Here is a 126,751-nt window from a genome sequence, read left to right as displayed (position 1 = left end):
TTTAATAAATAAATTCATCTGTTTTGGTTAAAGTCTTTCTTCTAAAAGTGAAAGCTAATTCTACCAAAAACCACCACAGTTTCCCTCAAAGACGGGGAATAAACGCGATTCCCGCCACAATGGGACTCAAAGTGAATGTAGTTTGGCGAAATCGCTTTGCGTAGATAAGGAAAAGTCAGCAGATGGTTGGCTTTTGAAGCTGAAACCGCGCATGTTTAACTGTCGAAAGGAGGTTGCGACAATGGCAGATGCCCCAATTGCACTCGTCATTTGTCGGCCCTTTTTTGTCGTCCTTGCTGGAAAAGGAAGGGCAGAAAAAAAAATCAAAAACCTTGACCAGACTCCTGTGTGTCATATTATACCCTTTAATTTTTAATACAAAAGTATAAAGATTAAAAATTGATCTAATAAAAAATGTAACGAAATTAGATAACTTCAATTGATCGCATTTTTTATGACATACCTACTTTCATTTATATGACAAATTTACTTTTGATTACAGCTCAGTAGAAATATTAGAACCTGAGAAAAATTGGAAGGAGGGTAAGGGTTCTTCGACCTTTTTTAAAATCAATTTTCTTTCCTTTAAAAACTAGATATTTATTTTAAAAAAATTTAATTAAATTACTTAAACTTATCGTATTTTATATGACAAACTTACTTTTGTATGACAAACTTGCTTGCGATTAAAGTTCAGTAAAAATATGTGGACTTGAGGAAAATTGTAAGGAGGAGGGTAAGGGATCTTCGACCTTTTTGAAATCAATTTCCTTTCCAGGACTTTTTGTCGCTCTCTTCACCTGCCACTCACTTTGCGACTCGCGACTTTTGAACGCATGTCGCCATGTTTTTTCGAGCGTTTTCTTCTGACTTTGTCGTCCCGTCGTCCTGTTGCCAAATTGAATTTGCATGGCTGAAGGCTAAGGCCAGCGTTAAGCGGCAGGAAGCGGCCAAAAGGACCCCCCGAACTGGAAACGGAGATGGGCGATGGCAATTGTCGCTCATTGGCCGAAATGGCATTGCATTTTCCGTGTGCTTTCGCCGTTAACGTAATGAAAATGCATGACGCTTTTCTGGCCGGGCAACGGGAATCACTTGAATGGCTGCTCTTTGTGCAGCTGTAGTCGCTTTCGGCCCTTTTGGTGAACTGGCTCGAATGCATTCGGTGCAATTATTTTCGCATTTTTAAGCAATTAAGTGGCCCCGGTCCCGGGCACCTTGGCCACAGGTGTGTGGCCCATCAGCCATTCGATGTGGAGATAAACCAGAAGAACAGAGTGCAGAACAGAGCCGAAGCGAAGCAGCTGCCACTTGCATTGTTAACCTCTTGTCCTCCGCAACCTAAGTGCAAATAAATTGAGGCTGTTCCGCTTACTTGTTCGCTCTACACCCATCTTGTCCTCCTTTCGATTAGCCCCACAGTATCCTTGGAGCCCCCATCCCCCCTCTCGGCAAATGACATGCAACCAAAGCTGTTCTGGTAGAAAAAAATAACGGCGGGGAATCGGGAAAAACGGGGGCGGAAAAGCTGTGCTGACAAGCGGCGCGATAAACCGACAGCCATGTCAAAGACAACATTTCAGTTGGTTAGTTCTGCACTGGTCTGCGACTAGTGATGGTCGAGTTAACCCAGGTTGGGGTTACAGAAAATGTCAGAAAGCTACTGAGTCCACTCTTTACTTATTTCTCCACTAATACTAGTTGGCTTTTAATTTATACAAAAATGGATACAAGCTGCCATATAAAGTTCTTTCGACTTGAATAGCTATATTCTTTTTACGGCTCTGAAAAAAAACTTCTGGAGTATTTAATTATTTTTTTTAGTGTCATTCCTCTAAAATGCAATTTCAAAAAAGTTTAAAAGGTGCCAATTTTTTAATTTAATTAAATTTTTTTGTAATAATTTTTAAATTGTGTTTAAATAAATTTAAGAAGGTACTTATAAAAATATTAAAATAAATACAAATTAACTTAAATTAATTAATTCAAAAACAAAAACTAAATTGCCTATTAGACTACTTAAATGTTGTCACTGGATTAAACAACAATAACGTAACTTTAAAGCAAATCCTATGATTTATTATTTTCTTTACTAGTTATTTTTTGGTTCGTTTCTTTAAAAAATAATACAAATACGATTTTATTGTTCCTGAATCGATTGAATTCAGGAACACAAATGTTAGAAAAACTTAGCGAATTACTTTTGTTTTACTTTTCTATTGGAAGGGATGTCCGAAACCCATAAGAATATAATGCTAAGTGTCAGTTTGAATCATTTTTTGCTGTTTACAATGTTGAAAAAAAATAAACTTTTGCATTTCGTATGCCCCCGTGACACCAGCTGGGTAAAATCTGCAAAAAGTGCTGCCAACAAAGTTTCAAGCCCAGCGGGAGTCCTGCTGCACATCTCTAGACCGGCTTTGCGGGGGAACCACTCGAGTGTTGGCTGGCTAACTGGCCAAATCCTTTGTGGTGGACACAGACGGGCAAACGACTTGACGCTTCGCTTAACTTAAGCGATTTTTTATGCGGAGCTGGAAAAATATGCCATTCATGTTCTAGCTTGGCTCAGATGTTGCCGAGTGGCTTCTTTTGGTCGGTCTCCTGTTCTTCTGGCTGCAAATCTGCCGGCAGCTAATTAGCAAGACTCCGGAGTGGCAAATGTCGACATCGAGTATACGCCCTGTAACAAGTGCCGAACAAATTGCATTTTCTCCCTCTTTCTACGGCTTTTATTTTTATCCTTCAATATTTTCTTTTCTTTTTTTACCTTTTAACTTGCTTTCCTTCTACTTTGACTGACCAAAGGTTCCCCCAGCTCAAAGTAAAAATATGTTTGCTGTGAGAAATCATGTTGGCGTTTGCTACCTACCTTATCGAGGGTAGGGTGCTCGGAAATTGCATTAAGCTCCATTACAGGCCAACTGCGTTGCCGTTGCCCAGGAAACATCTTTTGGACCTGGGGCTCCCAGTCTGCCGACATTTTGCCCAATATGCCAGTGCATTTACTTTTGCCAAATTTATGTGCGCACTTCGACGCACTCAAAGGGAACTTGGGAGGGAAAAGCGTGCTGAGGGGGGCATAATGAAATATTATCGATATATATTATGGGGCTTACACACATGGCACATTGTGTGCCCCATTTGGAGGAGGGCCACTGGAGGTCTTCTCTGGTGCAGAAACTGCTCCGAAGCCAAAGGAAAACACTTTCATAAAGCTTACACAGATTTTCGAGATTATCAACTGTTTACTATTAGTTTTACCCAACTGATTAAGTTTGGTAAAAGCAGCTTTGGGCTTCACCAAAACTTGTTCTTCGCTGTAGATTTTGATGAACATTAAGAATTCCTGTAATTGAATAAATTTAAACCTCTCTCATTTGTAAAAGAATATTTTCCAAAAATTATCAATCGAAGAAAAAAGTAAAGTTAAACCCGTGTCAAATGAATATATGTATTTATGGGCAGCTCTTAAAAATAACGTAGGCTTAAATAAAGTTTACGTTTTTTCCCCACTTTGATTTTGTTTATAGACACTGTGTATTGATTAACAATTTTGATTTATGCAACTTGCTGCAAAGTAAAAACGGGAAATGCACAATTCGTATGCACACGAAAGAAGTGTGTGAGCAAAAAATAGATGAAATATAATAAATATGGTTGGATTTCGGCCTGTTCGTGATGGTAAGTGCTTCTGTGGGTGGGCATGTGCAGAGCAGAACAGTGGCTGGCCACCGTATAAAATAAATAAATAAAAATTGATTTTTATTTTTCATAAATTTAATGAACGGCTGACTGGTTGGCTGACTGGTTGAGCCAGAACGGCGCCCTATTTGCCAGGACTCGTTGCACAATGAATGAATAATTGACAAAGAAATGATTTTTAATTGAATACAAATTCACAGCTGAACGATTGTCTGTCCGAAGTGAAATCAACTAAAGGTCGGCATTTCTGCGAATGCAATCATTACGGAGCAACAATGTATACAAGGAATTCAAGTTTTTAAGCGTCAATTGTGGCACCGCTTTATTTAATTGATATTAAACTGAGGGCGGATCAAGGTAAATGGCTACGTTTTTCACACTTTTGCAGAAAATTCTATTGTATTTATTTTGCCAATATTTTATACTTAAAGGTCGTTGCCCTTACAATTTGGTTGGAGTGGCTATTAAAATTGTCACTAACTTGTTTTAGAATTAAAAACCTAAATGTTAAAAAAATATAAAATAATTATTCCTTGGTTTATAATAAAAATGTTAAATAGCTTATTCGTGTTAATATAACATGTAGGGTTAGTAACTAAATTAAAATATTTTATTTGTTTTTCTCTTTTTTTTAAAAGAAAAATAATCAAATACTTCATCATAATCTTCATAACTTCATCATTTTAATTGATATAACGCAATATTTAATTTTATGTTTTGTCAGCATTTAAGAAACCCATAAACAATGAGTTAAGTGTTTCTAAATTATTATATTCCACAGATAGCAACGTAATCAAAGTCAGTGCCAGCTAACAATTTGCAAATTTATTGCTTGGCCGGAATGGTCGTCCTTCACGGGCTTACATTCAACACAATTTGAATTTGAATTTGCCGACTTAGAGTCGAGCCAGGGACAAACAACAAACAGCACAAAAGCCAAGTGCAGCTGCTCCTGGCTAAGCCAAAACAGGAACAGAAATGCGAGTTTCGAGCCAGGAGGATGGGTTGAATCCGGAGTTACCATTACCATTGCTGGCGGAGCAATAAATGCCAAATGCAAACCGCTTGCATAGACCAAAAACATCTGCCCGTCTGCGTTGCGTCCAAGCAATTGGAAAATCCTGCACCCATTACCCCCATTCCCCACCAAGCTCTCCGCCAATACCAATCCTCTGACGCTCGGTTGCAGGACCAAGCTGTAAATCTTTGATGCAGTCGAGTGAATTTACAGTTGAGCGGCCAATTAAATGTTTTGTGGGGCACTAAAGTGCGTTGTTGTGTTTTTAGCAGTCGGTACACACCAGGTATCCATAAAAAGGGAAAGCAATCGAGGGCCATAGAAGGCCAATAGAATGTGGGTTACTTTAATTACCAGATCCAACTGAGTCAAACTGGACTAAAAAGGGGCAAGGGCACGACAAAGACTGCTGAATCGGTTTAAGTAGACCTTGATATCCTGTTCATGGTTCTGAATTGGAAATATGTCGAGTGAATGTGTTAAGTATGTTGTATGTTGTTTTAGTCGGAAAATAACTATAAAGTATGTATATTCTTAAGCGGGATAATCTGTCCTCCGTGTTTCCGTCCGTCCGACTGTCCGTTGTCCGTCTGTTCGTCTGTTCGTCTGTTCGTCTGTCCGTCTGTTTGTGCGTCTGTCTGTCCGTCTGTCTGTCCGTCTGTCTGTCCGTCTGTCTGTCCGTCTGTCTGTCCGTCTGTCTGTCCGTCTCTCCGTATGAACGCTGAGATCTCGGAAACTAAAAACTATTTTCAAAAACTTAAGTTTTCTAAAAAAATTAAACTTTTTTTAATGAAACTGCAGGAGCCTCTTAATTTGATTTAAAGCAATACACTAAGTACTCAATTAATAATAAACACACCCAAACACACGACAGCAGCGACTGCGGTCCGCGTGGAGCGTTAATTGATGAACTCATTTGTAGAACACTTATCCGGCAGCCCCAGTGCAGTAAATATTCCCGGGCAGCCATTGAAGAAGAGGTCACCAGCCAAAGAGGAATCCAAATCCAAACAACTTTAGCTATTTATTCCGGGCAGCTTAGGATTGGCTTCGCTTTGGCCAGCAGAAAATCAAGAGCGGGAGCTGAATAAAATTGTAAAGAAAAACTGAAGCGACTTCAATAAATAATTGATTAAGCGTAGTTAAAGAAATTGTGCGGCCAGGATCGGGCGAATGCAGCTGCACTGCGAGGGAAAAGGGAGATGGTATAAGGGATAAGGTCTGGCAACCACAATGTTGGCTAATTACTCAACGATGCTCATTAAGAGCGCTGAATTTTCACTTTTCAACGCTTTCCACCTCGCCGCCATCGCCATCGCAGTAGTAGCAGTAGTAGTACTAATGAAGATTTATGAAGGCCAAGCGACGCCTGCGCTGGGAATTTGTATTCTTTAAACTTTAACTGCCCCAGACATTGTGCGCTGTATTGTTGATGAAAGTTTAATGCATTTTTTAGGTTGTGCGCTAATTGTATGGCAAACTGCAATGAATTATGCATTTGCCGGCAGTGTGTATTCCCCATTGTCTTTATGGCAAACTTTAATCAAGTTCTGCATATCGAAACGAAACGAAGATGGAGTCCAAAAAGGGAAATAAATACAAAAATAGAAGCACAGAGAAAAACAGTTTCCTAGTTTGAAATAATGAAATTTGAAAATATTTACATAAGTACATAAACATAAAACAGCTGAAGGAGCTAAGGTTTATAATATTATATCTTAATCCAATTTTTAAGATTTCTAAAGCTAAAATATTACGAAAATAAACACAACTTAAAATAAAAAAAATTAATTAAAATAATTTAAGGCATATAGAACATATCTAATTGAGATGCCGCATATCAAGCTAAAATTGATATCAGATAATATCAAATTGATCATCGTTTCATATTACTTTTTTTTTTGGGTGCACACAAATTCAGAAATAAACGGAGGGACAAAACAAACAAACACTCTTAATTCAGCATAATTCAAATTTAAATAAGCCAAGAACAAGAAACCCCAGCGTGGCAAACTTTGTGTTACATTTTTATTTAATTTCACTATCTGGTAGCTGGCGGCCAAGTGGAACTTGCAGCTCGGAGCCTGGCTTTGTGTGCTGCGCGTGCTACTAAAAAATGCGCCGGCAAAAGCAATTTGATAGCTGCGCGGAATACGTAAAAAACAATACACCCAAGCGAAACAAACCAGCCCTCCAGTCAAGAAAAAAAATTTCTGAAATTACAAAATAAAAAAAAACTGGAAAATGAAAAAGGGAAAATGAAAACCCACTGCTAACCGTTCGCAGTCTCTCCTGTTTGTGTATGTGTGTGTATTGTACTTGTGGCAGCTAATTTTCATTATTCTTTCAAAATGCAATCAAGAAATGTTGCTCTAGCCAGGCTGCAACATCTCGGGGAGGAGCGAAGAGGAGGTGGGGAGTATGTGCTGCCCCTGGCAGACAGAAAGCGGAATCAGGAGCGCGGAGGGAGTCCTCAAGGAGGGCTGTTACGGCCAAAGGCCCTCTGGAGGGATAGGGATTCCGGGCTGTTTCTGATGCGTTGGTTTAGTGAATTGGACAACACGCTCTCAGCTAAATGACTAGTGTCTTAAATAACCGGTTGTGCAGGTGGAAAGATTAAAATAGGATAGAATCAAGTGGAGAATTTAAGTGGGCGTTTACATTTGCACCCAAAAAAAAACTTGATATAAAACGATGATCGATTTGATGTTTTGTGGTATCAATTTTGACTTGATATGCTCGTTTGCAATACGATGCGCATATCGATTTGAACGATTTAAGTTAGCAAAAATCAGCCGCATTCAACAGCCTAGAAATTTAATTTATTTAGAGAAATGTGTATTAAAAGAAGATTGCAATTAAGATAAAATCAACTAAAAATGTAAGGCTTTTTTTTTTATAAATTTTTAAAAGTAAACAAATATACGCATAAATCTTGAGTAATTAAAATATACTTCTTGCTCGCTTACGAATATCTAGATTAAATTTTTAAATTCTTTACCCAAAAACTCTATCCTCTATTTGCTTTGCTCCATTCACAACTAAACTTGGTTGTTAAGCTGATTATATTTTATTATCCCGCATCCTAATAAATCTATTTCTCTTGCTGAATAAAAACCAATCCAATTAGAGTTTTTGTGGCTTCCATATCGTTTCCCTTTATCCTCGGTTTGCTTAAGGGGCTTTCAAGCCAGCTTGATAACACAATTTGACAATCAATCAATATGCAAGCGCCACATGCATATTCTTTGTTCGGTACTTTTTCAACAAACTGCAGTATAAGTCAAAGGCTAACAATGCGGTAAATGCAACAATGGATCCACTTCATTTATATTTATAAGAAAAATGTAGATGCAGGCTGCCACGCCCACTACTCCGTACGCCCACTCTAGCCAAACACAATGGGAAACCGCTGAGGTAGCCAAACATTAAATGTTATTAAATGCAGAGCATGCGGTGAGCGAAGCTAAACACAATGGCCAAAAACTTTCGATGGTTTCAAACTTGTACCACAACATATTACTAATACATGGCTAAGTTACGGGATAAGATTGCCGGGACGAATTGAAACAGGCAGTCGACTTGGGTAATGATCTCAATTAAAATGAATATAATGATAAACATCTTGTCATTAGAAAATTTGTAAAGCATTGATAATAAATTTAATTAATAAAAATTATCGAACGTAAATAAATATGACTTATGTGTGATGTGTGTATGTACATTTTACACCCAAAAAAAAAAACTTGATATTAAACAATGATCAATTAGGTGTTCATTTTATCATGCTATGCGGCATATCAATTCGATATGCTCGATATGTAAGCAACATGTTTTAAAGAGACCAGTTCGAATTTTGTATGTGACTTTCTCATTGCCACTCTATTATATTATTTAAAATCAATTTTACCAGTATTGCATGGTAAAAGCGCCTAACGTTTTTATATAAATACCAGAAATGTACCATGTGCATATCGATTTGTTATTTTAAAAATAATAAGACTTTTTTAGATAAGTTAAGATTATGTATGTGGTATGTGGAAAACATAAGTGTATACCCATCACTACACTGTCCTTGCAACTCAAATTTTGGTACTTGTTCCCTGGGAAAATCCACTTCAACCGAGAATAGCAACCACAACAATCACGACGACTTGTAACTTCACGCTGCTAAGGGAACCGGGAATGGGCTGTCGGTTGCGGGTTTCGGGTTGGGATAAGGCATAGTAACGAGGCCCATTCAATGGGAAGCGACCGGCGGCGGCGGGAATTGTGTCAGCCACATGCAACTACACACACACAGAGTCAGCCGAACATGGCCCGAAAAGCTAACTAATTTAAACGGCACCATTGTGCACCATAACCCAAAAACAATGGTGGCTAAAACGGAAGCGCCGCCCAGCAATGTCGGCGATAAATGGCCGCCACCCTATCCTTCGTCCTCGAAAAGTGAGCCTGAGTGTGTGTCTGCATTCGGCGTATTAATGCCACTTCAAAGTTTTTCCCTTCCCCAAAAACTCCGTTCCCCGCTGAATTATCAAAATTTACAACAATGCGAAGCGGCTGTGGCAGCAGCAGCCGTTTGCTATCAGCAGTGTGGGCCCCATTGAAATATGGCCAAAACAGTGGAAAAGTACCTGCGGGCATTTTATAGATAATACCCATTTGGCCACATATGCAACGGTGCAGGCGGGAATGGAGGTGGGCGGGATTCGGTGGATACGAGGGCCAAGACAAGGCGAACATTCTCCAAGAAAATGCAATGCAAACGCTGCTGAAAAGCAGCCAATTTTATACCATGTGCATATTGTAAAACTTCTTGCACTTGGGAAAATATCCCTAAATATTTTAATCAGTTATAAAAAATTAGTTGTCTGATTAGAATAATATAAACGTAACATAGAACGGTTTTACTACACACAAGTTGGTTATTAAAATTATATTTATTTATTTATTTAATATATCTACAGGATACATCAGAAGAAGTATCAGAAGCAAACGGATTCATGGTTTGTTTTAATGTTAAAGTTTTTTAAAAGTGACACTCTTTATCTTTCGAACCCTATACTCAGAATAAATTTAAGATTTTTTTAAAGGGAGCAAAAAGTTAATTACGACATATCCATAAACAAAGGAAAATTACTCCTTAAAATTCTGTTTATTTATTATCCATTTATCTTAATATTCAGTACTGGGACGGAGCACTCAGAATTGAGTTTTTCCTAAAATTGTTTTCCATAGTGCATGACTTACCCTACTTGTGGCCAAAAGCAGACAAGGTGTGGGTGACTTTAGGGAAGGAAGCCGAGACAAGAAAAGGAACATGCAGAGGGACTAGAAGAGGCCAAAAGTGGGTTCGAGCGATGCATTTGTCTGATTTGCATAGTTGGCGGCTGCCGTTGCTGTTGCTCTTGCATTTATAATGTTGCCAATGTGGCAAACATGCAGCGAAAACAAAAAAGGCACCACGCATGCAACTTTTGTGGGCTGCAACGGGGAACAAACATCGCCGAACATGACCGACCTCGCTTTACCACCTCCTGCTATACTGATTTTTTCCCGCTGTTGCATTTTAAACAGAATCCGCTTGGCTTTTTCGCGTTGACAGCAGTTACATACATTCATATTATGCACACGCATTCGGTGCTTTTCCCCACCAAATATGAATGAAACTGCCGCGAATCTGCGAGACAAGTTATGGATACATATATTATTACTAACAAGGATTGAGAATATTTCGTGTTATTCGGTATTTGATAGAGAGCTCGCTTGACTCTCTTTTAAATAAATATCGAAAATGTTTCTATAACGTGAGTATCGTTTTACACGTCCTTAATTTTTGTATATCAATTATTTTTATTTTATAAACTTTGTGTATCACTTGCCACTTGCGGTTTTTTTTTGTAGCCAATACTTAATATAATATTTGTGGATTTTTAATAACTGATAAACCAAACATAACACGGTTTTATTTATAACATTTAGATATATACAAGCTAAAAAGTTTATTATTCTAAATAAAAGTGTAAAATAATAAAAATATTTAATTTTACATTTTGCAAAATATTTCATTTTAATTATGATATACATAAACGTATATCAGATCATATACATATCAAATAAAGAAAAGAGATGTAATTTGAAAGTATGAAATACATACATTTAAAATTATTAAAATTTATTGAAAAGTCTACACATAAATGGAATACCTTTCACTGGCTAGGCCAAGATGAGGCAAAATGATTCAGCACCGCAAACTCATTTCCTTCTCAAAATATTTTCCCAGTACTATGAGTTCAGCTGGGACCAAGTCGCTGCCCACAGGAGCTGTCGCCTGCTTTTGATGAGTTTGGCTTGCAGCCACGCCCCCCCCATGCAGTTTCTCCCAGTGTATGTGTGTGTGTGGGGGGCGGTGCAGCGTGTTTGCTTGGCATGCAAAGCCCGAGAAAAGTGCCAAAACTAACGAAGATTAAGCGTGGCCAAGTGGCACGTGCTGACCTCAAGGAGAGTTGTGAAATATTTTACGTGCTCGCCATTGGCTGGCCATTGATTTATGCCACTCGAATGGAGCTTCAAAGTGTCAATAGCTGACCCACGACCCCACGACCCCAGGATCCCTAGAACCTTAGGCCCTTGGCTCGGTTGCATTTTAGCCAAATTGCTTGAGGAGCTGAAAACGAAGATGAAGCTGAAGGAGCCAAAGAAACGGTTGAAGCAGCGCTTTGGCAGTTGCTTCCGGTGTTGTTAAGTGCGCACATGGCTGGCACTTAAAAATAATATAATAGCCCCAGCTCGAGTAAACTTTGTAACTAAATACGAGCGCCCTTTTTTCGTGCTTATGCCATGCACAAGCGTCTATATGCCATATAGAAGTGTAAGCGGGTACAAAGGTCTACAGAAGTGTATATAAAACTGTAATTCCATTAAAGTCCATTACATGAAATGCCCTTCACGAAAACTTACACACAGACACGGACCAAGTTTTGTAATGCTTCTATCGACTCAAGCATTTCCTTCACTTTAAAGATTTTTTATAAACTAAATTAATTAAAAATATGTAGGTACTTAGAAAAAAATATATAATATATATATATATTTAATATTGATATAATATATTTAATATTAAGAACAAAAAAAATGTTTTAAAATATAAAAACAGTTAAAATAGTTTATCAATTATGCAGACTTATTATTTTACAAAATAATAATAATATCTATAAATCCCTTCAGTAGCATTGTTTAAATTTCCTCTTTAAACTCATTTTCGGTAACAGCCAATATACCTATTAAAATGGAAAAATCCAGGGTACCAAAAGGAACTCAAGCAACTGCTAAATCGAGCCAACTGCAACTGTAAGTTGAAAGAAAATTCGCTCTTTCAGTCGATTTTGTTGCTGCCGAAGCATTTGTAGCGGCTGCTGCTGCTGCTGCCAGTTGTCCTTGGGCAGGAGCATAACATTTCAGCATGGAAAATAATAACTTAAGTAATGTCATTAGCCGGCCAAAATGGATTAGTTGATGCAGCTACCGGATTGCTGTAGAGCTCTATTCCGAGCACTTTTTTCATTGCGATTCTGTCGACATCGCTTAATGTGAATTTAGTTTGAGGCCCTGCGGTGTGGGAAATCAAAAATAGATTGTGCAGTTTAACGTATTTGACTTGCAGTGGCATTTCGGTTTAAGCCGGCCATAAATTTGGGAATTTCCAATGCCAAATCTATGGCATACATATGCGTGCGTGATTACAAATTCCTATTGGGAAAAGGAAAATTGCCAGCGAATCAAATCGAGAATGCATTGGATGCGAAAAACCGCATTGATGAAGTTCTCGTTGGGTTTTGCGGTTTTCCCCCAATGTTTCACCCATAATGAATAGCTGCTGGTGTTCTTGTTTTTGTTTTTGTTTGTGTTGTTCCTGTTTTGCTGCCTTGGCAGCATTGGAAAACAAGAAGCCTGTTGCTGACATCGACTGCAGACGAACACACACAAGAGACATGTGTGTAAGTCCCAAACAGGTACACCGAAAAATTAAATGAAATATACCCACTGACATTTTGGCTTTGGAAATGACGCCAAATATTAAACCACTTTTGTATTGTAATTTATAGGTATAATCAAAAAATCACTTAAATCTTCGATTTGATCCTAACACCTTTTAGCAGAAGCTAGGTTTTCACAGACATTTGAAGACTATGAGAAATAGGCTCGAATAATATTGTCTTTAATTATCTCAAAAAACGTATGGTTTTAATGTAAGCCATAAATATAATGCAAAATTTCAATTTCACATCCTTTCTTTCCCCTGATCTAATAAAATGTATAATTGTCAATAAAAAAATATAAACTCACCATTTATGCCTGCAAAAGTAAATATATTTTTTTTCTGTGCATTCATTTACTACCCTGCTGTGGCGCCCATTCTTTTAGCATACTTTTCCGGGCCCTCAGGCAATAAGCATGACGATTATATGATGAATGGCGATAAGACCTACCTCGTTCCCTTAAATTGCGAGTTCACCCCTTCCGATTTCTCCATCCCCACCTTTGTCGTTTTGCATCACAGCGGGTGTGTGCCAATCAATTGTCTGTGCGCTATTTTCGATTATCCAGTTCAGACTGATTGTCTTTCTGATGGGAGAATGCAGATCGTTGGAGAACCCAATAATTAACTTGTAGGAGGGCAAGCTGCCAGGCTACCCAATAAACAACTGCGGGCTCGTATCACGTGTTTACAATCCGCACAGCTGGCATTTCTCCTCATCTCATCACATCACATCACATCATACAGGGCATGTAAAAAATTCAAGCACGAGCTTATGAAATATTTGACGCCATGTGCTCGGTGTCGTCACTCGCTTTTTACGACATGCCAATGATGGCAGCCATAAAAAGCCATAAGAGGTACAAAGAAGTCCTGTAAAATGGAAAAAAAACCTGAAAATCCCGTTGCATATCCAGATTTATATAATTCTTCATTCAGATTTTTTTTCTTAAAAATTAACAAAATAAATAAATATTGTGGAATATTACAAGTTTCTTAAAAAGTCTCTGTCACTTAACAAAAAATTATTGATTTAAGACAAAATTATGATTTAATATTTTTCAAAATTTTTAGCGGAACTGTAGTCTTTTTGCTTACCTTTTGTCTGTTGTATATAGTAATTTATTAATTTTTATTAATTTAAAGTGGTAGGTAATCAGTTGTCCAATTACTCTTATAAAGAGCTTTTAAAATTAGGCATTTATTTTCCTAATTATGTAAATATAAATCTTGTTTTTAAAAACTGAAAAAAAAAGTAAAATGTTTTAGATGTTATAAAAAGATTTACTCTTTAACAAGCAGACTTTTGTTGGAATCTGAAAAAATTTAAGATTGTTATGACCTTTTCATTTTTTTCTGGTTAATTGCCTTCCTCGGTAAATCTTTCCGAGCACTTCAAAGGAATAGGCAAAATATGTCTGGTCGAATGGTTATGGCTGAGACTTCATGCCGGAAACCGTCACGCAGCGCAAAATGGCGCAACTTCCGCCAGAGACTTGTCAACTAAAAAGTGGCAGACGACCAGACTTCGGTCCCCTTACGTTTATGTCTCCTATGGCCGCCTGATTTATTGCACTTTAAATTTGGCGACATTTTTTTTCGTTGCATGTCGTTTATCTTCATTGCGAATGCCAAAAACTAAAGCTTAAATTTTCTGCCCACGGCCCATAAATATAAAGCAAGAAAATATGCATATTATAGAGTGGTTTGTATGTGCGCAGACAAATCCTTATCAAGCTCTGTACTTGTAATTTTCTAAAAGCTTACTTCAGAGTTTTGCATATTTTGCATGAGAAATGCATCAACAAAAGCACGGAGTGGGAGAGAGATTCAGGACCAGACACTGGGCTGTCGTTGCCTTTGTTTTCTGTCACTCCTTGTCCGGTTTTTCCTTTTGAAGCACCAACTGAGTATGATCTACCATGATGAGATACTTTGCCGTGCTTATTTTGGTTAGATTGTATTTGAAACAGGTCTCTTAAACCCCAAGAAATTGTTTACGCATTTAAAAAGCTTTTTCTAAAAGATATTCTATTTCAATTTAAAGTTCTTATTCCTACATATAAAGGATTAAAATACTAATATTTTTATAGAAATTTCTTAGGAAACTAAAAGTATTTAACTTTTATTCACAGGTAAGCTTTACTTAAGAAACAAATTTTTGCAAAGCGAAATAAACAAATTCATTTGAGTATTGAGTCATTGCTTTTCACAGATTGGCCGTGCCCTGTATATTTAACTAAATTTGAGTGATTTAAATTTAATCTCCTTTGGACATGCTATTTTTGGGGTTGCCCAAAAGCTAAGACATCGTAAAGAAAATATCAGCAATTTGCTAAATGCATTCAATGGAATGGGCGAACTTTCTGGCACATCACATGCAGAACAGATTACTCATCCGCCCCGTAAACGGAAACACAAAATTTGCTCGGTGTTGGGGAGTTCTGTTTTGTTATTATTTTTTTCGAAGTCGACCACACCTTGTTTGGGGCTTAAACGAAGCGCGAAAAACGCCACTAAATCTTGAGCGCCAATAATTCAATAATTTTACGCTTAAATCATAGCAAATTAACCCATTTCCGGCGTAGACAGCGCCACATAAATTATGCCGCGCGACGTGCGACTTGAGACAGCTAAAAAGGTTGTGATGGTGATGGTGACGGTAGTTCTCAGTCTCCTGCTTGGACGTTGTAAGAGCTCAAAAAGTTATTTCTGGGTGGCCCTTGATTGGAACTTGGGGTATGATAGAACTTAAGAACTGCTTATATGAATTTAAATTTTTAGAATATGTTTAAAACTTTTGTTATTTATATTAAAATGTTATATTACTTTAAATTTAAATATATATTTTTGGGAAGCCTGTTTATGGAATAAATACAGAGATTTTTTAACAAAACAATATTACACACCAACAACAATTTAATTTCCCAAAAAGATAACAAGTTCAAAGACAATAATAAGGTCATAGTTTTTTATGGGCCTTTCCCATTTCAAATATTCACAAAATTCTAAACTTATTTCGATCGAAAACAGTAATATTTTCATGATAATTTTTTAGTGGGTATTAATTTCTCAGAGGTATTCAGTTGTCTGCTCCCTAATTTGGCTTCTTATGAAAAAATGGAAAACCGTCTTCAGAAGGGTTGGGCTGACGCTTATCTCTTGGGCCAAGAAAGTGGCCAGTCGCTTCGAGTCAAGCGCCTTGGTGGATTGCCAGGTGTGAGTCAGTTGATAGTTGTGGCAGTGGTTGTAAAAAAAAGCAAAGCGGAAAGAACGAAAACTTGCTACAAGCATTCGCGTGAGCGTGAAAATGGTTTTTCGTTTCGCTGTCGCCCACGCCCCTAGCCGACGTGAACCACCCACAACCCCACCGCCCAGCGTGCCTTTTCCTTGCCGGAATTTTCAGGGCAATGGGCGATGGGCGTTGGCTTTGTGTTGCGCTTCGCCGAAGACAAGCTGACAAATGCTGAAACGTATCGTATGCCATCTATCATCGTGCATTAGAGCAACGTCCGTCTGGCTGTCCTTCTGTCCGGCTGTCCGTTTGCCTGTCCGCTTGTCCGTCCGCTCGGCTTTTTCTTTCTCGGTTAGTTGGCAGCAAGTTAAGTGCCCGTTCAATGGCCAGTTTGGGCCACGTTTTATGTTACAATGTTAATTTCCTCCTTGGGCTTTGGTCTAGACTCTGCTGAAAACTGATTGCTGCCTCCACTTAGTCGTGGGGTTAGCTTAGGGCTTATTTGAGTGGGAAGCAGCGGTGAGTGGTGGCAAGGAGGGGTGGCCTGTATGAGTGCTAGAGATTTATGCGCCAGCGGGGCAATCATGTGGAATGCATGTTAATTATAGTACATCGAACGAACCGAACCGAAATGAAACGAAATGAAGCGAGGCAACACGGCAAAAAATATGTGTCACACGGATGACAACTTACCGATATCTGTTGTCATATTCCAAAAATCGTTATGGTTATTTTTATAAAAATAATTTCTCAAATGGAGGCGATACAAAAAAATTAACTGAATCACAATTGAAAGAGGCATGAAAAAGCTGTAAAACTTCAATAATGAAAAACAGATAGCAAAAGCGTGTATACTATCCAGAATAATTATAATAATATTTTTTGTTTGATAGCTTTGGGTTATCTAAGTGATTTTTTGTCAAACAAAAAATGTATTTTAGTTTTGCTAAAGCTGCATTTAGAATGGCATCCATTTTAATTTATTGGTTAAGACTAAACGACAATTTTTGGTTGCAGGTTCCATAATTTAACACGCTTTAAAATAATACATAAAAACAAGTTCACACCATTAAAAAGAAAACAAAATTTAAGATAAAATTAAGAAAGGTGTAATAATCCAAATTATAAAATAAATAAATTTGTAAGGTGTTATGACATATGGTGAATTGTTGGCTAATTTAGTGGATTTATTTAAATACCTTTGATTTTATACCTTTAAACTGTTTTTTTCAAGATTACCATGACTTGTCAAATGTCTAGCCAGCTGGCCTTGTTTTTTCCTGTGTAAGGCAACTGAACCGAGTGAGTCATGTGGGCCTCGATCTGGATGTTGTTGCAAATCAATTTGATGTTATTAGTTAATAATTAGAAGCCGAGGCGAGGCAGCAGCAGTCGCATCAACGGCGTCGCGCACTTAACCAGGCAGCCTGGGGTTAATGCATGCGACGTGTTTGAACTGTAAATGAGCTGGAAATGTCAGATGGAGGGCGTTGTGCTCCTCACCTGTGAACCTACTAGAGAACTGTCCCCTTTCCGGTCCCTCCCATCCATCGAGTTTAAATCGCTGGCAGTTTGTGGTTCTTATTTATGAGTGGAAAATGTCTGCGAATAATGCCACTTAATGAATAACTCAGCAACAGACGAGGCAATTTACAGGACCAACAACTACGTCCGTATTGGCAATAATTTGACAATATTTCCGCACGTGCCCAACATCCGAGTCAACCACCTCCCGAAAATCCCCAACCCACCCATCGATCTGGGCTCTCACGCAGCCAATTGGCCGGAAATGTTGCTGCGGCATAATTTGTCAATTGTGCGTGTTGATTTCTGAATTAGCTAATTTGGATTTTAGTTATTAGATGCTGATTACGTGTGTTTCTCCCCAGTCAGTGAGTGCGCACGATTCTCTATTTATTTTCCCCCGGTGTGTGCTGCCTCCTCTTTGCCAAATGAGCTTTATAATTATTTTTTAACTATCACAGTTTGTCGATAGTTTGCAACCGATGAGCTGCTTATTTTTGCGGCTGCGGTTTGTACTGTTTTAGAACTCCAAACGCATTTACTATTTATTGTTTTTTCCTGGCATTTTAAACTCGCCTAAGCGTTGGCAGACATATTAGTTTTGTAATATATATTTATACATTTACTGAATACTTTTAGCTTTAGCCTTCAAAACGTTTAATTGGAAATGTTTAGGATTTTGGCATTAGTAAATTGCATTTATTGCATTTATGGTAATTCGTGCGCTGTCGTCCCAGCTCTAATTAATGACAAATTATTCTCTGATGTGCACATTTAGAGGGGCTTAAATATTATTCAGTTTGTTAACACATTTCTTTTTGCCTGGTGTAAAATTATTATCACCGAAATTGGTACTTCCCCTCTTGAATAATTATCATTTTTTGGGTTTATAATTTATTTTACAAATATTACAATTACAATTACGGAAATAAATGTTTAATAAACGCTTAATTGGGGTACATACGCTTTATTATATATAAATCATAAATGTAATTTTAGGGAATGTTTATAAAATTCTTAGGGCCGTTTTCTCGTTCCTTTGTTAAATTTGGTAGGGTTAAAACATTAAATTCGTATATGATATTAGGGGTTAAAGCTTTCTTTAAACTAAACAGGCGGATGAGAAAACGGCCCTTAATTGGTTACTTTCGAAGCAACCAATTTTTATTTATTTATTTTTTTTAAACATCATATGAGTCAAAATCTGCCAAGTGGGCCACCCCTGTTCCGAAGGTCCGATTTTCATCGAACTTTTTTACTTTTCCGGTTCACAACGAAAATATAAGAACTTCATTTGAACGGTTTTGCGAAATTTTGAGTTTTACCGGAGTTATAGGGGTCAAAACATGGCATTTTTGTCACTTTTTCGAAAAAGTTGCACTCAGTCATTAATTCATAACTTCGGAACGGTTAGAGATATCTTTATGATGTTTTCACTAATCGCTCAAGAATTATTATGGCTTTCCATAAAAAAATGTAAAAAAAAATTAAAAATTTTTGTTCTTAAAAATAAATCAAAATTTTTGTTTATTTTTTATTTTTTTCAGTGTTCTTCACCAGCTATAGAGTTTAAAACCATTTGAAAATAAAGTTTGATTCATTACGAAAAAGATCCAAAAAAAAAAAAGAGTGGCCCGGCCAAAGGTTTTTCGCAATATCGATTTGAGGAAGGGCTCACAGCGGTTTCCCATACAAAAACGGCTTGCTCGTGAAAACTGGCTGGTCAACACATGCCGTAGCGAGCGTAGCGTCAGCTGTCAATGGGGGACTTTTTGCCGTTTTGTATGGGAAACCGCTGTGCGCCCTTCTTCAAATCGATATTGCGAAAAACCTTTGGCCGGGCCACTCTTTTTTTTTTTTGGATCTTTTTCGAAATGAATCAAACTTTATTTTCAAATGGTTTTAAACTCTATAGCTGGTGAAGAACACTGAAAAAAATAAAAACTAAAAAAAAATGTTGATTTATTTTTAAGAACAAAAATTTTTAATTTTTTTTTACATTTTTTTATGGAAAGCCATAATAATTCTTGAGCGATTAGTGAAAACATCATAAAGATATCTCTAACCTTTCCAAAGTTATGAATTAATGACTGAGTGCAACTTTTTCGAAAAAGTGACAAAAATGCCATGTTTTGACCCCTATAACTCCGGTAAAACTCAAAATTTCGCAAAACCGTTCAAATGAAGTTCTTATATTTTCGTTGTGAACCGGAAAAGTAAAAAAGTTCGATGAAAATCGGACCTTCGGAACAGGGGTGGCCCACTTGGCAGATTTTGACTCATATTTATTTGTGCTTATAAATTAGATAAATATTAATTAGGTGTTTGATTATATCAGTTATTTCAAAAAAATTATAAATAGACAATTTGGAAATACAATTAGTTAATAGCCATTAATCTTTGTTCATGATATACATAAGTTGATCTTGGAAAAATAATAAATTGACCTGATCTTATGTCAAGATTTTATTTTGTGTACTTACAAGATCTGTAAAGCGAACATCAAGTATATCAAATAGTAAAATATTTTGTAATAACCAAAAAACTAAATCCTTTAATTTTTGAATTCAACATGTTTCACATTTGCCAATCCGGTAAATACTTAGTATAATCGTAAAACTAAGCTGTTCCCACTATAAAAAATCCCTATGCTGGTACAAAATCTCTTACTTATGAACTCTTATACTCACGAGGCTTAGCGTTTAAAAGCTCTCGCTCTATTAAGCCAAATACTCTCATCATTATTATACAATATTATGTGGGAGTAAAAGCTCCTTGAGCAAAGCTGCAAGAATAAAGGTCTGCATTGGTGTGGGAATTTGCCTTACCAGAAACAGCTGATGATTGACCAAACCCATAAATGAAATCGAGTGCTTAAGCTATCTAACCTTTCAAAAGTAACAAATTTCCTTCACCATACTTATGTTTAAAGTTCTTTAAAATAAATATTTGACTAGCTATAAAAATTGGATTATTTCCAGGAATTTTCTGACTTCCGTTTAAAACAGGTAAGCGGATGCGTTGGATCTTTTGCCTGAGGCAGTGGACTTTTATTTTCGTTTGACACACCAACGCCATACACTTATACAAATAAAAGTAAGGTATTTATCTTTATTCTTACCTTTAATTTTGCTTGTTTATACATACATACTAATGTATCACGTGGATAATGTGTTCGTGGATTGTTACTTATGGATAAACTCTATAATATTTGTACTAAAATTATTTATACTTATTTTGTTGCAAACAATTTCTCATTATTATTTAACAAAAATTCCATTCTACAAGCTAAGGCTTAGTATTCAACCCAACAAAAAGTCGTCCAAAACAAAAAAAAACTTCATATGAAAAACAACGTCAAAATATTTTGTTTCATATGAAGTTTTTGTTTTGGACGAGTTTTTGTTGGGTTGAGTACTAGCCCTTACACTTCAAAAATAGATTGAATCAGTTGAATAGGAAAAAATTATAGCTTCGTTCGTCTTCGTTCGTGTTTTCTTCAACTTTGGAATACACTTTAGTTTTAAAATATTCCAACTTTTAATTAAATTTAAAATTAACAATTAAATACTGCTGCCATAGGAAGTATCGAAAAATCGATGTCTTAATAATATATTTTTCTAATTTGTACTTTAAAAGGAATGATCTGCAGTGGTATATAAAATTCGGCTGGCCGAAGCTAGCTTCTTATCTTGTTTTTCATAATATTACGTAATTATCCTGAGTATATAAAAAAAGTACTTGAGTAGCTTACATTACAGTGTTAATTATTTAAACATTACACCCAAAAAAGTAAAGGACCAAAACCTTATAAATGGCTAAAGCTAAAGCGTGCCTGAGTTTTATTTCGGTTGATAGGCCAACAAAGAGCTATAACCGAATTTTATCAACCTTATGTTTTCAAATTCAATTTGTTGTGAAATTTAATAGTGGCACATACATAGGTGCCCTCAGTGACAAGGATGAAAATAATAGCGTGGCAGCGCATTTAAGTGGGCTTGTGAGCGTATTATTGGCTTTAAGAGATAAGATGAAAATAAACTACTTTTAGCGGGTGGTATATGTATGTGTGCGGCACTCTTGCACAGGCACACATGCAAATGAAAAACACATTGCACCGCCACCAACCGCAAATTGACTAAAACCATGCCCAAAGGGGGCGGATGGAAGAGTGGCGATGGTGGCGGGTTTGCCAAAGAGGCATCCGCCACATCCTCGACGCCGCTTCTGTAGTTTTCACTGTCTGTCACAAGACAATTTGTGCGCGCAAATCACAAAATAATACACATTTATATACTTTTACAGAGAAAGAAAAAGTCGATAAGGTTTTATAGGGTTTAAAAATTATTAAATACTATAAATAAATGTTTCTTATAAGTTTTAAAAATGTTTGCGTGGTGTAACTACATTTTTTTTTTGAGAACATTTGTTGTTTTGTAATTTTTTTTAGTTTTCAATAATTTTTTCTCAGTGTTAAAATGCATATACATATTTATAGGGACACTCGCACAAATAAGCATATGCATGGCACAGTTGTTCAGCTGCTGCCTGGCATCAGACTCGAGGGACGTTGTTCCTCCGCCTTTGGCTTGGCACACATCGCGTATACGTAACGCAGCCAACTACAATACGTCTAGGATCTGCGATACATACACCGATATACGGCTACAAGGATGCCCAACACATACACACACACACATACATTGCTGCACTGTAGAGATTTCAAGTGAATAACTTGTGCGGGTAAACATTTTAGATTTTGATAAATTGCAACTTATACGTTCTCTGTATAAATAAAAGATTTACGTAAATCGCCTGGTAAATGGCTGTAAAGAAAATGTGCGCGGTGTCTTCGCTTCCCTCATCGCCTCTCCTTTTCCACATCTCCTGGTGTTGCCTGGTATTGGGCTTGTGAGTGAGCTCGTGTATGTGCGCATAACAAATGCTTACCAACTTAGCCACTGACTCATCTGGCAACTGAGCCTGGACAGCTTATATCATGGCCAAAAGACGGTGAGGTGGTGGGAAGGTAAACCATATCATGAATTTGGCTATAACATTTTTCGAAACCATTTTCATTGTAATTTCAAGCTGAGAAAGAGACTAAGAATGGTGTAACTGGTTGGGTGGAGGAAATGTGGCGAGCACAATAAGAATTTAATAAAGCAAACACTTTCGGCCCTGTTCTGGTTTTCACTTCCGAAAGATTCACACGGAATCGAATTTTTTAGACCTATTACAGGACTCACTTCCGAACGAATTGCAAGGCTTTAAATATCCCTCGTTGTTACTCTGTTCACTTCCGAAAAATTCACATAGAAACTTTCCGCCAAGCATTTGACAGGAGGACTTAAATCCGCTAGCATGAAATCAAATTCACTTCCGAGTGAAAACTGGAACAGGCCGGATTGATCTATTTTTGGCTTTCACAGAAAGAATTTGACCAAAGAATATGTACAAGAAAATACAAATTTTTGAATAATTGCAGAAAAGAGTTCAGTCAGTAATAAAATATTTAAAGATCTGAGCATAGGTATTCTGAATAAAATATCCCGGACAAGCTAAATACTTGTTGGGTAGTCAATAAAGTGCGAAATATTAATAATAAAAAATTTAAATTGAATTCGTTTTAAATAAATAAATTTAAATTTAATTGAAATTTTTAAAATAGATTAAACTAAGTAAGTTTTTGAATAAGGGCTAGTACTCAACCCAACAAAAAGTCGTCCAAAACAAAAACTTCATATGAAACAAAATTTTTTGACCTTGTTTTTCATATGAAGTTTTTTGTTTTGGACGACTTTTTGTTGGGTTGACTACCAAGCCTGAAAAAAAAAATTAAAAAAAGTATTTCGGAAAATATATATTACAATTTTGTAAACTAAGTTTATTTTCCTTTCTTTAAAAATCCTACTAATATATGAATTTCATTAGATCAGATTTCCATAGTTAAGCTTTAAGTTTTTACATCTTCTAACCCATTTCATCATCGCTTCTGTGAGTGGGTGTTGTGTACAGCATGTAGTTAAACCTCGTAGAGTATCCCCGGGGCTTTTCAGGGCCATTGCAACGAGTGCAATCTGCGCCTGCAAGCGTGACTCCGACGCCATTTAATCAACATTAGTGGAACCACAGAACACTGTGTCCTCGTGTGTGTGGGAGGTCGAGAAGAAAAACATATACCAAATGGCATATTAATTGCTGTCAGCTTGCCGGTTTTTAACAACATTTTTGCTGCCAGTAACAAATGAACTTGAAAAGGGTACGCTGTGGGAAAGTGTAAGCAAGACGGTAGTTTTTATAAATTATTCACTAATGGCCATTTAAATGATTGGTTTTTGTTGCTCAGATGTTGATTGAATCAATTGTAACCCAATACCAAGCAGATATATCGCGAGTCCAGAAAAGCAATATGGAATTATACTTAAACTTTATTTTTTTACTAAACAAGCTATGAGCAGTTCGTAATAGATTTTATATTTAAGCTCCACCCTTTAGCACTCATTAAACTATCAAACATAAACCCCAATTTTATCGCCCTGCTTTATCCTGGAAACTCTCTCCTTCCAGTTTTAGGGTCTTCTCTGCTTCTGCCTCATTTCATCATATCGCATTTCAGCATTTCAGCGCTAATGCTGCTGCAACTTTGCTTCCATTTAGCGCTAACTGCCATTATTTTCAGTTTTATTTCCGCACAAGGTCAAAATCCACTACAACAACTATAACTGAAACTGGCGCAAAGCGAGTGGGGTAAAAAAATCTATGGAACATTTTAAAAGTTTGAACCGATTTATTTGACACACTTTCAAGAAGAAAATCTTGGAAGATTATTGGTATACAAGATAATTTATCCTGATAAATTAAAAATACTCGCATTATTTATTTATTAACAAAGATTTTATAAAATAAAAATCTTTAAACACCCGATTTTCATTACAAGATTAAGTTGGGGGCCAAGGACTTATTAAGTGTTAAAGAAAATACTATTATTTAGGGAAGACCAAACGTTGTCCCTTAATGAACACACCTGCAGCACGAATTAGAGTATAAAAACTACGGAAAAATGTTATTTACTACACATAAATTACAAGGGGGCTAGGTTTTGGGTGGAACCAACTGGGGGCGGGTGCTGGAAGTTGGGTGGACTCAAACAACAAGAAGAACTATCAAACAACTTTTTTTCACAGCATTCCGCAGAGCGTTTGTTTAGTGGGCGTGACCTGGTTCTGACTGAAGCTCCGCTACCGCTGAAATTGGGTGGGTGGGGTGAGCACCGAGCGCCCCACGGAGAAGGTCGGGTGGTCGAGAGGTGCATATGTACATGCTACATTTGACCGCAAAGTAAAACGGTTTTTTGGTTGAGTAAAACGCTGAGAAGCAATTTCGGACCGAAGTTGCAATGAATGCGAACGTTGCCATGAATGACGGACGCTTTGGCAGAACTTTGATGGAACTTTGTGCTCCATTTTGGGTGATTCCATACCTCCCCGGCCGGCCACCCCCACTCAAGGTCAACGCATGTCGGAAATCTGAAAATGTGATTGAAAGCGAACAAATAGAATCTGTCCGTGAGTTTCCCCTCACATCTAATGTCACACAGATGTCAAGCGATGCGAGTTCGTTTTGAACATATCCCCGATATTGCAACTCAGCTGACGTCAAAGGAGATTCACATCTTGGGGGGATTTTATCCATACAAAAGATAATTGAGGATTTCAGATTGTCTGAAGGTACACGAAAAAAAATTACAGAGAAATAATTTTTATAAAATTTAAAATTTATAGTCTAAGGTTTTAAAGTTCTAAATTTAAAGTCCGTTTGTTAGATGAAAAGTAAAAAAGCTGAAAGTCTAAGGTTATAAATTTCTAAGTCCGCATGTTACATATAAAGTTGGCTTTAAACCCTGAATTCTAGTACATTTTCAAGGCTAAAATCCTAATTTAAGATATTTATATTTAATCAATAATTGTTGAAATTAAAACAAAGAAAATTAAAGAACAATTCATTTTAGAAAAAGCTGAATTAATGAAAGTGATAGTTTCTGATAAAACCTTTTTTAAATAAAAATATTATAAACTTACACCAACTTATTTGTGTGTATTTTTCGAGTGCAGCTAAGGAAAATGTTGCCCATTTTTTCTCTTCCCAATTTTTACTGGGCACTCAAAGTAGTTTTTATTAACAGTTTACTTCCAAATCATTGAGCTGAGACCGCTTAAACTACAGCTGCACCATCAGCGACTCGAGGACCATAAAAACTTAATTTGATTTTGGCTTAACTATGTGCTAAATGCATTTTTATATCCAGCGATTTTTAAGGGAAGGGCTGACGCCCCGCACCGCCCTGTTTCGGCCTAGTTTGGCTGTTGAAAACTTGGTCCAACTATGCAAACAACACTCGTAAATAAGTTCGACGACATTTTTAATTACATTTAAGGAAAAGTTACTCGCCTTGAATGGGCTGGTCTCTGTGTTTGCTGCCGGCGGTTCAAGATCGATCGATACGCAATGCCAGCCATAAATAAGCAATGCCAACGGCAACCAAAAGCAACGAGAAACTTAATTTCAAAATAATTTCACCAGTCGACGATGCTGCGATGGGAAAGGCGATGGCGCTGGCGATGGCGATGTTGGGTAAAAAGTTTTCGCTTAGCCAAAAAGTTTTCGGCTCTGTCTAAGTTGGTGTTGACTTGGTCCGCTTCTCCTTGGACTGCTTATGTTTTGTTTATAGCTGCTGAAGCCGTGCACTAAATATTAATAGTTTTATGTTGTTAAAAGCGCTAATGAAATGCACTTCCATTTGCTGGCCTGGCCTGGCCAGGTGAAAGTTTTCACGGCATATTAATAGCTGATTCTGCGAAGGCGGTGACCTGGCCAAAAACAGCTTCACTCGAGGACACGACCGAAACGGGCACGAAAAGTGCTTACCGCAAGCATCCTGCATCCATGTTGATGCTGCGGAAGCATGCGTGCGTGCAAGGACGGAAAACGGGAAAACTGGAAAATTTTCAGCGCGTTTCGTGTCTGCACACTCTACACTCCATCCATCGCATCGCCCCGTGTTACTTTGCCCTCTGACCTCCGACCGGCAAGTGGCATGGCATTAGATTTTTCAACAAGAATTTGCAGCGTTTGTGTATTTTTGCCAGCCCTTCTCTCGTGTGTACGTGTACCCAAAACAAAACTGTGGCATATTGGGACTTTAATATTTTTGGAATATTTCCATATGTTTGCCGACCACCGACCGGCAAGCAACATTTAATATTTCAACCGGAATCGACGAAGAAAAAGTGTTTTGTAAATAAACTAACTAATAAAACTGGACCATGTACATGTAGCTCAAAAATGCAAACAACATTGCTGGCATTTGTGAAAGAATTCAATTATTTATTCTGTATTTATGGAGAAAGAATATTTGTACAAGAAATGTGTAAAGAGAATTTATTACGAATTTTCTTAACCCAATATCAATTGAAGCTAAGTGGCCCAGCAATCTCTTGATCTTCGTAAGGATAAACTAACAAAAATTATTGAACTATTAGAATATTTATTTAAAGGCAGTATAAAGCCTAAAACGATTGCTGCGGAAAATTAAATATTTAGTTTTATAAATATTTAAAAATATATATGCAAATTTGAATATCAACCTATTTGTTTTTCGATGCTTATTCTTAAACACATAAATCTATGAAAGAAATAACGTATTATTTCCCAACACTACCTCTAAAGATCATCAGAAATTCGTGTCCTCCTCAAGGGAAATAATTTCTGGTCCTCTTCGAGCTCGGTGCCTTTCTATTCCGTTCCGTTCGGTTTCTGTGGGTGTTTTCTATTGCGTTTTGCGAACAAATTCAATTGCAGCACGTGTCGTTTGGCCATGTACACAAAGATATGTGAGTGCTTGTCTGATATATATATAAATTTTGTACCGATATGAGCAGAGAGAAAAATGGGTGAGATAAGGAACTGGTTCTATTAGGAAATTTTCGATGAATAACATATTTTTAGTTATTAAAAAAATTAACATTAACATTAAATAACTTGCAGTATTTAATATTAAATTATTGATATTTCACAATACATTGTTTTTCACACCTTCTGGCTGTTTCAAAATCTTTCTATTCTGTTTAACAAATGACTATTTAAGTCTTACCTATTTGTTCTCTGTGTATGAGTAAGCCTTTGGAGTGTGTGGTTATGTTAAAAGCAACTGACGCCAGCAGTTTTGGGCACTGGACAGCTCCGCCCACTTTATCGAGTTTATATTTGTGCGGAAGAAATGTCGCTGGAGTGCAAAAAATGCAAGGCACAACAAACTTGTTTGTCAACCATCCAGGGGGTGGCAGTGAGCTGGGGGTAGGTGTTTGAGGGTGGTCTGAAGTGTTGGCAGAGACCCTCACGTAGTTGTCTGTGGCCACGAAAAAGTTGCATAAAGTCAACAACTTTCAGTGGTTTAGTGATGTGAAAGTTGCTAAGCTCGAAATGTAGCTCTTGTCTCCACTTTACACCCCCGTCCCCACAAGAAGGTCAATTACTCGAGGAACTTGAGTTAAAAGGCGTGAGAATACACAAACTGGACAAGGGAAAGATGTAGAGATAACTTTGGCCAACAAACTTGCGAGATTTTCGTAAAAGATGGCAACATTTTGGGTGCATTATTAAATTTCCCTTTTTCAACTGCCCCAAAAGTGTTGGCTATAAAATTAAATTTTCGCCTCTCAAGCGAACAACAAAACTGACAATTTAATTGTGTTTCCATCGCATCTAATCCATTGTGATGGGTGGCCAACCGAAGCTGTCTGGCCAATATCAATCAAAAGTTGGCCGCGCCAAATGCCATAAAACTCTGCAGCTTATCAACGGCAAAAATGTGGAAAATAGAATGGAAAAACTACACAATCAGCAAAATTAGCGCAATTTGCGCCACAATTGCAATGGCGAAGGGCTGCAATTTATTTAAATACATACAACGGCATGTGCAGCCGTCAGCAGACCCTGTCCCTCGTCAAAGCTAACAATGTTGGCCATGTTGGCCATGGCAACAGCCGAAAACACCCACCCACAATACAATTCAATGGGTGCGCGGTTTTGAGAGAAATAAAATTTAATGCCATCAACAGGCGTGGGAAGGAAAGGAGCGGAGTGGTGAAAATGTTTGCGGCGCATAAACAAGAATTGTTGCCACAGAGCGCCGGGTAACACGCTAAACCATTAACTAAACAGCTGAAAATAAAACAAAAGCAGCCATAAGAGTGCAATCGCGTACAAAGCCGCAAGGTAAATGCCCTTTGGCGGCAATACGCGCAAAAAAAAAACCACCGGGGTCAAATCTATATACGCATATCGTTTTCACCATGCAATACTGGTACTGGTTCTGCGTCCCAAATCTGGTTTTTATTAAGCTAGTAAGCTATAAATTATATGAAAAAATATATTTTACATACTTTCATGCTAATAATTTTTAAAGCTCGTTTAGTTGTTACCCATTAAGGATCTAACTAAGGCCCATCCCCAAAAACAATTAAGACTGGAAAGCTCCGCCCGTGTTACACAAAATTGCACTGAAATTTCTGTAGGTGAGGCGGAGGGTGGGGCGCCAGGAATGCACTCACACCGACGCATGTGCAGGAGCAATAGAAATAGCTGTAACCGAAAAATAGCGGCACTTAATAAAATAAGCGTGTGGCAGGCCCACACAAACACAGAAATGGTAGCACGGTTCCATGGTTCAACCCACATGCTGTCAATGTATAAAACAATTTTCCACGGAAATTGCAGTAATTAACTTTAGTACCTGCTTGAGTGACATTGTGAAATTGTCTGTGTGTGTGTGCTAGCTGAAGTGTGTATGAGTGTGCGGATGGTGTAGGCCAAAAACAGGATGCTCACTGAAGTGAGTTTGCATGTCTGTTTGTCCCTGTTTATCTATGTTTCCTTTGCACTGAAATATATTTTATATTATTCATCTATATAATTGTAATTAATTTTTCGAAATATTTTAATAAATTTTCATTAAAACATTAAAATTACTGGTATCCTTAATCACTAATTAAGAAGCTATGTGAAATTATAATATTTTGGTTAGTCAAAGAAAATAATATTTTAAATATTTTTAAAGAATTTGTTAAAAAAATATATATATTTATATTTCTTAATTAGTTACATTTTTATTAAATAAAATGAGTATATTTTAGTTTTCATAGGTATTAATGAAATTCTAAGTTTTAGGCCAAACATATTATAAGTTTTGTTTCTTTTAAAAAATTTCTTTAATCAAAAAACATTATTTGTATTGCATATTATGCAAAATATTATAATGCTTAGGCTTTCATAATATTTTTAATATTTTTAATTTTTTACATTTTAATTCATTTTATTCCTTTGTTATATATTATAAGAAAGAAACAAATAATTATTTATTTATTAAATATTTCAGAAAACATTCCTGGCAGTGTCGCTACATCTCTTGTCTATGTTTTTCTAATTCAATTAAAATTGGCAGCTACAGCAGCCAAACACGGCCAGCAACAACGAGCATCCAGTCAGTTGCAATGGCGACTCATTAGGAGGTCTGCATATGCAATTGAACACACACAAGCACACACTAAATCCCCAAAACGCACACAATCACCTCCCCCCTCCTCCCCCTCCGTGTAAGCATATGTTTACGCTTGTATTGGTGTTAATGTTAACTGTCACTACATTTGCCTGCAGCCTTTTTGGCTTTGCCCATCCCACCCCCTCGGTTTTTAAAATGGGCTGACTGCTCTTGTTGTTTGTTGTGTAACTGTAAAAACATGTCAAACCAGCATGAGTGCATGTCCATATGTATGTGCCCATGCGTAAGAGTGTGTGTTCATGTGAGTGTCCTGAAGGCTGCGTTTTTGTGTTTTCACCAGCATGAGTGAGCTGCTCCGATCGCCGAACCTTATAAATAATTCAGGAAAAAAACAGTACTTTTTAAGAGAAAATTTATAAAATGGGCCCACATGATTTCAAAATAGTTATTTGGGTGATCATAAATTCTAAAGGTGCTATATCTAAATTCCAAAAAAGTTAATTCTTTTTAAGTTTATTTAAATTGGTGATATTTTTTTAAATTGTGTGAACGAAATTATTATTCTGAATAAAAACATTTAATGGAGAATATTATTATAAAAAATTTAATTTCGAAATTCTTCTTTTAAAGGCAAACTTTTTAATATTAAGGTTTTCTATAATTTAAGTGTCTCCACGCTTTATTCAGATTTTTGGATTTATGTAGCTGGGATGTTATTTTACATTAGCCTATAAAAGCAACAAAATTACAGATTTGATGTAATTTCAATGTTTTAGTAACTTAAATTAAATGCACATATATTAAAGTGATACATCGCCTTTCAAAACAAATATGTAATGTAAACTTACAACAACTTAATTGTCAACTCGAATGCTAATCAGATGGAAAACCAAACAAAAGCTTTCAACAAATATTAACTGATTTTCAGGTTTCTATTTGTGGCCTAAATTTCAGTCCAACTGAATGACTGAGCAATTAAAGCCACACATATAATTTTCGAATTACGAGTCCACAGAATAAATTATAAGCAGCAATTTATTCAAGCATGCATAATAAGCCCACGCACACAAAGTTTCTTTTGCTTGAGTTATTGTCAAAATTATCCCCAATGTCTCTTGCATAATTGTGTAGAATTTTAGTTTTAGTTTTTGCCTGCTTCGCTCCCTCCCAATATCCTGGCTAATCCTTAGAAGTTCATTTTAATCATCCATTCAAGAAGTGTTTATTATGGTGCGTGTGTGTGTTCGTTTGATTAATGAAGATTAATAAAGGGGAAAATTGTTAGCGATCTGTAAAAGGCTAGTTCTGATGTGCTTTGAATATGATTTGGGCCTGACTGACAGTTTATTTGCTTGAGTAGATTTTCCCAAATTTTATAGCCAATGATATGATTTGATTAGGCGATTTGGGCATATTAGAGCATGTGAAACAATTAGTTTCCTCTTTTATATCGCCATAAATTCAAGAGGTGCCTGAATTTCACTCTGTGAATTTTCTTTCACCATTTATATGTTCGTAATTTTGAAAATGATTTCTCATTGCTCAATAGGGGTTTTCGTCACACAATTCATACTGAGCGTATAATTGAAATATCGTGACTCGGCGCTGCGTTCATATATAAAATTTTATTAAAACGCAGAGAACCAGAAGAGCGAGCACAATGTGAAAACTAGACGCTGGGGCCATTATAACATCGCTTAAAATTTATGACAGCACTTGCGGCTTTTCGCGTTGAATTTTATTTATTTATTTCGCCGCCTCCTTTCCCATTGTTCCATTTCCGAACTTTGCGTGCCGGCAATAAGATTAAATTGCCATTGTTGCTTTGGCAATGGTTCGACAAATAAGAACTGTGGTTCGTAAAGATACGTTGATACACAGGCAGTTCAAAGTCGGAGTCCGTACAGTAAAAAGAATAACAATACGCACCGTTTGTTCATCCCTATTTGACTGTTTTTCAATATTTGCCAATGTATTATAAATACATTTTCCCCATTACAAATTTAATTTAAAGTTCAAGCAAATGATGCAAAAATAATTGGGAATTTTACGCTAATTTTACGGATTAATATTGGCTACATTTTTTTTTTTTTTTGTATATTATCCAAACAGGTTTGGAAGTTAGATCTTCTGTATCTTCGACCAAATGAAGTTCTTCATCTGGCTTTTACTTATATTTACCTGTAATGGGTTTAAACATACGGAGGATAATATAATAACCGGTTAGTTTTGCTGATATTATATAACCCTAAAATCATTTGGTTAACAAAATATTTTAGAACTGTGCTTCAAGCCTTCGACTGGTCCACCTTGCCAGAAACTTAAATCATTTTACTGGGCAAAGGAAAATAAAACCTGTGTGCTAACCACTTATTTATTGGAGCCTTGTGGTTTCTTTCAAAAATTAGAAACGTGCAAGGCCATATGCTCCAAGGAATCATGGACATTATCTGATTTAGAAAGATATGTTGGCAAGTTGCCCTAAAGTGAATATTCCTATTGCAAGATATAAAGTTAAGGAAAATAAATAAGATACGATGTTATGAGAGTATTAAAAAGTATTTTTATATACAGGTATACTTTTTCGATTTATATTGTACCTTGGCGAATTCAATAATAACGCTTTCAGCAATATTTCCAGTTGAGTCAACAGTCAACATGAAGGGCTTAAACTTTTTTGTCGTGCTGGCTCTATATTACCCACCATTTGGTGCTGCTATTATTCAAAGTCCAGTCTATACTAGTAAGTAAAATGTATTAGATTTTGGAATATTCAAAATCATTGTCACATTGGTAAAGCAATATGCAAGCGAACTGGCGGATCAATAACTTGTTATCAGGACAACACTTGGGGCTTCGATGAGAGGACTCGTAAATGCTTTCGTGTACGTAAGGGTTATGGACCATGCGGCTTTTTCGATGGCAAAAAGGGTTGTGTAGACTTTTGCCTCAAGACCAGCGGATAAAACAATATAAGATTTCAGTACTATATGGAAAACTTGAAATAAATCCGTTTCTTAATTTATTAATAGCGCTATAAAGAATATGTGCTGAACCCGAGACAATTTAATTTTCTTTGGTCACCGTGAATTATAATAATATGACTGATTTTACTTGTGACTCTACCAGTTAGGATGTATATCTTGATAAAACTGGTCTTTCTTGTATTAAGCCTATGTAATATGATGCTTGGAAATGCTGCCACACTAAAAAAAAGTGAGAGAAATTATTTATTTGGGAAGTACAGATAATTCTTTAATATATGGTTGCCAAAAATAGGGTTTTGCCTGCCTAAGAAGGTAAACGAATTTTGCTTTGAGAAGAACACTTGGACATTCGACCACAAACAAAAAACATGTTATCCTGTGATACCGACCAAGGAACCGTGTGGGTCCTTCAATAATGAACTGGATTGCAAGAAGTTCTGCTTAAAAAAATCAACAAACGTTTTTGTGGATAAAAGCTTAAAGAATTTGGAAAAAACGAATAAAACGTTGGAAAAAGCGAACTTTAAAAATAGTTTGGTGCAAAAGGCGTAGCCTTCACGTTCAATAAAATAAAAGCCTGCTAAATTAAATAACTAAAAGTTGCTACTTAGTTATCGTGTGAACTATTTAATAGTCGGCGTGGCATTTATACAATTTTTAAGATGATTTTCTTGATTTGTATTTCAATTTTCATAAACATATCAATTCATTTATGAATGTATAGATGTATAGAAATTTTGCTGTACGAATATGTATTTCAATTTAAAGTTATATAGATGTATATCTATGTATTAATACACGAGGTTTTTACAGATATGACAGACTTTTTGAATTGGCGCGTAAATAAGAATTTCCTTTGGCATGAGCTTGCTTGTTTTTCCCCCGTTTGTTTGCCGGCCGTATGAAGTTCATCAAGCAGCTTCACTCGAGCATGTGTCCTTGGCCGACCATTGTTCTTTGCTTTGTTTGTTGTCTGGTTTGCAACTGCCGCTAATGAAACATACTTCTGGCACTTTATTTCATTTGCTCTCTCGCCTCGCCCTAACAATCTCGACCCCTGCCACTCCCCTCGCAGCATTTAGCTCATTTTCGCCGGCTTGGCTCTTGGTTTTTGTGTCCTTGGTTTTATTAGATTTTATTAGCTCAGTCTTTATTTGTCTTCTGCCGTCGTTTTCCTTCTTGCCAGCATTAAGTGTCCAATTTTAGTTCAGGGTTTCCTTTCGCCGGCGTTTTTGGGGTGATAATAATATGGTACTCATCAGTTAATGATTTGTTTTGTTTTTATTTCTAAATTTAAAAATTTAAAAAAAATGGTTAGACAATATTCTAGTACATCGAGATCAAATCTATATTCGCATGGTAAATTTCTGATGTTTATACGATTTTGAATAGCTTATGCATTTTTGCAAATAATATATTTTTTGTTGTCGAAACTTATGTTTGTAGTTTCCCATTTTTATCGCTCAATATAAATTAGTTTTTTAACTTTATTCTACGGTAGCAAAATGCCAGAGTCCTGGCATAAGTCACTCCTTTTCCTTTTGGCCGGTTTTCTTTTCTTCTCGGCATTCGCTTGCCACAGCAGAATCCTTGTTGCTGGCTGCCGCTTCTGTTCTATTTGCTTTGGCCTTTTGTTAGTTTGTTTTGTGCAGCAAACTTTGCTCAGCCAGCTGGCCACATATGCCCCAGCATCCTCATTTGGACCCTTTCTCGTATTTTTACACTCACATTTCTTTTCTTTTCCTTTTTTATTTTTAGCAAATTCGTCAAGTTTGTAAACACAAATTATGACAATTAAGTTGACTGTTGACTTGTTTGAGCCCGTCGTCTGCAAACTTTGCTTGCAATTTAAAAAACTCGCCAAATTGCATTAAATTCCTGCCGAAACCGTTGACAGCAAATTCAATTAGAAGGCCAGGGCTAAAGAGAAAAAAGCACTCGTTTGACATTCCGGATCCGGATCGAGCTTAATTTTCGTTTTAATCTCCATGCATTTGCAGTGCGCAAAAAGCAAAGTTTGGGGCCGCTGCCACTGGCACAGGTGCTCAGGAGCTCACGCAGAGTTCGTCCTCGGGGCACGGAGGTGTTAAAGGTGGCCTGCAGCCACAATTGTTCATTAGATTAGCAAGTTGGCAGCAAAAGTTTGCAGCCCGGCTCAAATGCCACTTTCACGGCTGCTGACACACTTGAGTTGGATTGCGTTTTCTGCCCCTGGCCTCTCACTTCCGTTTTCTTTTTGTCATTGGAGGAAATTTTATGAATTTTCTTATCAATTCAAAAGGCGAGAAACGACAGAAATTTACGTGCTCAAAGTGGCAAGTTGTCACAACGACAAGCCAATCTATATATATATGTATGTGTGTTAGCCAACTTTTTCGCCTTGGTGCTGCACCACATCGCTGTCTCAATTTGTCATTGAAGTTGCCGCTGTGCTGCCGATAAGAAAGTTTTCACTTGATATAAGCAAATGCGGCTATTGATGGTAAATGTTGGCAGTTAGTCTTCTCCCTCGACTCTGCGCTGTTTCCAAGATTTAAATTGAATTTCCAAGATTTCTTTAAAGACTTACACCGCGAGACTTGCGGTCTTTAACGAGAAGAAATCAAAGATGATTTTCGCTGGAAAAATGAAAGTGCTTTGTCACCATTAACTCAAGGCACTCTGCCAATTAAACTTATCTGTAATTGCCTGAAAGTTTGAACAGAGATTCCCAGAGTTTTAAAGAAAGTTGCTTTGCAGTAAAAAGAATTTTCTTATCTGCGGCTTAAAAATATATTTTATTAAGTAACGTTTTTAAATGTATACCCTTAATTTATTAAATGGAATTGAGAATAATAAAACCACACCCAAAAAAAAACTTGATATGAAACGATGATCAATTTAATAGTATGTGGTATCAATTTTGACTTGATTAGCGCTATTCAACTCTCTATCGACAGAGAGAGAGAAATTGGCGAGATAATATTATTTAATATCAATTTTACCAGTATTGCATGATAAAAACATTAATACCAGAAATTTACCATGCGCATATCGATTTGATCCTGGCGTTTTTTTGTTGTCTGCGCTCATATTCATCAAAAAAGGAGGAAACATGCGAAGGCTAGTGAAAACAAATGAAAACGCTTTGTCACCATTTAGGCCAGTGCTCGCCGCCAATTAAACTTATCAGCATTTACGCTTTATCTGAATTAAGTCCACACGTGGAGGATACGCAACTGGACGCCGGAAGTGCTGAAAATTCGAGAGCAGGTGGGAAATGGAAAATGGAAAATGTTTGCCGCCAAAAGGAGCCGCAGACACCGAAGTGCGTAGGGCAACACGGCTGTGGTGGCGCGTGTTACATAATTAAAAGGCTGCCTCGAGGTGGCAAGAGGGTGAAAATAAGGCGAGAGACAAACTATAAAATAAACCAACAGCGGCGGGAAAATGCGAGGGGCCAAATATCACAATATCACAGGGAGCAGCGGCACACACTCGAGCGCATAAAGGAGTTTTTATTACCTGGAGCAGGAAATCCTAGTCCTGCGTGGCCTCAGCCTGAATAATAGCCAGTGCGGCTCATTGTCCTTTTCCGGTAATAATTTCGCATTTACCCCCAGCACGGTGGCAACCTAACACGTTTGTTCTGCTGGCTGCCCGGCTAAATTAGCTGTGACAGCCGCGTGGCAAAAGTCGGTCCATGTCCATGTCCTTCGTCCCTCGGCCTTCGTCCTTGGAGCTGCGGGCAGGACTCTTCGGCGGCTTGAGACATACCTGAGGCGACTCCGTGCGACCACGTTATCATTTATAATGAGTTAATTACATTTAATACGCATGTACAATGGCCTGTTGAACATGGCGCACAATTAAATGTGACCCTGGCCAAAGGAGCGTCGCCGGCTATAACAACAAAGGATAACGTGGCCATATCTCCGAAGGTGCCTGCGACTGTGTGAGTGTAGGTATGTGAGAGCTCAACGCTTTAAGCAGTCATTGCGCTTAATGGCTGCTTTGAGGTTTATTAGCTGCTGATTGTAAGCGTAATGACTTCTCTTTCTGCCTAAACTGCTCGAATAGAGGACCATACTTAAAGGGCAAAAAGGAAAACGTAGAAAAAACATTCAAGGAAAACTACAGTTTAAATAACTTTCTTAATTTGAAAACAATTAATAATAAACTTTATAAAAAATGAAAACTATAATTTAAATAACTTTTGAAATTTGGAAAGAAAAAAACACTTTTTAAAAATACATAAGTAACAAATTTTACGCTTCGACTTTTTTTTTTTTAAATTTTCAAAATATTGAAAAAGTCACACAATAATATTTTTAGATTTAGTTTTTTTCTATACAAAAGGGAAAAGTATTTTATTGATGCAATATTATATTTTTAGCCTTTTAGTATAGTTAAAAAAATACTACATTTTTTCCATACTTATCCAATTACATTTTTAGTTTGTAGTTACGTTAGTTAGTTAATTAATTAAGTTGTTATTCATTCACATTTTAAACTCATTCATTATAATTTTGTTATATTGAATTGGCCCGTTCGAATTATGGCCTGGCATTCGTCATAATTTGTTTGCTAAACTTAGAAAAACTTGTCCGGTAACTAAAACAATATGCCATTTATCAATAGCCCATTTTTCATATCAGCAGACCGATGGAGTGGGCGAACTAAAAACATTTATCAACATCCAACTTCCCTCCGCTGAACAACTCCCCTCCGTGGTGCATACTTTCGGGAGCTGCCATCGGCCATATTACGTATACGTGACAGCGACTGGAAATGGAAAATCCATTCCCAACGCCTCCTGGCGACAAATTCTTTGCAGACATCTAAGCATTTAACAATTTGCGACCACGCCCACGCTCGTTTTTCCATTTTTGGCTGCCGGCCATTGCATTTCTCAGAAAACTAAAAAAAAAAAAAACACAAAAAATTATTTTAAACCACAATTTTGGGGTTCGTTTTTCTTGAGACTCCTTTTTTATTTTGCAAATAAAAATTTCGCTTTGTGCCTCCTGTTGTGCCTCGTGTCCAGGCTTGTGCTACTGACAGCTGCAAAATTTGTGCGCTCTTGTTCATTTGTTTGACTGCCCATTGTTGCTGTCCATGTGTGTGTTTGTGTTCAAGCCAGCGTTTGGTTGTGTGCGCTTGTTTGTTGTTATGCCAAAAATTGAACACACAAAGCAATTGCTATGCAACATTTGTGCAGACATGGCCCACAGTCTAAAAAAAAATCCTAAAAACTCAAAAAAAAAAAAAAAATACAAATAAAATAGCTGTACAATTGCACGAGTACAAAGGCCTTCCTCGTGTATGTGTGCTGGAACGTTTAATAGTTTTATTGCCGGCCACAAGCGTTCTTGATACTCAGTAATCGAGGATTTTCATAGAAGGATCCTTTCCAAAAATAGGGAAATTATAGCCCTAAATAAACTGAATTTTCTTTTAGAGCAAAATGCTAATTATTTTTCTTACTACCCAGTAAAACACCTAATATTTTCCTTAAATTTATTTATTTTATTAACTTATCTTTAATGAATACCTTTTTCTTTGGTGATTGAAAATAATAGTATTTGTTTTACATAAGAAATTACCATTTTTATTATTATTCGATCTTTCTTCAAGATCTATATGGTAAAAAAGGCAGCCCTGATATTGTCTTGAAATTTATTATTTTTATTTATTAACTTTTTATTTTGTTAGGGAAAAACAATTACAATTTTGTATTATTATTCTTAATTAACTAAACGCTCATCTTTCTTTAAGATCTAAATAAAAGAGAGAGGTAATTTCTTTTCGAGCCCTTCAAGCTCACAGTAAATTTTGATGGAAACATTCTTGGCTAGCACATTCGTTAGTTGTCATGTCATGTGGTCAATTGTTTATTGTTAACATGGTCAATTCAACGCCACCCATTCGCTAGCCCTGCGGCTCATACTCGTCGTCTATATATATATTGCTGAAAATATCAAATTACTTGGCTTTCTTTTGATGCGGCTCAAGAATGTATATCTTGAGCAATTTGTGGCTTTGGCTTGGCTGTCAGCACAGTTCGCATTCAGAGACGAATTAATCCATTTCCAGCTGGCTGTCAGGGCTCAGTTGATAGACGGATACGGAGATGGAGACTCCCGGCCAAGGAACAAGACTTTAACACTTTAAGGCCACTGAAGTGCAGCTGGCTGGCATTGCAGTTCTGGCTAATTAGGAATTACATTTCGGTACGGTCTCGGATGAATGTGCGTCAAGTGCTAAAATGGCTAATGCACTTTACTGCTACCACTGACAGCCGAAAAGGAAGCTGGGCTTTCAACCGTGGGCGGTGGTGGGTATATTTTATGGTCCGACAAAAGACAGGCCACCGCACAGAGATGACTGACCGACTTCATCAACAACAAAGCTGGCGCCTCAGGCGCAAATTTCAATGCGTTTCAAGCATAAAATAAATGTCCACTAAAAATGTCCCTGGCATTGTTGTTGCTGTCCTTGGGGGCGTGGCAGCACTGGGCGGCCATCCAGAGGACGAACAAAAAGATGATGGGTTTTGGCTTAGAGGCGTTTTCTACACATAGCACATTTTATAAATCTCGCCGAAAAAGATTTGCTTGCCTAAAATATATTTTTAGTAGATCGCATCATAGGTATCTTTTTTTAAATAATTAAACAAAATATTTTGTTCTACTTTATTGGGTCGAAAAGGAAAAGAAAGGAAACTAAAAAATATGTATTCATTTTAATATTGCTGCTTCGAAGAAAATTAAATTTAAACCTGCTTCAAATTGTTTAAGTACTATACTATAAGATTGTAAAAACATTATGAGTGATTTTTTCGAATCCCAAAATCGTTAATTTTTTTGAGTGCCTTGCCCAGTTCTCGTACATGTCTCAAGGACATGTTCATGGCTGACTGCCTCGGAGTTCTCGCTGAACTGAACTGGACTGAGCTGGCCCAAATCGCTGCAAGTGCTTTTAAGTCGTTGTCAAATGCAAAGAGCACAATAATTCAAATTTATGACGCGCAATTGTGCTCACACACTTTCCCTGGACCACCGCCCCTGGCCCGCGGCCTCTCGATTTCGTCCTTTTCGCAGGCATAAATAAAGGAAAACTTGGAACGTGCGTCCAGCTGAGTGGGCGGTGGCTCGTCATGAAGGAGTATGTAAATTTAGTGGCCTCAGAGCATGAGAAAAGAAGCGTAAAAATTTTATAATTTGTGGCCCTCTCACTGAACAATTATTTTATTCCTTTGTCGTTCGGTTCGGTTCGGTTCCTTTGCAGTCTGGGACTCTGGGATAGGTGAGGTCGCAAGAAAGTGAAGCTGTTGGAAAATTATCTGCTTTTGATTTACGGACTTTGTTGGACGGTGTCGTAAAATCTGGTAAAGCCTACGCCGGGTAATTTCGGATTCGGTGATTTTCCCCTGGCTTTTGTGGCAAGTGATAATAAAATTGGGACACCACGAAGTTGATTCAGATTTGAGCTCATGCCTTGATTTCCGATGGTTATAAAAGCAACAGTACTTGAAGGAAATAAATCAGTAATGAAAACAGAGAACTAGCTGAATTATTGGCCGAATATCCGGCATTCATTTTATATCAAAGCAATTCAACGAATTGCATATTTATTTAATTGCTTCAAATAAATCCAGAATTAAAAGCTATACTTTCCACACAGGCAGGAAACAAAGAGTGTATGAGAAACAATAAAAATACCATTTAGTTTTGCTGTGGTATTCAATTAGGAGACCAATGGCTGCATATGCCACATGAAAAAACATGGCAAATTTTAAAGAAAATATGCAGAGATGAACAATTAAAAAGCAATATCTATGGATACATTTATGGGGCGAGGTAGAAACTATTATTTCGATTTCGAATGTGTCTGCGGATTTATAAACAAATCCCACTGCAAATCAACGACACCGAATTGCAAATGCAGTTTGATTTATATTTATGTTGCTGCAGCAGGCGTAAAAAATCAAACGACAACTGCCAAAAAAAAATAGAGAATGTAGTAATGCCAAAAGAAACTTTAGTAAAGCGAAATGCAAATAATTGCGATGGGCAAATAAATTAAAACAAATGCACACGAGCAAATGCCGCAGTTGTTCGGCACAAAAAATGGAGGCCACACAGAAACCAGCGCAAACATTGATTAATACGAGGCCAAATGCATTAGGCCAGCACACATAATTTACGACCAACTGTCTATGCATGCACAAACATTTATTTGTTTAATGTATTTCGCAGCCATATTTATATGCCGATCGCCTGGTCGGCCAGCTACTGCCGCCAATGTTTTGCTTTTGTTGTTCTCTGGCCTTTATTTCCGATGCTGATGTCGATACGCGATACGCGGCGTATACGTAATGCGAAATGTTCTATTTTAACAGCGAGTGCAACGGCAGCACGAAACTTGACCAGAATGTCAGCTGCACAAACAGGACTAAACCATCGCTGATGCCTCCTGGCCAGAACTTCCGAATAGACCCTGGGTGGCAGATAGTTGATAGCTTTTTTTGCGGCATACTCTATCTGGTTTGTCCCAGAAATCGCTACATACTTTCGGTCTACTGGTTTTAAAAATCGGTCAGTGTCATAGAAATTCTATCCCCGGGTTTAGTGTCACACGGAATTCATCATACTATTTATATGCAGACAAAAGAAAAAAGCGCTGGGATTAAATCGTAATGAGCATAGCAAATTTCTGGTAATAATACACATATCGTTTTTACCTATATAATATCATTTTGCCTAACTCTCTTAAATATCGTGAGAAGAACAAATTCTCAATTTAATTTCGAAAAAGATCGATATAGTGCTTCAAGGTACATGAGTGGGAGGGAGAAAGATTTTTCGAAATTCACTGACCTGTTGTTTACATTTCAAGCATATCAAATCAAAATTGATACCACATATTTACAAATTGATCATCGTTTCATATCAAGTTTGGGTGCCGTTGAAAAATCGGCTAAGCAACCGGAAAAAGAAAAACATATTTCGATAACCATTTTAGTGCTTTATTACGGCTTTAATTTTATCAACCAAAATTTACTTCCTATTATTTTTTAACCATTGTAATATAAAAATTATTAAAATTAAAAATACGATAATTCTTCTCAATATGTCTGGTAATAAGTTAATAAAAGTTAAGATTTACAGATGACTAAGGGTATTTTAAAGTCCGAACAAACGCTTCTTGTTCTTTTAGCTGCCCCTGTTGTTGGGTTGTTGGGAAAATACACTCATAAAAAAAAATCGAAGAATTTCCTTAAAATCTAGAAAATTCTTTCTTGAATTTTTGCCAAAGGCGACCTCACCTTTGTTTCAAGAAATGGTTTTTTTGAAAGGCACCATTAAAACAAGAAAAAATATTTCTTGTTTTAAGAAATTAAATTTCTTAAAACAAGAAAGGGTTTTTTAGAAAGCCACCATAAAAACAAGAAAAAATATTTCTTAAAACAAGAAAGGCGATTCTTGTTTCAAAGGTGGTTTGTTTCTTGTTTCAAGAAATTAAATTTCTTAAAACAAGAAAGGGTTTTTTAGAAAGGCACCTTTTAAACAAGAAAAATTCTTTCTTGTTTAAATTTCCTTTCAAGAAATTTTATTTCTTGATTTAAGAAATAATATTTCTTGAAAGGAAGTTTTATATTAACACTGAAACCCTAAAAATAAAATGTAACTTGGTTTTTTCTTTTGCATATTATATTTATTTACATTTAAAACATTTAACACTTAACATTTAAACATTTTTAAATAACACATTTTTGACTCAAGAAAACATTATTATTACCCAAGGTCTGTTGAACTTCATATGACCCAAGGTGATCCATTTTCTTCGCCTTTCCTCATCTATAAAAAAAGAGTTATTGGGATATCAATGATTTGTTTTTAGATAAATAACTTTTTTAAAATAATGTAATGTTAATAATAGCCAAAATACAAACACTTTGGACAGACGACCGAGAGAGAGGAGCAAGACAGGTAGAAAATGAAGGGTTGAAAATCGAATTTCAGAGAGAGAGAGGCACGGGAGAGACACGTACATACATACATCTATATTTACATACAGTCCTTTGCACGAAGGGAGACCGAATGTAAGCAGGGCAGATCGTGTCAGTTTTAAGAAGGTGAAGAGAGAAACGTCGCGACGCGTAGGTCAAGCGAGCGAGAGAGAGGAGCAGAATATGAAAGGGTTGAAAATCGGGTTTCAGATCGGGTGAGCCGCGTACATGGTGGAACTATACAAGGTGTTCCCGTCAGCTCTTCTGAGGACGTCAAATATGTTTAGCTCTCTGTCTCTCTTAGGCGATAGAATGAGATAGCTAGATATAGACTGAGACAAATAACGTCCTCAAAAGAGGGCAGCTCTCGCGACGAGGCCACCTTGTATAGTTCCACCATGGCCGCGTACATGCATAGATATTTACATGCATACATAAGTATGTCAAACAAATACAACATATTTTTCTTACCTTAGAAGGTTTTAAAACAAAATTACAGCTTCGACAAACAAATTATTTGGCTGATGCAACTGCAGGTATTTTCACTCTGAAAAATAAATAAAATGCGAGTAATAAGATAAAGTTATTTTAGAACTGTACACCCACAAATTTATGTACAAATGTATGTATGTACGTAGCTCTTAGCTAAAAAACAATTCACCTAAATTGGTATACGCTTGGTAAAGAGATTTGAAATGTATCCTTTAATTACATACATACAATTGTACGCCCGCTATACAAAAAATTATATACATATTTACATACCTTTGAATATTCGGAAAGAGGCTTCACCTCTTATCCGCTTGAAAATCACGTCCATCACTCACGAATTTTTTTCACAACTGACGCTCGGGGGATCAGAGAAGTCGGTAGCCGGGTAGGCCCTTCGTCCCACTTCGTTTTTCTTGTCGTTAACATTCGGCAGCCGAAGGAAGTCAATGGCTACTTTCCTATATTCTAGGGTCATTTCATTCATATATTCAAAGGTGATTTTGTCTTTAAATACGTACAAAAATGTTTTGGCTGCGACGGCAAAACAAACATATGAGATTTTCATTTTTCTATTTTTAAGAAAAATTCTTTCTTGAATTTTTTCCATCAAGAAAGGTTTTCTGTATTCAAAGGACAATTTTCTAATAACAAGAAATTTTTTTTCTATTTTCAAAGGTAGGCCGATTCAATGGCGAGATTTCCAAAATTTAGAAATTAATTTTTATGAGTGTAGCATTTGACATGCGGGTTCAAAGCGTTTGGCAGCCTGTTTGAATTCCTATTTGCATTGCGTGTGTTTTGTCTGGATCACCTGTCTCCTCCTCCTCCGATGCACCTGACCATTGCCCATTGCCCGATTGTCAACACCCCGCCGTTCGCGAAAATATTTTTGGCAGGAGAGCAATGGCGGCGACAACGACAACGACTACGAAAACCCAAAAAAGATACGCACGAGAACACGTTCAATTTTGCCAGAAAGCAATAGGCAATAAACACAAAACGCAACCAATTGAGTTCGAATGCAAATATTTGGAAACGCGCAGAGGGCAACTGAGAAACAGCAACAACAATAGTAAAGGGTTGCCAAAACGCAAAGAACCGAAGGCTAACGCTCAAAATTGAAATTGAAAAGAATTTCGCGCCATTTAACAGTTTTATAGCAAGCAAAGTTTTCATCGCACACAGAAAAGTTCAAAAGGGTTTGTCATTTTATTGGAACTGAGGTACAGCTTCAAAGCTGAATTATCTAATATAATTCTAAACTAAAAACAAAAAACCCAATAAATTATTTTAAATAATTCTGTATCCTAAATGTTGTAAAATATTATACTATTAAAATTAACATAATTTAAAAATAACTTTTAAAAATGTAATTCAACAGACAAATTAAATTATAAACATATTACAGCCCGAATATTTTCTACTTTGTTGTATATAATTTCATTTGTATGTTAAACCACATTTAGCCTTTTATCTTTTTTATATTTTACAAAATGAAGACTGAAAAATATTATTTTATTTTAGCTTAGAATTGTATAAACAAACAATAACAATCATGCAAAAAGTTGGCTATTACTTTGAATACATTTCCTTTTTCATTTTACGTACTTAGCCATTGACAGAAACACATTGCGATATGATCTAATACTTGTCTTTTGCCTGATGCGAATTGTCATACTATTATTATTTAAATTGCCCAGTGTGCCATTTCACAACTCAATGCCCAATGGACAGTCGAACTGACAACATAATTTCAGCATATGACAACATTTCTAATGAGAAAAAATCGCACACACACACACGCTCATATCAGAGAAAACTTTCTTTTGAGGATATCAGGCAATTTGCTTTGAGATTGTTTCGAAAATGTGCAGTCTATATGGGAATGAAGAGACGAAATGTGTGTTCTAGAGCTTGTCTGCAGTTGTCACTTGGGTGACCAAAGCAAAACTGTCAGAAAGCATATGCCAAACATTTGTCGTCGGCCGGCAAAGCTAGAATTGAGCCAGGAAGAGCGAAACACTAGTGGTCTGTATGCATATCAAACGAAATTTATTTTTCCGTGAAAAAAACGCAAAGAAACCGAACGAAACAAACGGAAAATGCTTTAAGGAAGTGCGTCCTGCGCGCTCTGTCGTTCTCCTTTGACCTCTGCCAAACTCTCTAGTCGTCCTCGCTGGCATCCAGAATGGTCTTGAAGGCAAAAGGCTCAAAGGCGTAACCAGCGCCCTCATAGAACTTGCTCATGAACTCCACCCTGAAAAACAAAAGAGGCAGATTAGACTGTGTCTGAAAAAATGCTTTCATTACTCCAATCTCACCAATGCAAACGCAGGGTGTGCAGGAAGGCCGAGAGTCCTTCGATGAGCACCAGGATGCCAACTGTGAGCAACGCCCAGGCCCCAAAGAACACATAGATGAGAATGCCACCAATGTAGTTGTCGTACTTGAAGCCCATGGAGAACACCATGTTCCACAGCACTTCGGAGAGCTCTGCAAATAATATTTAATAATAAATATTAATAATAAACCGATAAGGTTCAAGGTAATAAATTGTTTATTTTTAATTTAGTGTTATTATTTTATGTATGTCACTCGAAAATATTTACGATGGCCAATTTATTAATTGATATCATTTTTTATCTAATAAAATGGTCAATAAAAAATGCTTTATTACTATCTGGAAATTCCCTAGGCGTTGGCCTTATAAAAAAAAATAAAAAATTATTCTTAAAGTATTTTTTTGTTTCCCAATCGAATAATTGCGCTTAGCGACACAAAGAAGAATCAACGTGTGCCCAAAGCAAGATAGGCGTGTGACCGCAGGTATGCTTTGTGGCTTTATAAAAACAAGTGACTTATTGTATAAGATTTAATTGAAATAAACTTACGTGCGTGAGCCAGGGACAAGGCCCACAATCGAAGGTACGAGGCCGTGTGAGAGACCGTACTCAGGACATACTCGATGGTGTGGATGGCCTGGTGGATGAAGATCTCTCCCATGGCGTCGTCATCGCCATGTCCTTCTCCTCCTCCGCCCTGCGGCTTTGGTGGCGGTGCTCCGCTCATTTTGCGCTTAAACATTATGTACAGCGGCTTGCCCAAAAGCATCCAGGGAATGCAGATGACGGCAATGATGACGAAGACCTGCTGAATGGACTTTTGACCCTCGAACATGAACTCCTTGCACGGTTCCGGGGTGTCCTGACTGCCCTGCAGTATCATGTTGATGAACAGGATCAGGATAGAGGGAGCGCAAGCCGGCGAAAGGGGTCCTTCGACGGTGTCGTTGTAGGTGACCCACTTGAAGAACATCATGAAGACCATGTAGCCGAACAGCAGGAGAAGGAACAGAACTTGTGGAAGGAACTCCAGGAAGATACTGGCATACTTCTTGTAGTAGGCAAAATTAACCACCGACATGGAGACACCGAAGATCATGTGAATAACTCCCACAATGATGGACAGCTTCATCTTGAAGGTGTTCAAGAAGATGATCTTGTTGTCGGCCAGCTGCCAAATGGGATCCATGCCAAAGGGATATGTCTTGTAAACGGTATCATTGGGCCTCAGAGTAATATACTTTAGGGTTGAATCCTCGACTGTTTCCCTCGTATAATTCATGTGCCAAGCGGAACCAAAGATATTCATCGACTTGGAGAACACGTCGTTGTATATAAAGCCGGTGTAAATGGAGAAGATGCCCATGAGGAAGATGATGTACCGGCCGCCGAAGAATATATTGAAGATCTCCTCCTTGATCGAAGCCAGTTGCTTCTCCTTGATGATCAGCCAGGAGGCGAAAAGCAGGAGGATCAGGCCGTGTCCCAGATCGCCAAACATCACGGCGAACAGAAAGGGGAAAGTGATGCAGGCGTAAAGAGCCGGGTTAACTTCTCTATACGAGGCCATGCCATACGAGTCGACCAGGTTCTGGAAGCCATTGGTAAACTTATTGGTTCTCGTGTACGTCGGTGGCATTTCATTCGTCTCGATCACGTTCATGAATGCCGGTATGGAGCTCTCCGAGGTCTTCGAGGCCCGAGCTAAAGCATTTTGGACGGTGGTAATGTCATTGGTGGGCACCCAGCCCTCGCCAATCAGGCACTTGCCCGTCACATCGGGATTGAAAAAGTTTAGGATGTGATAGATGGCCTTCATTTTGCGCACCATGATCGACCAGCGCGGCAAATGCTTGGAGGCTGAGTTCAGGACTCGGCTGCGATGGTCGGCACTCTGGCTGAGGACCAGCTTGAGATCCTCCAGGCGGACATTAACGTCCTTGATCATCTCCAATCGCTCGGCATGCGAGCTGGGACAGGGATAGACAGCGGCATGGTAGCCCGTGCAGACCTTCTTGATTCGCTGCTTCAGCTGCTCGCCCTGGAAGAAGGCCACAAAGACGGTCTTGAGCACCGGTCGTCCGGTCTCCTCGTCATCCACCAGGCCATCGATGTCGGCCCGCCGCAGGAAGATATTTCCCCTGGAAATACGCCACAGCATTCGCTCGAAGCTGAAGAACCTCTCGAGCTTTATCACACCCGCCACAAAGGCCAGCTGACCCCGTTGAGCTGCTCCCGCGGCATTCGCCGGATCCTCGGGGTCCAGCTTGCGGTTGACGTCCAGATTAATTACTTCCTGGTCCGAGAAGAAGCCCTCGGTGTTCTCCAGCACGCACTTGAGTTCCTGCATGTGCCGGAAGTTGGCATCCAAACTGGCCCCGTTGGCGGACATTTCGCGCAGCTCGTTGTCGGTCTTCTCCAGCTGGGCCTCGAGGTCGACGGCCTCGCGGGGATTGGGGGCACTGGGCTCCTCCTCCGGCTTTAGGACCGGCAGCTTCACCTCATCCTTCTTCATTTCGGACTCTACGTAGCGCAGACGCCGTTCCATGTCATCACATCGCCGCACCTCGGTGACGTACTTCCTCTGGAAGGCACTGACCTCGTCGTTAAGATCGCGAAACTGGACGCATCCACTCTCGCCCAGCTCGGCTATGGAGGCGTATGCCGCCTCCGGCTGGATGAACAGCTGGCACAGGGCCATCTGCTCGCTACGGAACATATCACCCATGTTCGAGTCAAGGGTCTATAACTGCAAAAAATCAGGGGAAGGAACGATTGAAAGATTAATATATTTTGAATCTTAATTGCTAATATGTTCAAATATTTGTTGTTGAAATTTATTTATTGTTTTTCATTATTTAAAATTTTTAAAATGAGAAACTATATAAATCAATAATTTCAAGGTTGTCTGAATGTTTAATTTAACCCGTTTATGCACAGAGAAAAAAAAACCAAGAACATTGCACTCAAATCAAGAACATTCGTTCTTAAAAACCGGGTAAGCACAAATGTTCTCATTTCGAGTTGAATGTTCTCAATATCAGAACGAAATGGTGTTAGCTAAAAATCCGACATTAAGTTTACTTCGTTCTATTTTCAAGTTGATTTTGTTCTTAATTCAAGAACATTTTTAAATCAAATGGATACAAATATAAGTTCATTTGTTTCTCAGTCTCAGAATCTGAATTGGGCTTGGTTCATGAAGGGCTAGAACCAGTTGGGAATTACATATAAGACGAAAAGGGCAAATCTAATGGTAAAGTCGTATTGGAGCAAAGTAAAATGGTCTAGTGCGTTCTAGGTGTCAAATAAAAACATCCTAACGCGTTCTAGGAAATCCAAAAAAATGAGAGAATAGAGTTTTGAATCATTTTAAGTTGAAATGCAACTTAATTTTTGTTCTTTCTTTAGTCTTTTTCGTTCTCAAACTAAGAACATTTTCAGATATTTCGAGAACCAAATCGATTTGATTTAAGAACCATGTGCTAAAATAATAACGATTCGTTCTTATTTCAAGAACATTTTAAGCTGAACTAGATTTTAAGAACCAATTCAACTTAATTCAAGCACATTTAGAACATTTTAAATTTGAAAAAGGCCTTTCTATTTTTAAGAACATTTTCAACTCAGATGAGAACGTCAGAATTTTCTCTGTGTGGGTAATGTTAATTAGTTTCTTCACCATCAATAAACTCAAGGTTGTCTAAATATTTTAGAAATTTTCTTTAATTTAGTAGGTACATAAACATTTAAAACTTAACTCGTTTATGGGTAATTTATTTGCAAAATCATTTAAAACATTTTTTAAATGAAAAGAAATCCAATTAATTTTACTCAAGGCTGTCTGAACACTTTTGATATTTTTCCTAATTTATTACGCACATAAATATTTAACCCCTTAATGCGTTTATGGTTAATTTATTTGCATATAAAAGCTGGCTTTTACAGCTATATGACAAATTTTTATTGTTAAGTGAGGCATGTGATCAAACGTAGTAATAGTCACCGAAATTTCCTGTTGTGATAAAGAGGGCCGACAATTATAAAATTAGTTTATAACAAGTGTCAGAACGATAGAGAAACTTAGTCAAGGCTGACCCTCAATAGCTTGAAGAACTTCCAAATTAGTAATTCCAGGATAAGTTTCTGTTTAATATCTAAATATTGAAGTATTATATGTCACATTTTCTAATATTTTTTTTCGCACTGCATATCACACTTTACTAATCAGTTGGGATAATGAGTTGTTTTGACGAGCTTTAATGGGTCTGCCGTCTGTCAAAGGGTTTCAACATTGTTGATCCAACTGACGCACATTGTTTATGGTCGGTCCACTTCAATGCAGTCCCTGCCAATGTCGCAATCAATCACCTAAGTGGAACTCAACAATTCAGAACAGAACAGAACAAAAAACGAAACGAACTGAAGAGATTAGATTATAGTTTGCCTCCCTCGTCTATCGAGATCGTTTCGGTTGTTATCTACTGGCATTCGCGCACTATCTGGAGTGGGCGTTGAGCGCTGAGCGCATTAATAATTTGAAATTATTAACAATTACCGGCAATCAGTTGGTTTATAAATAAGCCCCGAAAGTCTTTTATTGCATTAAACGCTTATAACTTATTACTCGCCCAGGACCTGTGTGCAGTGTCTTCTGATTCTGATAAGCGTTTTGGGCATGCCAGATTGTGGATATTTATGGTTAGGCCATTGGCTGGTCGTGATTTCTTTCCCGATTCCGCCTGTCTGGCCATAAAAACATGATTGACTCTCGCTCTCGACCGGCTGATAAAAAGACGCGCAGTCTGTGGCCTCACTTCAGCTATTTTTTGATAGTTTCGCCTTGTCACAGATAGCGAGAGATTTGATTTACAGCGGCGGGAATTGAGTTTCATATTAACGGAATCGTGGAATTGAATGGAATGCTTGTTGATTTCTTAATTGCTCCATAAATCGTAAGGCTGTTGGGAAATTACGCAACATCTTCAAATGATTTTAGATTAATAGGCCTAACTCGTTTAAAATACTGCTTTTAGACAGAAATGTGTGATGGCCCGGAAAAACCGATTAATAGTTTTACGCAAATATTCCCTCGGTAAATACGTGTTTGCTCAATTAAAATTAATTAAAATAAATCAAATCAAAAAATTATAGCTTCTGGACACGAAAATACTATATTGCCTTGAGCAGGACATTGAAAAAAACCCATTTAAATTTGTAAATATTTGTATTTAATAATTATTTTTTCAGGATTTGTAAAAAATAATTGTAGGAATTTCAACCTGGTTTGGTAAATTTATTTGCACATTCTGTGCATGATTAGGTGCAACTGACGGGGCTTCGCCGATGGCCATCTGTGGATAAATCAGTGCAAGTACGAGCTTATCGGTTTCAGTTTTGTACATCAGACTTGACCATAAATCTGCACAGACCAGACAATTGCCTTTAAGTTGGCCATAAATCTTCGGGGGCAAACTTCACGCAAATGTCTGATTATCGGATGGCCAATGCCCAATGCCTATTGCCCATTCCCATTGCGGATTCCCAGTTGTATTTGCCGCTGGTTTATGTCCGCAATTATGGGTTCACTAGGGGATTTTGCTTCGGATTGCAGGCGGTGTTACGGGGCTCATTAGAAATCCGTTCGTGGGCCGTAAAAAAATTATCAAAGCCGCAATCGGTTGTGTGGCAAATTTCAACTTGACGTTTGAGTGGTTCAATTCTATTCCACCCCACATGATCCATCACGTGCTCTGACGTCACACAGGCTATTATGGCGCCATATCGGACAAATAAACCATTTTATAGTTCCACATATTGGTAAATCGAAGTTTAATGCATGTTAGCGAGTGATTATCAAAACCAATAAAGATACGTTATCGTTGACGAAATTACCATTAAGTCTAATGCAATTTTGAATAATTACGTGCGGAGTAGTTGCTTTTAAGAGTTTCTTTTCCAACGGAACATTTAATTTACGGCCAGTTAAGGCTTATCTGTGACAACATTGATAACCCCGTATGGTTAACCCTAAGGGAGCTGATAATAAGAAATAGCACGGGAATTAAAGGCTAACACGCGCATTACCAACATTATTGCCAACGTGGCAAATGGGTCTCGAAATAGCCATTAAATTAATCCCAAGTGGTTCGGAAATAAACTACAGAACTAATGAACACTTATGACTTTAAAGAAGTTTTAAGGATATTTTCGACTTGGATCACAGCACTTACACTATCAGCAGCAGAAAGTAAAGTTCCTAATAAGAGTTACTAATGGATTCGCGACCTGCCACCTCAGCGGCGCAGAAAGAACTGTGCGATCGCCTAAGACCTGTTGAGCTCTATGGCCAATTAGACTGGGGCTAATCTAAACAATACACCCATACACACTCGCTGAAAACGGGGCAAAATATCATGGGAGAGAGTCCCATAATCTTTGTGCCTACACTTTTTTATCACACGCTCGGAACCACTTTGCGATTGTGGCCAACAACAGCCTTTGATAGAATGTTGGGTAGCCTGGCTTATCGACGGTGAGAGGCGGTAATCGGCGAGTAACCGAAACCCAATTATGGCAGTCGTCCACCCCCCGATTGCTGGTCACTTTTCTTATGGCTATTTCCCCAACGCATTATCAATGATTGAGTGTAAGCACGAGTTGGCCAAAAGCGGCAGCAGCACAAACCAACCAACGCCCAACAATTCCATTACCTGATTGACACTATTCGGGCGGGTCCCTTGTGTTGCAACAATATGACACCCGCTGATATGGCCCTGCTGCCACTGCCGCAGAGTTTATTAAGGCACCACCAAGTGATGGACGGAGTGATCAATCAATCATCGCGTATTGGCAGTCGTACATAAGGTTATAACCCTGTTGGTTGAATGAGATATTAAAGTTCTGACTGTTAAATAATAAGATGATTTAAGATATTGGATTGTTTTTCATTTCATTCCTGAGTTAAAATTAAAAATTTAAAACCTTTTTTATTCCAGTTTGAATAAAAATATTCTGATTTTATATTCAGCTAAAAAAATAAATAAATACCAAGTAAATAATATTTTCCAGGATTTGTTTGTGGTTAGGGATCCCAAAACAATTTTTTGTGGGGTTTTTATACATATTTTAGATTTTAAAATATTGGATTGCAGAGTAAAAAAATTAATATAAAAGATTTTTAACAGTTCGTAAAAAAAAACTTTAAATATAAAATCCCTCATTATTCTCTTGCCTCCAAAAGCTTTAAACCCATTAAGCAATCCTTTTCAGGGTCTTGAAACTCCCCAACCCCAACTCCAACTTCAATAATTTTCTTGGGCTTTAACCTGCTTATCTCCTGCTGGGAGTGGCCCCAACACCACCAAAAGCAACCAACCCACCTGTGTAATATGCTGGGATTACTCAAAGATTTCTGCCAAGACGTGTGAAGGGAAGGCTGACTGGCAGCCTTATGTCTGCTCAATTGGTATTAGCCCGAGAGTCAAGTGCTTTGTTTATCAGGCCCGTTCTATGGAAACAGTCTTAAGTACGCCGGCCTTATCGTGAGTCACGTGCCCCGGTTGGTATGGCAACGTTTGATTACCGGAGCACATGATTCATTAGAAATTATTCGCAAATTCACTCTCCATTTTATGGCCCATAAATCTCTGATATTAAACTATTGCATAGGCATAGCATTTATAAACGCCTGAGGAAAATTTCAGCTGAAAGTACGGTTTTGAAAATTATAATCATTAAATATTAGAGTTAGAGGTACAATTTGATTAAAAGTTTTGGAAGTCACATAAGCGACGAAACTAAATATCTTATCTGGAATCGTTGTTATAATAAATGATTCTCATTAAAAATGAATAAAATACATATAAAGCCTAATCGAATTTTGTAGAACAGCAAAAAACGATTATCTAAATTCGTTATTGAATATTAAAATTTAAACGGACCTGTTATTTTTTTTACCAAATAATTTTGTATTAACTTGATGCTATTTTATTTTTCAAATTTAAAATAGATTTGGGTGATACTAAGCTAATTATAGTAGAGCTTCAAAATTATCGATATTTTCGATTTTTCGAGAAATAGCAAACTGTCGATATTTTTTGAAGCTCTAACCGAAAGCAAGGCAGATAAAGAATACTATTTTCTTTTTACAAAGGTAAAAAAGAAATCTATTGAAATTTTTTATTCCGAGAAAAATATAGCTTATCTACCATAGTCATTGGACATTATCGTTCTCATAGATAACGCAGATTCGTACACAGAGAAAAAAAACTAAGAACATTGCACTCAAATCAAGAACATTCGTTCTTAAAAACCGGGTAAGCACAAATGTTCTCATTTCGAGTTGAATGTTCTCAACATCAGAACGAAATGGTGTTAGCTAATAATCCGACATTGAGTTCATTTCGTTCTTTTTTCAAGTTGATTTTGTCCTTAATTCAAGAACATTTTTAAATCAAATGGATACAAAAATAAGTTCATTTGTTATATTTTCAGAACATTTGGCTCTCAATTCTATAGCATTTTGAATTTAATTTTAGCTAAAGATAAGAGTCATTTAGGATCAAAAGTAATTTATATGTAATATTAAGGTAGTTGTCCAATTACCTTTTCCAAAAGTAACTTCATCCTACACCTTATAAAGGTGCGGAAGTTTATTAAAGGCTTAAGCCAGAAAAAAGTCTTTAAGTCTCAATATCTGACTTGGCCTTGGTTCATGAAGGGCTAGACCCAGTTGGGAATTATAAATAAGACGAAAAGGGCCAATCTAATGGTAAGGTCGTATTGGAGCAAAGGAAAATGGCCTAATGCGTGCTAGGTGTCAAACGAAAACATCCTAACGCTTTCTAGGAAATCCATAAAAATTAGAGAATAGAGTTTTGAATCACTTTAAGTTGAAATGCAACTTAATTTTTGTTCATTCTTTAGTCCTTTTCGTTCTCAAACTAAGAACATTTTGAGGGATTGTGGTTTTTGAGAACAAAATTGATTTGATTTAAGAACCCTGTGCTAAAATAATAACATTTCGTTCATATTTCAAGAACATTCTAAGCTCAACTAGATTTTAAGAACGAATTTAACTTAATTTAAGCACATTTAGAACATTTTGAACTTAAAAAAGGCATTTATATTTTTAAGAACATTTTCAACTCAGATGAGAACGTCAGAATTCTCTCTGTGTAGGAACTGCATTAGCCGTGTAATTAGTATAATTTTTTGGCCTCCACTTGACTGATAAGCTGCCCTTTGCCTTTGGTCGGCGGATGATAAGCGGCCACCTGCCAGTCGTTGGTCATTACAGGGGCTTCGGTCCAGTTTTGCTAATTAAAAATTTCCACCTAATGAGCTTAAGCATCTTAATTTATGCTATTTAAATGAGCTCAAATGCACTTTTTTACACACACAGGCGCACACATACTGGATGGGTGAAAAAAGTGAGGGGAGACCGCAAATAAATCGCATACAACTTTAAGCTGCAACAACATCATCATCCTCGCGGCGCGGCTCCTAATGCCACATAATGATGCTGATAATGGCCATCAGTTAGCGAGTGTGTGTGTGTGAGAGTGTTTGTTGCCAAGGAGAGAGGATGAAAAAGGAATTTAGCTGCCAGCACGTTCAACTTTTCGCTGTTGCACATTAAACGGGGTAGAGACCGGGGGTCATGGATGGAGTCGCACTATCGGCTAATGTGCGTCACCATTCCGTCTGCTCTGGCCCAAATAACGCAGCTCAGAATCCAAGTAGAATGCACTACGAAAAACTATTAGCTCAAAGAAATATAATCTTTGCAAAGGTATTATTTTAAAACATTTTAACTCTGCCTATTTAAAAACAATACTAATAAATCTCTTCACAAAAATCTTAAGTTTTAAAAAATGATTCCGATGTTTAAGAACTTGTAACAATATTTCTTATCTGGAAAGAACTTTTATGCAATATACAGTTAATTATGTGCTCTTCTGTAGGTTTGATGTGGGTTTTTTGTTCTATAAACCTTTGAAGAAATAGATCTTAGCACATTTATTTTAGTACACAAACTTTTAAATAGTTTTGGAATGGTTCAGCTTAGAACTGTACTTACTTTTTAAACCGAATAAGGTTGTGACTCCAGCTTCTTTGGAATAATTTCTGTCAGTGTCCCATTTCAGTGGCAATTTCGGGACTTCTGCCGACTGCTCTCGGCCACGGCCAATAACTAAGTTGTTGCGTGCGGTACTCTGGATTAGTCTAATGCCAATATGTACGAGCTGCAACAAAATGGCCGGCGGTGTAAGAGCTTTTTGACGTGGTCTGCCGCACAAACGTGCAGCCAATTGGATTCTGATGTGTTTACGAACGAAAAGCGCAGATCTGGCCCGTTTTATGCACCGATTGCCACTGCAGTCGCAATTGCAGTTCTCCAGTTTCAGTTCCCCAGTTCCCTCGCCAACTCGTTATCTTTAGTGATTTTTTGGTCGGGTTTTATTGTGGGCAAACACACATGCCGGGAATGGAATTTCGTGTGTATTTCTGGGGCGAGTGATTCAGAATTCACCGTCGTAAGACGGTGGCTTATCGCTGGGTTATCTTTTATGGCCTAGGTTTATCGCCGTTTACACTCTTGATTAAACAATTAGGCACTGTGTGCCCTTGATTTATGCCTAACTATAAAAGCTAAATAAAACTCAATTTACAGTTTAAGTTCGTTTTAATTTTGTTTGCTTATGCTCGGCCAATTTCGCCTTGCTTTCATTTTTGCTTGCAAGTGTAGTATATCCATAAGTGTTGCCTCTTTATGGCTCGTAAAATAAAAACTAATGTTAAATAAATAAGAATGGCCTGAAATGAAATTAAAGAACCCAAACAAAAAAGAGAACAATCAGCACGATTACGAACTACAAAAAAAGAGGACTCACCTCGAACTGCCAACCGCCCCCCAGACCATGCCCACTTTGGGAGTACCCGAAAGTATGCTACGTAAAATTTAACATTAACAACAGCCGTGGCAGCAACGTCATTTCGTATTTATTGTATTACCTTTGTCAGCATATCTAACATTTATTTTTTGTTTCGCCGCCCTTTCGGGTGATGTTTAATACTTATTATTTTTTGTAGCTTCCGGGGGGGGCTTTACTGTTATTGCCTCGCCTCGTTTTTTGCTCTTGTTTTGTTTTCCATTCAAGATGAAAAAATCCAATTTTCTGCTTAAAGCATTTTCATAATGCCAAAGCCCCAAAAAAAAAATACCCCACTCTCGCAAAATCCCCAAGCGAAAAGGGTTCAGCGCCATTGTTGCGTTTCACTTTTGTTCCGCAATAATGTACGTAATTTGTTCAGAAATGAAAATGTGTGAAAATGTTGGAAAAACCAGCGCTAATATGCCATTGCCGCATGCGAAATGATATATGGTTGTGGCTAATACAATGTTAAGGGCTACACAACAATTGTGGCCAGTCTAGACAATGAATTTATTTGTTGTTTGGTTGTTTATTTGGAAAACGGAATAAGTTTTGAATAATTTGCGTGGGCCGTTAAAATTGCATTTGGTTTAAATAAAGGAAAAATAATTTGAGCAGGTTTCCAAAAACTATTAAAGCATTATTTATTTATTTCATACAATCAAATGTTAAAGCGTTACAATATTTTTGGTATTTTTGTTATTTTATAGATTGGCTATGATATAGGCTGTGCAAATTATAATGATTCATATCTTTTGAGGAACTTGTTGAATTTTTTTTTTTACCAAGACTGTGGAAATGGCAACCTCAGTGCCTGCCACCACCTGCCCGAAACAGTGACAATTATGGGCATTGTTACGAGTATTACTCATACGCCGCGTTGTGCGCCGGCTCCACTGCAATGCAAATTCCATATCAGTTTGGAATTATGCAAGAGAAAAAAGGGAAAAGTAAACCGAGTGGGGGCATAAAGCCGCGCTGCTTCATGTCGTGCATAAAAGTCAACTGTTGCGTTTCCCCTTCGTTTCCCCCATCAGCTGGCTTCAAACAATGGCAGAAATATCATCGTAGTGGCTCCTGTGAGTCTGCCGTGCTTGTCTCAATTTGCTCGGTGCTGCGTGTGCTCAACTATATTATATGATTATTTTTTATTTTCATTTTCATTGTTATGGCTGAAGCGTTATGGGACCAGCCTGTTGCACATGTATGCCATGTAATTTGTCTAAATTGAATTATAAAACAGATCAGCAAGATGGCCGAGGCAAACTAAATGGTATTCATATTAATAAAATTTAATCTGTGGCGCTGAAGCTAGACGAGATACTTATGGGGTCGGAATTAATTATTCAAATATTTGTGAAATAAATAACTTATCTGAATAAACTTAAGTTTTGGAATCCATTTAACTACAAAGAATATGAGCTAAGTGTGCATATCATTCTAGTATGAAAACAAGAGAGAACGCTATAGTCGGGTGCCCCGACTATCAGATACCCGTTACTCAGCTAAAGGGAGTGCGAAGGCGATGGAAAAAACTTTGATCCGCCGTAACTTTTTAACGAATGGTCCGATTTAAAAAAATTCTTCTACATTGCGATAGGTATTGATAAACACAATAAAACTGCATTTTTACTTTTCCAAAATATTGAAATTTTTAAAATCGTATATTAGCGATTGTGGGCGTTAGAGGGGGGGTGGCACCTTTTTGAAACAAACTTGCGCTGCGTAGGAACTCCTAGAATCAGCATGCAAAATGTCAATCTTCTAGCTTTTATAGTTTCCGAGATCTCAGCGTTCATACAGACAGACAGACGGACAGACAGACGGACAGACGGACAGACGGACATGGCTAGATCGACTCGGCTAGTGATCCTGATCAAGAATATATATAGTTTATAGGGTCGGAAACGCTTCCTTCTACCTGTTACATACTTTTGCACGAATCTAATATACCCTTTTACTCTACGAGTAACGGGTATAAATACCATATTGATATCAAAATATCAATTTAATATGTTTGAAAATATTATTTTGATATGGTCACAAAATTTAACAAAAATACTGATTGATGACGTTTTAATTTTTTTTTTGTGTATAAGACATAATATTTCTTAATAAATTTAATTTTTTAATTTATCTAAAGAATTTAATAAAAACCAATTCTAAACTGAACTTAAAAAAATAAAGTTGGAATAATAAACGACAACAATATTTTCCTAATTGCAATTTTTCTAAACGGATATCCCGAATACAGCTCGATAGAAATGCTCATTGCAATTGCCTGGATAAAATTGAATTTCCCTAGAAAAAAATCTTCAAAAGCAAGCGTCATTGATTTGCGCCAGGTCCCTTCGACAGCAAAGCCATGGCTTTTCTCTCGCCCCTCGCCCAACCCAATTTCCCGCCAGGACACGCGCTTGGCAACCTCGGGTTATGCCAAAATATCCTGGAGCCGCCGACGACGATACATTGCCAATTCGCTGTGCATCCTTTTGGCACCACAACAACGACAACAACAACAAGGGCAGAAAGAAAACTCGGGGAAAATGGAGGAAAAAACTTGACGCCCTGCGGAAAGTTTCGCCACAAGGTCGCCAGCCCAAGAGGCAAAAGGTTAGCCTATATACCTATTGGGATTGGGGTTGGGAGTTTTGGAAACGCTACAAAATTGGTTTTATTTGAATTAAATTTTATTTTATTTCATTTCATTCTTCGCATTTTGGGGACGGGCACTCGGCACTCCGCGCTCTTCGCTTTCAATTGAATTTGACTGCTGTCAATCACGCGCTGCATACGCTTCACTTGGCTGTAAAATTCAAATTTTATGCTAATTTTACGCAGGACGATCAGCGAGTCGCAGGCGTTGTCGTCAAAGGGTTAAATGTGTTAAATATTGATTGGTTTAGACTGTCGATGTGAGCCCCCGACACAACCAAATGCGGCGCAGCAAAGAAATAGGGGGCACAAAAAAACACAGAAGACCTCGCTCAAATGACGTTTTAAGCGCGCCCTTAAAAAGAGATTTGTCAACAGTTGCAATGCGACAGGGGGCGGCGAGCGGCAGGGGCGTGGCAGTGCGGGTAGCGGCTCAGTCGGGAGCAAAAACGTTGGAAACTAAACCAGGCCAGATAAGAGAAGGGAATACGGGAGACTGGGAGTTGGGGATACGTTAATTTGCCTTTGATTATGTAATGGCAATGCGAGAGCAGCGCAAACAAAAGTTGGCAAATGGAAATCAATGGGGAAAAGCCTGTGAAGAAGATTCACTCTTAAATTGGAAGCCAAAATATAAAATTATTCGGAGAACGAAAAAAAATAAAATTGAAATGCATTCTACAAAGATATAAACTAGTATCATTCTTCTACGATAGACCTACGAAACATAAAGTACTTGAATGTGCCAAAATCAACAAATATTTTCTGTTTTGATTATTGTTCTTCTTTACTATGGTTACCAAATGAAAAATGTAAGCTTTAATTTTAAAACGGCAAATAGACAAAACTAATAAATAAAGCTAGAAAGAAAAATTAATTTTAGTGAAACAATAAAACAAATTTTAATGCATAATGGTCTGCAATTATAAAGGCGATAAGATCGCTTGAGTAGAAGCCTCCACAAAATCTCATACAAACACTGCCCTTTCCCAAAATGTATACTCGTTGTTTTTTTGGTAATTTATAGTTGGTTGCTCTTGTGTTGATTTTGATAAATTGTTTGATGCCAAGGGTTAACTCGGCATCCGGCAGGCAGTTTTTAGCTTTTGTCAAGGTGGGCAGACGACTACCTTTGTGCGAAGGTGGGCTGCAGATAATCTACAATAATAAATTTATTGGCAACAATTTTTGATTTATTATGCCATGTGAATAATATAAATAGCTCAACCACCTATCTCACATATGACACTAATGATGCGGCGCCAGCTTTGACGCTTTACCTTTTCTCTCCTTTCTTTGGGGATATACATGAAAGCCCGGCTTTTCTCCATTTTCCATCGCCTTTGTGGGTGTTTTTGGCCAAGAATGTGCAGAAAGTCATAAGAAAAGGATGGAAAGATGCCTCGGCTGAGTTTTAAGTTGCTGTACAGCCTTGGGCATCGGATAGGACATTGACTGGCTCCTGTTCTCTAGTTACCCTTTTCCGCTGCCCAGCCTTTGTTGATGTTATTAACATGGATTTTTACAAGCCATAAACCCATATTTGGCCAAGCCTTTTGTGCTGCGCCCCCATTGCCACATAAAATGCCAAAGCTCCCAGCTGCGCCACCTCAGTCCCCTATTTAGTTTTGTTGTCCTTTTTTCTTACGGTGTAGGCGAAAATGTTGCCGTGGGCGTTTTAGGCAAATACTCAAGAATGTTTTACTATTTAGATGTTTATCAAAAAAAACAATTTAAATATTTAAAAAAATATATGATAATATTCATATTGAAAAGGATTTTATTTTCTATAGCTCTATATATTTATACATTGCTCTCTTTTTAGAATTCAAAAAATCTCAGAGAGAAAGAAATCTGCAAAATTATATTATTTATTTACTAGTGTTGCATGGTAAAAATACCAGATATTTATCATGCTCATATTGATTTGACCCCGACGTGTTTTTTTATATATATATATATTTACTTTTCTTACTAAATAAAATAGGTATTTTGGGTCCCATAAGCTAGGGTCTAACCGCACAGATTTTATTAGCGTGTAAAGTTTGCCTTTCATTTCGTGTTGTCGCCGGGTCGCCTTAAGTGGCCGGGTCGCTATGCACGTTTTCAATATATCTCATATTGTTTGGCCGTGAGCTGCGCGTGTTTATTTGCTTTGTGGTATTTATACACGACCCAGTTGGGTGGGGCATGGAGGGGTTAAGACGACGGCCCTGGTCGGGCGGCTTATGCACAAGGTATTGAAATGGCCAACTACTTAGCGGTTTCGGGGACTCAAGCCCCCAAAGAGTGTTATTAATATCATTGGCCCTTTTTATTATAGAGATTATCTGGGTGGGGTCCGGAGAAAAGCACTATGGTCATTCGAATACCAATCCCATTTCGGTTAATCTACTCTCTGTAAATCTTTAATGTTTAGTTCTCTGGTAGCTGCGTGTTTTATTCGCTGACACAGTGACAGTCATAAAAAATGCTCGCTGATAATTTATGTATCACGAATTTGCCTTCGCCTGTCAACAATTTGTTTGGCGTTATTATTATTGGCTGAGTTATGACTCTGTTGGCGGTGGGCGGGCTCTGATTGGAATTGGAGCACGGACATGGCATGCCTTGATTCTGATTAGGAATGCATAATTTATATGTTGTTTGCATGATTTCCTTTTAATTCAATTTATGTTCTTCCTAATGTTATTCATAATTAAACAGCGTTATACGAGCACGGAAGTGAATTAGTTGATTAAAATATAAAGCGTAGCCACTCCTCATAAGAATATTTCCTGTCGTCGAATTTTCTCCCCAGATATTTTTCTTTTTTGAAGAAGTACCTTGCCTACATTTTTGGAGATTCGTTTTGATTCGTTTAGCTTGTTTTGTCGGTTTGCTTGAGCCCAACAATGGCAACAATGTCAACGGCCACAGATGAAACAGATGAAAACCGAAATCGAGAAACATAGTTCATCGACTGCCCCCGACCCTTGGTGATAAAAAGTCACATCAATTTTCTAGGGCTGACCGCAAACGTGCGAGGACGCCGAGTGCATCAGTCCATCAGTGAGAGAAAGCGAGCGCGCAAGAGTATGCTTACAGTTGGGGCCAAGCAAATAAATATTTTTAAATACTAGTAATATTTCAAAATGTATTTTTTTTTGTTTTACTAATAATCTTTTTTAAATCATTTATTTTTGCAAAGATTTTAAAAGCTAATATAAAACCTAATTACTATGATTTTACAACTGATCATAATGTTTATATTTTTTGTACATCTTATTTAAAAAATTTCACATATTGTGCAATAATTTCTTACGTTTTAATTGATAAATAAGGAAAAATGGCATGTATTGAACCGCTTATTTTTAAATTTTTTATTTTATTAATTTACTTTTTAATTGACTTAAACTAAATTTAAACATTACTTGTTTAATTTATTTTCTTATATGTATGGTTATTCAAAATCTAAAAATATTATCTTTACGTTGAGGAAATCGCAAACTTTATATAACTTTTTCCTTGAAAACTAAGCACTCTTAACTGGTTAACCAGATGTATTTCAACATATCCTACTATTTCGACCGCAGCCGTCTGTGTGGTCTAATAAAATGAGTTGTCGAAAACGCAGCACAACAAGCTCGCAGCAAATATATTGACTGACAGGCAGGACTGTCAAATCCAACCAGGACCAGTGAAAGGACCACGACGAGGACACAAGGCGACTTTTGAACGTTGACTTGGAAACTGAGTGAGTGCCGTGTGTGTGTTCGGTTCGGGAGAGTGGGTAAATGACTTTGCAAATGGACATGCCAAAAAAATGTAAAGCAGTCAGTGCCTGGGCCGTTCTCGTTCTGGATGGAGGGCAGTCCGTCGTCCAATCATGACCATTTCTCAACTCAACTCCGTTCGCCTCGATTCTTGTTGCACTTTTCCCCTTTCGTTAACAAATCGAGGGAAAGGCTGGGAGGCCTGGTTACAACTAGTTTATTTTTTTTTTTTTGGCTTTCCAGTGCGAGTGTGTTCATTTTCAAACCCACAACAAAGCGGAAACGTATTGACAACAAAGGAAATGGACTTAAGCCATGATTTATAGTCTACGGATTTTCCATTTAAGTTTATTGGTTTTCTGTAAATGCAACTGGCAAAGGGTCTGAGGGGGGCTCCCTAAAAAGATATTCGCATTGCAAGTGGCCAGCAACATAAGCTCATTGCAACACTGCCCCTCTCCGGTTGCCCCAAAATATTCCCATTCCGTTTACGATTTTCAGCAAGTTCTAAACCGGCTTTCCTTGGCTTTTGAAGTTTAGTTTTCGGCTGGGGAGTCCTGGAGGAAGGAATAACTGCCTGGGGAGCGGGCTGGCGTCGGCTTCGATTTATGCTTTTGAGTTGCAACTTTTGGAAATTGCTCATGTTTCACACATTGGCCGCATTCGGTGCTGAAGTTGTGCGGAAAATAGATTTCTGCCGGCAGGGAAATCCCGCCTGGCCAAGTCCATCCATATCCCATATCCCATATCCCATGCAAAGCTGCAACTTTTACACTTGTCCCGGCATCCAATCCAAAACAATGACCAGAAGTAATTGCCAATTTGGGAAGACTTTCAATACACAGGGAAATGGTGCAGGAACTTCCACTTGGGTAACTGTAGCTACAGTAGCTTTAAATTCCTTGGCTATCGATTGTTTTGAAATTTTGTGCTTCGAAAGAACTTTATATTTACTGCTCGTAATTTAGCCTTGAGCCTTTTCAATAGCGTGGTTCTTCAGCCAAAAGAAACTTGATATGAAACGATGATCGATTTGATGTTATGTGGTATCGATTTCGACTTGATATGCGAGCACCTCAATTCGATATGCTTGAAATTTAAAAAAACAGGACAGTTCACTCATGTAAGTCAGAGAATCTACAAAAGTGAGATTTACGTAATAAACAATACCAGAATTTTACCATGCCCATATCGAATAGACAGCGCGTGCAGATTCAAAGAAGATATTTTAAGTCACAACATAAACATTGAGATTCAATGAAATTTTTATTTTTAACCAAGATTAAATTCGAGTAATGATACAGAAGGTTGAGTATGTTTAGAACATTTCCAGCCATCCTGCATGCACAATACTCCGGCATATTGTTTGCGGGTAGTAATGTACAAGTAATGCGGCATAATTTGTTAAAGGTATTTTAATGTCCGAGCATCTGCCAGGATTGTTGCTCATATATGGCGTATGGGCCATAAACACAGCAGCTGGGCAAATCTATTAACACATTTTACAAGCAAATACTTAATGCCACAACAACTTGGCCAGTCGTCTGGCCATGTATACAAACACCGTAAACTGACTTCCGGTCCGTAAACTTGGCTTTGGCACGAATATAGGACAGACGAAGGCCCAACGTCCAATTTGCTTGGAACTGAGGCAGCTTTTGAAATGTTTGCCATTCGAAAATTAACTGGATTACAACTTGGAAATCGAAGCATTTCACCATTGGCCCTGTTTTTGGGGCTTCTGATATTCCTGATATGAAAATTAATTTGGAAAATGTCTTAGTTACACAACCAATGCCAAGGCAATCAGTTCATGCCTTTTTGAGAGCATAATTATGTGCCGACTACGCATTGGCTTCTGCCACGTGTATGCCAAAATGGATATCTGTGTGCGTATCGGTTACACGTGCCAAGTGCCCGGCGACAACAATATTAGGAAAACTACTAGTGGGCTGTGGGGTTGGGAAATATGAAAAATCAATTTTCCCGGGCTATCAATCAAGCCACCCACAGCCGTCTTCTTTCCCAAGTCGAGAGCTCGGCAACTAATAGACATGCATGACCATCGATTCACCCGCTCGTCTTTAGTTCCTTCCCAGCTGAGTGTGCTTATTAAGAGTGGGCCATCTTTCATCTTGACCGAAAGAAAGTATGTTGTTTGCTACTTACTGAGGGTGTTTAACCTATTGCGAAAGGCTTGCCATAGAATACAAATAGCAAAAATTTACCATGTATATTATTTAATTTTAGTTAAAATATTTGAAATAAAATGGTATTATTCTTGTCTCATTTATTCTATAATTTAATTAGTTTTGCCTTCATAAAAAATTGCATAATGAAGTTGTGATACATTTGTTCGCTGCAATGAATCCCCAAGGGCATATTAATATTCGTTCTGTGGGTCAAAGCTTTCTTTGTTAGCCCGATAAATTTCTGTGTGACATGCGTGAAATCCGCGTGAAATGTGTGAATGCAAAAAGGCTACCCCCATTCACTCAGCTTCCCTCGAGTGGTTGCGTGTGGTTTTCGACAGCGGTTTTGTGCGGGTGGTTTTGGTGTCCTTCAAAGTCTCAAATGTCACATAACTAAAACATCAAACGGTCGAGTGGCCCCGGGCTTTGCAAATCAACTGCGGCTTTGAGCCCAGGACCGCGCTGTTCAAAGAAGTGTCAGAGGCCTGAAAGTGACTCCTTAGTCGGACTCACTCCTTTCCCTACACCCATCATCTAGACATGGCATGCAGCGCATAAATGATAAATGACTGCGGCCCTGAAAGAGAGATAGTGACGAGGCTACGGCGGCCAACTACTTTGACAAATGGGTCCCAGGCCAGGATGCTCCTGTGCATCCCTTTCGTAATAACAGGACCCATTTTGCATGCGCCTCGTCGGCTTTATTATTATAAACTCGCATAATCGCTAAGCATTTGGCTCTGGGTCGAAGCGCTTTTCCTTAGCCAAGCCAACCCCCATTGAACTTGTCAGGAGTTGCTTGGCTGACTCGTTAGCGGATAGTTCAGGGCACTGCAAAAAAGTTTCGTGAAAAGGAAATATTATTTTATCAAGGCTTATTAAAAAAAGAACAATTTGTTGCCTCTAGCGTAATTTATTATATGTTTTCCTTAAGTCTCTTTAACTTTTTTATAAATACACAAAAAGAAACAAGTCGCGATCAAATCGATATGAGCATGGTAAATTTCTGGTATTTAATACGTGGGAAAGGGAAAGAGAAGGAGAAGAGCACATCGAATTGTGATGCCCGCATTTCAAGTCAAAATATGATACCACGTAATATTAAATCGATCATCGTTTCATATCAAGTTTTTTATTGAGTGTATGAAAATATGTTTCGCCCTTCAAGTATTTAACCAAGCTTGTGCCTGGTTGCTTTTCCATAAACTTTTCTCTCAATGCTGCGTCCCGACTGCTTGGCAGATTTCATTGTATGCAAAAAAAGATTAATGTGCCCCAGACAATCCAAGACCGAGAGTCGCAGACATCCGAGGGTCCTACTCCTTTGGGGGTGCCAACTTGTAGCCAGTTAATTGAGCGCTTGATACGCTTGACAATGCTTTTACCCATTTTTGCGAGAACGCCTTTTCAATGGCTTTCAATTGCAGTGCCACCACCGCTGGCAACTGGCAACAACTAAAAAACGAACGAAACCAACTGCATGTCAAAAAGTCAAACTCAACAAATGGCAGTCGAAACTTCATTAAAAAAGGACCAAAAGGCAGACAAAAGGAAGCCCGACAGGAGCAGAAGACTGCAGTGCACTCGTGTTTTTCTGGGTTATAACAATGCGGCAAGCAGAACTTGACTTTTAATGTTTCCTCAATTAGAAGGCACACAAAAGCGCCAGCCAAAAAGGTGAAGTCGTGTCGCCCTGCCCTGTCCTGCCCTCCAACAACAACGGTCGCAAAAAAGCATAAAAATTGACTCCGAGCAAAGGGAAAGGAGAATGAGAAGAAAAAACTTAAATGCGCATTAATAACAAAGTGCAGACCGTTCTGGAGCTGGAGTGCTGGTAGTTGTTCAAGGAGAGCCCGGCAATAAAATACTTGCAAAATAGATGCAGCCCCAGTGCCAGGAGGTGAAGTCAACGACTCAGCAGCCACAACAGAAAGGAGGGGAGTCCAGTGGCGGAGGGGGAGCATAACTCAAAAAGGTTAGAAAAGCCGGCGATGACAAAAATTGTGAGGCAGCGAGTCAAAGAGTGCCAGCACACACAAAAAAAAAATCACGTTGGAATCAAATCTGGTATCTGGTATTTATACAAATATTCTTTTTACCATGCAATACTGGTAAGCCCGATATTAAATAATATCATTTTACCGATTTTATTCTTTTGCAGATTTTCTGACTTCGAAAAAGAGAGCAATAAGCACCATGACGACTTAGTGGGAGCGAGAATAACTAATTCTCTCAATTTCAAATAGAGCGGGATATTGCTTAAAGTTACATCAAAATTGATACCACATAATATCAAATTGACCAACGTTTCATATCAAGTTTTTTCTCAGAAATCAAATTTAATGATTAGGCGCAACCATTTATTTCGCTAGGTGTATTTTCATAAGAAATATTTTAGTAAGTAATCATGTGCTCTCTCTAAAGAGTACGAGTGAAAAATCTATGAATACGAACAAAGTTATGTTTAATTGCTAAAATATTTGATACAGTACAAAAACAAATATTGAATCAAAAGAAAATAATATTTAAACTATTTTATATTTATATTTATTTTTTATTTCCTACTTATAAATACTAAAATTATATCGATGAAAATTATAAAAAAATAATTGGGGTATGTTTTTTTCTTTTTTAACATTCTTTAATTTTAATTCCTTAAAGTCGATGTATTTTTCCGAGTGCACCCTTCATTCCTCCTTTAACCACCTAGTTCCCAGGTCTTCCTGCAGGAAATGGCAGCACGTTCGGTACACAAAACTGATGCAGTTGCAGGGGAGCGGAGATGCAGAATGGCCGCCTGGGAAGGCAGAGGGGAGCGTGTGGCTGTCTAAGAAGATTGATGATGTGCAGCCGCAGAGGTGCTGCAAGTGGAGATGTGAGCTTGGAGCTTGGAGACGGGACCTGGGTCCTGGGAACTGGAAGCTCGCTGTGGCCAACTCCGCAAACCGGCATCTGCTTAGCCCCGGCTTAACTTTATGCTGACAGCGCCTTGGCACTTGGCAAGTACTTGGCCAATCTACCGACGGTTCCCTTAGCCCGATCAGCCCCTCTTAGCTGATTTGCTGCGTGTTTGGCCACCGCAGCGGAATCCTGCATTCATTGTTGCTGATTTTGAATTTGCACTTTTGCCACCGGGCGTCGGCAATCATATATCATTGTGGGCGTTACCAAGAAGTTCCGATTTAGGGGGCTTTGCTTTTTTAAATGAGCCGTGTATGTGTCAGGATTGTCCACGGGTTAGAATTGGGCTTCAGTTAGCATAGTGCTTAACTATAACATTATACGGAATTTTTCAGTATAAAAGTATAGATTGATTTTAGATTAACATGTCTTGATACCAATTTTATTTATATATATGATGGACGTTGATGCACTACGAGCAGTACAAACAAGTGGCCCAACGATACCAAGCACGTGCTTGTTACGCGCGGGACCCTTTATCAATTAGGGCAAAAATGCGAGTTCGCGAGGAAAAGACATGAAACCAAATACTACAACTAAGATTGAAGCAAATGAGATAAAATTTTAGTTTTTAATACGGGGATAGATGTTGAAGTGCAAATTAAATGATAAAGATTGTTATAATTTTTACATAGAACACGAAAAGGCTCATGCAGAGTAAAATTTGATGTACATCGAGGCAAATTAAGAGGGTAATAATTTCGTGTTAGTCTAACGGGAACATTAAAAGTTAAACGGTTTACCAGTTCTACGGAATCAATATCACCTCCTATAAGATTTTGCATAAAAATAGTACCAAGCATTATTCTACGGTTTTCAAGTGTAGGTAAATTAAGCAATAGTAATCTACTCTGGTAGGAAGGTAGCCTTACGTTTTGATCCCAGTTCAAGCTACGAAGGGCAAAAAGAAGAAATTTTTTTTGCACCGACTCAATACGGTCGATGTGCACTTGATATTGTGGACTCCAAACTGAAGAACAATATTCCAAAATAGGACGGACAAGGGAGGTAAATAATAATCTGGTTGTATAAGGGTCATCAAATTCCTTTGACCAACGCTTTATAAACCCAAAAACACTCATAGCTTTATTGACAGTGGCCATTATGTGGCAATCAAATTTAAGTTTTGGGTCGAGAAGAACACCTAAATCGTTAATTGAATATATACGGTCGAGTGGTGTATTTTGAAGAGAATAACTAACAAACGTAGGAGTGCCCCTGTAAAAAGTCATAACGTTGCATTTAAGGCAGTTCAAATTTAAAAGGTTGTATTCACACCATCCCTGAAAACAATCAATATCTGACTGTAAGTTGAAACCGGACCCTACATCTTTATATGATAAACAAAGCTTAACATCGTCAGCGTACATTAGTACACGAGAATGAGCTACGATAGAGGGAAGATCGTTAATAAACAAAGTAAATAGCAAAGGGCCTAAATGACTACCTTGAGGAACTCCAGATGTCACGTTGATCATTTTAGAAACAGCGCTCTTAAATATAACCCTCTGAGTCCTACCATTCAAGTAACTTGAAATCCAAGTTAATAGATTACATGGGAACCCAAGCTGATCTAATTTGAATAAAAGGAGAGAGTGGTTAACAGAGTCAAAGGCCTTACTAAAATCTGTATATATAACGTCAGTCTGCATGTTATTCTTATATCCATTTATTACAATAGATGATAGTTCAAGAAGGTTGGTGGTGGTCGATCTTCGCTTAACAAAACCATGCTGACACGGTGATATTAGCGAGGAACATAAATGCTGCAAATGAGAAGTAATAATACATTCAAATGCTTTAGGAATTGCCGACAATTTAGAAATGCCTCTATAATTCTGGGCATCCGCCTTCGCACCCTTTTTGTGGAGTGGAATAATGAAAGAGTCCTTCCAGATAGTTGGAAAAACTGATGATGAAATAGACAAATGAAAAAGTTTAAGAATCGGTTTACAAATGGTTGAAGCACAAAACTTAAGCACACTCCCAGGGAGTCCATCAGGACCGGGAGAATACGTTGGCGTTGTTGTTGCTAAATCCTTTAAAAGAGAACTTTCGGTAATTACAGGGGTAAAAATACAATTAGCCCTATTTAAGTGGTTAGGGTAGGTAGGGTTTGACCAAGCAGCCGAACTATAAGTAGTTTGGAAAAACTCGGCAAATAAATCCGCAATTTCAGAATCCGACGATGCCTCTTTTGAGTTTAAACGTACCGATGAAGGCAAAGCCGAAGACTTACGCTTGGCATTAACGAAGTTATAAAACTGCTTCGGATCATTTGAAAACTCGAATTTACATCGATTTAAATACATGGAATAGCAATGACTGTTGAGAACATTAAAATCTGAACGAGCCACAACATATTTCGCAAAATCAGATGGCTTTCCCGTTTTTTTATACTTTTTATAAGTGTTGGATTTAAGATTTTTAAGTCTTTGAAGCTCATTGTTAAACCAAGGAGGCCTGTTTAGCTTCGGAGGAAGACTGTCAGGCACGCATTCGTCAAAGAACACTTTCTTAAAACACTTAAAACGCTATAGAAAAGTTCAATTGCACTGTCAATATCCATGCAATTGTACAAATCAGTCCAATTATATTGAGAAATCATGTAGTTTAGTTTATTATAGTCACATTTACGAAAGCATCTTCTTTTAGTTTGAGGAACTAAAGGAGAAAGGGTATCAGTACAGGGGAGGCCAATTGTCAATTCCAAAGTTGGATGATATTGGTCTTCAGGTACAACAAGTGCGTCAATTCTAGCTACAGTGACTTCATGCGGATCTAAAACAAAGACAAGATCTAATTGTCTATTTAATGAATTTCGTATAAAGCTTACTTGCTGTAACGATAATTCTAAAAGGCCATCCACAAAATCATGGGCGGATAAAGGAGTAGCGATTGGTTTTAAGTAGTTAGCTAACTTAGAAATATTTAAAACTTAAATAAATGTGGTTTATTTTTTTTATTAATTTAATATTAATTATAAGTAAATATTGATAGACTATTTGTGGGCTCTTATCATTATTTATTATAATTAAGGTTTTATGGAATTACAAAGCAACTTATCGTAGTTTCCTAACTTCAAATATTTTGTATGAAGTATAATAAAATTATGCGATACATTTTAATTTACTTCAATTTGTATTGAGTCCGGTATTTCACAAAATTATTTTAAAAGAGTTAACAACACATAACCCACTTCTTTTTTATTTCTCTGACCAACTGAATTTAATCAATAAAATTCTCTTCTGATTTATTTGTTCGGAGTTCTTCATGGCTGAAAGTTTGTTTTGACTTTCGTCCGCGGTCAATCGGAAATGGAATTGGAATTCTCACAAAAACCCCGTGGCCGTAAGCTTAAATAAATTCAATTAAAACTGTCAGCAGGTGCAAACAATTGACGTTTTCTGTGGTTGATTCAATTATCAATTTCGCCAGCTTTCACCCTTCCGGGTGGCCATCGTCTTAAATACACACAAAAAGGCACAGCTAGGAAATCAATATCAGGAAACTAAGCGCACCAGTGTTCGAACTTCTTTTCAACTGCCACCTGCAGTGGCTAAAAAATTACCTTTTGAAAATGGCCGCAGGAAAAAAAAGGGGGGCAAAAAATAGCCGGCAGTTCTTTGCGACATGTTTTATTTGCATTGTCGTTGTCGTCATCCTTCTTATCGCCTGTTGGTGGCAGTGGTTCTAACCAAATCTTTGGCATACCCTAATCTTGGAGGGTTGAGTTGGAAAAGAAGTAAAGGATTACTTCGAATTGAAATTACGTTTTGTTGTTTTCATGTTTATAGAAATTTTTTTAGTAATGAGAGGGAACGAATGTGGTGTAATTTTAAAAGAAAGAAGTCGAGATCAGCTTCTCAGTGTTTGCTTTGGAAAATTAAAAATTTAAATAAAAAATATTAATTGTTTTGGAGCATAGCACCTACACCCAAAATATCTTAATATGAAACGATGATCAATTTAATATTATGTAGTACCAAGACGCCATATTGCTTCTCCCTCTTTTTTTCGAAATCAGAGAATCTCCGATAGAGAGAATTTGACAAAAAAGGAATATTTTAATATCAATTTTACCAGTATTTCATGGTCGATTTGATCCCGGCGCGTTTATTTTTGTGTAAGAGTAAGAGAATACCGAATTCGTTCATTTTGGCATTTAATTTTTCATCCTATGCTGGGAAAATTCAAAGGGACACGAGAGATCGAGTGAAAAGGCAATAGAGGAAGAGACGTCAAGCTACCTCGGCCAGTTGAGCGCATTATTTATGCATACAATGCTCTTTGAGTCTGCCGCAGTTATTGGCGAGCGCCAATTTTTTTTCCGAGTATTTTTGCATCCTTTTGGTGGATACACAGGGACAAATTGGGCTGTTACTAAGATTTGCTGTCATTTTTTTTATACTCTAAAAATGTGGTTTATAAAAAAAATAAAAAGAGAGTGTTCTCTAAATAAACCAACATTTTAAGTAGTTTATAGATTCCGGTGAAACGGCATCCCATTTTTAACTGTGTATGCCTGGTACACCTTCATTTTTTTGGGGAAGTCTAGCAGGGCCGAGGACGATTTTATTGAACTTCAATGGAGTCATTGATCTTTTCGGCCAGACTTTGTTTGCGGCAACTGTTCAACCCCCTTTTCCCGTCTGATGGCACGCTTTAAAACTCGCATTTAATTCGCAGTGGGCACCATATAAATTTGCGAAGGAGGTTCATCGAGCCCATAACTCACGGCGATTGTTTAATGTTGTCAGCAGCTGCCCGCAGGAGTGGCGGGACTCTCCTTCTGGCTAACCTCCAACAATAACAATAATTTATAAGAATTGATTATGCTGAGTGTGCAATCATAAATCGTCGCACGACCCACAGATAAGGCGACAACAACAACCCCACACGGATCCGATCCGAGTCTTTGGGCAACATGTTTAAAGCCATTTTGCGGTTGGCAAAACTTTAAACAAACAGACGATTGCTGAATGCTTGGACATTCATTCACCCTGGCAACAACTTTTACGGCTCCCAATAAAAGTTTTTATGCCGCTGCAGCAGATTTAATTAGAGCTATCAATCAGTTTTTGCAGTCGGCAGCAGCCCGGCCAAATAATCTCTATAATTTCTGCTTCGGTGGAAATTTTCCTACAGAGAACTCTAACTTCTTTAAGGCTTCTTCTGGATGTATAAGAAAACAAGAGAGAACGCTATAGTCGGGCTGGTGTCCCGACTATCTAATACCCGTCACTCAGCCCAAGGGAGTGCGAGGGAGATGGATATATAAACTTTTTTTGATTGCGCATAACTTTTTAATGAATGGTCCGATTCCGAGAAGTATAAATGCAATTTTTATTGTGCATATTTATACCTATCAAAATGTAGAATACATTTTTCAAAGCGGACCATTCATTAAAACGTTATGCGCAATCAAAATTGTATATATCCATCTCCCTCGCACTCTTTTTAGCTGAGTGACGGGTATTAGGTAGTCGGGACACCCACCCGACTTTAGCGTTCTCTTTTGTTACACCCGTTACTGGTAGAGTAAAAGGGTATATTAGATTCGTGCAAAAGTATGTAACAGCTAGAAGGAAGCGCTTCCGACCCCATAAAGTATATATATTCTTGATCAGGGTCACTAGCCGAGTCGATCTAGCCATGTCCGTCTGTCCGTCTGTCTGTCTGTCCGTCTGTCCGTCTGTATGAACGCTGAGATCTCAGAAACTACAAAAGCTAGAAGGTTGAGATTTCCCACACATATTCTTTGACTTCCTACGCAGCGCAAGTTTATTTTAGCCGAGCGCCACGCCCCCTCTAACGCCCACAATCGCCCACTAACGATTTTAAAATGGGTCCTGCGCCCACATCTTTAAAGATTTCCGAGAAGTATAAATGCAATTTTGTTGTGTATATTTATACCTATCGAAATGTAGAAGACATTTTTCAAATCGGACCATTCATTAAAAAGTTATACGCAATCAAAATTTATATATATATCTCCCTCGCACTCCCTTTAGCTGAGTTACGATTATAAGTCGGGACACCAACCCGAGTTCGCACTCCCTTTAGCTGAGTGACGGGTATTAGATAGTCGGGACACCAACCCGACTATAGAGTTCCCTCTTGTTTTTAACTTACTTCTCAAAAGCACTTTAAAACATTGCAATGAAAGAATTTAAATTAAAGACGTGTTGAACTATTTTCACATCCTACATTTTATGACGCATCATAACAACTTTTTGAGCCAACAAACAAATTATAACACGAATCGCTCCACACTTGCCACCTATAAATTAAGTTTTTTTGCGTCTCCCCTCACCGTGAGCCACTCTAGCCAAAATAAATACATCAAGAGCCCGGCTTACCGTACCTATTACCGAATAAGAAGCCCCGGGCCGGGCCGAAACTCCCAAAATTTCGAAAGTTTCCTCACGTTTTGCACGGCCAAGTCATAAAAGCAAATCATGTTCGGAAAAGTCTTTGAATAGGCGAAAGCCAGGACATTTTATTGATGTGCAAAATGCATGAAATTAGAATTTAAAGTGTGACAAAACTTGGCCAACGCGTCGTAGGCCTGCGGTTAGTCATCCATGCCGGAATTATGAAGGCCAACGCAATTACCGAGCCATAAAGGAGTCCTAATTGAATGCCATTGCAGCGTGCTCCTAACCCAATAAAAAAGCAATTTGCTTGCGCTGCGCATTTCGGCTAGCATTTATTTTTTATTTATATGTGCGCAAATCATTTAAAAATAATTAAATTTGCCCACAAAAATACGAAAAGAGGTATGTTTATGGGCATATGTGGATAACTGGGTGAAATGGCGAAAAGAACTGCTGCATAAAGGGTCACATGTAGAGCGGCAAATAAAAACCATAATTCGTCTATAAAAATCTCGTAAAAAAGGCGGCCAGAAAATGGGGGTAAACAAAATGGGAGGGAGACCCAGATCCTGGCTCTGAGCCCAGGGGCGGGCACTTCTGTTTTTCATGTTGCGGCTGCTGTAAACCGAGCCACTTAATGACTTCCGCCATAAACTATTTTCGGTTCAGCTAAATTCCAACAACTTTATTGCCCATCGCAGGCCGGCAAAAAGAGAAGAATGAAAATAATACGACCCGCACGGGGAAAAGGACAAAAATTGCCAATGTATATAAGCATATATATATGTCGGTATATAAGTGTGTCTATATAAATATGTTCTTGGAAGTCAGCGAGTATACGTAAGTAGCGCGCGGAGTAAGAAAGAATTTTATGTTTGCACAACATAAACAACATTATTTCTTATGGTCCACGGGCACCCAGGAGCAAAGGCTGCAAATACTTATACAGCGGAGATCCTGGCGATGAGGCTGTGTCCTCCTTTATCCGCCGACTGGCACCTACACAAACGCCATCGGGACAGAATGAAAAATTAATGATGCAGAAGCCTTGAAGAAATAACCCAGTAGTGAATTGCTTATCGGATCATAATTCTGCTTTCGATGAATATGTACGCATAATTTTTTAAGCCCATTTTAAAAATTATTACTTACACAGAGAAAAAAATATTTTTAAAAGTATCATTTTAAAATCTCAATTTAAATGTGTGATTTAAAAAAATATGTAAGCACACAGGTTTTTAAAAATAAAACAAAATTCAGCAATGCAAAAATAATGTGCGAAAAACTAAAATTTTAAAATTTTGTGGCCAATTAAACAATCAAAAATAAGTATTTCATTAGATATATTGTTAAAGGTTGCATTTTAAGCATTTTTTTAATATTTCTTTTAAAATTTCTACTTTAAAAGACTTATTTTAGTAAGGAGAAATTTTAAAACCCTAATTATTTTTTTTAAATATATTAAGTTTTTATGTTTGAAGCTGAAAAGAAGATCGGTTTTGGTTTAAGAATAGTTTAACTATGTTTCCAGAAATAAATAAAAATTCTTTAAAATTTTAAAGAACCATAACTTATAATAATTTCAAGAGTGATTAAAGTTATTTGCAGTTTTAAAACCGATTAAAGCTGCCTGGCCATAAATTGTCTTAAAATCATCTCATTAAATTGGCTAGCTTTTGTGTGTGATATCAGTGCGCTGGCTGCAGTTAATCATCTAGAAATGGAACGACAAACGTCACGGATACAGGATGCTCGTTCACATACACAGGCGAGCGCACACGCACACACGTGCTCATCGTTTCCGGCTGCCGAGCTGTTGTTCTTTTTGACAAATTAAAAATTTAATTCGTAATTTCGCAAGCACATAAACAGCTTTCAGGTAAATAAATGAAATTAAGCTGCCACCTCGCACATGTCCTTGGCCAAGGAGCTCGACTTTCGGATTGCAGTGCGTTGGCGTTACCATTAACGTTACCCGTGTTACTGTGCTGCTACCTGTGCTGTCTGTCATTTCCTTGAAAATGTGGATCTGTGGAACTGGGTGCTGTTGTTTCGCAAACAGGAAGTTCCTCCTTAACTGTGTCGCTGCGTTGTGTTTGCTTTTCCGGTTTGTTTAAGTTGCACGCGCCCTGCTTCAGTGCAAGCGTTTTGAGTTTAAATTGCTCGGATTTGGTATGATTTTGAACGGGACAATCCCGCTTCCCACTCTCCCACTTTCCCACTTGGCCAACATCAAGCTGAGCTTTTGGCACTTTTTCCTCACTTCGGCGCTGATTGAATTATTCCGCTTCACGCCATAAAGAGCGCTACACAAAAATTGCACAACCAGTGGAATATGATGGCTGAAAACGAAAAAGAAGGAGAAGAAGTTTATTTTATATTATTACTACTTCAGCTTGGATCCCTGGCTACGTGAGACCTTTTCCTTTCATTTCTGACAGCGTTTGGCGGGGTGCAAAGGAGGAGGAAGGAAAAGGAAACGAGAAGTGAGGAAGATATCCACTCCGTATGCTTGCTTGTCTAACTGTTATTTAAGAAAAGCTTTACTCGATGGGGAGTTTTGGCTTACCCTCGAGGAATTTCATTAAACAGCTGAACGAACTAAAACAAAATCTACCGAGGGTTTTGTCAACTCTTTGTGAAACAAAAGAAATCGTTTCGGGGCGCTGGGAATTTCATTTATTAAATAAACATTCGGCCCATGGTTATCAATCAAGAACACATTTGGACACAGACACTGCAGTCAAAGTTCGGACATGGTAAATGATATTTTGCCGAAATGGAATCGGAAAAGTAGGCCTGGGAAATGCAGCAGCTGTCTGGGCTAAAAGCCTGCCAGCGAAGGAAAACGGAATAAATAGCCGAAAACAAAGCCAAACAGAAACAGAAACTGTCTGCATTTTAATAAACTTCTGGGGTTGGCGAAGGAAGGAAGGAAGTCAATTTGGAGCAACTCAATTTCAGAAACTCAAAGCAACGTACACACACGAGCTTTGTAATGTTAATAGGTAATAGCTGAACAAACAGCACAAAAACCGGGGAACTCAAAGATAATTTCCTTAAATTTACCAACCATCAGCGGGGGGACGGTCCGGAGGGGGGAAAGCAAAAGTATCGCCAACTTTGATAAGATAACATAATTTCTGTCGTTTGTCACTTGCTGAAACTGACAATTAGAAAAGTTTATCATACAACGGCAAACTCCAAGCAAACGGCAATGAGGGTCCCATTCAAGGGAGCTGGGGTTTGGGTTTGTCTGGGGCGTGAGTTCTGCGACAAAAGCAGGGGGCCGCTCGAATACCAGTCTTATTATGTCTGCACATAAAGCGGCAGACATTTGTTTGCTGCGAGTGTGTGGGGTGTGGCTGAAAAGAATGAGGCAGGAAACACTCGAAACATTTTTCTAAAAATTATATATATATATTTTTAATCTATATCTTTAATTTTAGTCATTCCAAAATGAGTTTTTACTTAGGAAAACCAAGAAATAACTGCATTTGGTACTTGAAAAAAAGCTAAATCTAAACTTAAAAAATATTTAAGGATTTTAAGATAATACGATAATACGCATGATAAATTTCTGTTTCGATTTTACCATGAAATACCGATTTCTTTCTCTGGCGACTTTATTACGTGAATCGGAGGCAAATATTTATTTATTTATTTCTTACTTCCTAGTGCTACAAGGAATTCCTTATAAATTAATGCACTAGTCACAAAACAAAATTAAGTATAATGAAAATGAAGAATATGTAGGTAAGTTTAACACGTCTTTTTTGGGTATACGTAAAGAAGGTAATTTTAAATATCATAATATACATATTTTAGTACCATTTCTGTATAGCTTTTTCTTTTCTTTTTTTCTGACGTTTAAAGAACCAAACAAGATTAATTTTCAAGGTTTTAAGAGTATGTTTTTGCCAAGTGTCGCTTTGAAAGCCGGGCTAAGCCAAGCCAACTGTTTGCGCCTCAATAACTTTGGGCATCGAACCAAGTTTATCTCGCACGACAACGACGAAGCGTCAGTCAAAGTTTTTTCCTCCTTTCCCTATCTGCCATTTGAAAAATTGCCCCTGGCTTCGGCATCCAATCAACTGGGGGATGGGTTCTCGTTCTTGCTTTAACTTGTTAGTTTTTATTTTGAAGGCGGCCCCGCGACTTCGTTAGTGGGTTGTGGCAAATGATTTGTTCGAAATAAATGACTTTAACCATTCGTGAATGCGCCCTGTGGCGGTGGCAACAAAAAGCAGCCGCCGCATTCACATTCTCCCATCAACCGCAGCACTTCAGCTAAAAAGTAGGCAATGTTTTTTATTTTATTTCGAAGTTCCCTCTTTTTTTTGGTTTCGAGTGCAGTCCGCACTCACTATATTTGACTGACTGGCAGTTTGCATTTCCACTGCAGTCATTCACTCACTCACACACATTTCACGCTTTTTATTTTGCTTTATTTCACCCAGCTTTTTTCGGCAAGCGCAAATTTCGCGTTCCGCAAAGCGAAAAAGTATGTATGAATAAAAGTCTGACAAAGAGGATGAAGGGGTTAACTTAATACGGTACGGTGTTGATCACGGTGTACTCTAGGGATTTAGTTGAATAAGGATATGGATTCTATGAACAATAAAAATAATTCTAGCTAAGTTCAAAGAAGAAAAATGATACTGATTCTTAACTAAAGCGTGCGATTAATAAATTCTTAAAATACTCGAAAAAATAAAATATTTCGTAAACAGAAATGTCACGCCTTAAATTAAGTTAATATCATAATCGTTTTCTATGCGGTCTTTTAAAATCTAAGTTTACTGCAGTCACTATTTCGAACCAGCCCAATCAACTAAGAGAACTCTAAACTAAGCGCCAAGCTGCATAGGGAAAAATATAGTAATAAAAGATATAGGGCTCTAAAAAATACCCCTCTGCCAACTCTATTTCGCTGGTGGAGTGGCTCCGTGCCCCGGGAAAATAATAAATTGGTTGGCTCTGTCAGTGCCCAGGTATACAATTTTATTAGGCAAAAGACGACGACGGGGAGCGTTGTGGTAGCAACAATTATATTAATTAATTTGTACAGCGAGCAAACAGAAATGGCAGCGAAATACGGTGAATAAAAATGACTCCAGATTAATATCGCCGTCAACGGATCCGAATCCGAATCCGGATCCGGGTTTAATTGAATATTTTATTTTTATTCTGGCAGGCGGCAACCCATCTCATCTCATCGCAACCCGTTTTGCTTCGCTTTGGATGTAATTTTGCATTAAGTGCTTATCCCGCTCGAATATAAATGACGTCATTTAAATGTGTACGATGCTCCACGAAAAAGAACTGTTAAATTGGGTGAAATAATTGTGCACAATTATTTAAAAACTACAAGAGCAACAAAAGCGACAAGAGTAACACTGACGACAGCGAATAAAATGAAATTAAGTGGCAGGCAAACGGATTGCGTTGCATTAATGAAACAATTAAGAAGTTTTCGGCTGCCTGGGCGACTAATGAAGCCTTAGACAGGGCTGAAAAATACACGCAATTAATATATGCGGTGCTGAGATTATTTATGTCTGTCTCGTACTTACCTAATGAGCGCAAGAAGACGCCAAGAAAAGGTCTTAGAAGCGAGACAAACCAAAAATGAAATGGGTTGAGGCAAACATCAAATTACATTCATTAAAATGTTGCTAGTATAATTTGCATAATTGAAAATTAGTGCTTAGCCCCCATCGCCACACAAATATCAATAAACGTAAACAATTAAAATTGCTTGACACTGGCGGAAAAGCGGCAGCAGAAAGCGGCTTTGATTCGGGTATTTAATGAGGCAATGGCGAAGCACTATAACCCACACATACGCATGCTGCGGCTTTTCCGGCCTCTTTTCGGCGGCAATTGTTGGCTCGGTCTCGGTTTTGGCCGGGACAAAACCGAGAAACCCTAATCACGCCGTTTGCGCCCGATACGTGACCAGCCTGGCCACGGCTGAATTATGCAAAAAGCCATCAGACGACGACGACGACGGAGACGCTGGCTGGCGAAAATATGCGGCCGGAATGGAAATGGCACAACTTAGTGACGCAAATAATTAATTACGCAGGCCATGACGAAAATCGAGGTGAAAGTTTAGCCCCAAAATAGGCTGTCCTCGCATTTCATATCCATCTTTTCATCGGGACGCGACCGAAACACCTGGTTGGGAGCACAGATTAACCGGCGAATAATTCAGAAAATGTCGTCACTCATGGAATCTGGGTGAAATTACAAAGTTCTTGCAACTTTGGATTGAATCTTTAAGCGTTTCTTGCTAGAGTTGGAACATTTTTTTGCTTTTTAAAGGTACACTATAAATTTACCATGCGCATATCGATTTGATCCTGGCGTGTTTTTGCGTGTATTACTTTAAGAATAAACTAGGACATAGAACCGTATGTATTTTTCATAGCTCTTATTTTGCTTTATAGTAGCGATTGAGTCAAAATCTTATAACTTTCAAAATGTAAAAATAAAATTATAAAATTTTTCTTTACAATTTTGTTTTTGTCCAAAACCCATTTGAGTCTGCCTGATAGGGGCTTTCCGGTGAAAATCGCTGCCAATGTCACTCTCGCTCATGTGCATGACGGCGATATGTGGAAAATCATGGATGTAATTGTGTGCGTGCACCAATTAAAGCGGCTTTGCCATAGAGCCCTCTTTTCGGCGACGTATATAATTAGCTGTTCGCTGGCAGCTCCATCATCTGTCCACCGCTTGCGGCCTCCCGAAATTGGTTCATTAGGCTGGGCCACGCGAATATTTCTGCCCGGGGCTTTGATTACTGGACTCAGAGTAGAGCCACTTGCTGACGGCTCTTTGGAACTCACACGGAATTATAGAAAAGTCTACGGGGACTAAGCCTTGGTCAAGGCTGAAATTTTATGGAGAAGGATTAGTTACCATAGTAGAGCATTTTATGGGAGGGAAGTGAAACACGATACGATGCCGATGCCGATTCCACGAGTAAAAGTAATCAAGTTGGCGATGCCACGATTATTTTTTGTAATCATGTAATCGTGTCAAACGATGCCGAGTATACTCGGCATCGTAGAATCGTACGAGTAGCATCGTAGTATCGCCAACAAATTTCAAATTTGACATTTAAAAATAAATTTCAATAAAATTTCCTCTTCTTCTAAAGAATTTGCGGGTACATTTTTTTTTGAATTCGTGAATAGAAAAACCTAGTTAAAGACAACAAATCCATACGTGTTTTGAACATGGTCCTTTATTGGTTCTTCTTCTTCTAAAGAATTCGCGGTCTCATTTTGGTAAAGATTTCGTGTATGTCGGGTTCAAAGACGGTAAAACATAAAAAAAATTCTCTTGTTCCAAAGAATTTGCGGTCTCATATTCTCAAAGAGCTAATCTATGGTCTTAAGTAGATAGGACTAAGAATTGTGAAATCTTGGGTATATTGGTTCCTCTTGTTCTGACAAGAATTTTGGTTAATTTTATTTAATAAAAAAACACGAGTCAGATATGAGTAAACCGATGCCGATGCCTACGATTCTACGATGCCACGATTCCAGATTTGACAGTTGGAATCGGCATCGCCGAGTAGTAATCGAGTATATTTTTACTTACTCGTGCAGGTCTCTAAAACAAATTGCTCTTCGTTAAGTCTATTAAATCCACAAGTTGTTTCCGTTGTCGAAAAATATAACTATGTCACAACTGTTACTTAATTGTTTTACACACTCTTTTTCGATTAATTTTTTAATAGTGCTTTGAAAAACTACCCCCTTTTTTAAATATTTTGTTTTGAGAAGTAAAAATGCGCTTCTAGTTTATAAAAATTAAATTATTTTATTGGTTTGTCATTACTTTATTCAACTTTTTTTCTTTTTTCCCCCTGATTTTTTGCTTATTAAGGCAAGACATACTTTTTATTTTCATTACAACTCTCTTCTAGTCATTTCCCTTTGATTATCTCATTTTTAATTGGTTTATGTTCACCAAAGCCATTTTTTCCTCATTCAGTCTGCTCGATGAAGCTCCAGTCTAACCTCTTCAAGCACTTAAACTTATGTTCACGCCATTTCACTTCCTCATATCCCACTGATGACGATTCAGCAATCGCACTGCATTTTGTTTGTAGCAAAGCAAAAAGCAGAACTAGTGCCCAAGAAACCAAAAACCATACTGCCCCGAGGTTGCGGACGAATAAAAAATCGAGTCTAACTCCATAAAATGTACCCATTACTCAATAGAACAAAAAAAATTATATGACATATTTAAAAAATGAATTTAATATAAAATAACATTCTATAAACATTAAGTTTTTTTTTACCCAGAAATATTGGTAGGCAAAATTGTAATTCACCTCTGAACCCTTCGAGTACAGGGTACCAAAACCTCGCTCATGAAGGACCAGACACTCCTTCAATTTATGGGTGTGTGTGGAATATGGTATACAGGAGTGCAGATGTCAAAGCCAGATGCCAAACAAACACCTCAGTTCGTGTAACGTCACCACTCGGAGGTTCAAGTGGATGCTTAACCTGCAGCCGCCGGCAATGGAGCTGACAGTCTCCTCTCTGATTCCTGTGATTCCAAGACGGTCTCAACTTGCTCCGAAGCCGGAGTAAATTAAAAACAGACTCAGAGGGCACAGAAACGCATAGAAATGAGCGAGAATTGACTCAAAGGCTTCACTTGCCGGCTTTGCAAACACTTAATGTCGACGAAACCCGAAGCACACGCTTTTTGAATTGGAAGAAAAAATGGAGCTCAGTTGACTTCCGTATAAAATGTGCTTAATTAAGTAGAATGAAACCAGAGAGATTTCTAAGATTATTCTGCATAGTTTGAATGTAAGGAATATAAGCATTATAATATTATTATAAATCGCTAATCTTATCTTTGGTTTACTATTGGTTTTATATGTGAATAATTTTAAAAGGGAGTCGCAAGAAAATTTGCATTTCAAAAGAGAGAAATCTTCAGAGACCCAGTTTTGTTTTCTTTTTACCCACTCGGCAGTAGTAACTCCTTAGATTACGTATACGCACAGTTGCACAGAGTTAATGCACAAGTTGGCCCTTTTAAAAATACGGTTCGCTGCTTAATGTGCGGCGCGTGTTGGCCGGAGTGATATAAACCAGGGATAGAGGGAAGTATCAAACACTTGTACGATAAAAATAATGAACCCGATGTGTGTTGATAATGCCCGGCACAGGCACTTCTAGCCAAACTGCCCGGGAAAAGTAGAAAAAAAAGGGACAACGGTCCCCAGTTCCTTGATAAATGATGCTTGAGCGAGCCGCTAGGCCTGGCAGGAAATGTGGCTTGTTGTGCAAGTAGATTAGCATTGAATTTGAATGGAAAATGAAAATGTTTTCCACACTCACACGCACACCCTGGGAGCAACTCTTCTCAGCTTTTTCCTTGCGTGTGTGTCCAGTTGTTGGCAGCAATAATCAAATGAACTAGATTGTCATAAATCAAAGTTTGTTTGATGGTCGTTATTTGGACTTGGGTCAGAGGCATGCATAGATAAAATTTCGGCAAACAAAAAACGCTTTTTCTCCACTCCTTGATGGCCGACTATTTGTCAGAGCTTTCGGATAGGCCACCCCCAAAATCAGTTAGGAGTATTTAAGACCGGAAAGAAGCGACTAAGACCAAACAAATACGAAAAGTATTCGATTACGTTAGCTTTGCTCTACGCACTCAATGGACGTTTAAGTTGATTTGGGACGAGATGCATGAAAATACACAAAAAAGGCTGATAAATGGAAAAAAAAAGTGAAATTTGATTAATTAATGTTTCCATTTCTATTTAGGTTTGAAGTGTCTTTATTTTTTGAATATCATTTATTTCAAGAGTTTATCGACCTGAAATGCTTATAATTAACCTGTAAGCTGTTAATTATTTTGAATTATATTATACCACGATTATTTAATGAGGACTCTAAAACGTATTAAATATTAGCTACTACGTGGTGGGCATCTAAAATAACAATAATTGATTATTATTATTGCCATAATTATTTTGAATTATTGAGTTATAACCAAAAGTGAGTAACCAAAATGCAAAACATCCAACTAACAAATCAGCAGAGGATTCACAAGCAACTCAACCCACATTCGTAGTTGACCAAGTTTGTGGGCACATGAAGAAGGAAAAATTCCAGAGCAACCAAACTGTGTCTAAACACTTTACATTGCAATTACTGAGAATTGGCTGCTGGACCAGAACATCGATTACACTTTGACCTAAGGGCATCTCAGGTTGCTGGCGGCACATTTTCGTGCCTCCACTTGAAAAGCACATACATTCACGTGTATTTTATTTTTGTACGACAGTGTGAAAGTAGAAGTTTCCCACATACCCGTAATGTTGATGCTGAAAAAAAACCAATGGCAAAAGGTCCTTCGCTGCAATTGAACTGTCAATTTCAAAGGTTACGCTTCCCTTTAAGAAAAACTGATTAACAGGACTCGCGGGCAAATGAAATGAAACAGGCAGATAGCTCACGTAAACTTTTAATTGAACAAAATGTGCAGGAGCAGCGAGTCAATGACTTTTGTACCTCTTTTTTAACCCGCTGGCCATTCATAATTACAGACAAGTTACCGCCGCGAAGAAGAAAAGGAGTCGCTGCCACCGCGGCCTCAAAAAAGAGCAAGGCTTTAAAATTAATAAGAGATTTATGGACTAGCCGATACCATATAAAATAAAATATATAAATATGCTCCCAAAAAAATACCAGGAATTTACTATGCGCATTTCGATATGATCCCGTCGTATTTTTTTTGTATGAAGTATTTCTAGCCACATTGAAACTTTCGACAGTGTTTTTTTTTTATATCTACTCACCGATGTGTTTTTTTTACATCTATTTATCGATATACCCTTCCGATTAATGGGTATTTTATATAACCGGCAGGTAACCCGAACAAGCATGCAACAAAGGCGAAGTTGGTGTTGGGGCTCCTTTTCAGGTTGTCTGTGTTGGGGGTGCACTGAACTTGTGTATAGAAAATACGGGCAAAGTTGCGAAACAGAAGGAAAATTATAAATTGGAGGGGGGCTGGGAAGGCGAGGTAGAAAACTGTTAAAATGATTTCCTGCATTGCACGCTACAAAAACTTTAAATGCAACATGCAGCAGCTACACGCAGTTCGTTAGAAGAAGTCCGTTCGCCAGGAGTTGGGCAAGAAAAACTTGCAGCTGATTATGCACAAGCAGTCTAATTAAAAATGTAGTTAATGCAATGTAGCTGCTGCGGGAGCCACGAAATATTTCTGGCAATTATTAAAGCGCACTCTTTTCGGGGGCGTACATTTGGAAAATTAATATTTATGAAGACTTCTTGCAGTTCATTACAAGAGGAAAAACTGTTGAAATTACTTTCGGTAAATTGAATAAATTTAAGACTGAGGAAGCATTTTCCTGGAAGATTAAAGCCCGCCTATAATGATTAAATATTCTGGTTTTTATGATGCCTCCCACGCATTTCGATTGTTTAATCAAGGCGAAGATGTATTGCATGACTATAAATAAACATAAAATCAGCAAAGTAATTGCACAAAGCAATAAAATTCATCAAAAATGCGCCAGCAAACCGAAAAATTTACGCTTAATTTAACATCGCAGACGTTGCCCAAGGGCAACATTCCCGAGCACACACACACCCTGTGTATGAAAGTATAAATCGAACAATAGCTAAAGTAATGCTAATCAATTATGAATCAATGTTCGAGAGCGAAGAAAAAGTCAAAACGCGTACGGTTGAGGCGAACACACAAAAAACGTGGGGCGCAAAAAAGGAGCATAGACGAAATTGTACAATTGTGCGGAAAAAAGTCGACGAGTTGGGGATTTTCGGGTGGGTCCAGCAATCCGCAGACGTACATATGTCGTCATTACGCCGGTATTGTGTTTGTTTTAATCAGCGGTGACGGCAAGGCCTGGAGTCAGCGGCAAATGTTTGCAGCCTAGCCGATGGAACACGAAAAGGAAAAAATCGGGGAAAAAGCAAAAAAAGGAGCCCGCCAAGCAAATCAAATCAAAAGCCAGACCAAGGAGAAAACCTTGTGTATCTCGAGTGTTTCCATTTACCCTACGGAGAGAATGGGGTATCCTGGGCCTGCCCAGTTGATTTGACTTGGTCTCTGGAATCTATTGTTACAAAAATTGTTGAGAGCTAGAAAGGAGACAAGAATGATATGAAACGATGTAGTATCCATTTTGATGCGGGGCCACTCCCAGTCATCATTTTGTTTTTTCCGAGAGAAAGAAATCAAAAAAATGATATTGTTTAATATTCATTTTACCAGTATTGCATGGTATAATTACCAGATATATGTCATGTGCATATTGATTTGATCCCCGCGTGTTTTTTGTGTGCGTATTTAACAGATTGGATTTGACAGTATGCATTCAGTTTTAAATAATTTTTTTAAACCAAATAATAATTCTAATATCTTTTGTGCATTTTCTTTAAATCCATTTATTTTAATTTTAACTTAGCTTGTTAAACATTTGAATTTCATTAAATTTTGGTGGAAAATACAAATACATTTACTTTTTTTCCACTCCGCTTCTTAAAGGGTATTCAACTATATTTAAGGTCCCCTTTCCCAGCCAAACTCGCTTGTTTTTGCGTCACATTGTGCACACACCGCATTCCTATGCTTTTTATTTCAATTGAAGTTGAACGGCCAACTTTCTTTTTTTTACATAGTGAGCCTTCTTTTCTTGTTGCCAGTCGCCCCACCATTTTTATTTCCAATTGGGAAGCAATAAATGTGCGCCTGCGTTGGCAGAGGCAGAGGCAGAATTCGTGCCAAACAATGAAAAAGACAAACAATCAGCAATCATGCCAAAATTTGTTTTCATTTTTGTGGCGCCCACACACATACACACACACCCGTCCATATGTGTGGGTGTGTTCTGTGATTGCCGGCACAACCATTTGGCATTGATTGAAGTGTATTTGTTATGCAGCCGAAAAGTGTTGTTGCCCCTGCCAACACCGCATCCTTTCAACATCGACTGTGGCAGAGTATCTTGCTTTTCAACCCGACCAAATTACCTCAAACTACTCGCCAAATACAAGGATTGGCCGGGTCCTTAAACTATCGCACATGTACGTATGTATATGGCTACGGTTATCTGTCTGAGGAGCTCCCATTTGCTCTATTCTCGGGCTTATCGAGCCGAAATAGCTGTCATGACTCAAACGCTTTTCCACAAGTCGAAAAAACTAATGGCTTTAAATAAAAGAAACCCAAGTAGAAGTTTGCTGCTTCTAAGCAATTGGTTTTCATACAAAAGGTGTGACATCCCTTTCGATTTTTAAAATAATTTAGGTTAGTTAATAAAATTGTGTTATTTTTTCAAACAAATATTTTATATTATTATTCGTATTCGAATTCAGTTTTTATCAAGCAAGATTTAAATTTTTAGAAAATGTGTAAAATGTAGAAAAATGTGTAATTAAATTTGGTACTCTAGTAAAACTCATTTTTACTGTAATAAAATCTGTTTAGATTGAAAGCAGAAGATATTAATATACCAAAAGTATACATGCAGTGGTGTGTTATTTATGAATCAAGCCACCCACACATTATTCCTTATTTTGTTGCCGCGTAGCATGACAACCGCAAATTTTAGAATTATGACGTGGGCACGCCACACTGCGCGAACCGACTGACACGCCCATTTAGTTGCACGCTGTAGGGTATTTATCTTTTTGCACTGGCCATTTCACCGCTGCCAGCCGCATGTCGGACAAGTAAACATGCGAATTAAATATATGACCAGTATGACAAAAAAAACCACCCGCAAGTATATGTAAATACACATTTGGCAGCGACGGCGGCTGAAAATGCAAAATATTTTCCCACAATTTATGCCAATCAAGATAGCAAACGCACTTTAAAATCCTTCGATAGGTTTGTGAATTTAGTAGGCAGTCACTCCTTAAGGGCTTCCAAATTTCACTGATTTACACCTGAAAAAAACTTCATATTAAAAGAATTAGAGAAATCGGCAAAATAATATTATTTAATGTCAATTTTACCAGTATTACATGGTTAAAACGATATGCGTATAAATACCAGAAATTTACTATAGGCGTAACAATTTTTGTGTGTACCTTTAAGTATAGGCTATTAAGAAATAAATTCTAAAGAAGTTAAAAAAGTTTTTGTCTAATTGCTTAAGTGGAATTCATGAAGTGCACTTAAAATCTTTAATGGTTCATTAAAGGGAACTTCGGGCTAGTACCTTAAGTGCCGCAAATACACTTTAATTAGCCTTTTATTCGGTAGTTCTAATCACATTTCTGCATATTAGATGGAACAGGCTGCTAAAATATTCCCATGCCAAACAAATGGCATGCGACACGGTAGAAAAACATTAATCGAGTGGCGAAGTAGGCAAATAACAAACGCCGCTGATAACTAATAATAACATTTAGATAGACACGCAAGGAAACGCTTTGCATTCTCCGTTCGCCATTTCCCATTTCCACGGCCATTTCCCGTCGGAAAACTGCACGCAATGGAGAAAAACTGGCGTCTCTGTTGTCAGCGCTAAAGTCAAACGCCGAAGGCGTCGCCATTCATTCCGAAATGCCTCAGAAAGTGAAAACGCACATGTGTCCACGGGAAAAGAAATGGAAAATGGGCAACTGGCAGGTCGGAGGTGCCGATCCATTGTGGGTGGGAAGTGGGCTTGGCCATACTCATAAGGAAATTGTCATAAATAACGCACGGATAATGGCTTCCTTTCGCAATGGTTCCACTCTTTGTTTTGTCGCACCCTTGAATAGAGCAGAAATTCGATTGATTTTTCGATTACTTTCGCGTGAATTGAAAAATGTGTTTTAATAATTATGATATCAGATTGTAAATTAAATGAATAATGTAATTTATTTGATAATAATGTTTGTATTATATCAAAATTCTATTCGTTTTTATCATTGTTAATGCTTCTACACGTTTCTTTAGAATCTAAGAACTCATGCACCTTGTACCTTGAGTTTGAGTTTTTCCTTAAAAAGCATTGATAGTATGAAATATCGAAAAAATCGATAATTCTTCACATCTAGTAAATACAGGGTATCTCTAGTACTTTTCTTCCTTTTTGAGACTTGTTTTGTTGGCTTCCTTGGCATTTCTGAGCTTTCGACACCGGATTCCGTTGCCGGTTGCCTGTTCAGTGGTCACGGAATGAGGAGGCAGTGAGATTTTCGCTTGCTGCGGAAGCTTCGACGACTGGCTAAAGTGAAAATCACACTATATTTCAATTTCATGCGACAGTGCGCAGAGCGGCGGCGCGTCTACAGATTTATGACTAAATTCGCATTCACATATAAGCAGCTAATAAAATGCCGAGCTAAGCAAGCTCTCCTTTCTCGGCGCTTGCCTCGCTTTAAAAACGAAAACTATTTGGGTAAATGTTTGCCCAAAGCTGATTGCGTATACGCAGCGTGTGCCCTAAAAGTTTATGGCTGCCTTTGTCGCCGTTAGTTGCCATTCTCAGCTTTTTACTGCACTAAAAAAAAATTTTACCACCATTGTGAAACCTACAACAGACCATGAAAATGTATTATTTAAAAGAATACATTTTTTTTTTATCATTATATTAAAAATATATTTTTGTATTTACATTTTTTTGACTTTACAGGCTTTTGAACAGAAGTAATTATAAAAGCTTAATTATAAAACCTAACCAATTTTTTCAGTGCACCCATTTTTTTGTTTGTTAGTCTGTGTGAGCCGTTCTTGAAATCTTTCTTGTGTCAGCGTTAAAATTTCAGTGAAGTACCCGTGGATGCCTGTGCAAACATGGCCGACGCTTTTCCCTTTACTCGAGGGCGCTGCAAAGAGTTTTCCCCACCTCCAGTCCTCGTGACGGAGCTGCCTTTGATCCCTTAATGCCAATAAAACGTTCACATGTCTTCTGGGCGTGTTGCGTCAACTTTTTATGCGCCATACTCCGCCCCCTGACCTCCGGAAGTTTTTGCATGTGACGAACTGTCTCCGCCCGATAAGCAACACTTTTAGCGGCTTACGCCGGCTGAGCGGTGGATAAGCCATGGCCATTCGTATTACCATTGGCATTGCCAATGGCATCCAGCTGCCTGCTGCGAAGTTTATCTGCCCGACGTGGCTTGAAAGGCGCCAAATGAGCGAACTCGGGCGCACAAAGCCCGCTAATTATGACGCGTGTAAGCCCAAACTCTGCTGCTGCCGAAAGACCAAAATGCTTACGCAGCCGTTTAACTAACGTGATGCAGCAACAATGATGCGTTAATTGTAAAAATAATTAATAATATTGCCAGGCCAAGCCGCTGCTGAGCCTCGATAAACTATTGCCACATAATGCGGACGAAGCACAGTGGTAAAAATGCAGTGAAAAATAAATGAAATGGGGTTAATAAAAATGTGTTTGTTATTATTATAAAAATATTTTTTTTTATTTCAATAAACTTTGATAATGCAAATGTTTTTTATTCTTATAAAACTTTTTTTTATTTCTATAAACTTTGAGCCTTTCAATTTTCGCAAAATAGAAAACTATTATTTACATATTAAAGTTAGTAATTTTATATTAAAGAAATAGCTTAAAATGTAGTCTTACGTTTTAGTTTTTATTATAAAAATATGTTTTTTATATCAAAAAACTCTAAAATAGAAAACTATTATTTTTATATTAAAGTTGGTAATTTTATATTAAAGAAATACCTTAAATTCTAGTCTTACGTTTTCGCCAAACTGAAATTCAAAGCCCCTCTGAAAGTTCCAACAAGTTTAACCTCTTTGATTGGAGTTCGCGGAAATTTTTATTGTTTTCCTTTTTTTCTGGGCTGAGCTATATTTAGACCTAGCCAAATTCCACTGTTCCCATTTTATCTGGCTTTCTGTCAACTGTCAGCCACTTCAGCGGCAGTTTCAGCTTCAGCTTCTGAGGGAGCCAACTCCAGATTGTTCCGATATCGCAGGACCTATCTTTGGCGAGTCACTTTTGGCATTTGACAAGTCGCTTATGTTGTGGTAGCCTGCTTAGAATGCGTTCGTTGTCAAAGTGCTGTCAGATTTGTGTCAGCCGTCTCGAATCGGGGCCAGTCAACGTTGCTCCTTTGCCGCATTCCGTATACTTAATTAATATTGATGCGGCATTAACAATGCGGTATTCTCGGGCCCCTGATTAAATCTGACTGATGATTTTTGGATGGCGAAAACGAAAGCGAGAGTGAGTAAAAAACGCAACAAAACGCCTTTGTGCCAGGCAGTTGCCTAATTAAGCAGCGAGCTTGGGCCCAACAATTGGCCATTGTTGATATTTAAGGCTTAATTACGGACAAGGCCAAGTTGGTTAGCTCGAAAGTTGTCAGTGCTCTGAACTGCAATTGTTGTGCCCGCTTTTTGTCCGGAGACAATTCCCATCCCGGTCCGGGATTATTGAAACGTTTTCCTAATCAGCACAAAGTGCTCGGCCAGAGAAAGTCAACCACTCCACCCCCGGCCAAGCCGTAAACTTGACTGTTAGCCTTTAGCAATGCATGGCCCGAAAGGCACATTCGGGACTCCGACTGTCGTCCTGGAACTGAAAGTCAGTCCCACTGGCTCGTCTAGTTGTCACAATCACAACGAGAGGCAGGTCAGCCATAGTATTCCTCTATATCCTGGATATGAATGCACTGTGCTTTTAGTTGTATACCTCAGTTAAAAAAAGGCACATTAAAATAAAAAAAAATCGTATATAATAAAAGACTTAGTAAATTTATTTATTTTGATTAGCTGAACAGAAATTATAATATTAAAATTTTGTATCAATTTTTATAGAAAATTTTTATTTCTTAGGAAGGGAAGCAAATTACCTTAGGTTGGATCTACACAGATAAAAAATTGATAAAAGATCAGATTGAGATTCAGATTGTGATTTTTTAAAATTCAAATATGATTTTTGTATGAATAAAGATTATATTGATCTTATTTTACATTATTGGTTCAAAAAATACTACATTTGGTATTTTTAAATAGTAGTTTTATAATTTGTATGGAATAACTGTATTGATAAAATATCAAGTTGATATGTTTGAATTATAAATTTGACATTAATCATATCATATCGTATCTTATTAATCATATTAATGGGGTACATTCTACCTTATTTCAAATCGAGTTATTTTTCTACGTACAAAATATTTTACATTAATTTATAAATTTTCCCAGTGCTGCCCCTCATATATCTTTGTTTGTATGAGGAAAGTCTAAGAGAGAAATTCATTACACTGAAAGCTTTTTTATTCTTCTGATTTTAGCTACCGCATTATCTTTGCATCATGAGGCCTGACAGAAGTAGCTTCTTCAAAGTTTTTTCTTATTCTACTCCTGTGGAGTTCCAGAAATTGCGGATTTTGACTGGCATAAGCAACTGATTTTTCAATTAAAGCCATGTCAATCAGTTGGTCATGCACAAAATCGGAAACAACCTATACCAGTCAGCATGTGGTAAAAAGAATAGAAAACTTACTTGAAATTTTCCTAAGCATTTGGCTAGTAAAATTTTCTTAAAAATATTATATTTCTTTAATTATGATTTTTGTGCTCAGACTGCATTGCAAGTGCTTCTGCTTGGTGGCTGGTGTAATTACGTAGTGAACTGCATACTCGCAAAACCAATAAGCGTAAGTTTAACATTTTCAATGGCGTGCAAGGCAAGCGGAAGGCAACTTATTGTGCTGCACACAGACAAAGGGAAAAGCCGCGAGGAAAACGAGTTCCCAAGTGGACGAACGACGACCGACGACCGGCAGACACGGCAAAGTGGAGATCCTGGCGGGCGGATAGAGGCTGAACGGCAAGGAGAACCAGGAGTACCAGGAGTGTCAGTAAGGGATAGTAAAACTTACAAGCAAAATGAAAATACAATCGCTGGACGTGCTCTTAACGTGGGCATAACAGCCAGCCGAGTTTCAGGAGCTGGGGAGCAAACAAAAGGCAAGGATTGCGTCAAATGAAGCGCACTGGGCGGACTACAAAAGCTTTCTTCGATATTAGCGCATGCCTGGCATTGTTCCAGTAGCTGCACCAGGAGCATCGCCATCATCCTCATCATCATCATCGGTTTACACACTGCGTATACGCAACGCACGTGCAACAAAAGGAAATTGTTCCTGTGCGCTCTGCCGTCGAATTTCAATTAACAAAATCATCCTAATGCCGGCTCGCCTTCAGAATAGTTATCTGCCAGGTTGGCCGGAGCAGGCAAATGCCGCTGATGCATAACCATGAGCTCGAGTAGAGCTCATCCGTATCCTGTTTGTGTCTGGCTGAAAGGAGGAAGAGATGGCTCAGTGCTGACATTAAAGCTGGCTGCACACTAAGCGACTCGATGTGATCCTCCCTTGGAGTTTTAAGGGACGCCAAGAAAATAAAATAAAAAACATAATTAAATTTTGGGGAGTTTAATATAATTAATTGTTTATATTTTAATATGGTGCTTGCTTTTTAGTAGTAAGTTTTATAATATATATGACGGGCTATTATGGTTGCTACAGGAAATGCTAAAGACATATGTATATATAGTTTGCAAATAAATAAGAAGAATAACTGCTCGGGTATTTTTACTGTTTGCCTTGGTTATCATTTGTGCTTTTTTTTTAAATTTGTTAGTAAATATTTAATGGCGCCATGCATTTTTGAACTTAGGAACTTAAACAATTTTCTTAAACTTCAAATTAGTATACCTTGGGAACGTCTTGGAGGAACAAAGTACAACTTTACACGATTTTAAATGTTTATTAGGGGAATTAAAAAAAATGTTCTCAAATTTTTTGTTGACCAAGAAGTATGAATTATAATTACACTGTGCAGCATTTTTAGTGCTTTTTAAATTTACCTCGATGGATGCTATATTTTTGGATTCGTTACGAATTCCCAAGTTAAACTGCGTTTTCCAAAAAGTTCCCCGACGCAAGGATTCTTAGCAAAAGGACCTCAAAGTTCGAAAAATGCTGAAATTGGCCAACTTTGCGGAGCTCTCAGAGGCAAATGGATGCATGGTTTGATTCTATGTTAAAGTTTTTTAAAAGATACACCCTTTATCTTTTAAACCCTATACTTAAAAAATTTTTAAGATTTTTTTTAAGGCAGAAACAAATTCTAGAAAACATAGTCAAAAAACATAAAAGTATACAGCTGCGGTCAAAATGGTAGTAGTGTTGCCGCCCTGTGTATTTAAAAGTTTGTTGTTGTAATTGATCTTTTCCTGGTAATATTGTATTGATTATAATTTTACTATTAGACTAATTGGATAAGAAAAAATTACAACATCAAACTTTTAAAAACACAAGGCGGCAACACTGCTACTATTTTGACCGCAGCTGTATGATTTTCAGTTTTTTGACTATGTTTTTTGGAATTTATTTCTGCCTTAAAAAAAAACCCTAAAATTATTTTATGTATGGGGTTTGAAAGATAAAGGGTGTATCTTTTAAAAAACTTTAACTTCGAACCAAGCCATGCATCCATTTGCCTCTGAGAGCTCCGCAAAGTTGGTCAATTACAGCATTTTTCGAACTTTGAGGTCCTTTTGCTAAGAATCCTTGCGTCGGGGAACTTTTAGGAAAACGCAGTTTAACTTGGGAATTCGTAACGAATCCAAAAATATAGCATTCATCGAGGTTCATTTTTGATGCTGCATAGTGTTATTTAAAATTTTCTATCGCGGTTTTGGAAGTTCTCTTCTATATATGTACGGCAAATATATCATGGGTTGGTGGTAAAATTATGAGATTAACATACGTTCATAATATCAGTGAGTATGGAGCACAAGCTCCATTTTAGTATGCATTTTAAGTAAAGCAAATTATTGCATTATTTTTTCTTCTACCAGTTTCCTTTTCAAAGCACTTCTCAATTACACAATCCTGCTCACTAATTCTGGTTTGTTAAAAAAAAGTCATCTGCGAAAGTTGCCGACTAACTAATTGCACACAATTTTGCACAAGCTCCATTTACTAAAAAATAAAGCAGCTACCTACACTTTTCTCTCTATTTTATGTATATATTTTTCGCACACACATACGCACGTCTGAGAACATCCTTGTAGGAACAACAATTAGAGCAAGGATCACGTTTATAGCAACAACAATTTATTAAAATGCTGGAGTCGCAGTGGCAACAAATGAGATAGAGTAGCGCGTTTTTAATTTGTGCAACATCCAAGGTGCGACGGAGTGGGGCATTCGGAGGATAGCTTCCACGTTACAACACAACACCCGAAAAACGGAGCAATGCGGCGTATACTTAACAACGGCTGGCAGCAGAACCAAAAAACTGGCAACGGACCCCAAGTACGTGCGGCCATAAGTGTTACGTGAATGTGTGTTTGGGGTTTGGGTGTTTCGGTGTTTTGGTGTTTGGGTGCTTAGGTGGGTGTGCAAAGGGTTCGAGAGTGTGCGGATGACTGTGACCCAAAATCATTAGCAATATGAGCAGCAGTTTGTATTAAAAACAAAGCCGGAGCTAAGGGGAATGGGCTGTGATATGCAAAAAGTTCACTAAAACCAACGTGATTTAGGTATAGACCGGGGGAATTCCCTGTAATAAATATCTTAAAAGTAAGGGAATGTGATTTGTTGATTTATAAGAATTTCCGAAAACAATTTCCGCAAAATGTTATATTTTAAGTTGATTTGATAATTACTGATTTATGGCTTTTTGAAATAAAATTATTTTATTTTTTTATATTAACTGTAATTTAAAATCTACCGAAACGTATTATTTTTATAATATAATAATAATAATATTAATTTTTAATAACATTAAAATGGCTAATTAAGATACCCTCTGAACAACTTTCACAATTTTTCCATAATATTTTGAATGAGTAAGCAAAACGCAATATACCGTGGAAATATCCCTCTACCAAAAATGTCTGCTCTCTTTTATTTTCGGTGGCATGTGTGTGCCGGGCAAAAGGTTAAATTAAATGGCTAAATGATAAGCATTTGGGTTAAATTGCTCCGCCTGGCAAGCCGAAGAACACAGAACGTGAATATATGACAAACTGTGGGGATCGTCCCCTGTTTTTTGGCCTGAATGGAATGCGTACAGTCGCTTCTAATGTTTTTAATAGCAAAAGTTATAATGAATTTGTTAAAGAGCAACAGGGGCTGTGGAGGGGAAGTTTCACTTTTGATTGTTTAGCGTTCTGTTTGTGTTTGCTTTTATTTCCCAACTCTCGGCTTTTTTGTTTTTTTTTTGTGAATTTTGTTAACCTCTCGCATTGAAATTATTCTGTGTTTTTCGGTTTGTTTGGTAATCAGCAGCGGCGAGCTTAATTTTTATTTTTAGTAAGCTCCGTTTCTGCGGTTAACCTGAAGCCGAGCCTGTCATCATTTCATGTTTATGTGTGCTGTGCATTTTAAACAACTTTTTCCTTTTTCTGTGCTGTAATGCTGTGTTTGACTTTTATTTTAATCACGCAAAATATTGTGCAAATATTTAATTATGCGCTTGTTAACATTATTTGTGTGGGACCATAATGTGACCAAAAGCCTACTGTCTGAATACAGATTAATGTCGTTCGAGGGAATTGTCATCATTAGTATTACTAGGAATATTCTTCAAGTTCTCAATAAGTATGGGTTAAATAAATGTTTTTCTGTTAAATTAATTGCTACATCTAAAGAAGACTTGATATGAAACGATGATCTATTTAATGTTATGTGGTATCAATTTTGAAAATAAATAAATTTATTTACATTTACTTTAGGTCGCTTTATTGCTCTCCAAGAAAGTGAAATCGGTATTGATTGATAAAAACGATATGACGTATAAATAACATAAATTTGAACAATACCTTTTAAATTTAAATTTATCCTCTATTAAGGATCACTCAAGCCATAGCTGATTTCAATCAATTTGCAGTCTCAGGTGATGCAGTTTTCTCGCTTGGTTTCTTCTCAAAAATCACTTATTCAGAGTTTTTTGCTTAAGACCAGAATGGCAAACAAGGTCTCGGGGCTTCCGCAGCCCAACATCCGTAGTCCGTAGTCCGAGAGATGACAAAGTTTTTCTCTCGGCCTTTCGAGCAAACAACTCGTTAGGCTAATGAAATTTCTTGTGCCATGGCCAAGAAATGCGGAGGGTGTCGATGGCCCGCAGCTTATCACAGCTACCGCATCAACAGGCTGCATGGAAAATTCAATTTTCCAACACTAATTGAATGGTTTATTTTGACAAGGTGGCCCCATGTTAGCTGATAACCCCAAAGGGTTTGCCGCAAATACACACTAACACACCAACACACACCGACACACGTGCACTCGCACAGGTGAGTGCAAAATTGGAGCAACAAAATTCGGTTTGCTGCATATTGTTTGTGGTAAATTTATAGCCTGGAAATCGCGTGGCCCCTGCAGCTCTTTTATAACCAAAATGGTAAAGTTTAAATGGAATTCACAAAACTAAACTCTTTAACGTATTTATTATTTTTGGGAAATGTTATACTATTGATTTAGCTGCGGTGAATTTTAGCAGGTAAATACAGATAGTTTTAATTTCAGGGAATTAGAAATGAAAACATTTGATATTTTTAATGAGTTTAATTACACTTTATAAAATCCGGTAGCCGTGTTAATTTATGTTCTCTAATAGAGATGAGGTTGCAAAATCATGTTTCTGAATTTTAATCATCGTTTTTGATTTAACCAGAGGTCATGGTTACTTTTTATAGCAGCACCTGCAGATCTTTTCTACCTTGAACCAGTACACAACTTCGTGACGATACGTTTCATTGGGTTCCAGATTGATCGAGGGGAAGTTGGGATGATTCATGGCATCGGGGAACTTTTCCGTCTCCATGCAGAAGGACCCGTGCCTCACATATCGAGCTCCCTTCTTGCCATTTATCGTCGCCATGTTATTTGCGGTGTAAAATTGCACACCTGGCTGATCGGTCCAGACCTCCATGGACCGGCCACTGGGCGGATGAACTATTTTGGCCACCTTTACGGTAGATCTCAGCACTTGGCCTCCGTTAATTACGAAGCAGTTGTCGAACCCCTTGATGAAACGATCCTCGAACTGCGGTAAGCGATCGCCCAAGACCACGGGCGACCTGAGATCAAACGGGGTGCCAGTAACAAGGGTTAAGTTCCCTGTGGGTATCTGGGAATTATCCGTTTCCACGATCTCACTGGCTGAAATTTCCACCGTGTGCTCCGCCAAACCTCTGGCTCCTGAATTATGGCCAGCTAGATTGAAGTAAGCATGGTTCGAGAGATTCACAACCGTCTGGCGATCTGTAGTGGCCTCGAAACTGATGGACAAGCGGTTCTCATGATCCAGTCGGTAGGTCACTTGGCAAGTCACAGTTCCCGGATAGCCCTCGTGACCATGTGGCGATTCATGCCGGAATACCACGCCATCGGCTGTCTTCTGCACCACCTCCCAAATGACGCTGTCGAATCCCACGAAACCGCCGTGCAGCTGGAACTGGTCCTGGAATTGGGTAGTCTTATATTAGCAATACTGATAAATTTTCATTTAATGATATTCCTTGAAATATTTCAGTCGGTAATTGTTTAAAACAGGGGTAACCTATTGTACGCGGGTCACTTTTGATTTTGTAAATCTCATAGGGCACACGCCGATTCTTCTTTGTGTTGCAGAATATCATAAGGTGGTTTGATCACCCCTGGTTTAGAATATTAATAGTAATGCATGGGCGGATCCAGGATTTGGTTTTGGGGAGTTTTAGAACAATTGTTTTGCTGTATACTTTTTGAGTACCCAAAATTCTTTCATTTTTCACCCGAGTGGTGAATTAAAATTAAAGTTATAGTTTAAATCATATAATTTACCTGTATGTTTTTCGTCACATTGATTGTTGTGTCGTCCACCGTATACTCGCCGTTGCCCACGCGGTTGGCCACTCTCCCCAGGGTTCCGCCGATGTAGGCCCCTTTGTTGGTCACATAGCCAGCGACGTCATCGAATCCCAGGCACACATCGTCCAGCTTCTTGGAGCCGTCGGGCATCATGATGCTCTGGATGATGGCGCCCAGTTGGATGACCGATACGGACATGCCCTTGGTGTTCTTCAGGGTGTAGCATCGGACCATTTCCCGAGCCTCGGTCAGCGGATTGACGGCCAGGCCGAAGTTCTTCTCCTCTACGGTGACAGACATTTTCTAGACCCCTGGTGTTGTGGTTCCCCTACCCTCAAAAACTACTGACAGGAGTTTCCTGAGCAGCTTGGCTGAAAATTTGGATGGGATTTCAAAGGTCATTTGGACATAGTTTAATTTTCTATTGTCTGAAAATTTCTCGATTGTTTTCTTTTGCGGCATTTGATGGGGCATGTGCTTTCCCGGACAATTGAAAATGCGAATTACCCGGCATTACGGGACTCTCCCCAGTTGGCCATCATTTATGCATGCCAACGTGCTGGCATCGGTTTATCTTTTTGTCTGGTTTGTCTGCGGTTGCAGCTGCATCTTCAACTTGTTGTGGCATTAACGAAGTCGTTGATCTTGCTGCATGTGTTGGCAGCTTGGCTCTAATTGAAATATTTTTATTGCCATTTGGCCCGGCCCTCGCCGGTTGGTGGTGGTGTCATTAATATTCATTAGACGCACAGCCAAATGCATTAGCAGATTGCAGCAGCAAAACAGTCTGATAAATATGTACAAACAGCTGTGTGGAAGTGGAGCTGTGTTCGTTGTGTTCTGTTGCTCTGGAAGCTGGAAGCAATGTGGAAGCAATGTGCTAATGCCTTAAACTTGTCCCAGAACAAAGCGTTTTATTTGCGGAAGTCATTAAGTGGCCCGGACAGAGGAGACAATGTCTTGGCTTAAATTGCTGGCTCTCCCAGAAACTCTCTGATTGCGGTTTGTGGAGTGTGCCACATTTTTGTTGCCGCATTTTTCGGCTTGCCAAGCTCGCAATATTACGTATACGCCTACGAAGCAGATGCGACCGCTCCTTGCAAATTGGGTCTTGGTCTTGTTCTTGGTCTTGTTTTTGCTCTTGGTCTTCGTCCTGCGGCCAGGAAATGAAGTTGAAGTCGCCGGCATTACCGCAAAAAGGCGACGTTGCAAGTTGCAACTTGGCAGCGGATCTCGGGGACAGCGGTGCTGGAATTTGGTTTCCGTCTTAATTTAGCAAACGTTTGCTTCTTTATTTTTGACAGCCATCAGCGGTGGTTTTGTTCTCGGCCTCAGATTCCCTTTGGCGTCTGTCGTATGCAAATTTCGGCTACAAGACACGACATCAGCTGTAAGTCGTGACAAAGTGATTTTGTGAAACATAATGGAGTAACGATTCGCCGGCGGAAATTCGTCTGCTAATGGAAAGTACGAAAAATGGTTTTTCAAAAGGAAACTTTATAGTTTCATAAATATTAATTTCAGTGGGAAAAGCTTCCTGAGAAACACTTAAGGTATTTTAATGTCATGGTTAATAAATTTTTTCTTAAAATAACAAAAAAATCAATGGTATTGATTTCATATTGATATGAAACAATAATCAATTTAATGTTTAGCGGTATCAATTTTAATTTGAATCGCTATTCCGCTCTATTTCTAATTAAGAGAATTAGTAGTTCTCGCTTACACTCAGGTAATTTAAGTGGCCATTCCCTTTTTCTCTCCGTGAGAGAGAGAAATCGGTATTGCATGGTAAAATCCAATATGCGTATAAATACAAATTAAGGTGTTCTATCTGTACTTAGTGGAATCCGTACCCAAATTAACAATATTAAAGCCATCTTAATGAAAGCCAGTCGAGTAAATTAATCGCTAATCCTTATCCACATTGAAGCGCAACGAGAAGTGACTTTAATTTGCTTTGCTAAATATTCAATTAAGCACCTTCATGTATGTGAGCACTATCTGCGGCATAAACCCTCCAAAACAAACGACCCCGGTCGGCAATTAAATGTTGCCCGGCCGCCGGCTAACAATGCCATGATAATATGCCAATGGCCCCCTCTTCCTCCCCCTCCGCATGCCGAAAACCCGCCCAGTGGGGACCAATAGTTTGTGTGCAAGGATATGGCCGCCGTATTGGCCGTTCATACATATTGGCGATGTGCAGTCATTTGTTCATTAGCGCAGCGCATAAAACTCATCAAGGGCAATTAACATTAACGCAGGCAATCAGCGATTTGGTCCTGCTTCCAGTTCGTCCTTGTCGGCGCCTTGAGCGCCTGGTTGGGTGGATTGGATCTGGCCCACTCCCAGGACATTAATTATCTTATTGGCCTATATCCCGCTCGCCACAGCATCCGCATCGAAGCCGAAGTGGCAATATTTGAAAGTCTATTAAACGCTCAGCGCTGGCAATCAATGCTGGGCAGGGCCACAAATATTGCCCATCTGCTTTTATATGTACACACATACATTCAATACGCCCCGCTCTTCATGTCCTGTGCCGTAGGACGAGCACAAATTATTGAACATGATATTGAATATGAAGCTGGAGCCGTGGCTTCCAGCGTCGATTGTCCAGCGGAACGGACCGAAATCAAAGCCACAAAAGAAATCCCAGTTTGCATATTAACAGCAGCTGCTGCCCGGCCAAAAATTGAATAGGAGGTGGGCTTGTTGGCCATCAGCGTGGAAATACAGGGGGGTGTATATAGTCCTGCACATCCTTTGTCAAGCTGAAAATGCAAATTGCCATGACATGCCCTTAACCATTTACCACACGGCGCCCGGCCATCGAGTTCTATTTTTTTTACCCCCGGCTGTTTTCTTCTCCTGGCTTTCTGTACTTGCTCGCCGGCCACTTCAGGCCTGGCTGGCATAAAGCAAAACGCAAAAAGAAATCAGCAACGGATATGCAAAGCAATTGGGAAACTACATTTTGGAATGGTCCCAGTAGATACCCCTTGGTAGAGCATAAAAAGTATAATTATTTTCGATATTTTCACAATATTATTTTCACAATATTCTTTCGATAATATCGATGTTTTCACTGATATATATAAATCTAATGAGATTGTTAGAATAAACCTTCAGGTAGGAACAATAATGAGACTGAAGTAATCTTATTATATTTTCTATTAAAATTAGAAATCATCCATTTACTTGAGCTACACTCAAAAAATAACTTGAAATAAAAAGTTGATTAATTTGATGTTGTGGTATCAATTTGGACTTGATATGCGGACACCTCATTTCGATATGCTCGAAATGTAAACAACTGCAATGAACATAATTTAAGTCGCCACATTGCTTTTCCCTCTGATTTTTGAAGTAAGAGAATCTCCGAGAGAGACTTCGGTAAAAACGATATGCGTAACAGAAATTTACTATGCGCATATCGATTTCACCGCGATGTGTTTTTTTGTGTGTAGGAATAACGGTAAATGTGTAAATGACTAATTTTCATCAAAAAAACTTTAATGTTATATTTGATACAGTTCTAATTCATTGTACTATAATTTTCAAATAAATCTAGAACTAAATTCTATTAATTATTTAAATTATTTTCTTTATTTAAGTTATTTCGATCAGCTCCTTTGCTACCCTATACTGCCCACAAGGTATGCAGAAAGTTTGCAGGCAAAGAAACAGGTCTTTGCAAAAAACATGAGCCAATTCTCCAGAGCTTTTTGACCATACGTCTGCGGTTAAGTTTGCCCCAGCCAGGACCATTCAACCCATCCATTCAAGGCAGCGGATTCGTCATCCCCCTGTGTTCCGTGCGTCCCCCTATAAGAAAACCACCCAGGGGATGGAAACGAAGCGAGGCGATGCGATGGTAAAAAAGGCAAGCCGCACAAATTGTTTGGGACGTCGCCGGCAACGCTGCGTGAACCCATGCAAATTTCTCCCTCAGGTAACCTTTGTGCTTTGATTGATTGATGGACAGCAGGAGAGCGGAGTCGCCGTGGTCATCATCTCTTGCTATTTTCCCCAGCCAGCTTTCTTTTCCGCCCGGCAACGCCAATATTGAATTTAATTTGTAGACACGCGTAGATGTCCGGAGCTGGAGAGCTGTGTGTATGCAAATTCCAATTTTTACCTTCCGAAAATTGAAAACAAAGGTGCACTACTGGGCACGGGACTTTGGTTTTGATTGCGGGCATTAACAACTTTTGACATTGTTTTACATTTCTGGGGAAATCAAAGAAAAAGGTAAAAGTGAGAGTAAGTTCCGTGTCCACCGAGACCCAAAATCAATCCGCAGACCCTTACCCTTGCCAGATTCAATCAAACTGTCAGCATGGAATTGGAAGAAGTGCGGACACCGTTCTCGTGGCCAACGAAATTTATTGTCAAAATTAATTAAAAATTGTAATGAGAACGGACCAAATCGGGCTCGACTTAAACACATTGACGACGATTAATTTGTTTGGCATTCTACAATTTGATTTAAAATTAAGCCGAACACCGCCGTGAATTTCAATTAGATCCGCATTTCCACATTTCGGATTTCGGTTTGTCGGACATCGGTCTTGGCCATTTCATGCCAATTTGATTGCCCTGTCGGCGGGTGAAAATGTAGCTCTTCAACTGGCAATTGGTGATTTTATTTACCGCTCGCTCGCTCTGCCATGATTTCAAATTTCAAATTTAAATTGCCTCGACCCGGCTGGCTGGTGGCTGTCCAAATCGATTTAAAGTCAAATTGCACATAACAAAACCAGAAAAAAAGAGCCAGAGTGTGGCGCAAATCAATGGCTAAATATTGCAAAATATTTCCAGTGCAATGTGCCAAAATAAGTGCGACTGCAGTTGGCCTGTCACATGGCCCAAATGAAAAGCCATTTACATAGTTGTTCACTTGTCCCAGTTTTCCCCTCCCCCCCTTTGTCGACCCCTCGAAGAGCTCACTTGATATGCAATACACTTTTTATCTGTATTTTCGCACAGGACTCCTGCAGGACGAGTGCAAAATCGTGTTAAGTTAGAGGGCACTGCGGACTGCCTATGGAACAAAAACAATTTCATCCGCCTGCTGCACATATGCATATGCACAGAAATATGAATTCCGGCATGGTAACATGGCATATGAAAATGTACAATTTCGGCCTCCCGGGGAGAAGATCTAGTGGAGGTGGAGAATATTGACAGTGCAAGAAAAGGGAATTGTTTTCGGAATGACAATTTACAGATTTCTCTCATATTCCGGAGAAAGTCCGGCATTGTTGGCCCAGAAACTTGGAATTTGAATTTGAATTTCATGTGGGTGGAGATGGAGGGCTCCAAAAACGCTCCTAAACATTCATTGACAAGCCTCGTTTCTCTTCCATTTAAAGACTACACTTGGAAATGTAGGAATTTCAGTTTTTTCTGGCTAATTCGTTGCATAACGAACATAACTACACACAAAACAAAAACTCGTCGCGGTCAAATCGATATGCGCATGGTAAATTTCTGGAAATATCTGTCTCGGATATTTTCTTACTTCGAAAAAGACAGCAAAAAGCAATTAAAGTTACATGAGTGGGAGGCGAGAGACACATTCGAAATTTTACTTTTGAATGTTTTATTTTCGAGCATGAGAAGCCCGCATATTAAGTCAAAATTAAAACCGCATAGCATCAAATCGAGCATCGCTTCATATCAAGTTTTTTTTTTTGGGTGTATTGCCAAAAGTAACATTATGTCTGTTGAGTGATTTGTGTGCCCTAATTGGAGAAAGTCTTTCGCCTGGTACTTTCCCTAAATTAGTGAAGCCCCATCGACAGGCTTTTAATTCGGCCAATTATTTCAAGTATTTGACGATTAGCAAACCGCGTGCATTGAGCAAAGTTTTTCAATTAATTTCCACCCACAATGGCTGCGAGGAAAATTCAGTCGCCTTAATGCCCGGAGATGCCAGGACCGGAAATCGAAGCTCGGCAAGAGCAATTGCGGTGGCGATTTGACAAATTGTCCAGGTGAGAGCCCTTTTGTTTTGTCCACCCCACGGGGAGTGGTCGATTCACCCCTCTGCAGGCCATTTTCATCCATTCTCAGCGACGGTCCCAATTCATTTTATTTGTAATTTCGCCCAACGATTGCGGTCAGTGCCTGCAGGTGATAAATGGCAAAGGAATCATGAAATAATGGACCAACATTCGCCCGGCCAGCATGTGGGCATGAGCTCAGCTCAGCTCAGCTACTTTACTGGCCCCATTTTCCGCAGCCGATTTTCCCCGGTTTTCCCTTTAATGCGCTGCTAAATTTCTTATGCCACAAAACTGACTTATTCGTTGGTGCGACTCAATTATATGGTAATGAGAGCAGCGAGACTGTCCCAAAGATACATATTTAATTTAATAAGCATTTGCATTTGGATCTCTATTTGCCAGATGGAACACATGGTCGCATATGCGAGACGCCTTGTTAGCAATTAAGGCCACTGGCATACTCCTAATTAAGAAAATTAATGTTCTGAATTTACACGCGGCAGCAACAAAAGCGAAACAGCCGCTGCGACACTAATTACAAACGAAATGCGTCTATCCCGTGCATGTGTGTTGGTAGGTTGTGGGAGGAAGTTCCCCTGCTTTCCACCAAGGTCCTTGAACAGCTGGCAATAAACCAGCCATGGAGTAAACAAATTACAGCATCTGAATCCACGGTTAATTGAGCAATACATTTAAGGAGTATTATTATTTTTCCTTTTTTCATTTTAAAAAATTTTTGTACAATACACCCAAAAAATATTAGATATGAAATGATGATCAATTTGATATTATGCGGTATCAATTTTAACTTCATATGCGGCATCTCAACTCGATACGCTCGAATTGGTAAAAACATGTTCTAACTACGCCAAATCAAATTTCGAATTATCTTTCTCATTTTTTAAGTCAGAGGATCTCCGAGAATTATGCAAAAAAAATAACTTTAACCAGTATTGCATGGTAAGAAAGATATGCGTATGCAATACCAGAAATGTACCATGGGCATATCATTTCGATACGCATACTAATTTGCATTAAAATAATATTATCTAATTGCCAAATAATTTATTAGATCCTTTAACTACAGGTAAACCATAAAAATACCTATAATTGCAATTAAAAATTTAATTCGAAACAGGTTCACCCATAAATCCCTCAAAACGTGTTTCGAATTTACACGTTAAGCTGTATTTACTGTATTGCTCGCTTAACGGCCTTGCCAGAAAGTAAGCAATCCTTTTTTATTTCCGCAAATAAATTTTATTTCATTTTGGCGATGGCCGTGTTGTCGGCTGGTTTCTGCTTTATTTATGCTGTACTTTTTTTTTGTAATTTTACCGCTTGCCAAATGCCGCTGACAGGCAAACAAGTGCCTCCGTTGGACTGTTGAAAGGCTTTTCCCGCTTTCCGCCCCCGCAAACGTCGACTTTTTGGCGAGCAGATGCGTAATTAACATGGGAAATGCTCGCATACGAGTGAGTGACAGGCGGCATTTACATAAATATTTGGTTTATTTTGTGTAATTAAAATGAATTTGTGTGAAGTGTATTAATTAGGAGTTAAATGGGTTAAATATGGAAGAGAAGTTGGCCAGCTCATCAGTGTCAGGCATTAATTAACCGTGTTTTTATCTCGGCCCAACGCTTGACCTCCATAATTGCGAGCGTCATGATGAATATGTGTTGGCTTTTCCGAGTCGGAAAGTTTTCTACAGAATATCTATCGAATTATTGATTGTGCTGTTGGCCAGGATGTCCAAGTTTTTCTAGCTTGTTCCAAATTAAACTTGTGCATCCTTTATTGCGCCTTCTGTATCTTTAATGCAGCACGAATTTACATAAATTTCCAGTAACTTGCAACTTTTTAGCCTCCTTTTGGGAAAAGAAGAAAGAAAGGAGCGCTGGGCAACAAGAGTTCGACAGCAACTTTAAACTTGTTGAGAAGTCTTCATCTCCATTTCCATCTCGGGGCTGGCCTTTTATGCCTGCCTCCTATTTTTATTTTTTTTTCTTTTTTGGGAGATGGCCGAAAGTGTGCTCTGGCCAACATGTCGCCTGCTTATTATTGACTGCCACGAGCGCCATGTTGGCCCATTTGGGCCATCAACTAATGTTGTTTGCCAACTTCGTCCGGGCCCTCGCTTTGCATGCTGCTCTGCTGCTTGAAAGTGTCGCCAGTTGGCCAACAACCATTGCTCCTCGGGCAACTTTATCGTGCCACGCCCCCTTTTGGCCGCATGAAAACTTATTTCTCCTCCCGCCCACTACACTTTGTACCCAAACTTGTAGTTGGCCCGCTGACACTTTTCGTTTCTTTGCCGACTGGCTACATTTTATCTGCACTTCTTGCCATGCATTCTCTTTATCGGCTGACCGTCGAGCCTGCAACTTCACTTCACTTTGGCCCGAACGAAAAAACTTAGTTTTGCGCACGCATTGGAGGCCAGTTGGATTCTCGGCTACTTGTTCCCGGTTCTTTGTCTTCGGGCCATCTTTATGGTCCTGGCCGTGTGCTAAGCACGTTAAGTATGCACGTTGAGAATTTTCATTTAAACTTTCGCTGCACTTTGGTTTATTGGGGATAGGATACTGTGGCAACAGCATCTACATAAGCCATATTAATTAGTTCGCAAAAAATTATAAATAAGAGAGAGAGCAGCACAAATTAAACAAGTGTGAAAGAGTTAAGCTATTCAACGGAGAGAGTCGACTTTTAGTTACTCTAAAAAGCAACAGAAGCTATGGAAAGCTATTTTTTAAGCCCAACAAAAAATATATTAAATTGTATTTAACCATAAAAATTTTAATCGAAACTTAAGACCGATGTGCTTTTTTCCTGAGTTTATCTTTATCTTTAAAAAACTACAAATTCAAAAATTTGAAATACTTTATTGATACGATGCCTCAAATCATCAGAAAAGACAGGTTTTTATATTTTAAAGTTCTGACTTCAAGCATTTAGCTCAAAGCTTATTACCCAATTTAGTAAAATTTTAAAGATTTTTTAAAAAAGATTTCCATTTCTCTTAGCTTTTGTTATTGTATTTTACTTGCACATAGCCTATCATTAGTATTCTCAAATTAATTTTATTTGAAGATTTAATAATAGAAAATAGACAATTAAATAAAATGATACAAAGCCAAAACCATTAAAAATATTGCCCAACTTTTCTTTGGGATACAAAAGGGATCCACTAATTTAGCATGTTCTATGGATGGCCCATACAACCTTCGCTGGTGTGCGGAATATAAAACGTGTAGCTGTGGCAAACAAGAAAACACAGACCGAATGTAAAACGGAAAATGGAATAAAAAAAAAGAGGGAAAATCAAAGCTGGGCGCCCAGATACAGCCACTTTCCCAGCGGAGGGGAGCTGCTAAGCCAAAGCTCCTCCCTGGAGATCCCGTAACGGAGTAAAGTGGCGAAATTAATTAGCCCCCAGTGCGGCAGCCTGATTACGCCGGAGATCCGAACTCCGTTCCGCCGCAAAAACCCCTTTTCGCCGGGCACGCGTGAGGCAAGCAGAGCGTAAAAATATATTTATCACGTGAATTTATCTTTTTTTCGCTCTGATTACGCGCGTAATTTTAATTGCATGCAACTTAATAACGCGCTAGAAGCTCATTTCGTGTTTCTGTCCGTTGGACTTGGATTCACTCGTTGGATTCAGTCGAATCAGTGGCCACACCTTTGAACTAACTCAGCCACTGGGCTATGGCACATTACGTATACGCACTACGTACACGCCTCGTTGGCAACAATGCTTGGTCCGAGCACTGAATTCGCTCGATTACAAGACATGCCACTGATTGTCTAATGCACCTTTTGACCCAACCTGGCCATTGATTAATAATCCGTCCCAGAGGTTGGGGCAGCCGGGGCAGCTCCGGCTGCTTTTGATTGATGCCGTATGGCGAAGTGCGATTACCAATAATGAAAGGCTTCGAAGCGTGCTAAGCTCCCGACCAGAAGTGCACTCATACATGAGATGCACCGACTAATACACCGATTGTTCTCTGTTTGGAGTGGAGAAATTACACTGGAGGAAATTTGTGTTAAGTGAGGAAGGGTCTAACATAAATTTTGTGCTAATAAATGTCCTGATATGCGGGCTTATACTCGAAATTTAAGCAACATGTTCTGAAAAGGCCATATTGCTTTTTTATCTCTTTTTCGATATTAGAGAATCACCGACAAAGAAAAATAAGCCAACTTGTATTATTTAATAACAATTTTACCAGTGTTGCTTGGTAAAAACAATGTACGTATAAATACAAAAAATTTACTATGTGCATATCGATTCGATAGGACTCAAAGCACTTCAAAAATTTAACAAATTATTATTTGATTTTAGTTTTGAAAACTGAAATTTATGCAATGGATATTTGTAAGCTCTAGCAAACTTATATTCCTGTGTGTAGTTTGTTTAGGCAGTACATGAGGCCCGGCAGTGTGTTACATTGTGGCCTGCTAATATGAATATGTAACCAGCTTGGCCAATGAATATTTTGATCGAAGCCCGACGAAGACGAACTTTCGTCGGGGCAAACTTGAGGGCCGTCCCAGAATTGATTTGATGCCACTTTGATGCCCGTGCCGTTCCGATCCGTCCCCTTCATCGCTCACTCACGGCCACATGTGCGGGCTGACAGCTACGCAAATAGGACCGAACCGCGTAGAACAAAAAATAGAAAAAAAGTGGGAAAAAATAGGTGGGCCAAGGAGCTGCCAGATAGCGCTGAGATTTACGAGCTACCTGCCCAGGCGTTATCATAGACCAAGATTGATGGGCCGGCGAATGGCAGGTGACTTGGAGGGAGCGGGAAACGCCAGCTGCTCCTCGTCTGTTTATGCATAAAGAATGAACTGTCGAAGCGTGTACTTATAATTTCCCTATTGATTTCGGGAGTTCCTCATTTCATTTCCCCCCGCACAACTGGCAATTACAAGGAGCGAGGACAGCGATGTGACAGCCATGTGTCCGGTAAACAATTGTCGTCAGAAGCGTCGTCCGAAAATAGCCTAGAATATTTGATAAATTATAAAAGTTTTAATAATACCCCAGAATTTCTAGAGCGCGGGTCAGATGCGTAAAACTTTTTAATTTGTCTCCCACTGACCGGCAATGAAAAAATCATCGCGGGCCTGGCAAAAATAAGGAAAACTCAAAGAGCTGGCGAAATGTTGCCAAGCATGAAATTACCAGGCCCCAGGGATGGGGGTTCCGACTCCGGCCAGAATGCAAACTGTCAGCAGATTTTCTCTTTGTGACTTGATTGCTGACATGATATATTGGGGACAGGGTCCACAAAAGAAATTAAGTCGCATTTAATGAGCGCCAGCGGCAAAGTTTAAATATGTATTTTCATTGCATTCAAGGTTGTTTGTGGTGAAATTTGAGCCTTAAATGAATCGCAAAGAAATAATAGGTACACAATTAAAGAAATCGATCAATGTAAGACACCTCTGTCTTACAGAAATTTCTTTTAATCATTTAGGTAAGAAATATGAAAAAAATGTATTAATAAAAATATTTTTGAATTTAAAAATTTGTATGTTCTGTAAAGATCAATTCAATGTTACATACTAATTTATTGAATACAAGTATAAAACATATATAGAAATTAAGAAATATTATTTCTTTAAGAGTCCCTCAGTGAATTATAATAAATCGAAAAACGAAATCGTAAGGTGGATGTTGAATAGTATAACTATTATTGCTTATAATTAAAATAAAATGAAGTAAAAGCATAAATTCATCCACTACGAATAAGAGTCGTTGTGACTTCGTTTTACTTCTCGATGCGCGTACATATGTGGATTCGCGAAAGGACCTGATGTCGAAGCGGATATCCTTAGCGGTTGCTCTCTCTCGTTGCTTTTCTCTCCTCTCTCTTTTTCCCCTTTCCCTTTCGTTCGATTCTGGCATTGCAAAACTGTTATAAATTATTTCCAAGCTATTGCGCAAATTGAAGGTTCCTTTTAGCCTTGCTCTTTGTTTTAACATATAGATTGGATGCCTGCCAGCATGTCATTAAAATTGCTCGGCATCCTGCGGCCACGCCCCCGTCCTGTGCCCACCTGCCCCCTTTTTAGAGTGCATTTACTGGATAAATCAGAATGTTAAAAGCGTGTGCGAGCATCAAAGTGGCGGGGAAGTGCAGTGCAGGGCTCAAAATTGTTGCAATTATGGTCTATAAATTGTAAGCACACACATTCCATTGGCGACGCCCACAACGCCGCACCCCCTCCTTCAGCGCCTTTGACAACCGCAAGTGTTATGCATCATTAACTCCGAGTCGCAGTAGTTGTCGGCCTCGAACAAAGTAAACATTTCAACACCTTGGCAAACCGCACAACTAACCCTCTCGATCCTGGAGGAGGTGTCCACCCACTCGGCAGGACCACAACCACGTGTGCATTTGGTCAATTTGATGTGTGCTAAATAAATAATTATGATTGTCTATCAGCCACTTGACCGGAAATTAATGGCAGCCCATTTGCTTTTGGGCTCTTTCTAACCGAAACTTTGTCGCCTCGACAATTAATATCAAAAATAGTTTTGCATTCCGCTCCTTGGTTTTCTGCGTGTGTTTGTGTGTGCACACACTTGAGTGCCTTGTCTCCTGGTTATTTATGTTATTTATGGCCAAGGGGTTGGGGTTTTTGGGCCGTGGTCAAAGAAAACCAGTGGGTGGCACCTGAATGGATGGCCCCAGCTTAATAAAGCGGAATATTCAAAGGGTGAATTAATTTTGGGAATTAATCTCGGAAGTTGGTTTATATGCACTTCTGTAGGTGTTGCTACACCCAAAAAAAAAATCGACTGAAATCGCCCTTGGTTTTAGAAAATCGCCTATGAATTTGCTTTACTGGCGATTTTGTCTATATTAAAAAAAGTAGGTTTTTAAAATCAAAGACGTTTTTTCTAAAAATCAAAAAAAAATAGACTGCAATTTAGAAATATTTTGCTAGAAAGTAAAAAATTATTTCTTAGAATTTAGAAATAAAGGTTTTCTAAAAAATAGAAATACGGTTTTTTTTTTAAATATAGACAAATATTTTTTAAATAAAAAAAAAAAATTTCTCAAATTCAGAAAATACAAAAATCTATTTTCGGGCTTCGGAATTATACCCGGTTGTTTCTGTGACGCCACGGCCTTTGTGTTGTTTTTTTTTTCGTTCTTGTTTGTCACCTTATTTTAATTTCCTTTAATTGAGCACATGGGTGGTTTCAAATTGGAACTGAAATGAGTGTACAAATTACAAATTATAAATATAAAAACCCAATAACTTACTATTTTGAGAAAAACATCTTGGTCGCCGCACGCGGGATTCGAACCGCTAACCGCTCGCGCCTCACAGTTTGCAGTCAAGCACTCTACTAGCTACGCCACGGAAGCATCACGTGAGGCGCTGTACAAAGTCTATTCACATTTTGTTCTCCTATTTTTACTCAAATTGATCTGGCTTTCTTCTGGTTATTCCTTTTAGTTTATCATTTAATTTTACTTTTAAATATTTATTGATTAATATTAATATTTATATATTTATTATTTATTATGGTTCAATAGTAACAGTAATTGAATGTTTCAAATTTGAAAAACTTAAACAAAATGCAATACATTTTTTTTATTAATATGTAACTATTAGTGTTAAAAAAAAAACAAAAAGACACCACGAGTTTTTCGTCTCGACGTGGGTTTGAACTCACTCTTGCAGCCGCAAGCTTGAATAACATATGCATGCACGCACGCGTTAGACCCCTAGGCTACCAATCCCGGAAATTTTCTTCGATTAATAGCGATTTTTTCTTAGGCTAAAAAAAACTTTTCTAAAAAGTCTATAAGAAAGGAAATCGATCAAATACGGTTAAATTTTTTATTTTCTAGAAAAATATTTCTTAATATCACACATTTTTTTCAAAATGTTAGAAAAATCTTCAAAAAATTTTTCTGTTATTAGAAAAACAATATTTCTATTATGTAGAAATATTTATAATTTTAATGGCAATTTTTTTTTAGTTTTAGAAAAGTTCAGTCTTTTTTTTTCTAAAATCAATGGCGATTTTAACCCTCAAAAAAAGAAAGGATGATTAGAAAAATAAACCTTATAATTTAGAAAAAAATTGATTTTTCTGTATTTCAGAAAATATTTTCTAAAAAAACTCGTTCAATTCAGAATTTTTTTGAAGATTAGAAAATTTTTCTGAAGATTAGAAAATTTTTCCTCTTTTTAGAATATTTTTTTGAAGCACAGAAAAATTTTTTTTTTCTATATTTAAGAAAAAATAATTTTTTGAGTGTACTTAAGTTTGGTTTGCTTCCATTTCCGGCTGTCTCCTTACAAGGATAGAGCATAAATAAACTAGTTCCAGCTGTTCTTTATCTATTATTCATACCAAAAAAAGAAACGCTTACAAGTTCTTAAAATAAATACCAGTTACAAGTATACAAATTAAAAAAGAAATATTATAAATATCAAAAAAGGAAATATCAAAAACTGTAATGTATCCAAATATTTTTGAATTCCTTAAAACTTTAATATCTGTTTCAAAACATAAATTTTATATTTTTTTCTGAATTTTTAAAGATAAACCTACACCTTATAATAATTATTAAGACTATTGTGTTAGCTTTCACTTACTTAAGAGCTTAAAAAAAGGGAAAGTCAACCGGCAAAAAGTACCGAAGAAGGTGTCACAAAAGTCATGACACAATCACCCCCGGCTGCCGGGATCGTTAATAATAAACGCAAGGAATCGACCCAACCCTTGACACTGGGCCATATCAACTTCATCAATTCTAATCAAGAAGGAGACCCGAGGAAATCTCCGCTGAAAATTAACCGCAGCAAACTGCCAGCCAGGGACTTGGGCCATGACCAGGGCTAAAAAATTACCACAACGCCAGCAGGGACACGTTCGGCGAAAACAAATTTATCCAGGACACGCATGGCATATCCTTGCTTATGGGCTGGGCTTACGACACACACACGCATAGGCGAACGCATACGCATATGTATAATTCATAATGAATCCTTTCTATTAGTCAAACGTAAAATGAAATGGTTTCTCCGTATTAGTGGCGATATTGGCTGCAAAGCCGAGAGCCTTGAGCCCAGGGCCCCGAGCCTTGAGCCTTGAGCCCTAAGCGTGAGCCCGCAGATTCCGGAGGACCCAGGGACCCAAGGACCGAAAAGGAGCAAAAGGCGTGGCAGATTTTGTGGCATTGTGTTGTGTGTCCTTGGAGACTTGTGCTGACAGCAAGAACAACAAAAATGAGTAGATGTAGATGTGGATTGTGGATGTGGATATCCAACGGGGCATAGTGGCTCCAACAATAGCTGGCGAATCAAAGATATGCAAATTGAAACAGATACGAGTGTTCGGGCACTTTATGGATTTTCCATGGGAGCAGCAGGCACTATTACGACATTTCCCCGGCGATTTCTGGTCTGCAAATACGGTAAGGCGAAATTGTATAAATAACATAAATGCTTCGGGGAAATGATTTATGTGCGACAACAACTTTCGCTTGGCCTGCGAATTCGAATTGTTTAAAGTTTTGGCTAAAGCAAATTATATTTAACCCGGATCCACATAAATTGCCACGCATGAGAAATGTCATTGAGTCCGAATCGGAACGGATCGGATTTCTCCCTTTCATTTTTCGCCTTTGCAGGATGTATATTGTGTGTATTGTGGCAAGGAGGCAGCTGGAAATTGCCACGCATGACTTGGCTTAAATATATTTTTTGGCGCTGCCTCTGGCATTTGCCGAAAACCATCAACACTTTCCCAAACCCACCGCCTTGACCTTCTGATACGGAAAGGCATGGGAACGGGGGGCGGCATGGGTTAATTATGCCAGGGAATCCATTAGGGTTGCCACCGCAAAAGCCTGCCATTGACTTTGTTCTGCTCGACGATGGCGAAACCGAAAGGGTTCTTGGAAATTTGCGAACGGTTCGTCGGTAAAGTATTTCATTAGTCGCGGAAATCAGTTGGGCTACGGGAAATGTTCCTTCAATTAGCAGCAATCGTTCTTGGGAAGTAAGTACTTGGAACTCTTAAATATTCGTAATGACTCTTGGTGACTGCCAAAATCTAAAACTATAATCCCTCTTCTTGGTATTTTCGCTCCCCAAAATTCACTTTCCCTTCCCCTAGGGTATTCAAGGTTCTGCCAAGTTCCCTGAAAAATATTCGCCTCAGCTTTCTTTTTATTGCTTTTTACGCTTGTGTGCATTTTGAGCTTTCAATTTCTTTCCTTTAACCGCGTTTTTGTTGTTTCGAATTTCTATAAATATTTTTGCGGCTCCAAAACTCGGCTTGTGCCGAGTTTTTCTTTCGCCGAGTATTTTCCTGTTGTTATTTGAAGTTTGGATTGCATTCGCATTCGCATTCGTTTTTGCCCCCCACCTGACTTGCATTCGAGTTTTCTCAACTTTTTGCACATATTTTCTGCTTTCTCCCCTCTGGATATACAAATTCCTTAACTTTTCCCTGCAGCCAGACAAGTTTTCCGAAGGAGCGTGGGAGCGAGGAAGTCAACGAATTGCGAGGAGCCTTGCTTTCTTAGCCTCGCATTAATAACCATAAATTAGAGTCCGTGAACGGAAAATTGGTAATTCAATTACGCTAAACAGCCACGACTATGACGCTGGCAACAGCCGGCATTGCGTAGCCGACCAGTTGGCCAATCAGCCATGCCAATAACTGACTGACTGGGCTGTTACACTGAACCAAAAATATATGGCCTAATAAAGAAGAAAATTATTAATAGTCATAGAGTATCAGAAAAAAAAAGCTGGTACTAATTTCATTAAAGGTAAATGTTTTTTTTCCAATTTTAAAATAATATTATTAGGTTAGGTTACAATAAGGCTAAATAATAAAAAAAAAATTTACTAATTCATAATATGAATTTCATATTTGAATATTTATTTTATATGTAGGTATTTTTTGGAAATATAAAGTTATTTAATGTTATAAATTTTAATATGTTTTAATTTTCTTCTGACGTTATAGTTGTGTTTTTTTAAAATAAATTATTAATATAATTTAAATGTTTATTTGACTGTAATAACCATTGAAGTTAAAAGCGCCGTAAATACAAAATATTTAATGTTCCATAGACCCTTTAAATTCTCAAGATACGATAGATTTTTCATAAAGACCATTTATTTTCTGAGTGTATTCTGACAGGCGGTCAGCTTGAGGCGCATGCATAATTCGCACTCGCAATGAACGGCAGCTGCTCCCATAATGCCAATGACTCCACCAGTCGACCTCCGACCCTCCGACCATCATAGCCCCAATACGAACAGGCACACCTCCGCAGCCCCCCTTTCGGTCAGCTACTTCGATTTGGTAGCAATGCAAAAACTTGGAATTGCATATTCAGGGAGGCGGGCACATAATTAAGCCGAGTATGGCCAAAATACGCAATTTCGATTGGCCACAAAGTGCAGCGAACTGTTATGGCCCCTTTGGCAAGCCCCGAATATCGCAATCATCGCTCTCAGCACCCCATCAACCTCATCAGCCGCATCTTCATTATCATTATGGATATCGACAGCCGCAGCATCAACCAAAGCAGAAGCAAATCGCAAAAGCGGCCACAGGCCATATGGGCACGTGCTAAATAGCACGTAAACTGCGTTGATAATTTGCACTATCGCACACGGAGTTTGGAAGCGAATTCTTCGCCGCAATGCAGGAACAAAGGAATGTAACAGCTGGTGCCATTTTGGGTTGTTAAGCCACAAAAACGTAAATCTGCATGATAGCTTTTTCGGGATGATTGATAAGTTAAATTAAATTATTTAGACAGACGCAAAATTAATTACCTTAAATAACTGTTTTCTTGAGAGTCCAAAGGTAATTTTAAATTATCGTAGCTCACTTATATGGGGAACGTTTCAATACTCAGAGCTTAGAATCTTAAAAGTTTTACAGTTCTTTTAAATTTGTTTAAGACGGCATGGCATTTTCATACAGTGAGCTAAAGGAATTTATTTATCGTATTACAGCACACGTCAGTTAAAAATATAAACAATCCAAGGACAACATCTGATTAGTTGGTTAACTTTTACACTTTTGGAAATAATTTTTTTTATGACAACCAAAGTATTCACAAATCAATTGGTTTCATGCTCGTAAAAATTATTTGCACTTTAATTTTGATTTGCGAATAGAATTAGATTCAGTGATATTTTGGGACGCACATATTACTCATTATAATATTTTTAAATGCGTAAAAATACAAAAAAGAACACATTTTTTCCAGGCTAATAAGTTAGCTCAATTAAATTATAGCGAATCTACAAACCAACAACCCATCGATTAAAGTGTTGACGCCCTTAATTTACTCAAACATTTTCTATGCTTGGTTGACCAGTGTCCGCTGTCAATTGTCATTTAATGATGAGCGCTACGTTAATGAAGCGCAAAAAACATTCAAAAGAGGGACTCGCGGCAACCCGAAATGCATGTGCAATTAAAAAATCATCAGCAGATGGAGATTTCTGGGCGTTGGAAGGCGGTTGTAAAAGTTGCAAGGAGCCGCAGGCGAAGTTTTCGCGCTGAATGGCAGACATCCGCATCCGCATCCTGTATCCGCATCGACATCCGCTATGGAAAACGGCAATGGCCAAAAAAGCCAAGCGGAATTGCAAGTAACAAACGGAAACCGCAAAACGGACCGCAATTGACGCACTCCCCCGAAACCGCGGCTCCCACAACTGTCGACCTCCAAGCAAAGTCATATGAACACACACAGCATTCAACACAAAATCAAAAGCTAAACAAAACAAAACAAAGCGAAAGACAATGACAACAATTTTGCATAGTTATGCGAATGTAGCTGGTTGTCCGCTGTCGGTTTTCGACTATTTTGGGGTGCCAAAATGAGGGCCGGCGAAAGGATGTGCGGCCATTTATATACACAGATACATATATAAATATAAATATATATACACAGAGAAAAAAACGGAACAATATGGAACTGATATTGTTTCATATCAATTTTTCCATAACAAAATGGTATGATTTCATATCAAAATGGTACAAAATCATATGTTCGGAAATAACATTTTGATATGAAAACAGATGGGCCGAAATTGATATGAAAAAATACCCGATGGATGATTATTTTTGGTATTTTTTTTTCTCTGTGTTTGTATATCCTTACCGCAGCCCCAAATGTCCTGGCCACCCACACAAAGTCAAAGGCAAAGCCAGAGCAAAAGCAAAAGCTGTGCTGTTGTAGTTTTCATAATAACAATAAAAACTTTTTTTGTACCATTTTGCAGGAAAACTTGAAATGATTGTTATGCAATTGTTGGTAACACAATTTTGTCGTTTTTGTCAACAGCAGCAGCGGCAGCAGCAGCAGCAGCAGCAGCAGTCCATGTCCTTTCGAGGACTCGCCATCTATGTGTGTTTATGTTTACACTATAAATTCGCATTAAGTAGCGCCAAAAGTTTTATTGACTTCGTGTTCATGGCGCTTGATTTTCATGCCAGTCGAAACAGATAAACAAACAGCAAACTTTAATTGCAAAAATTTGTGGCGAAAATTAATGAATGTACCCAGGATTGGGGCGATCTCCCTCCTGCTTCTGCTCCTGCCACGCCCCCTCAATCTCCCTCTGTGTTTCGGTGTGTGTGTGTGTGCCATGCTGTTGACACTGCTGACCAAAAGTCAAATTGCCAAAGTGTTTGCTTGCCAGCTTTGCCAGCTGCAGCTGCAGTTGGAGCTGCATCTGAAAGTCCTGCCATTCATTTTGGCTTGGGAACTGGGTGATCCTTGTGGGCACTCTTCCCGGGGGGAGTTGCTCTGCCCCGGCTCCACTTGCTTGGGAATTGATAGCTAAGTGGGCGGCCGTCTCCGTTTTAAATGACTTGTTAAATGTGTTTGGTTTTGGAGACCAAAAGTGCCAAAGGGGGACCCTGCTTGATTCGGATGCTGTAAAGAAGCAGGAGATTTTAAATGCTCGCCTAGGATTCTTTAAAACTTAAATTTAAATATATAAACAAAACAAAATTATCATATTATCATATTATTATTATCATATTATTATCATATTTGTGCATTAAATCTAAACTATTGAGTTTCGAAAATATCCTAAAAAAATAAGTATTAAATTAATGCTTTCGGAAGTATTCAAATTAAACTTTCGGTCTACATTTGCAACTCGAAAATATAAACTTTAAAATATTTACTATAAGATTAATACTTCAGATTTTAGAAGTATTAAATTAATACCACAGTTTCTTACTAAATCTAGTACATTTTTAATACAACGAGTATTAAAAGTCAAACTATGTTTTTTTTGGGTGTATAAATTTATTGCATTCCTAGTCCGAAAATACAGGTAATAAGTAAAGTCCTAACTGAAGATTGAAAAATGTGTGCAAAACTGTTTTCCCTTTTAGACCACCAATTAGCAGCATTTAACAACCAGTGTGCCCAAAGCATCTTATAAAGCACTCTCGATTGTTAATGGCTCACTTGTTCAGCGGGTGTAAAAATATGAAAATATTGTTTACTCTGAGTCAAAATCTGCCAAGTGGGCCACCCCTGTTCCGAAGGTCCGATTTTCATCGAACTTTTTTACTTTTCCGGTTCACAACGAAAATATAAGAACTTCATTTGAACGGTTTTGCGAAATTTTGAGTTTTACCGGAGTTATAGGGGTCAAAACATGGCATTTTTGACACTTTTTCGAAAAAGTTGCACTCAGTCAAAAATTCATAACTTCGGAACGGTAAGAGATATCTTTATGATGTTTTCACTAATCGCTCAAGAATTATTATGGCTTTCCATAAAAAAATTTAAAAAAAAATTAAAAATTTTTTTTCTTAAAAATAAATCAACATTTTTTTGTAGTTTTTATTTTTTTCAGTGTTCTTCACCAGCTATAGAGTTTAAAACCATTTGAAAATGAAGTTTGATTCATTACGAAAAAGATCAAAAAAAAAAAAAGAGGGGCCCGGACAAAGGTTTTTCGCAATATCGATTTGAAGAAGGGCGCACAGCGGTTTTCCATACAAAACGACAAGAAGTGCCTCATTGACAGCTGCAGTCGGCTGACGCTACGCGCGCAACGGCATGTGTTGACCAGCCAATTTTCAAGAGCAAGCCGTTTTTGTATGGAAAACCGCTGTGCGCCCTTCTTCAAATCGATATTGCGAAAAACCTTTGTCCGGGCCCCTCTTTTTTTTTTTTTGATCTTTTTCGTAATGAATCAAACTTCATTTTCAAATGGTTTTAAACTCTATAGCTGGTGAAGAACACTGAAAAAAATAAAAACTAAAAAAAAATGTTGATTTATTTTTAAGAAAAAAAATTTTTAATTTTTTTTTAAATTTTTTTATGGAAAGCCATAATAATTCTTGAGCGATTAGTGAAAACATCATAAAGATATCTCTTACCGTTCCGAAGTTATGAATTTTTGACTGAGTGCAACTTTTTCGAAAAAGTGTCAAAAATGCCATGTTTTGACCCCTATAACTCCGGTAAAACTCAAAATTTCGCAAAACCGTTCAAATGAAGTTCTTATATTTTCGTTGTGAACCGGAAAAGTAAAAAAGTTCGATGAAAATCGGACCTTCGGAACAGGGGTGGCCCACTTGGCAGATTTTGACTCCTCTGCGAACCAATTACCACCGCCGAGTCAATCAGCAAATGTGGTAATGAAACGCATTTCACGTAATTACCGAGTCTCAATCAATTTGACTTATTTGCGCCCCCTGCACTCGCCGAAAAGGTAAACAGCTGCGCAGATTTTAATTTATTTTCACGCATTTCCGAAGTAATCACGAGCAATTTGTAAATAAGTTACAAAAAAAAATGAAAATGTGGAGTGCATGTGAAGGCAGCCCTTTAGCCATATTTAAATTAATCTTTTGAGCGGTATTTGCAAAACATTCCGCAAATGGGAATTGCATTTGCATTGTGCAATGCGCCTGCCTTCTTGCAACACCAATTTCCCTCAATTAATTATGGGGCCCTAAAAGTTGAATGAAATTAATTTTCGTTCCCCGGAAATATGGGGCAACTTCTCGTATATGCCGAAAATTTGTAGTGATGTCAAGTTTCACCCGGAGAGCTCTGCGCGCTGCGCTTCAATTAAACTTGCAAACAAGCCTGCCATGCGAGGCCCGAGCTCAGCCCGAGCCTCAATGTTAGATCCGTTTTTAATTAAACTCAACTGCAAACAAAGTCATTCCCCATCCTTTTTCACGAGCTGCTTTTGACACGCAGCTGAGGTTTTGCACAGTACATTGCACAGAGACACAGGGCACACACACGCACTCCCCTCGCACCTCCGAGGATCAAGGAGATGGAGATGGGGATCCTGCTCCAAGACAGTTATCCCAGCTGAAAGTTGTTTGCACCTATGTGAGCCCAGACATCCTTGCTTGCAGTCAGCCTGCCACTCCGCCTGTTATCCTGCCAAAGCTTCTCACCCAGAAACCTTCTCCTCATCCTCCTCCTTCAGCTGAATTTGGGATTATGACAAAATGCAATTTGCATTTGCAAAGACGTTTGTCGGATCTTACAAGGCGGCAGTCTGACAGGCGCGTATTAATTTTAAATTGACTGTGAAATTACGATGAGCGCTTTATGTAACCAGCTGAATGACATATCCAGTTTGGAGAGCGCTTATCCTGGCAGCAGGGATTAATCAAGGGTCTGCCGATTGAGTGCCGAAGGACATCCAAAGTGATATATAATTTAATAATAATTTATTTTAGTTTGATAATGTTCTTTTCTTTTCGCTCTTCCCAAGCTCAATTTGGGGTAATATTCTTGATTTTGTCCCACTTTAAGTTTTCACGATATTTTTTATAGACTACCGCATTCGCATGGCACACAAATTCAACTCCAGATGTCTGCGATTTGTGATGAAATGTTTTAATTTTAATATTTTTAACATTAATTCGATATACTCGAATTTAGAATTTGTCTTTCTCCCTCCCACTCATAGGCATAGACCTTTAAGCGCTATTTCGACTAGAGAGAATTGGTGTTTTTTTATAAATTAAACAATCTCCGAGAGAGAAAAAATTCGCAAAATGATATTTAAACGGTTTGCGTATAAATACCACAAATTTATCATGCGCATATCGATTTGATCTGGGCGTGTTTTTTTCTGTACTCCTTAAGATACTAAAATGCCGTAGAATGCTTAAATGCTAAAATTTTTACTTCTGCTTTTAATTTTTATTAATCTCATAATAAAATGGAGTAGCTCAAAATAAAGCTAGGCAATTTCGGAGTGGATTCACCAAATATTATTTAACATGCACCACAAAAACAAAATCATTAAAGGAGTATGCACCATATTGGTATTAAGTTTTTATGATTTGCTTAAGCTTTTGAGTCCCCGTCACGGCACATTTACCCATCGTAAAGAAGTTTTTTGTGAGCCACGGTCTTTACTGTGTGTGTACACATGGTAATGATATCCATTGGCATACGGATTTGTGTGGCACCCAATTTTTTGTGCATTCGCCGCCACAAAAGTATGGGAATGCTGAATGCTGCATGATTTCAGTGCCCTTGCCGCCGATGCAAAAAATCCCATTTATTTATATGAAATATTTTTATTTACTTAAATCAAACTCACAGGATTGTCAATTGGGGACCGGCGCAAAAAACGGGATGTTTTTAAACTATTCACTGTGCTCATAATTTAATCAATATTTGCTTTTGGGGCAATAAAAGGGAACGGAAAATACTCTTTGACAGATGGATCTGTGTGTTTTTCGTCTGTGAAAAATTGATAAAAAGGAAGCTGTAGCTTATAGTTCAGATTTTATATCGTCGCGTTTTGTGCTTTATTTATCGATTATAAAAAACGGACTTTAGCCGACAAAGGCGGCCCAAATTGCCCTTCATACATATAGGGGTAAATATTTGATGTGGAAAAAAAGATACAATGACAACATTGTGCTGCAGTGAAATCTTGATTATCTTGGTGCGCCGCAAGCATTTCGCCTGACTTCCAGATATTTTCATTGCACTTCCACTCGAGCAACTCTCGCTTGGCTGAGCATTTCGATTGCCTTTCGGCCATTCGGCGGGAAATTTGGAGAGACAGTGGAGCGAAGCCCAGTGACATAGATTTCCCCGCTAGTAACAATAATTTTTATGATTATGAGACCACCTCGGGCCCGAGCCACTGATTACTCTCGGTTAGCAAATAACATTTGCCCACAATGGCCCCACAATGTCGAACCGAAGACAGAGGACGACGGGCGTAAGTCAATAAAATCGAACAGCTGCCATTAAAATCATTTAAATGTTATTGTCTCTCCGAGCAGCCCTTCTACGTCCCGCCGTTCGAGTTATTTCTGCCTTGGTGCCTCTGCGGCCTGCCTGCCCGACTTTCGATCTGCTGACTCAGTCCCGGGATATAGAAATGAAACTCGAACCGAGGGAGCCGGGTGAGCTGCAGACACTTTTGTTTTTTCTGCCACTGCCATCGCTGCTGCCTTAGCCTTAGTCGTCGTCGTCAGCAAGTTGCAGTTGAATAATACTCGGGGGCGTAATTGCTTCAAATGTCCTTGTATGAATGCGTGCTACAGAGTCGATTCTATTTAAAGGTAACTTGCCCCAGACACGAACCATTCGAATGGCTTTGAAGGCAGCTATAGCTGCATATTTATGAAAGGCAAACTTTAAGTTATCGCCGAGGCAAGAATCAATAGAAATGATGGGAACAGAGTCATCTGCCTGCGAAAGAGGCTCAATAGCGTGATGGAAATACATGAATAGCCTCCTATTTGGCCTAAAAAAATATTTTTCCTAAACGGCTGAAAGTTTTTGGATTGCTTGGCATTAAATTGGTATTATTTTTAATGCAGAAATGATTATTTTGTAATTTTTAAAAATTTTTACAAGGATTTTGTAACTTTTTGTATTTACTCCAATTTATGTGTACCATCAACAATCGCTTTAAGAGTCAAGCTGAAAAATCCAATTTGTAGGTGAAAAGCAGCACAGGTAAAGAGCAAACAAACAAGAGAGCCGGGGATAGTGTAAAGTGAAAACATGAAATTTGTGGCAAATTTGTTTTTAATTTTCCGCTCTACTTAAGGCCGAAAATTGCACCAGAACCAGCGACTGAGCGAACGAAAACGGGTTAGAGATAAAGAAGCTGTTTACTGGCGAAGTCTAAAGAAGAGGAGGAGTCGGAAAATCCGGGTGCTGGGGTCGCAGATCCTATCTGCCTCCTGCGGCAGAGGCATGCAAATACCAGTATGTGCGGCTTTTGCGAAAAAATCGAATTTGCATATGCATTTGCGCTGCGGCTGCTGCTCCTGATGCCTTCTTTTGTAGAAGAAGTTGTGGAAGAAGTAGAGAATATTTGCGGATGTTGCGCAGCGGATGAAAGTGGACTCTTATTCTAAGCGAAAAAAAATTCTTTAATGTCTGTGGAAATCTTTTATGAAATAGGCAAAAAACTAGATTACCATTCTTGCAGCAGCTATAGAAACAATATGTAGTAAATTTTGAAAATTGAAAGGCCATTTTCTATCGAAATGTGTTAAAATCGGACAATTCATTAAAAAGCTGTAGGGGTATGATATATGTCCCTATTAATGAAATACCACACAGTAGAATATATGTTTACACAAAATAGTTTATAGTTTTATTATTATTTTATTTCACAAGTTTTATCTGGTCAGGATCACTGCTGGCATTCAACTAACTTCGCTCTCAGCTCACGACTCGAACCAACCCCCGACTCTCTGAGAGAGTGAGTGTGGTGAGATCGCAAGAGAGAGAGTAAGCTCTACAACAACAACAACGTACTCTAAGAATATTCAGGAATGTTCTAGAAGGAATACAATAACTTATACATACATACATACTACTACGTAGCCATCCTGCTACAATTCGGCCGTCCTGACATTTCAAGATCCCCTGATCTTGGTTTAATTTACAATTGATTTCATCTAAAATTATCTTACATACTATCAGTCTTTAGTTTTACAATTCTTTGGATATATTTACAGCTATTTTCGTTTACCAATCCAATGCTTAATATTTTGACTACTCCAGACTCCTTGATAAGGGCAACGCGACAATTGAAAACCTTCCACATCTTTTATTACATACCTATCATTTCTCAAAACTTTATCTATAACATAAGGACCCTTGTGTTTGGGTATTAGCTTCCTTGCGACTCCTACTGCATTATCGAAATTTTTCACCATAATATAATCTCCAACTTTGTACTCTAAACTATCCTTCCTTTTTTCATTGTATCTTCTTTCGTTGTCATTTTGTAATTTGATTTGCGATTCCACTCCATTTTTCCTAATTTTGTCTAAATCTCTAACATCACTAACATTATCTAATTCTTCTAACTTTTGCCTCAATTCATCAATAACTTTTCCTTTCTGTTCGATTCCAAACAACATTTTACTCGGCATTTGTGCAATGCTTCTTTGCTTTGTATTGTTCAATGAAAATTCAACGTCCTCAACAACTGTATCCCAATGCAGTCCTTTTTCCGGATCTGCTAATTTAGCTATCATTGGCCCAATTATTCTATTAATTCTTTCCACCTGCCCATTGGCCTGAGGTGACCCAGTCGCAATTTTTACGTGCTTAATATTATATTCTTCGACAAATCTTCCAAACTCTTCCGATGTAAAACAGCTTCCTCTGTCCGAAACGATACATGTTGGCCTGCTGTACGACCTAAAATAATCTTTCATTGCTATAATAACTTCTTTTGTGTTCGTCGTCTTTGTTGCATATAGCCTAACGTATTTAGTAAACCCGTCTATCACCACAAACAAATGTTTCTTTGATCTTCCATTATCAACCGGTCCGTAATGATCGATATGTATAATTTCGAATGGCACATTTCCTTTTGGTATGCTGTGCAACATTCCTTCCCCTTTTCCTGACTTTGGCGAATATGCCACACATCTCAAACAATTATCAATATGTCTAACAACTTTTTCTTTCATATTCGGAAACCAATACGTCCTAACAATAGCATCCATAACCTTGTCTCGTCCTAA

General features: G+C 38.2%; 4 protein-coding genes and 2 long non-coding RNA genes across 7 annotated transcripts; 2 read left to right on the top strand and 4 right to left on the bottom strand.

The window, feature by feature from the left end:
• The first annotated feature begins 32,194 nt into the window (after window positions 1-32,194).
• On the top strand, window positions 32,195-32,659 carry Sfp33A1 (Seminal fluid protein 33A1). The gene is made up of 2 exons (XM_017156456.3): window positions 32,195-32,304; window positions 32,362-32,659. The coding sequence occupies exons 1-2, from the start codon at window positions 32,229-32,231 to the stop codon at window positions 32,565-32,567; spliced, it is 282 nt and encodes a 93-aa protein (XP_017011945.1). The 5' UTR covers window positions 32,195-32,228; the 3' UTR covers window positions 32,568-32,659.
• A 64-nt stretch (window positions 32,660-32,723) lies between these two features.
• LOC108067440 (uncharacterized) lies at window positions 32,724-33,107 on the top strand. The gene is made up of 2 exons (XM_017156450.3): window positions 32,724-32,825; window positions 32,882-33,107. The coding sequence occupies exons 1-2, from the start codon at window positions 32,741-32,743 to the stop codon at window positions 33,046-33,048; spliced, it is 252 nt and encodes an 83-aa protein (XP_017011939.1). The 5' UTR covers window positions 32,724-32,740; the 3' UTR covers window positions 33,049-33,107.
• A 12,477-nt stretch (window positions 33,108-45,584) lies between these two features.
• On the bottom strand, window positions 45,585-56,258 carry Vha100-5 (Vacuolar H[+] ATPase 100kD subunit 5). 2 transcript variants are annotated; one of them, XM_017156517.3, is made up of 4 exons: window positions 55,982-56,258; window positions 46,447-48,646; window positions 45,877-46,048; window positions 45,585-45,812 (listed from the first exon to the last, which is right to left on the bottom strand). In XM_017156517.3, the coding sequence occupies exons 2-4, from the start codon at window positions 48,623-48,625 to the stop codon at window positions 45,719-45,721; spliced, it is 2,445 nt and encodes an 814-aa protein (XP_017012006.1). In that variant the 5' UTR covers window positions 48,626-48,646; window positions 55,982-56,258; the 3' UTR covers window positions 45,585-45,718. The 2 variants fall into 2 exon arrangements, with proteins under 2 accessions (XP_017012006.1, XP_017012005.1); XM_017156516.3 differs by lacking the exon at window positions 55,982-56,258 and adding an exon at window positions 52,131-52,240.
• A 12,527-nt stretch (window positions 56,259-68,785) lies between these two features.
• On the bottom strand, window positions 68,786-70,648 carry LOC138913761 (uncharacterized). Its single transcript, XR_011419589.1, has 3 exons — window positions 69,848-70,648; window positions 69,677-69,787; window positions 68,786-69,618 (listed from the first exon to the last, which is right to left on the bottom strand). It is a non-coding gene; the product is annotated as an uncharacterized lncRNA (long non-coding RNA).
• Window positions 70,649-98,254: 27,606 nt separating this feature from the next.
• Window positions 98,255-100,027, bottom strand: LOC108067430 (galactose mutarotase). The gene is made up of 2 exons (XM_017156438.3): window positions 99,650-100,027; window positions 98,255-99,287 (listed from the first exon to the last, which is right to left on the bottom strand). Exons 1-2 carry the CDS (start codon window positions 99,974-99,976, stop codon window positions 98,508-98,510), a joined length of 1,107 nt encoding a protein of 368 aa, XP_017011927.2. The 5' UTR covers window positions 99,977-100,027; the 3' UTR covers window positions 98,255-98,507.
• A 12,743-nt stretch (window positions 100,028-112,770) lies between these two features.
• On the bottom strand, window positions 112,771-113,986 carry LOC138913629 (uncharacterized). The gene is made up of 2 exons (XR_011419436.1): window positions 112,992-113,986; window positions 112,771-112,938 (listed from the first exon to the last, which is right to left on the bottom strand). It is a non-coding gene; the product is annotated as an uncharacterized lncRNA (long non-coding RNA).
• Between the last annotated feature and the right edge of the window lie 12,765 nt (window positions 113,987-126,751).

Source organism: Drosophila takahashii, chromosome 2L, assembly GCF_030179915.1.
Source record: "Drosophila takahashii strain IR98-3 E-12201 chromosome 2L, DtakHiC1v2, whole genome shotgun sequence".
NCBI classification, from domain to species: Eukaryota; Metazoa; Arthropoda; class Insecta; order Diptera; family Drosophilidae; genus Drosophila; species Drosophila takahashii.
The sequence above is the reverse complement of the archived record's forward strand: the minus strand, read 5'-3'. Positions and strand labels throughout refer to the sequence as shown.

What these genes read in the sequence shown, in the direction of transcription:
- Vha100-5 (XM_017156517.3), bottom strand. Translation starts at nt 48,625, where the DNA reads ATGGGTGATATGTTCCGTAGCGAGCAGATGGCCCTGTGCCAGCTGTTC. An exon ending in CTTGTCCCTGGCTCACGCAC is followed by an intron (nt 46,049 to 46,446) that starts GTAAGTTTATTT and finishes TATTATTTGCAG; the next exon opens with AGCTCTCCGAAGTGCTGTGG. An exon ending in CACACCCTGCGTTTGCATTG is followed by an intron (nt 45,813 to 45,876) that starts GTGAGATTGGAG and finishes TTTGTTTTTCAG; the next exon opens with GGTGGAGTTCATGAGCAAGT.
- Sfp33A1 (XM_017156456.3), top strand. Translation starts at nt 32,229, where the DNA reads ATGAAGTTCTTCATCTGGCTTTTACTTATATTTACCTGTAATGGGTTT. An exon ending in GGAGGATAATATAATAACCG is followed by an intron (nt 32,305 to 32,361) that starts GTTAGTTTTGCT and finishes AAAATATTTTAG; the next exon opens with AACTGTGCTTCAAGCCTTCG.
- LOC108067430 (XM_017156438.3), bottom strand. Translation starts at nt 99,976, where the DNA reads ATGTCTGTCACCGTAGAGGAGAAGAACTTCGGCCTGGCCGTCAATCCG. An exon ending in ATGTGACGAAAAACATACAG is followed by an intron (nt 99,288 to 99,649) that starts GTAAATTATATG and finishes ACCCAATTCCAG; the next exon opens with GACCAGTTCCAGCTGCACGG.
- LOC108067440 (XM_017156450.3), top strand. Translation starts at nt 32,741, where the DNA reads ATGAAGGGCTTAAACTTTTTTGTCGTGCTGGCTCTATATTACCCACCA. An exon ending in TCAAAGTCCAGTCTATACTA is followed by an intron (nt 32,826 to 32,881) that starts GTAAGTAAAATG and finishes ACATTGGTAAAG; the next exon opens with CAATATGCAAGCGAACTGGC.